General features: G+C 32.1%; 1 protein-coding gene across 1 annotated transcript; it reads right to left on the bottom strand.

The window, feature by feature from the left end:
• Positions 1–16,117: 16,117 nt before the first annotated feature.
• LOC127712873 (uncharacterized) lies at positions 16,118–111,081 on the bottom strand. Its single transcript, XM_052219477.1, has 16 exons — positions 110,975–111,081; positions 105,346–105,375; positions 102,303–102,473; positions 101,579–101,727; positions 45,625–45,717; positions 44,867–44,930; positions 42,819–42,973; positions 39,881–40,399; positions 33,201–33,228; positions 30,690–30,719; positions 29,722–29,892; positions 21,147–21,295; positions 19,921–20,013; positions 19,350–19,413; positions 17,634–17,788; positions 16,118–16,780 (listed from the first exon to the last, which is right to left on the bottom strand). Exons 1-16 carry the CDS (start codon positions 111,051–111,053, stop codon positions 16,118–16,120), a joined length of 2,613 nt encoding a protein of 870 aa, XP_052075437.1. The 5' UTR covers positions 111,054–111,081.
• Between the last annotated feature and the right edge of the window lie 16,384 nt (positions 111,082–127,465).

Raw genomic sequence — 127,465 nt, 5'->3', positions numbered from 1 at the left:
GGCCCCTAGCTGTTGAATTGAAAAGAGAAAATACATTTTCGAGCGGCAAAGTAATAATAATTCAATACAAATAATAACAAGGCGAAAAAAGAATCGGAGAACATTCTTGTTTATTATCTGCACAAAATACATCTTAAATAAAGATGAATGTTGCTACAATACTATTAATTGATTGCATGATTGTTTGTTGATTAATTAACGTCCAGTGGCAAGTATTTCATGCATGTTCAGGACGAGAACAAATTAACAATAAATACAATAAGTAAATCCTGTAATAGAGCTTCACTTATAATTCTGAGATAAATGTTACAATGGGGTTCTTATTCCCCATCTTTGATCATCCTTAATTTCTGTGAAGCGTTAAAATTGTGGAAAGTTAAATGTTCCTTTTTTTGTCGTTTTTGTCCTTTTGGCAGTGGCTTTGTTATATTTTTGTTTTGAAGCGTTCTCATTTTATGATAATATAAACACAAGTATTATCTTTTTGAACGAAAATGTTTTATATTAATATTTCAGCTATATCTAATTGTAAAGCGAATATTAGAGACTACATATTACAAATGTGTTTGTATCAAAACGTGACCAACAAAAAGACAGTATATGACCCTAAAAAAATATACTTCAGAGAATATTCTATATCTTTCAACACATGGTTTGTTAAAATTGATCTATAAATGCCTTTTACATAACATATATATTTAAAAAAAATAAGTGCTCTCATATGAAATATATTGCGAAGGAGAGGGTATGATAAGGCAACTTATTCACCACTCGAATTCCTAATACAAAAAATTAATATATAGGCCTGTGTAGATCAACCAAACACCCTTCAGTTTGTCATATGGCGTTATGAGCTTCAAATTAACCTCTTACATTTTAAGTGTAACTACCAAAAATTTGAAAACAACACGTTTAATAATTTCATGCGTCCGAAGCGCTTTTCTGGATTTACCTTCATCAGGAACGCTCAAAGCCAAACATTTGAAATCCGATGGATGTATAAGCACCGAAACAGTTGAAGAGCTATATGAGGGGCCTGATGGGTTGTTTTCGTTCTTCGTGATCGGCGCATTTTCGCTATCGTGATCCGTTTTTCTAGATTTTTTTTTTTTATATTTTCGTGATCCGTGATCATGGAAATTTATTTTCTGTGAATCGTGATTGACAAAAAAATCAACTTGTGTAATCATGCATCTAATAGTTAAATGGTAGAGCTTTGTTGCTCATATAAATTTTGACCAAACACTTACCATGAAACGGTGAAATAGTCAGCTACGTAGATTTCACCATGTTTATGACTTCACAGTGATCAAAAACTACCTCTCTGCACTAATGACAGTAATGTGTTCAGATTATATCTTCTGCTCATTTATCAATAAGATTAAGAAATCTTTGAAAGGTTTGAATAACTTTTTGAAATTTCAGGGGCCAAATATGTCTCTTATCATACCTCCTTATTTCTGTAGGTGAAAAAATACTATGAATGGCATATAATACCTCTGTAGGCCTTCGCTTTCCGGCATGTCCGAAGCGGTAACATGTTTCATGTTCTGGAGTAAGGGAGATAACTCGCGTAACCAACGACGTTTTTTTTTCAATCCTGAATATCGTAAGAAATCATTCTAACATTTATCTTAGAATGAGTAAAAAATGTAAAAGCTACATTTAACTTTATCCACTTGACTTTATCCAAGATATATTTTGTGCAGAAAATAAACAAGACAGGTGTCTTCTATTCCGTCCGCAATTTTAAGGGAAAATAAAATCTAAATTTAGAATCGAGGTTGAAACTGAAACTACACTTGTATGATAAAGATAGAACACGACATTTCTTCTTTATGATTTAGGGACTGGTCATTATTTGTCTCCAGGGGGGGGGGGGGGACAAAGAAGTAGGGGGGGGGGGGGGGTCATGAAAAAAAATGAATCTGATAGAGGGGGGTCATTCTTTTTCAGGTTGATCAAGTAGGGGGGGGGTCATGATTTTATTGGCCATATATTCATTGATCGCCATATACCATGACCATAGACTATACATGAATAGTTTGAGCCCTTCAGAGTTAAATTGTCTCCTAGTTTGACTCTTTCACAAATATCAAACTGTCACTATCAGTGATCTAGCTATAGCTAGAGCTAGTCACTTAACTCTTTGACTAATTTTATTGTCAAGTGATGTCAAGTGATGTGCAAAATTAGTCACTTTTCTTATGTTTTTCTTAGCCATGATGTTATAGGACTAAGAAACTAGGAATAGAGACTATAAAATTGGTTTCATAATCCTGGCTTCACCACAGCAAAAGTAGAAGGTGACACCATTTTTATTTTTCAAGATGAACTCATATATTTTACAAACTGTTGTTTTATGTGTACAAAAAATATTCTATAAAGACATTTTCAAAGCATTTTCTTATTTTTATTCCATATCTTAAATATACCTCATATAGATTTCCAATATAAATAAATATATGAATGATTTGTTCATTGTTGAAGACCCTCTGTCTTCTGTCAGAGTAGAGAGCGACAATGTGGAAATGAATCATTTATAATACAAGAAGTTATTGAAAGGCCAGAAAAAGCTTCATTTTAACATCTCTAACTTGAAAAAAGACATCCTGACATTCTGTATGAATACAATAAAAAGTAATGCTCAGATATCAAACAAAGTTCAAATTTTTTACTCTTTAAAACTGTAAATGACAAAATCATAATTAAATACTAGTAACCAACTTAAACCCCAATTAGTTTTGAGTTTGACGAGATGGTGCATATCATTGGATGAATACCGAGCTAAATATGCCACTTTTTAAAATCTGATTTCATATAAAATATATTGGAAATTTTGACATTTTGAAAATACTTTTAGTCTAAGATACTGTATTCATTTAATTGTTTTGGAAAAAAAAACCTTTGGTGTTGGGATCTTCACTATAAATGAATATTTTTTTTAACCTTATAAGATTTGCACTTCACATATATGATATACTGTCTTATGATTTTTTTTTTAATATAGAGCAATTTTATTATATTAAAGGGTATTTTCAATAAAAAATACAAAATTTGTGATTTGAAATAGCAATCAAAATGCTGATTTCAGATTATTATGGTTTTATTGTTTTATAATAATATTTTAATATAAACTAATTGTTGATATAATAGTACATTGCATTGTATTTATGGCAAACATTCTTGACACTATTTCTTCAAACAATAGGCATTTGGCTTGTTAAAGACTGTGAAGTTACATCAGGGTATCCTTCTATCGGATGTTGTCCTCAATGCATTCTCTGTGTATGTGTATTAAAATACCTTACTAGGAAAATTAGCAACATATGATACTATTGAATCATTTGAAACCTTTCAATTATAATCAGAAAAGAGAGGGGGAGTCAAAAGTTTTTATGTAGTTGAAAGAAGGGGTGGGGGTAAATTTTTTAACACATTTTGAAAAGGGGGGGGGGGGGGGGTCAATCATATTTTATCATTTCAAATTTACATTTTGCCGCCCCCCCCTGGAGATAAATAATGACCCGTCCCTTATTTCAAATTTATATTCAAAGGGGGTAGCGAAATTATTTTTTTTTTGTTATTATATATGCTTTTGAAATGTTTGTGTTTCATTCAAAAGCTAGTACTAAATGAAAATCATTAAATAATATACTTCTCACGTCTCATTTTAAGAGAATGTTTAAATAAAGTTTTATTAAAGTAATTTGACCATCTATTTTACTGCAATTCCCCCCTCCCCCATTTTGTACGGCAAAAGGAAAATGGATCATAAAATATTAAGAGGACTGAGAGGGGAAATCAGTGCATAATTACATTTTATAGCCTTTTAAAGTGTGGAAAAATGTATATTTGTGTAGCATTACTTTATGAACAGTCTCTTTGAGTTACACCAGGTTCATACCATGAGGGTCTGGAAGGGGATTACAGAATAGAAGTTCTCAATCATTTCTATTCTTTGCCAACCGTTCACATGTAGGTACTAAACAAATAATGGTTCGATAAATATTTTACTTTGATATTGGCAAATCAATCCACTCGTGAAACATTATAAATAAATCGTGCTTTGTTGTGTTTTTAACGAAAAGAGCAAGCGACCGAGACAGGAAATTTTGCAGAGTCGTATCTCATGCATGCAAGTGTGTTAACCAGTAAACATTGGTTTGGAATAGACTGACTAGAATGACTAGATCGCTCGCAATGTGTCTAGTGATTTATTATCACTAGAAATGGTCAGGATGAATTTTAGAGATTATGCTTTTTTTTTTATTAATCAATGAATTATACATACATACATATATGTATTAGAAATCATATCTACGTGTTTATGCAACAACAATATCTTCATCGGACCAGAGTTGAAAATATGAAGGTTCGGTATTTTATCAATTCTATGGTAACAGGGACAAAATCAAACTCGATAACTAACTTTTGATACTTGATTTGTAAACATCAACACAATACCTACAAGTATGACAAAAAAGGTGCAGATAAATTAGTATGACCCCGCCGCGACAGGGTGAGCATTAGGTGTTACCCTTGACCGTCCTCCCGTCCTTCCGTCCGTCCCATTTTCGATTCCGATTTCTAACTTAAGTCTTCCCGATCCAAATGTTATTAAACTCATACACAATGCTAAAACAGAGTTCGAATTTGGGCATTGAGTCACCTACCGTTCTAGAATTATTCCCCTTTATAACTTGGAAAATTGCAATTTTTTTCGTTTCCGCACTCTGACTTCTACAAGTTTTCCTTATCCAAATTTTTGTGAAATTCATACACAATGCTTAGAACCAATACTTGCAAACAGAGTTCGAATTTGGGCTGTTAGTCACTTACCCGTCTAGAGTTATAACTCTTTATATTTGGAAAATTGCAAATGTTTTCGTGTCCGCACTCTAACTTAAGTTTTCCTCATCTAAATTTTATGAAACTCATACACATTACTTAGAACTAAAATTCGAAGGCAGAGTACGAAAATTGGCCAGTGAGTCACTTACCATTCTATCATGTCTAGAGTGATACCCTTTACAACTTGGAAAATTGCAAATGTTTTCGTTTTCACACTCTAACTTAAGTTTTATTTATCACAATTTTATGAAAATCATACATAATACTAAGAACCAAGACTCGTAGACAGAGAATGAATTTTGGCAGTGGATAACTTACTGGTCTAGAATTATGCCCCTTTATGACTTGAAAAATTTGCAATTTTTTTTCGTTTCAGCATGCACTCTAGCTTAAGTTTGTCTCATTCAAATTTTATTAAATCATACACAATACTAAGAACCACAACACGCAGACAGAGTTCGAATTTGGACAGTGAATCATTTACCGTTCTCGAGTTATGCCCTAGAACAAAACAATTTGTACTGCGCATTAATTTTGATTCATTGATTGATGCTTTGTGCCGCTTTCAGCACTATTGGCTATTTCGTGGCGGTCAGTTTTTATTGGAGGAAGTCGGAGTGCCCGGAGAAAAAACACCGACCTTCGGTGAAAAAACTTACAATCCTAGTCAATTGAGATTTGAGTCGAACGCTTCTACCACATGCGGGATTCAAACTCACAGCCTCATTATTGACGGGCTAGTGATACAGTAGTTGAACTACTCAGACCACTCGGCCAACGAGGCCCCCATTATTAATTTTGAAAGATATTGTACAACACAAATGTTAAAAAACTCATACCTATCGCATCCAGTTTTAAAATTAAGGAAAAATATTGTCATCAGTTACGGTTCGAAACTGGTATCTTTTTACCTTCCTGTACGCTCACAGTGATGTTGAGACGAAGAACAACAACTATGAAAGCGGTGTTCGCTTACTTTTGAGGTTTGACAAGCGACAAAAATACAGTTTACCCATTCCTTTAGTTTTTTTTCATAAAAATGGTTCTAACAAAAGATATGACTAAAAGAATCAGTTGATACATTATTGTTTAAAGAAATGAAACGATGTACAGAACAATTTTTTTAAAGAAATTATCTAATTACGGAAATCCTTAATAGTAAAATCATTTTTATGAGAATTTAACAGAATAAACATTATTTTTAAAAATAAAGAAAAATGCCTTAAAAATTTAAAGAATACAGAACTTAAGGACCCTGGGCAGTTCTATCGGAACCTCTCTAGTGCATATAATAGACGTGTTAGGAAAGGGATTTAGATAATGCGCTGATGTTAAATACCAATACCGATACAAGATTTAAGTGTGGACTTTCTCAAAATGCAATTGCATTGAAAAGTATCCCAGGGTAGTATTATAGTTTAGCTTTGTGGTGTGTTTGATATGAAGCGAACGGTTAACGTCGACTCCATTTTTTTGAAGACGTGCATTGGCCTTACGTAGATCTCCATACATTCCTTTGTATTTGTTTGATTTGGGAGTGCAAAACAAAACTTTAAAAAAATATATGTAAGGGTTAAGAATGGGAATGGCGGATTTTACGGCCACAAGTCCAAATATCTATATTAAATAATATGAGTAGAATATGTTTAATAGTCAAATAACTCAGTTTGCCTCTCCACAAGTCCAGAACACAATTCAACAATTTGATTTGATTCGTGCCTTGGATGTCTCCACAAAGTTCCGAAAACCCTATATGTTTTTAAACATCTGATAACGCGTTCGACATAAACTTGACACTCTGAAATTCTTTTATGGAGTTTTTTTTGCATTTTCTGTTTTCCCTTTGTGGTTTTGTCTTTTTTGGTGTCTCCTATATGGCGTAACAACTGGTGGTAGGTTCGCATAAATCTTATCACATACATTAACTCAGTTTGGAGGAAAATCCAATTCCAAGTTGGTGCCAATTCTTGGAAGAAGATTGTCTTGCTGCGCATCGTTTTAATGTTCAAGAAAACTACTTTTCACGAGCTATATGTGATTCGTATTGTCTACTACTATCTGGGTATGAATGCAATACATGGACAGAAGGACGACAAAACGGACGGATGGACCCATCCAACCCTCACTATATACCGTCCAATTTAGAAAGCGGAGAGTTATAGTGAATATTAGGCAGAACACAATGAAGGAAATCGAAAAAAAAAAAAAAAAGTTGCCCGACATATGATTTAGATGGCTTTACAAGAGGTGAAAACAAATAATTCATTTTCAAAATATCCTTCTGACCCAAAGATAATAAAATTAACTTCCCCATATGAATGTTTAACGCCACTTTTAACAATATCTCAATTTAATCATGGTGTTCTGTTTTGTTGGTGGAGGAAACCGTGATACCAAGAAAAAAAACTTCCGACCCTTCACCGAAACGTAAATTTAACATGCTTGAATAATGCCCAAATGTGGTTATGTTTTAAAACTTAATTCGATACCTCTTCTGTCCGAAAAACTAACCGAGAAAAGTTGATAGAAAGAAAATATCAGTTAAAATGTGAATAAGAATAATTAATTCACACATTTTAACGGTTTTTTTTAATGTATTGTCCCTTTTCAGCATTACATTAAATTGCCCGAGTGACATTTCTAGATAAAATAAAAAGATAAAGATTATCAAATTGAAAAAGCTTTTGTTTCATTCTTTTGGTTTATTTTAATGGTCAAGTACACAAAAATTTCTAAGTTTTTTTATTAGAATTTTAAGCTCCACATTAATCTAGAAATTGATATAAATTTAGGAGATGTGGTATGATTGCCAAAGTAGACAACTATCTACCAGAGACCAAATGACGTAAATGTTTGCAACTATAGGTCACCGTATGCCCCCTTCCTAACAAGGAGCAAAACCCATCCCGTATAAATGCTATGAAAGGCTCCGACATGAAAGGTATATCTTAAATAAATTTCAAATAAACGAACATTTGGAACACAGATTGATGTAGAGTAAAATTCGGATTCGGGTGTGATTTGATTGCAGTGTATTTTTTTATTCATTTATTTTGATCACTTTGCAGATTTTCCTTGTAGACGTTCAACAACATAGTAAGAAATGGGAGAACAACGACCTTAAACTTATTCGATCACTACTATGAACCAAGGCAATTTAATGATAATATTAATAATGATCGTGTTGTTTAGTTTAGTTTAAACATATTTTATTTGCAAAAAGGATTAGACACAAGTTAGTCCAACTTAGATCGTCTTCTCCTAAGATACAATATTAGACAATAGAATTTCATAGCATGCAAATATCAAATTTATTATTACACAATATATAATCAAACATCTGTAATTTAAATGACTTATTAAGAAACAGTGTAGAAAAGGGAAAAGATAGGAAGAAGGAAAAACAAAATATATGCATGTGTGTGTGTGTGTGGATCACATTCAGCTTATGCACATGATTAAACAAGGAACCTTTTGGTCTTTTTTATATAATCAAAAACATTTCTTAATATTTCTTCATTTTGCTCATTTGTCAGATTTATACTACCAGATGTTAAAATCTCTAGACCCAACACAAGGTCATCTGGTAACCAACTAAGACTATTCCTAAGAATGTGACGTAAATCTGTATATAAAGGACATTTAAAGAAGAAATGATTAGAATCTTCGCGGGGATTTCCACAGCGACAAGATGGATCTGATACAATATTTATTTGAAAGAGATCATAATTAAGGAATGTAGATGAACATCTAAATTGCGTTAAAATAATATTAAGGTTTCTTGGACCAAATGCAAAGTAACTTGGCACCGTTTTATTACCTACTGTAGAACTCTTTTTTAATTTATTTTTAAATTGTGATAAAGTTTCTGTTTTTCGCACGGATATGTCCAATCTATTCCATTGCCTAATAGTTGATGGGATAAACGAGTCACTACTAATCGAAAGTCTACAAAAAGGTAACATAATATCTTCACCATTTCTTAAAGGTATGTAGTTGTACTTTGTATCGATGGCGGAATCAATTCACAAAGATAATTAGGGGCTTTTCCGTTATACGCGTTATAAAACATTTGCAGTTTTCTTCTTCGGCGACGGTCTTGAAGAGATTCCCATCCAATTTCTTTATAAATATTATTTTTATTTGTAAAAATTGGTAAGCCAGTTACAATTCTTGCAGCTTCAAGTTGCAAATTTTCTAGTTTGTTAGCATTACAAATTCCACAGTTATCCCAAACTTCACTGGCATATTCAAAAATCGGTCGTATATATACTAAGTATAATTTTTCTAAGTTTGACCTGCTAAGTCTGTATTTTAGCTTACGTAATGTATTTATATATTTTTATACACTAAGTACAATGTATCGATGTGCTTTTTCCATTTTGCATCGTTACTTAGTGTAACTCCAATGTGTTTGTGGTAATCGGTGAATGGGATATCTTGCCCCTTAAACGTAAAATTCATATTTGGTCCTTCGATATTCGAGAAAAGCATTATTTCTGTTTTATCTGAGCCATCTTTTTGACCATTCATCTATGATTTTCAGGTCATGATCGATTACAGTTTGTATTTGCAATCTTTCATCACTAGAATAACTGAGAGAAGTGTCATCTGCAAAGAGCCTAGTAAGTGATAATAGATTTTCTGCAATATCGTTTATATAAATGATAAAAAGAAGAGGTCCAAGGACCGACCCTTGTGGGACACCGGCTAAAACAGATCTTAGAGAGGAACAGGACTGTTTGATTACTACCCTTTGTTTTCTTTCATTGAGATAGTTATGGAACCGTTTATGTAAGTTACCTTGAATTCCACAGGATTTTAATTTGTGTAAGAGTCCCTTATGCCAAACCTTATCGAACGCCTTAGAAAAATCACAAAAAACAAAACAGTTCATCTCCTTTTTTTCAAGTGAATTGATAATACAATTGTAAATTTCTATCAACTGATGGGTTTATTCCTGCTATTCCTACATTTGATAATCCGGTATGTAAAATGTAAGAAATTCATGTAGGAATAGGAGGAATGCTTGTACAAACATGGGATTAATGCGGATTAGGTTGTAAAAACATGAAGCTAATTAACTTCAGGTAAATTTAAATGAAATATCTTTTTAGTTTCCAATTCATGTGTAATTTTAGTGTACTAACAGTATAAAATGTTGCAAATTATCCAAAGAAATATAATATATTCTTGTCTTTTTCGTACTGTTAAGTTATGTTTGTTACCTCCAATATCACTGACAGACAATACATTTTAAATTGTCATAGTTGCATTTAGTTATTTCATCATGTTCATGAAAAATAGAAAATAGCACAATAATGTAAACACTATTTATGGTCCCAAAAATCTTTAAGCACTGTAATAGGAATTGTTACAAATACATGAGCAAAACGAAATCAAAATTATAGGACATTAGTCAACATATAGTGCAGTGACAGAGGTGTAAAAAGTCGTCTAAATTTTGAGTTTAATCTCACAAAATAACACATGGCTAAAAATGGCTTAATATCAACACAAATATTATACTATATTTCCACACTGTTGTAAGAATTTTGTAAGGTCATATTTTTCGAAAAAGTCGTTTTAATGCCTAAGAGTAAATTTACTTCTAGGCTTGGTCTTTTTCATTTTGATCAATTTTATACTTTTGTAGCATTCATTCTAGCATCAACGCCATTTAATAAGAACATAGTCAAAATAAATAAAGATCACTGTACAAAATAATATCCCCATAAAGATATCTATTAAACTTTATTTAGGGTTTATTATTTTTAAAACATTTTTTTAACAGAAATGCATTTTTTGGGGACTGTTCTATTCTATATTCTCTACAATGCATCTTCTTTTTTTTTATTCTTTTTTTTTTTCATTGTAATAATCCTTTCCAGATTACCTGTACTTACCTGTATTTCAATCAAATTTAAATTGCTAAAACAACAAAACAACTTATACCAACATCTATTGTTCTTTGTTTGTAGGAATAGAAGGAATATGAATTTATAAAATGTAGGAATAGCAGGAAGACACCAACTGATGAGTGGTTGAAGTTTTTGGTAAACAAAAAATTGTGTTGTTTTTTAATTGTATAAAAATCATCTCAGCATTATCAAACAAACTCATACAGGTAACTATAATGAATGATTATCTGGGCTTTTTGAGATGGTCCCCACTATAGCCTGTAGTGGTATTGGTATTTAACATCAGCGTCAAAATCGTATTGACTTTCCTAACACGTCTAATAATTCTTTCTGAAAATTATTCATTAATCAGAACCTCTCTAGTGCGTATATCTAATTCTATGAAAAAAAGTTAAATATTTGCCCTGCTCTAAACGTCGGCTTATGCTACAAAGTGAACGTTTATTGTAAGCGGCACGGTTTAGTTTATAATTTTGTGGAATAATTCAGTAATTAAAGGGAATTCTTAATCCTTTTAAGATATCACATATTCGTATGATATCGTTATATGTAACATGTTTGATTAAAAGTGTGTTCTTTTACACCGAATAAACTGTATGTTTTGACCATTTTATGTACGACAGATAAAATAAATGAATGCAATGTTGTATTTGTCTTGACCCATATCATTTAACCTATATGGATGCTGAACATAGAAGTAGAATAAACACACCAGATATAGTTAATACATGTAATGTAGTGTGTTTGCCTTGACCCATGGGATTGTACTTACCTATAAAGACATATATATGCCATGATATATAGTGCGGACAAAGATTGCTGACTTGTAAATAGTTCATGTTTATACTAAGCTACAATTAATTTAGTTCATTACAGTTACTTTCTATACCCTAGAGCGCCTAACATAAAATATATTTTGTTTCACTGAAGTAATATATTTTATTTCAGTCTCAGCCTCTTTAATGCGTATTCATAGCTTTCAAATAAAATGTTTCTTTCTTATATGAATAACACTTAATTTATATATTTAATTAGTTTAATTAAGCTATAATTTTTATAATTACATAATATACAGTTACAAATGTACTTTGTCCCATGTATTACATTTGTAATACTAATGCATAGAATAGAGTTTTGTGGGGATGTACAAGTACCCTGCCACGTCCACTCTGTGTTTTTGTTAGATGTATTTCTGCTTTGTATCTTCTGATGAGTTCAGCCCTTTTCAACTGATTTTTATAGTTTGATCTTATGTTGTACTGTTACATCACTGTCCCAGGTAAGGAGAGGGTTGGCGCCTTCCCGCCACATTCGATATGTGCCTGTCCCAAGTCAGGAGCCTGTAGTTCAGTGGTTGTCGTTTGTTGCTATATATCATATTTGCTTTAATTTCGTTCATTATTTTGTACATAAATCAGGCCGTTATTTTTCTCGTTTGAATTATTTTACATTGGTCATTTAGGGCTTTTTTATAACTGACTATGCGGTATGGATTTTACTCATTGTTGAAGGCCGTACGCTGATCTATAGTTGTTAATGTCTGTGTCATTTGGTCTCTTGTGGAGAGTTATCTCATTGGCAACCATACCACACCTATTTATTTGTATATATAAAGAGTACGAGATTGTACATTAAAAGCCAAACTCCCTATAGGTTTTTGCTAATCATCTCACAAAACAGATTACATCTTAGAATACATCAATTACTGTGTTGTTGTTTTGTTGTTTATAAAAAAAAGAGGCTTGTTATAATAGATTATCACAAAGAAGAAAAGCCCTTGATGAAAAGTTTGATGTCTATCTACATCCCACTAACGTTAACCTTTTGTGAAAAAAAAATATCGATGTTGCCGAGTTTTGTTCTGTTCGTTTCTATTAACTTATAAACCCGAGGATTGATGACTTCTACCTTCCAGCAAAAAAGAACAACGCCAAGGTGCCTCTAGTTTGGCTGTGCGGGATGTTTAACTTTTATTGTCGTCCTAAACATGCACTAAAGAAACTAAACTGTCAATCAGATACATGTTATGATGTATTAACCTGTAATTTATAAATATCGTGTGTATGATATTATACAACTTATAAAGGTATTTACAAACTGAATTCGTTAAAAAATATTTTGATAAAAGTAATCTCGATTTGTGAAGTGTTTTTTTCACACATAACGTATCCACAGTAAAAATGTTTGGATTGAATGATTGTCGGTTGCTTAATGTCCAGTGACAAATATTTCATGCATATTCACAATAAATGCAATAGGTAGGTCCTGTAATAGGGGGCCGTCCGGGATAATGGTCTGGAAATTTGTACCGCAACTGCAAATTAAAATGAGGATGTATTGAATAGGGACAGCAATTTGCTATGCAACATATGGTTACCTACGGACCCCTCAAAGAGTTGTTGCAAGGATTCCCAACGTGCAGAGTTGAACTTTGGACATTTCTTTTTGAACTGTTTTAAATTTCAGTCTTTTATTTCTATTTGATTTATTTTACAAATCTCCAAGTAATACTGTATTTTTAAATACTTTAAATTCCTTTCGGTCTTGTAGTTTCACATGTATTATCATAGTAATACATCATTGGATTCCGTTTGGTATTGTAGCTTCTCATGTATTCTCATAGTAATACATCATTGGATTCCGTTTGGTATTGTAGCTTCTCATGTATTCCCATAGCAATACATCATTGGATTCCTTTTGATCTTGTAGCTTCTCATGTATTCTCATAGTAATACATCATTGGATTCCGTTTGGTATTGTAGCTTCTCATGTATTCTCATAGCAATACATCATTGGATTCCGTTTGGTATTGTAGCTTCTCATGTATTCTCATAGCAATACATCATTGGATTCCGTTTGGTATTGTAGCTTTTCATGTATTCTCGTAGTAATACATCATTGGATTCCGTTTGGTATTGTAGATTCTCATGTATTCTCGAGCTCATAGCAATACATCATTGGATTCCGTTTGGTTATGTAGCTTCTCATATATTCTCATAGTAATACATCATTGGATTCCGTTTGGTATTGTAGATTCTCATGTGTTCTCATAGCAATACATCATTGGATTCCGTTTGGTTATGTAGCTTCTCATATATTCTCATAGTAATACATCATTGGATTCCGTTTGTTACTGTAGATTCTCATGTGTTCTCATAGTAATACATTTTGTACATTATTGGATTCCTTTTGGCCTTGTAGCTTATCTTGTATTCTTATAGTAATACACCATTGGATTTCATTTTATTTGGCTAGAGCGTTGGTAATGAAGGTAACAATATATAATCTCAAATTCAAGGTTTTTATTGTTTGATTTTTTGAATGGTTTTCTTTTTTTTTTTATATATATATAAGTGGTAATATTGTAGCTAAAACGAATACATCTACATATGTAAGTGAAGTATCTTTTGTATTTTTTGGGTTGTGCTAATGTTCTCATCACAACAAATAAATCAGTCAAAATTTTCCTAGACAAATACGCACAGAAAGTAAGGGAAAACGTATAGAAATGAAGCCACAGGAGATTGGGATATAGACACCTTTTTTCTTGAGTATACACTTTAGTATATTCGAACTTTTTTTCTCCTTATTTTATGCTTTGTTATCCGCAAAATCTTATAATCACCATAATTTACACGTTCTGTCCCTTTATATCGATTTTCCAAGAAGAATAGGACAGCGCGTATTTACTACGGGCGCATTACATTTACGCGCATTTGGGGATTAAATTATTTTACTTTTACGCGCAGCTTTCGATTACATTTGCGCGCATTCATTTTACAGGTAATACAGGTAAAAATAAAGATAACTCATAATAAACATGGCTATAGTTATTATGAATTATGAAAATATTTGTAAATTTAAATTATATATTTTCAATTTGAATTCTAAAAAAAAAAATAAAGTGATCATGAGAAATCCCGTAATAGCTAAAGACATGCATGTAACTTTATTGTGAATATTTCAGAGTAAAAAGTATTCTCTTTTTCTCTATCCTAATTTTATCGAATAGTGATCGCTTTAGTAAATAATTTAAGTCAGTTTGTAAAGTTGCATCAAGACACACACATGGAGTTTCGTTTGTCAAAAACAAATCGGAGAAAAATCATTAGCGTACGATGGATTTAGTTTCCGTATCGACAGAACACTTAAGTTGGGTGATATTTCATGGCGATGCACCGTAAATAATTGCAAAGGTATTTCACCAGATTCCCTATTGCCTCTTTGGGCATCATTACCGTCAACAGAATCCAGGCGTACTACAGACTACTTTTAATTTTCAAATTTGCTATATTTTTATATCCTTATCTATATATATTTCCAATACTAAGTAATTGTGCAAAATAAAACGGACTTAACCTGCTCGAAAATGATACTTAAATAAAAAAGTATCACACGAGTTTACATAATTTTACCTGTAAACAAATGCGCGCAAATGTAATCAAAAGCTGTGCGCAAACGTAAAGATTTTTGCGCGCAAATGCAATGGTAATGCGCGCAATTGTAATGCACCGATTACTACAGTTATTGAAAAATTGTATGGATGTGAGCAAGAACAAATAAAATGAGAGAAAACAACATGACTTCTTTTAAGAACATTTAAGATATAAAAAATCTAAGATATACAACCAAAAAGGTGAGTCATTTCTCAGGCTCTTGTTAATAAATAAAATTCAAAAGAAGAGCGCGGATCTCTTAACAAGGCACATGTATCTTACAGTTTGATAAATTTTAATCACATCGTTCAGTTTTTCAAATTTTCATTTGAATGAAATACAAAACAAAGGGCGATTTTTAAAAAAAGTTACGCCGTGTTAATGAGATGCTTTTTAAATAAAAAGCTGGTTAACATTCTTTTGATTTTAATCAGTGATTTCTCTTTTTAGCTGACCAAAAATATACAATCACGGACTTTTTTTTTAAATGGTGGTTGAAATGATCATATATATCACAAAACATGCAGATCTTTTTCCCCATAGAAGTGTTTTTCTGTCCTGTTACCGAAGTCTTAGATCCGTTCTTTTAAGGATAATGCAAGATCGTGTTAATGCTAAAGCCTTGATGATACATGTGCTACATGTAGCTCCGATTTTACCTGACGTAATATGTAATCCGGGAAGATAAATAATTTATGTCTATTGGAAAGGCATGTTTTGTAAATAAGATTTAATTCGTTTATTTCATAGAATATTTCCCTTCATTATAATAAATACAATTTTTAGTGATACATTAATTTCTTAACTATGACACGTTTATACGTTGTTTTTTTATCATACATGTTTTGTTTGTTTAAACTTTCCATATCATTCGATCGGAAATATTTCTTAACACGATGATGGTATTTATGTCTCCATTATTGTATCGTCTGTGTAATTGTCACTGTCACTGGCACTGTCACTGTTATCATAACTGTCACTGTCACTGTAATTGTCAAGGTCACTGTCACTATCTATCATTCTAATCGTCGACATCTTAGCACTTATGGTCTCCAACTTCTTAGATCTGTTAATCTCCGGCTTATTCGCACTTTTAGTCTTCAGCTTCTTAGCACTTTTCGTATTTGATTTCTTAACACGTTTAGCCTTCAACTTCTTAGCCTTTTTAGTCTTCGGCTTCTTAGCATTTTTAGTCTTCGGCTTTTTATCACTGTTAGTAGCCAACTTCTTAGCATGTTTAGTCTCCAACTTTTTAGCATTTCTAGTTTCCGACTCGAAATGATTGCGTAACACTGTGATAATATTTATGTCGTCCGAGTCACTGTCACTATCGCTATCACTATCGCTATCACTATCGCTATCATTATCGCTAACACAGTCGTTGCTACTGTCGCTGTCATTGTCACTGTCGCTATCACTGTCACTGTCACTACCACAAGAAGAAGAACCGGAACTAATGCAGTTTGAGGTGACAACCCGATGATTCAATGGTTGAGGATTCCTATAGTTGTTAATAAGATCACCTGTTCCAATGAAATGTGTTCTCCCTAGATGTCGGAACTGGTTCAGCTGCAAGAGTAAGTTAAAGTCAAGATTTGATACAATTATGATGTTGTTAATAGAGATACCAATAAATTAAGGGTTTTGAAAAATAAATGACATTCATCCTCTATTATAATCTTCTATATCAAATCTTTGTATAACATATTTAACTTCATCGATCATCTTTTTCAAGGGTTCTACGGACGCCATCATTATAATATTAGTGATACAGATGAATTCTTATACGAACCAAAATCCAAATAACTTTTTTTCATTGTATAACATCACCAACATTTGGCCTTCTTGCCGGATGTTTAAGTGATTTTGCAACACGATATGTGCCACTAGTGGAGCAGCAAATGCAAACTCTAGCTTCTGTAACCCTGGAGCTCGGGGGTGCGGGGGGACTTCTTATATACAAGTTGCTAGCCAAGGATGTTCCGCTGAAATAGGTCACATTTCCGGCTTGAAAATATGTGAATAGGTGGGGAAAACTATAAGAAATATATGATAAGGTCAACACATTTTCCATCTGTTGACACTTTGGAACACCACTTTTCCAACACTCCAGCCGTCGGCCGAAACTCAACCAATATGGGAAAATGTTACATTTTTACCTTCGCAATATATTAAATGGTGTTCATTTAAAATATCTTAATTATATGAAAAGGGTGGGGTAACATAACCCCAGCGGCAACCTTATCAATTAAGTATTGAAGTTTTATGAGTATCCTGTCCCCAAAAAGTGGAAAATAATTGTTTTGACCGGGTAGAAAATTAAGTATAGAAATCGATATTAAAATAGCAACAAATTGTTCGGACGCTTGAAATTTATAACGTGTTGTTTTTCATTTTTTCTAACAAGAAAAAAAATCCAAACCTGAGACTCGGAAATATAAATGTGATGTTTAAATATTGTCCAGATAACACTTTCATAACACATTGGTGTTGTCAGACTACCATAGTATCTGTAGAAGCAATCTGTTGATGGGAACAGAGAAGTCATGCTGAATGAGTGAAGACTAACATGCCCACCTGTTTAAACAAAAAGAAATAATAAGGGAGCTACCATTTGATTTGTTTCGGGGCTAGGATGAAAAATTTTGTCCTGCCTTTTTTTTAGTTGTAATCTCTGTCCTGCCTTTTCATTTTTCACTCTATTGGGTCTTGCCTTTTTTTCATTAGTTTATCCTGACTTTTTTACATAAATTGTCATCCTGCCTTTTTTTCCCAAGTTGCTCATCCTGCCCTTTTCTTTTACTCAAAACTCCTCCTCTGCCTTTTTTTCAAATTTCATCCTATATTTACCTGACTTTTCAAAAATATGTCAAAGGAGAACATTAATATGATCACATACAATGTACCTTTCAAACTTATTACAAGCGTGAAGCTAAGAAAGCGCTAACAAGAATTTTCAAGTTTCTATAGTTGAGATTATTCTGAGCAATTGTAACAATGCTAGATTTGTTTTCTCTGTAGGATCATTGTACTCGCTCAACATGAGTCATTCGTATACTTTCATTCCTAGTCAATTCCAAATAAAAAAAAAAAAAAAATAAAAAATAAAATAAATAAGAGCATCTCTTTTTGATTTAGAAAATATGAAAATATATGTATCTCGAATTGAGACGACTAGCGTGGTAGAAGCTATTTTTTCAGGACATTTCATATGTATTACAAACCATTTAAACTAACCATTCAAGGCAAGTAACGAAGTCATTTAAAAGAATTTGAATCAACATTGGCCAAAACAATTTATGCTAGGAACGTAAAACTTTTTTTTACACAGGTCAATCAATCAATGAATTCAGGGATGGCGTCATGCCTTCAAAAAAGGTTTAATTAGTTTACGCCTTACACCGTTCGACAACAATGTTACAGTTGCAACCCTTCTGACCTCAAATTCCTTGCCTGCAATTCGAACACAGAAGGAGGAACTGTTAACACGCGACCTAACAGGGTTTCATTGACGAACATCTTACCACATATTAAGCAATGATTTTTTTTAATTGCAAAAAACGAGAAAATAAATTACATATCATAGAAGGCACAGGATCCTTTATGAAACACATTTAAACTGAAGACAATGAACTTTTTTATTTATTTAACTTTTTTCTTTGTACATTTTTATGGATTTGTTTACCTATATGGATATTTTCGCTCGGTTTATGTTACTTTTATTCACATTCAAATATTTGTATTGTATTCGAACTGGTAAACGGACGACCGTTCAAAACAAAGTAAGTAATGCAAAACATACTGTTTAGGCACTCTTACATTTCACAGTCTCTTTTATGTATATAAATGGATAATTATGCTATATTATTCTGAATAATTATATGCTAGTCCGAAATTCCAAAATGGTCGCTAGGTAATCAATTAAGATACTGTCCAATAATATCAATGAAGGTATTTGTTTTTACATATATAACATGTATAACTGAAAATTCTAGAATTTACTTTTAAAAGCTTTATATGTTACTCATTCTGAAGTCTTCGTGTCCTCTTTAAATAATACCAATCGAGATTATTCATAAACGCCCCGAAATCTATACGTTCGCATGGTACAATTCCACTTATGATTTGTTACAATTACCTCTATGTTCTATTGAATGTAAATGGTAGATGATCTCGTCAAAGTTGTGATTATGTTTACCAATCTGAAAAGAAAAGAGTTATTGTCCAAATTGTAATCATGTGTTTATTAGTTTCTTTTACACATCAACGCATACAATTTATAAAATGCCTATTTTTGTTTTAAACATTTAAACAATTTTAAATTAGAAAGACAAAAAAAACCATTTTCAACATTTTTTTTAAAGTTGGTTTCTATGGCAACAATACAGTACATAACGTGGCGAACGAGAATACAATTTTGGCACACGTTTCTATCTTATATTTCCTTTCCAACAAGCCTTTAATTTTTCGACATATGTTAGATATTTCGCTCAGTCTCAGAATTAAATTTTTTTTTTTTGAATTTTAATTTGAAAATATACTTTGTTCCTAGTAGACCTGCCAACATATTTTTTAAAGTGTGCAGTCGCCAGCAATCAATTATTGTAATAAATCTATAGGGAATTAAGTTTTGATACAAATATGTACCTCAATGCTCCCACAATTAAATTCATTGTGAACAAACTACAGCTTTCTTTAGTACAACTTACATCAAAAAGGAAGCTCAAGACAGCCAGACCATTTGTAGTATTCATGGCATCACTAACAGAGGAGAATCTATCAGAATGCATTACAACGTGCATCTAAAAAAAGAAAAGTGAGTATCAAGAATATGATAATAACATATAGTTTGTATTGCATCTAAGCATCGTCTTCCCTTTGTTTTGTAGGTGCACATGCGTATCAATACTTTTGACATCAGAGATCTATTAAGTTTGCATTTAAGGATGTGCTACTGCTAACCTTACATTTCACGTCTAACACGTGTCCCATACGTTTTTTCCCTTTAATATAAAAATAAGAAGATGTGGTATAATTGCCAATGAGACAACTCTCCACAAGAGTCCAAATGACACAGAAATTAACAACTACGGACTTCAACAGAGAGCAAAGCCCATACCCTATAGTCAGCTATAAAAGACCCCGAAACGACAAATGTAAAACAATTCAAACGAGAAAACTAACGGCCTGATTTATGTACAAATAAATTAATGAAAAATAAATATGATACATGTATACAGCAACAAACGGCAACCACTGAATTACAGGCTCCTGACTTGGGACAGGCACATACAGAGTGTGGCGGGGTTAAACATGTAAGCGGGCGCCCAACCCTACCCCTAACCTTGGACAGTAGTGTAAGGCTGAAAAGTGTTGATGCTTTCAAAGGTTTTCTGTTATTGTTATTTGTTGTTGTTTTCACAACGTTTGGTCTTTTGGTCAGATGAATAAATTTTCAGAAACACGCTAAATAACCATAGAAATGCGCATCATAATCCTCATAATTATGATCATGAAACCGCTTCAGGTATACTGACAGTTTCACAGCTTACAAATCACCAAAAGTGGCATAGTCTAAGAATACCTTCTGATATATTTTTTTTTTCAAATCGCGTAAATGTATTCAGATAAACTAGTAATTTTAGACTTAATTAGCACATGTCCAGAGTGTAATAAGCACTTAGAATAAACTATTACGGTGACCGTTTGACTCAATAGTCTAGAAACCCTTGGTCTTGTACTTGCAAGTATTATCAAATATATTCAAGATTAAAGTCTAATTGCTAAAATAAAAATACACAAACTGTCAATAAAAGTAACGTTTGTCTAACTTTGATAAAACATTACACTTTTTTTAAAGCCTCCGTTGTACAAATTATTAAAGTCACACAACATACATGGATTCCTAAAATGCCAGTTGTCATTGTTAACTTACTTCCATAGAGTAATGTTTTCCATTGATTTCATGTTCTGATCCTCTGGTATCTTCTGATCCCCAGTGGAAATGGAACTGTTCCACCACATACGTTCCTGGTAATCCACCACCAGATACTTTTAGTCCTCGACCCTTTAGGCCAACTTCCACTAGATTGTTGTCATATAATAAGACGTATTATTTACATCGAACATTATAAAAAAATTAAAGGATATGTAGGGTATTCATTGCGGCATTGAAAATAAGATCACAAATTTTAATTGCATAATAGCTGTACGTCTGTGCTTGCTATGTCTTAATTATGTTGTTCTCTGTGTACTGCATCATGTTGTTAACTCTTAAATATCCATGGTAACTTATAAAAATTAGAAGGGATGTTATTAGTTATATGACATATTCTATAAAGTTTTGTTCAGATACCTTTTATGATATATTCGATATCTTATAAAGAAAGTTATAGAAGATATCTCATTAAATTTATAAGATATCTGTTTTAATCCAAATTGTAATGTATTATCTTGAACATTGAATGAATACAAAAACAACATGCCGTTTTATTATAATTCATGTAAAAATGCCAGATTTTGATTGGTTAATACGAGGGAGACAATTTACTCTATCCCATGGCAAATACTCTATTACCCTTCACGGAGACGCTTACTCAAGTGTGCGCTTTAAGGGCATACGATACAGTTTTGATCCCATATTGAAATGTTGATGAAAATTTGCATATAGGCTATTTTTTACCTGATTAAATCAAATATGTAATAAAAAATATACCATCATGTGCTACTTTTTGAGTAAATTGAGGTTGAAATTTCAGATATTTCCTCAAAATTCGGATTTGTGGACGTATTTTTCCTTTCGACAGAAATACATAACTTTTTTGTTTAAAAAGATAAACACAAGCTGTTTTTTGTTAAATTATTTGTAAATTCTTTTTTATATAAATGTTCTATAAATTTGTACATTTTATTTTTACAATTAACTCATATTTATCAAATGTTCATGAATGTAGAAAAATAACGTCATTTTTTGCTGTATATTTATGAAATTTAAAAAAATTGCACTATTGACTTATTCATGAAAGTTGGTATACATAATCTTCATACGTTATCAAACCAAATGTCACTTTAAAAAAGAGGGGTCCATCAACTCGTTTTCAAGTTAAATCAGTTTGAATGATAAAAATCAGTCGAAAACTGCATCTTTTCCCGATAAGTCACAGTTTGACGTCGCGAAAATAACAATTTACGTTAGCAACGTCATAACCTCCCCTGTAACTGTATCGTATGCCCTTAATAGATACGGATGATTGTTATGCACAAGACGTCATAGTTTATTACCTTAAATTTAAAACAGTTAAATAAGACCCATATTGATTTTTTTTCTGATGATGCTGTTGATGAACTGTTATGGTAATCCAACAACTGTTTCAATAGAATAATTAGAAACAAAAACAAATAATAACAATCAAATAAATAAATAAAATGGCAACAACAACTAATTACTGAATATTAACCAAATAAATAACACATTTTAAGTTCTTATAGTTTAAAAATTTTTGGCGTACCGATTTCAAAGTATTACACAAGTAAATCTATGCTCTGTCATGATCAGTTGTAAAAAGTAAAATAACAAAAATACCGAACTCAAAGGGAATTGAAAATTCACAACGGAAAGTCCTTAATCAAATGGCAAAATCAAAAGCTCAAACACATCTAACGAATGGAAAATAACTGTCATATTTCTGACTAAGTACAGGCATTTCTGTATGTAGAAAATGGTGGATTCAACCGGGTTTTACATAGATCTAGCTAAATCTCAAACTTGTAAAATACTGTTTTAAGGTTTTGATTCCTTAGGGTTAATAATGATTGAACTCATAAGTGACTAATAAGTGCGTCTTGTACGAATTACATAATTATACTTTGAAATACTAGTATGTGAGAACAATTTTGTTTCAATTATGATAATCATTATTATTGATATTTTACCTTGACCGATTGTATACTAGTATTATAGATGAAATTGAGCTTTAAGGGGGCTCGCGGGTTCAAATTTTCGCGCCAACTGCGCAGGAAGTTGCGCATCGATATCGTAAGTCATCCTATTGTCGTAATTGTCAATAATAATTTATTTTGATTATTATAAATAATCTATTTGATTTAAATATATAACAAAAGAATGTTGTTATCGAAAACTGTAATTCTAGAATTTTACAAAAAAATTTATTGTTATTTTCATTGTTGTAAATGCACTTCCGTTTTGTGGTAATGGCATGTTCTTGCCGGCGTGAGAAGATAAACACAAGATAAATCACAATAATTGAACACGTGGGCTGCTTTTCATGAATACTGAAACAAAGATCGAAAATGTTAGAACACGATCTTCATTTTAGTAGCTTATGAAGCAGTTTCACACTTGTTTTACACTAGAAAAGTACCCGGAAATATGCGTAAAATGTATGTAATATTTTGTAAACAAACTATGAACATAAATGTAAGTATTTTTTAAGTTTCTAGCGATGCGATCCTTCGTTTATTAAAGATATATAATTTTTACATCGTGTTCGAATGATCCCAGCACAAGAAAGATTCACGACCGTAAAATCATTTGAAAGTTATTTTTTTAACGGAAATGGAAAAAAAAGCAAAAAACAGGGACAAACATTAATGTGTTTTTTAAATTTAATTATATAAAATTGAGAATGGAAACGGGGGAAATTACATGTCAGGACAGCAATCCAACCAAATAGAAGATGACCTGTGGCCACTATGGGTATAATGGGTCTTCAACACAGCGAGAAAATCAGCCCCTGGAGGCAGGGTCCAGCTAGCCCCTAAACAAAAATGTATTGTCCAGGGAAAATGGACGTCACACTTAACGCCAAAACATATAAATGAACCAAAAATTAAAATACATACAAGACTAAAAAAGACTAGAATTTCACGACTTAGGACAGGGACTGGTTGGAATAAGCAAAAACACAGCAATACCCACACTAAAATGAGTGATGCTCAATGTACAGTGTACTTGTGGTAAATGTTATGACACATTATTTACAGACCACTTAGGGTCCAGGAGTCGTTGCACATTACCATGGTTAATCTTACAACTAAGATCGATGGTATAATGTAATTCATGGTGTGTTGACTAAATCACCATTTATTTGCAACTTGGCAGTTGTGTTATATATAAAAAAGAAGATATGGTATGATTGCCAATGAGACAACTCTCCAAAAGACCAAATGACCTTCAACAATGAGCAATGCCCATAAAGTCAGCTATAAAAGGCCCCGGAGTGACAAATGTAAAACAATTCAAACGAGAAAACTAACGGCCTAATTTATGTACAAAAAATGAACCAATAACAAAAATGTGACACATCAACAAACGACAACCACTGAATAACAGGCTCCTGACTTGGGACAGGCACATACATACAGAATGTTGTCTACATCAGACACCATAAGTTAATTAATACTAATGACTATTTGATTTTTCGGGGGAAAAGGCAGGAGTTTCTATGGCAAACAGAATTTTCATTTACCCTGTTGTTAGTTTAGATTATTAGTCCCCTACTGACGAAGTCGAATGGACTTTTGGTTTGCACTCTGTCAGTCTGTCTGTCTGTCCATCCATCAGTAACCCCACCACCCTCTTTTTCAAAAAATCTGGGTCCCTCCTGTAGATAATTCATGTAAAACTTGGCACATATCATACTGTGTTGATTATTTAATGATAACATGGATAAGGTGAGGTGCATACTGAACTATATATTTCAAACAATTTACTGTTGTATTAGAATTTTGTTCTCTTTTTTAAATTCTATGTCAAATGTCTTAATTAATAAAGTTATATCAGTATGTGTTTTGCTAGAACAGTACACTTTTCATGGACAGAATTAAAAAGTTAGATAAATTCAAATCAGGCTATGCTTATAAATCAGTTGGAATTGAAAAAGGGGGGTACATGTAATAGTTCTTATAATTATTTTCACAGTGGCAAAATGTAAAAGGTTATTCAGGTTATTTCATTGATTCGTTACTTTTATAATTTCTTTATTACATACAAATGAATGTACATGTTTTGTATTTTTAACATATGGGAAGTGAACATCCATATTTTGAGTTAGAGCTGGTAGATATTCTATGATTTTAATATATATGTTTGCCTAAAAGTAGAACATTATATAAAAAAAAAGATGTGGTATGATATCCAATAAAACAAAAGAACAAATGACACAGAAATTAACAACAATAGGTCACTGCACCGCATTCGACAATGAGCAAAGCCCATACCACATAGTCAGCTTTAAAAGGCCTGTAAAAATTTAATTGAGAAAGTGCAAGTCTAGTGTGTTTTTTTATATTTTCATTTAACAGGTATTGTCTGAAAGAAATGCAGGTAACAAAATGTTACAAATATGTTTCCAGGATTTCGAAAAAAGGGGCAAAAGGCTTCCCAAACTAGGCAACGGTTGAAGTGGGACATGTAAAAAGGCTATGAATTAACCATATATGTACCTCCCCTAAATCCACCTCTTTAAAATAATAAAATAATTTTATTTTCAAACTGAATAGACATTTTTTATAGACTTTGCATGACCTTAGACATGTTAGAGTAGGGAATTATAAAAGAGTTGACAAAGTAAATATACAATCTTTATTTTAAAAAGACAATACTGATATATCCATTTTAATCATGTAGCTTAGCCTGGGTAGTTTATTTTTTACATTAATTTATTTAACAATGTTAAATGCCCTAATATATTATGTAGCATGTATGTAAAGCAATTGAAGAATCATTCAGTGTATCAAGGATTCAAGATTTATTACAATTATTCAAAATTTTTAATTAATGTGTGCCTGAAAAATAAAGGATTATCAAAAGAAGGTGGCTTTACATGCATGATGCATGACATAAAAATGTTTTTTTTTCTACCAAATTAAAATTTTTAAGGTTTTTTAATTCTTCCACATGAGTATAAAACGTGCTTGGCCATGTATAATTGAATAGAAAAAAAAATGACAGTGCAAGGGCTGTATAGCCAGTCAAAGTCGTTAAAAACTCCCATCATCATCATGATTGAAAAAAGTTATTTGGTCAATTTAGGCAATAACGCATATTTACACATAAAAATTAATACAGAAGCTATAGGAAATAGATTGTTTTTGCATATGTTAAGAAGTACAATGTATGCTAATGCAATATATTTTTCAATTTTTAGTGGAAAACTTGCTTGTAATGTTAGTCCCAATTGTCATACACATGTTCATTGTATTTGGTGAACTTACTATCCTACCAAAGAAAATAAAGGTAGTATATGAAATGAAAAAGGCACACTTATCAAAATAATTTACTGTTGAGAACTTTATAAATCTCAAAAACACTGTTTTAGCATAAAAAACATGTGTGCACTTAAATTAATTGTAAGAGGGAGGAAGGGGGGGGGGGGGGGGGTGACAGGTATTTGCATAACTGATTATACAGAACAGGATTTTTAAAAATTGGCACACTTTGAAAAGAAAATCATAAGGTTATATGAATAGAATAAACCTGTGAAATTGGCCTGCTACTAATCAAACCATGCAATTCAACACTTTTAAATTAGTTAATTTTTTGGGAGAATTTATTGAATCTTAATAAGTAATTTATGGGAACTGAAATTTGATCATAAATGAGTACTTTTGTCACAATAATGCATGTTGTTATTTATATTTATTTGAAAAAGTTACCAAGATTGGATTTTATTATGCCCTGCCACAAATGTGGATGGATTATATAGATTGATACTAGTATACCTTTGTCAGTTCATAAGTATGTACATCCCTTTCCAGTAAAGTTTTGCATTTATCTCTATTTCATAGAAACTAATGGTAATATATCAGTGATATTTTTTTCTCCACAGACATCTTGTATACTAGTAGTACTATACATTACTTGAGTCACTTTGACCTACATTTATTGCTTTTGTGTCTTTGGTTACCATTAAGTCTTGTGTTTAGGTTCATTTCACAGAAACCTATTGTGATATATCATCACTACATTATTCTTTTATGATACCACACAGGTCATCAACAATTTGATTACTGTGACCTACATTTAATGGCAGGACATCCTGTGTCTTATAGACACATTTTCTATTTAATACAAATCTAATATCACACTATTAAACCTGAAATTTTTTATGTACGTAATTTCAAAAGCATAAAACGGATAAATTGACAGATATAAAAAAGTATTATATGGCGGGTGTATCAGGTTCAACTATCTCATGTATTAATTTTTATACATAAACAAGTACTAGGAAATGAAAGAATAATTTGTCTATGTCAAACTTAGATATGCTTCTGTAATAATTCCATTATACAACAAACATAGAAGCTGTCCTGTGTGCTATATTTGTCAGCATTGTGTTTAAAATTTCAAATATATATAAAAAGGTGGGATATACGGGGCATTATTGCCACTGAGAAAACTTGCCACCAGAGACCAAAAGAGATAGAAGTTAAGAGATACATGTATATGCCCCCCTATGGCCTTTAACAATGAGCCAACTCCATACCGTTTGGCCAGCTATAAAACCAAATGACAAATGTAAGGCAATTCAAACATGTCAAAACAGCCTGATTTATGTACAGAACACCAACAAAATAAAAATACCTTGCAAAGTTTCATCAAAATTGGAATACTAATGTTAGAGGTCCCTGAGGTGGGATATTTATTGCAGATGGGGGATTGTCTTGTAAACTGAAAAATCAGTTTAAGTCAGTAGTCTGAGTGAGTCTCTAGGTTTCATAAAAAAGGCAAGTTTTATTACAATCAAGCAAGAGATAATAAAATTATAAACTGAAACCAGTGGTATTAAACAAGTGAACGGGCAGACAAACTAAGAACTATTTGCCTCAAGAATTCCACAGTCCATATAAATATGCAGGTTCTAAAAACAAACACACCCCTATTGTAATAGATACTGCCTGCTCATTTTTCAAATTGTTTGGTATTGAATTTGAACTGAAAATTTAAAAAAAATCCCAAAAATTAGTGATTTTCCATTTTGACTGCTGGTTGCCATGGCAACCAATATGCAAATCAACTGTTTGGAAATGTTATATATATTATATATGGTCTTACATGTATAGAAGGTATAACTAGTTTTTATAACCAGGTCTTTCTATATCTGGTCTCAAAATTAGAAAAATGTGTAAAAGACAGAGTTATCTCCCTTTTTGAAATAATACTCATCATTTTTAATGATCTACATTTTTTGTCTTAACTAGACGGTGACTTGTTGATTTTATTTTTTATTATTTAAAAAGACTATTTAAGCAACAGAAAAAACACAAACATTAAAAAATCCTATATTAGGTTTCATGAGAAATTCTTCAAAAAAGATGGCTATGCATTCATTTCCCTATCATTTCTATAGTAATCTTGAATGAAAACCAATAAACTTGAACCCTTCAAAAAAATTTAACTAGACGGTGAACCCATTTTTTTATTTTTATTTTCCACTTAATATATGATAAATTTGATTTATAAAAAGTATTAGCCAAATCCTATATTAGATATTTATACCACCCAGCCACCTTAACCTAGCTTTAGGTAACTGAGAGAGTCTTTAAATCGGAAGTTTCTGTACTTTCAGTAGTTTTATTTGTTTGATAGTTTCCATCTAACTACTCAAGCCTTTTCAATTGAAATAAACATTTGTTGCTTGGTTGAACTGTTACAAAATTCAGCGTATTTTTTATATTTATTTCCCAAAGACAGGAGCCTATAATCTAGTGGTTGTAGTCGGTTACTACCAGAATTTTTTTATGATCATTTTTTAAGCATAAAGCAGGCAGTTGTTTTTCTATGTAGAAATGTTTCAAATTATGTCATTCTGGGGTCGTTTATCTTATACTATCTACAAAGGATGTTCTCATTGTTGATTGTCTTACTGTTACATGAAGGGTAATTTGACTATACTGGTCGTTAGCAATCATTTTAACGACACGTCCTATTTTAATACAAAATTAAACGACTAGTTTCCATCGATTAACTTCACTTTTATTCATTTCGATTTTAAAATGTTCGTTCAATTTTTTCTAAAGTTTACATTTTCATGTGTGTACTAAAACTCGGTAACACTATTTATTATAGTTGATCGAATTAGTATAAACGCTTTTAGATGGCACAAGAAGGCAATTTGTGGATATTTTTGTAGATTTTGATTGTTTACGTGTTATTTCCATAAATGAAAAAGAAAGTTTAAAAAAAAACCAAAGCATAATATTATCGAAAGAAAATATCATTCTTATTGTTTTTGGAATATAAAATATAGGTCACTTACGACCCAACTTTGACAAAATACATTTGCAATATGTTATCAACACTCTCTTCAACAGCTAGGTATAATGATCAATACAATTTTAATTCTATGGATGTATGCTAATTTGTTGAAGATTCTTTCACAAATATGAATAAGGTTTAACTCAGTATTCATCAATTTTAGGATTTTGAACCCTCGTGTGAAAGAAATGTAAGGAAAATTGGCTATATCTCTGTTATTTGTAGTACATACCAGTATGTCCGTTATTCTGAATTTCAAGTTTGACATTCTTTTCCGTCGTTAGCTTACTAAAATCAAGCTGTCCTAGACTTCTATCCGTCTTGACCTTAGAAGTCTTAATATCTATCGGAGACTGTTGCTCTCCACCACATGTCGGGAATAAGTTCTTCCAGTGTTCTGGGTCTAATTTGTACCAAAACAAAAATACAATTATTAACTATTTAAAAAAAAAGCCTAACAAAAAAATGAAAATAAACAGTTTCTCGCAGATTGATCATTTATGCAATATAACACACAACGTTTGTCTCTAACAAAATATTAGCTGATTTATTGCCGGCGGTAAATAGCCTCGTCAGCACGAAATACAAATTTTCCTATTAATGCTGGTGCGCACCTGCACGTCTAAGAAAAGGTAACTAGACTAGTAGTCATTTGGCTAAAATAGCGGAGGCACACAATATAATTTAGACATATTTCACAAAGAAAAGACTTAAGAAATAATAGCTATATGCAACTAAAGTAACAGCACTGCATATTAAGCAATACATTTTCAGTTAACGGCAATTGTATGTATAGCAAAAATTAACACACGTCTACCTAGTTTTGATTACAGTTATTCAAATACTTTTAAAAACCACAAGCCAAAAACCCTTATCAAACACCATGTTCATGTGAATGTGAGTATTCGTCCCCATTTTGGTTGTATAATGTATTTTTTGTCCTAAAAGATGTTTGTTTTGGGTATAATAAAACACTTGATGCAAGGTTGTGAGAGTAATAGAAAGTTTGGTTTACCATCAATACTAACTATTATCATTGGATTTTATTCATTGAATTTTCTATATTTCAAGAAAAAGAAAAAAAAGATAACACTAGGAAATAATCGTATAACAAGTCAATAAGGACATACTATTTATCAGATAATGAGTTTTAAGTTGAATTCTGTCTATGTGTATCATGATTATGTTATAAAAACTTACCTACGCCATGATGATATCCCCATTTATGAACTGAAAAGAAATAAAAAGAGGAGATAAGAAAATCCGCCTACTCATTTATACACCTGCTCTTGCATTTTAGTGAACATATAAAATTTTGACAAACGTATGTACATAGGTTTATGGTATAGCTAACAAATTTTAAAATTTGTACCAAATATCAAGATGTAATTTATCTACATGAGACTTGTATTAAACATCCAACAGCTCTGTTTTGCGTTAAGTGAGAATAAATCGACAGAAGTTTCTTTTTCGCGCATCAATGTAAAGTACACACACTCATTTGCAATTATACTGCGTCTCCTTTTGTGTATACAACAAAAATAAAAAAAATATAAAAGACTGCTCTTAAAATGTATCTCACAAAACCAAATAAAAATTAAGTTGGGTACTATAATATCCCGAAGCTCTGATGTTTTGTTGGTGCAAAATATTCGAGGACAACTTCTTATATATGCACCGAGGTGACGAACATGCATCAGTTTAGAAAACAAGCAGTAGCAATATAATGGATCTGGAATGTTGTAAAGCTTACCTTACCAATATGCAAATTTGGAACGCTTGCGACTCTATTTGTCCGCAAACAAATTTACGACTAAAATATATCGTAAGTCATACTGAAAAGTGTTGAGAAGCTTTTATCGTTAGATTATTTTAGGTAAAAAGAGTGGCTGATTTGTGGTTTGCTACAAAAAAGCGACGATCATTTCGTACACGTACAAAATTATAAAAAAAAAACCAAACATATATGTGCAAAAAAAAAAAAGAAGATGAAAACAGGTAATGGATCTGGACATGTCTCAAACGGGTTTTCTTATATATATATATTAAGCTTAATACTTTTTAATACTTATTATTTAAATTTTTAGTTGATTCAAAAAATCCAACTGAAGAGTGTTACGGACAGAAATACAGTGGTTTTCCAATGAACAGACGGCTATATATAAATCAGTATACCTCTATCGTTGGAACAGATTTCAAATTGTTTGGCATTCAATGCAGTTGGTCATCAAAGTTACATTTATCTCCATATACTTTGAATTCATATTTAGTATTAAGTGAAACTTAATTTTCAAATTTTCTATTTTTTTTAATTTTTTTTGGAAAGCATGCAACAAAAAGTATTTCCTAATTCTGTCGTCGAATTGTTTTTTCTTCAAAATATGTTATATTGTAAAAAAATCCGTAGTATGTTTGGTAGCACATTTTTTTGAAAAAAGTTTGAAATCGCACGATACAACCCCTTTTTGGGAATTATAAAAACTTTCCTACTTTTTTTATTCCTCAATAAATTATCTGTATCTCGAAAATAAGAAAAAAATATATACATTTTAAGAGTACTTGTTCACTTACAACGCTTGACAAATATGACTCATGGGATGTAAATCAACATACGTTTATATTAATTGCAAAGTTCCATACAAAAAAACGTTTATTTTAAGGCAAAAAAAAATATTTAAAATTCCTTCATTGACCCTTGGGATGGGAGAAATAAATTTTACGAAATGCAATATGAAAGGTCTGGAAAGAGATATAAATCCACAATCCAAAGTACAATGGATTTTATATTGTAAATATCAATACAATTGTCATTCATAATCAATTACATTTTGAAGAATAGTAATCCGTTTCATGGTGAACATCAATTAGTTTGATTGATATGTGGAAGGCTACTTAATTAGGGGATAAACATTAACATTCATTTTCAACGGGGTATTATAATATGTAATTATCTTAAAATTGATACATAAAAAAAGTTTATTTGGTGTTGAAATCCACATTTATTTTTACATGTACCGATGTTATAATAAAATACGATACCTAAAATAGATTAAAAAATCCCTTTCATTACGCATGGATTCAAAAAATCTTGGACTAAACCGTTTTTCTTACAATGAACGTTCTCTTACTTCGTATTTCATTTTTTTTTTTTTAACTTTCAAGCGTCACTGGTGAGTCTTTTGATGGCGAAACGAAATGGCGTAAAAAATAAATATAAGCCAGGTATCCATGATGATTTTTTGGGTAAGATAAGTCGATATTTAAATGAATTAGAATGGAAGAGATTTATAGAATTATTCATTAAAAAGAAGACGGAATGTTAACAGAATGAATTAAGGAGAGACAAAGCGGGTTTCTAATATTGTTCTCAGACAAAACGGATTAAAATAATTCGTCTATTATGATTAGTCAGAACTTATATGGAAAAGGAATGGATTTTAGGTAAAATTTATTTATGTTGTCAAAAACCAAAAGCAAGGGAGCAACACTTTTATTGCAGTTATCCATCTCAAAATCAGAGTGAGCGTACCTGAAAGTAAATTGATGCAAGTCGTGGACGTGTCAAATACACATGCACAGTGCACAATATTTATCTTAATTATAAAAAAAAATATGCAACGGTAATATCTCAAAATGAACGCGTAGTACAAATGTGCTTTTTTAATGGCAAAATCAAGTCTTGTATATTAAAAACAAAGGCGTATTAATTACCTGCACCATTTGCCAAATAAGTTCCAATTAAAAAAATGAAAGAAGTAACAAATGTCGTAGATCCCATTTTGAAATGCATACAAAAAAGTGTAAGCATTGATTTTTATACTTGTGACATTATATTTATATTGATTCAGCAATTTTGTAATAAATTGTTTTTTACGTTTAAGTACATGTGTATCTATGATTTACCACTATGATACAAGTGATATTTCTTAGTTCGTATTTGGCAGACATTTTCAGAAACTAATCGGTACATTCACCTACTATCTATGCCTAGGACGACAGGTAACCTTTTGATTGAGGGTTATGTCAAGGTTTAAATAATTACAGGTAGTTACATTAACGATTTATAATATTTCATATACTGTATAAAACATTTATTTATCTCAATGATTTGCCCTTTACATAACCTTTCTGTATCTTTTATATAAAAACAACCGAAGCTCAAAATAAACTCATCACAGATAACAGGCTTCAAATTTTTGTTGCTGCTTAAATAGTATCTATGTCTCGAAAATAGCTTCCACTTTATTTATGGAAGGAGTAGGCCCGGTAAGACCCCATTTTAGCCCCAAAATATAGCATTTCAAAAATTTGTTAAAAATGTAAACTTTTATTCTTAGATGCATGATTTTATTTATTATAGTTGTTATAGGCATGAACTCGCTGTCAGTAACTGAATGTACTCTCAGATCTGTACTTATTGTCTTTTTGTTGTGGGGATGTTTAGGTACTCTGTCACGTCCAATCTTTGTTTTTGTTACTTTTTTGTGCTTTGTGTCGATCTGATGAGTTAAGCCCTTTTCAACTGATTTGATAGTTTGTTCATATGTTGTACTGATACACTACTGTCCCAGGTTAGGAGAAGGTTTGGCGCCCGCTCACATATTTAACCCCGCCACATTCTTTATGTGCCTGTCCCAAGTCTGGAGCCAGTACTTCAGTTGTTGTCGTTTTTTGCATTATATCATATTTTTTTCGTTCATTATTTTGTGCATAAATCAGGCCGTTAGTTTTCTCGTTTGAATTGTTTTACATTTGTCATTTTGGAGCCTTTTATAGCTGACTATGCGGTATGTGTTTTACTAATTGTTGAAAGCCGTACGGTGACCTATAGTTGTTAATTTCTGTGTCATTTGGTCTCTTGTGGAGAGTTGTCTCATTGGCAATCATACCACATCTTTTTATTTTTATATTTTAGCTATTTATTGGAAAGTAGAATACTTTTGTTACATACATATGGACTGTTGTTGACATTGCAATTCACATGCATCTGGTACTAGTATCATTAATTCATGCATAATTACTAAAATCTTAGCATTTGTGCTAATTGTTAAGCGGTTTTTGTCTAAAATGGAAGTGGCTGCACTTGTGTTCAGTCTTAATATTTAAATATACGTTGTATTTGGTGATAATACATAACATATATGAAGGTTGGGACTGAACACGAATGCGGCCATTTCCATTTTAAACAAACACATCTGAAAAGTGACGTTTTATGGCATATTTGATAGATTTTTCATTTTTAAGCTTCAATTTAAGCATCTTTAATGACCAAATTAGTTCAAATCTTTTACAGAAACTAATTGAATCGACTGGAGAAGACACTTAAGTGTTAAAAAAGAATGTCAAAAATCTTTCATCAGATGCACTTCAAATAGTAGGCCAAAATAAGCCCCTACGGGACCATCTCCTGTAGAGAAATGCCAAAGTTGTTATTCCGATCATTTATAAATTAGTGTAACATGTGTAAATGGTAGTTTGAAAACATTAATGGAATTTTAATTCAATTTAATTAATACACAATATTCATGTTTAAGTGAAGTCAGGTTATATGCAATTTACAGCTCTTGGTCGACAAATTTGTTTTGTATATGACGAAGACGGTATGCTGTTGCATATACAGTTGATGCAGTGTGAGTTTGACTGTCCCTCTGGTATCTTTCGTCCCTCTTTTATGTTTATTTTCTATGTTTGAAATTCAATAAGCAACCCTATATTTCTTAACATTTTTGAGAAAGTATCATGTCAAAATTAATTATCTAAATATCAATTTCTACTCATATATTTGATCTGAATAAAATAAGACACATGTTGAATAATTATACTTCAAAAAGCTTTTATAAAAAAAAAAAAAAAAAAAAAAACAATCACACAGATTTTTTAACAATTGTGAATATAAATGTAAATATATGACAATATCAATTAATACTTGTTTTTCTTTGTTTCTGATGTAATCCACATGTTATGTTTTATATCAGTACAATCTTTGATTTTGACGTTGAGACCTATTATGTATTCAACATTATTTATTCACAAAAAGACGATATTTATGAAAATATTGTTAGTCCCTCTTTTACATTGTGTATGTGGAACATTCCAATAAACGTATTATAATAGGTTAAACCGTACGTAGGTTCTTTTTATACATGATTTAGGCGTGGTCGAAACGATATTTGTCAAATTGTAGAACCATGTGTTCATCAGTCCCTTTCTACGAAACATGTTTCTTGAATAAGGTACTTTAAAAATATAGTTATTTCAACATTTAAATTTGTGTATTACTTGTGTAGAGTTTGATTTAATGTGCATCTTTTTTTGTTGAAAAGATTCAAGACAAATTATGTTTTAAGTAACATCGATTTAAGGTAATGAACAATACACATGCATACGTAAACTATGTAGATGATTTGAGTTCCATTCACATTTTCAATTCAATCGGTTTTAGTACCGATTTCGATTTCGGTTTCGGCTTATGGTGACGATGTCTAATAGTATTTTAAAATTACTTATCTAATGAATTTATTTGTAAAGGTGGATTATTTTTAGCTCAGTATGTGTTGTCCATATGTGAATAAAATCCTTCAAATTTACACATAACGACAAATAATTCGTTATACAATATAATTTGTATATTTTTATGTATAAAAACAATAAAGTTTACGTAATAGTTGACCTAATCGTGTTTGAATAATACTGTATCACTCGTTTATTTAAGTATAGAGATTTTTCATTGTCAAATACAACGAACTTACGGTTACCTGTAGTTTCTTAAATGGGCTGACTTGGATGGTTGTCTCATTGGCAATCATACCAAATTTTTATTGCTTATTGATTTGTGTTTATCGACCAAGACTAATTCATCATTAAGCACGACTTCTAAGTTCTTCTCGTTGCCTTGTAGAAGACAATTTGGAAAACTTACGGCGCAGACGATGGTGCCGTAAGTTTTATAGAAGTTAATACTAATGCGAGACAATGTTGTGTCTGGCCTCCTGTAATTTGACCTTTCGTCATTTTTTGGGGTTTGTTTTGCCAAGATTTTATCGGAATTCCTCCAATTTATGAGTTTATATTCTCCCTTTAGTATTTTCCGTTTTACTTTCTTTGACAAACAGACACAAAATCGAGACCTTAGGTGGAAGTATGACCAGAGCTATTCTCTTTTGCAGCCGTCATCTCAGTACCAGAGTCTTTGACAAACGAGACAATTTCAATTTTGAAATTATGAACTTTCCTCACCTTACCAGCACTATCCAAACTCACCCGAATGGAATATGCTTATCTCAAGTTATACGCTATCCAAAATTGTGCAGATGTCACTCACACTTTGTAAAACGTCATTGGTGTCCGAGCAAAAAAATATTGAACCAGGGTTTTGCCAATGATTCGTCTCGTTTTTTGTATTTAAAGGTTCATCGGAAGGAACCAGGACCTAATAGATATATAGTCAGTATTCAATTCTTAAATAAAACAGTATGGTCAAGAGTTCTATATTATAGGTGCTGCTGTTGTGTATCTTCTGATTTTCCCTTCACTGATCTTGGTACTTTCCTGACCCATTTGGTCGTATGACTCTTGAGGTGGCTTGTTATCTATAGATCCGATTTTTCTCTTTCTGGCTTTGAGTGTTACTGATGCGTGTTAGTATGGAAGGACGCTTCGTACGCATGAACTTTTGATAGTGTTAGTTTCATTTTGTGTACGCTTATATATATATTTCTATTTTACTTATTTGTACTGTATAGGAACATGTGTAAACGTCATAATTTTTTACTATACAAAATTGGTTACATTTACGTATTTGTTGGATTCCTTGATAGGTTTAGTTGTATGTATGTCTGTTTTTTAATAGTATATTTAGTTATGGTGTCTAACTATGATATATGCACACTGTTTTTCGCTGATTGATCACAATTATTGTCACTTAAGCCAATTTTGTCTCTTCTGGTTGCTCTCAACATTTGTCAATATAATGCAAATTTATACAGCTGTCGCCCAGGTGGGAGGTGAAGTTGGATCTCAAACACGGATTAACCCACCATTTTGTCAGAACATGCCTGTATCAAGTCAGAAATATGTCGGATGTTTTCCACTCGACGATTATTGACAAAGTCTAACGTATAATTTGTCAGTTTTTAGGGACTTTTCCTTTTTAATTACCATAATATTCGGTAAAAAATCTATTTGGATAAACCCTTTGCTCAGATCTTAACATTAACGATGATGATGGATGGTTGGTAAAATATTTCATGTGTTTATGAAAATATTTTTTAATTGTTAGTCTGACATTTATCATATTGTAAGTTTTGAATTTTGCCGTACAAAGTTACATATTTGATGCACTGCTCTAGGACACTGTTTGGTAGATTTCTTTTCTTTTATTGTTGACTTCGTGGTTCGTAAAGTGGCCTTAATATACCTTATTTCCTTACACAGTTATCTTGTAAAATAAAGTTCTTTGGCTTTCCGTAAAATTAAAGTGTCATTCTAAAACTTGGAGAAAAGCATTACGACCAAAGAAGAATATTTTATTAAATACTGTCAAACCTGTATTAAGCAGTCACTCTTGGGAAGTACCAACTATGACCGCTCAAGAGAGTTGACATTATAAAGGAGGTTCCCAAAAATTCTTTATAATGTTTCCAATTAGTAATCTTATCGAACTCTCAGTAAATTAAAAAAAAATGGCAGAGTCCGGTGCTGTAAATTTGAAGAAAAATTTGAAATATGTTAATATTCGTATACTAATCATGGTAATAACATGAATAAGTCGTTGATACGGTTTTTAATGGAAACTGAAAGGAGTGGAACACGGGGAATTCACGAATTCATCGTCTATTGCCCGATCTCTTTATCATTTTGAATTTCACTTTCATTTTGACTCCAATACTGAATTCGTCATAATTTGTTTGGTAGTTCAATCATTAAAATGACTGTTATTAAAAGTTGAAAAGACGATTTATTGCCGAAATCAGGTGACCGCTGACCGCGTTAGACAGGTGACCGCTAAAACGAGTTAGTTTATATAGAGAAAACGTTAAAGAGGGTCTAAAAAGGCTGGTGACCATTGAACCGAGTAGGCCGTTAAGGCAGGTACCTGAACCCGTAACTTAGCCAATAATAATTTGTTTAGTTAATTATGTTCCGAAATTTAATGCTTCCTGACGTCACCATTTCGTTAACATCACTAACAATAACCAGTTGTTCTATCTATCTGAAGATCCCAGCTTGGCAGAAAGTGCGTAAAGATAATTAAAGAACATAAGGTAACTGCATTGTTTTTTTTAAATTTATTTTATTATAACATGTATAAGAATATTGATAAAATTCAAGCTTCTTTTTTTATTCTTTTATAATAGTTTACTATAAAAGTGATGTATATGATAGTTGTTTATCTATATAATAATATTAAGGTGAACCTTTATATACTTGCGTTCTGTTTCTTGGGAAAAACAAGGTAGGGTAGATAGGTAAACCATTTTGTTTAAATAGTTTACATAGATCGTGTTCCAGATTTTAAAGGTGTCCAAACCAGCAAATGTAAGGAGATTTAAATTTGCTATCTCAAACTTTTCTCAAAGGTGGTAGTTGATAAGCTTGGAATTTAAGGGTGGGTAAGCATGCAAGAACCATGTACCAATTAATTACACAAAATAATGCAGAAACAATAAGAGAAATTGCGGAGAAGCAACACCTAATTATACACTACTAAAATATCAGATATCACGGATGCACATTATACATCAGAGAGGCGAAAGATTTTTAAGGGATATTCAAACTCATCAGTCGAAAATAAACTAACAACGTCATGGCTAAAAAAGGAAAAGACAAATAGACAAACAATAGTACACAAAACACAACATAGAAAACTAAAGACTGAGCAACACGAACCCAACCAAAACTGGGGTGATCTCAGGTGCTCCGGAAGGGTAAGCAGATCAAATATATTCAATCCTTAACGTCTCTGTATAAAAGGACGGAGAGCACCACATTTTTTGCTTTTAGCATTCCCGATGAAGTTTACATAATGTATAAAAGGACGGAGAGCACCACATTTTTTGCTTTTAGCATTCTCGATGAAGTTTACATAATGTATAAAGAGGGTTAACTTTATGTTTCCTAACTAAGCAATTTTCTATCTAAACAACACTGAAAACTAAAGTCTAGGAAAACCTTAATGTAAAGAAGATTTAACTCTTATAATTTGTAAAATGTTTTCATTTATTGTATTGATTAATTTTTTTTATCGATACACTTACATGTATTTCTATTCTTTATTCTATAACACGTTTATAAGGTTGTGGTCATACATCATTTTTTTTTTAAAACTTTTCATTTTAGATATAAGATAGCTTCTTAAAATGTTGGGTATATCTATGGCGTTGATATATTTATCGATCGTCGCTGTCGCTGTCTCCTCTTCTAATCTTTGACCATATGCCTCTTCTAATCTTTGACCATATGCCACTTCTAGTATTTGACCATATTCCAATTCTAGTGTTTGACCCTATGTCACTTCTAGATTTCGAATTCTTGCCACTTCTAGACTTTGACTTCTTGCTACTTCTAGACCTTGACTTTTTGCCACTACTAGACTTTGACTTTTTGCTACTTCTAGACCTTGACTTTTTGCCACGACTAGACTTTGACTTCTTGCTACTTCTAGACTTTGACTTTTTTCTATTTCTAGACTTTGACTTCTTGCTACTTCTAGACCTTGGCTTCTTGCCACTTCTAGACTTTAACTTTTTACCCCTTCTTGTCTTCGACTTCTCACCACAAGAACATGTAATGGATCGTTTGCTGTTGGAGGTGACAACCCGATGATTCAATGGTTGAGGATTCATATAGTTGTTAATAAGATCACCTGTTCCATTGAAATGTATTTTCCCTAGAAGTCGGAACTGGTTTAGCTGCAAGAATATATCAAATTCAAGATTGAATACAGTTATGATTTTGTTTACAAAAATATAAAAGAACTACACAATTTATATTTATCCTATACTATATCTTTTAGATATCAAACCTGATTTGGGTATTATCTGTACAACAGATCACCACGGATATGTTCAAAAGGAGTGCGTTCAAATATAACAGCTGTTACAAAGGGATACGTAGATTTCGATTACTGAACGTATAGCTAGTCTAGCCGCTAAATAGATAGAGAATACAAAATGGCTACGGATAGGTTATTATAAATGATGTCAATTGGATAGCCTAGCTAAGTAGCATATCGTTCAACATAGATAGACATAGCGGCTATAATAGCTGCTACCATATTGAACGCAACCCTGGTCGTAGACACAAACTAATCCTCTTTTCCATTTTATGCGACTGGTAATCGGATTTTTACTTGAAATAAGCAAAATGACAGGCGCCACTAGGGGACCAGGGGAATGAATAATATAGCCTCCGCAAAACTGGAGGTCATCCCTGCTTCATGGTAGAGTCTGTATCGCTATATTATTAGCTTTCTTTTTATAGTGATTTGCCAACTTGATATTCATTTTATAATCTTTTACACAGACAGGTTGACTTTGTGCAATGTCTCTATTATACCAAATACACTATGATTTAATAAATTTATGCCTCATTAAAAGGAAGTAGTTTTCCATTTTACAACACCATTGATTGACATTTTAGTGATGTATCTAAATAAAACATTTGGTTGACCGTTATGGCATATGTGTTTCACAGATGACGACGGATATGCTCCAATTGTCATAACTACAATCTCATCCCTTTCCCCGAATGTGACCTACCGAATTAAACTTATCACCGGGTTTGAACTAATATTAACTACACGACAGATGCCACATGTGGAGCAGGATCTGCTTACCCTTCCGAAGCACCTGAGATCACCTTATTGTTTTGTATGGTTCTTGTTGCTCAGTCTTTGGTTTCCTATGTTGTTTTGTGTAGTGTTGTTTGTCTGTTAGTGTTTTTCCTTTTTAATCATGGCGTTGTCAGTTTATTTTTGACTATTGAGTTTGAATATCCATCTGGTATCCTTCGACTCTCTTTTAATTTAGTCTGGAAATTCGACATATTTTGAAATACAATGGATGTGGTGCTCCTGACAGGAATAAAATCAGAAGATTTAAACCTTCGTTAATTTGAATATAGAAAAAAGAGAATACACCATAACACCTGGAATAACATTTTTCACCAATTTTACTTATATCCATATAGTAAGAATATTTTCAGAGCTACACATTACTGATAAAAACAAATGTTTGCAATTTTACATGCATCGACGAACCTCTCTAACCGAAATAAAAATTATTTGTATATGATAGATATGATATAAAATAATTTTGAATGGAATTTTGGTTTTGGTTATGATTGTCCTCTACATTATATTCTTGGTCAATTTTATTAGAATAGCACCTCTGAGTCATTTTAGGTATTAATGTTTTTCAAATGTTCAGAAAAACACTAAAAGGTTGTTCAAATCTAAAAGAACACATATCAATCTAAAAGAAATCATATCAATCTAAGAGAACACATATCAATATAAAATAATTCATATGACTCTTAAATCCAATGAGTTTTAATAACAAAAAAACCTTGGAACTTTTAAAAAAGATTCCTAGTGTGAAATAGATTTAGGAGAAATAAGACCTACCTCTTTCGCCAAATCGTACATTCTTGTTTGTAACTATGCAAATTCTTCTAAAGGTATTTATTTGGTATCTTTTAATTTTGTGTCCTCTGTACATCTTGAAATTTTTAGAATGCATTTCAAAGCACACAGTGTCAATCAATAATAAGTCACAGTTTCAGTGAATTCATGATATTTACATTTTCTTGTCATTTTCACTTTTTATCTTAATCATTATTCAACTAATGAATTATATTACTTTTATAGACAACGTACGATTGGTATGTTCTAAGTGATTTTTTGATGTTTTTGTCTTTTGAATTTGGTGGATTGTCTTTTAGACATTAACTTAACATATGTTACTCAAGTGCACGTGTCCATGAGGATACATTTCACTCAATATTCAGCTCATATCAATTGTCCTGTAAGATGACGACCTTTGATTTTTGAGTTTGGTGCTCGGTTGTTTTTGGAAATATATATTTTGACCAGACAAAAAGGCACATAAATCAATGTTAAATTAGAAACAGATTTAAAATATATATTATTATGTCTGCTTAAGAATATTGTCAAAATTTTTTTGAAAACATCTTCAACTAAATCAAAAATCAAAAAGGAAGGCCATTTACACATGTTACATATATGTTTCTAATTTGTGTTGGTTTAAGAGCCCTTTGACTTATATCACATGATTCATATGTCTAAACATAAAATAAAGAAGCACAAACCTGATACTTGGAAATATAAATGTGTTGTTTAAAAATTGACCAGATAACGCTTTCATAGCACGGTGGTGTTGTTAGACTCCCATAGTATCTGTAGAAGCAGTCCGTTGATGGAAACAGCGAAGTCAAGTTGAATGATTTAAGAACGACATGGTCGTCTGTTTAAAAAGAATATAAAACACTTTATAATGCAGAATTATTTGTGTTTAAACAGTTGTGACTAGTTTGGATGATTCGCTGTTCTATGAACAAAAAGTGCCTTTTGTCTCAAACATCTAGCCAGTGGTCGTCCCTTGTCTTGACTTCTTTATAGAATTAGCAATTGTCTTGTTACGTTGAACGGTTTTAGATTGTCCATAGATGCGTTCAATTTGAACCACGTGTTTTCTAATTTACATATGTAAGACCCAATTGAGGTGTCCCGACGAAATCCACGAAAATTAGTATCCATCGAAAAAACATGATAAAATTGAATCCACATTATATTTTGTATAGTATTACGTAGTATGGAACGGAAGGGTATGATCTCTACGCCAGAGATTGGACCATCTTTTGCTCGATGTTGAGTCAGTACCAAATAGTTATACCGTGGCACTCACTATTATGTATAAATGTCATGTTTATATCGTTTTGATTTGATGTCATTTGAGGTTAATCGTGGTTAAGAGAAGTAACTTTTTTATTAAGTAATAGTTCTGTTTCAAAAGAAAAATAATAAAGCACTTTAAAAGACAGACATTTCTTAACGTATTGTTAACCATTTTAGGTAAACTTTAAATTTTGATTTAAATTTGAATGTGGTTACCTAAAAAGTCTATTTGAAAAGTAATACTCTGCCTTTTTCTTTACTTAAATAGATAAACAGATCATTGTCTATTATATTTCTCGTTATTGATCCATTGGTTGGTTTTTGGTGTTATATTTCGCAGCAACAGAGATGCTTAACCGAATCAGTAATTAATAAATTGATGATATTAAATGAAGATTGTGTAAAAAGAGGGGCCCCAGTTTAAATAAGACACAAGACGGAAATACATTTTTGCAACAGGAATTGTAATATGGAGAATTGGAGAGGATAAAAAAATCGATCTTAAAAAAACCGTCTCATTTTGATTTATTCACCCTTACATTTTACTACTCTGAATTATTTGCGCTGAACGGGTCTTTCCTGATAGGCCAACTAAATGAAATTCATCCCAATGAAGGTGGGGATTCACTCGAAGTCGCTCCCAGATTAAATTAACGACATCTAGAACATCAGCGTAAAACGGGTAGTTGATGTGAGTGTTGATACTTGTCAGAGACCTGTAACATTTAATTCTGTGTGTGTTGCTGTAATGGCCCAGTTTGTCAGTATAAGTACCCAGATATAGCGATATTGGGCGGCTGGTGTGATTTAAGGTCGGCCAGAACGTTGACTGTCAGCTGTTAAACCGGATTGCTGGTACCGTTGCAAGAGTCTCAAAATCGGCCTCTGTAAATGCGACTGCATTCTGTGATTCATTGACTTGGTTACGACTAATGACGATTTTAAGGAAAGCTGTTTCTTGTGTTTGCATATAGTAGCAGGTTGGAGATATAATTGATCGACTTTATTTAATTAAACGGTTACAATGCAGTTGTATTTTATGCATATTACACCCGCTTAACCATAAGGCATGATATGCACGTGTAACTTACCTAAGTATTCATGTACGCCTTTCATATGCAGCGCTACTCGTGCAAGGTCACGATTGATTAGGAATCTTAAATTCAATCTTCCGAAATATAAATTTCAACATAATTATGTGTTTATGTCTTAATTTCGCTTTCCCATAATATCTTTCAAAGACTGTTTCTAACATATATACATGTATGAATGAAACTTGTATGTTCAGTTTTATGTTGTCAACTGTTTAATATATATATTCTGTTTTTGAAGGAAGAGAAAGGTCTCTAAATTGCACGACGCTCAATATGGAAATCCTTTGATTCATTCCAAAGTCTCAGTATAATTTTAAAATAAATAAGTTCCCATGATTCGATTCAAATTCACGAATTTATCTTATTACCTTTATGCTGTATATCATGTAAATGATTGATGATCTCGTCAAACTTGTGATTATGTCGCCCAACCTGGAAAGAAAAGGTATTTAACCATCAATGTGTAAAAAATTACAAAGCTTTAAAATCTTGCAACATGTAAATTTAAAAAGGAGAAAAACAAATCTACTACACAATTAAAGTTAAAAATATGGCAATTTTTCTTTCTCATGTTCAATCCCTATCAAGTCTTTCTTTTTTAGGTTAAATATTTTGATTTTTTCCAGCAACTTACGATTATTCATAATTTCAACTTGCAAAACATGTTTTCATTCCGATAGAACTATTTTACTCGTAAAAAATTCAGAGCATTCAACGTTCCTATGTGAGCTTTATTTTTTTAATAAATTGGTCGATTTTATATTTCTTGAAGACAAGACATGTTTGAGAAAGAAAAGTGAAAAAAGTATTTTTTTTTATCGAAAATAAGTAAAAAAAAAACATCAACACATAAAACTTATAGGAAATAATAGAACATAATTTTTTTTTCTTTTAATTCAAAAAAATATTGTCTGTCCTGAGAGAAAAAAAAAGTATGCCCACAAAAGATGAATGATCCATGGCTTAAGAATGTGAAGTCTTCAGAAGTCAATTGTATCTATACATTTAAAAGTGAGTTTATTTTTCATACATACATTTCTCTCAATGCTAACCTCTTTCAAATCACACACAGAGCGAATAGATTTTACGTTATTTTGTTTCTATTGAACGTTGTAGTACTACTTACATCAAAAAGGAAGCCTAAAATAGCAAGACCATTGGTACAATTCATGGACTCATTAACAGAGGAGAATCTGTCAGTATGCATCACTACATGCATCTAAAAGAAAAACATCGTGTAGAAAGAACATAATAGTTTATTTTATATTTAGTATGTTTTGGCATTGCCACCTTAGTGTTATAGTTTTACACATATATACTGTTGAATTCAGAAATGATTAAAGGTGTCTTACCTATGTTAATCTAGATTTCTTGCAAGTTCATATTGTTATTGTCTTTTAACTCTACTTTTAAAATTGTGAACAGTATTTAATTTCATTTTTTAACTTACTTGCTGTAATGTTGGTAGCTGGTCCAGTCAAAATTTCTATATCACGTGGTAAGATTTAAAGACATACTGTCTAGATAGGCAAGGTAGGAGGTTTATGCACCGGTAAACCTGGTTTATCCCCATAAGACACATTTTGTGTCTGTTCCAAGTTAAACTATTTGACTTTGTATTTTTCGTTGCATTAAGACCTTTTGTATGGTTTTTTTTAAGCCATGTGTTCAGTGGATGTTGCTTTCGTAGTATTATCTAATATGTTTGGTTATTCCAGTTATCCTTATACTTTCTATTGTCTACAAATTTAACGTGCATGTGTCTGTGCTAATAATTATGTGTATGTCGTTGGCCGTTTTGAAAAACGAGGGCTACATCTTGTAAGACATTATCTTCATTTTCTTAAGAAATAGTAGTTAAAGTATATTCCGTGTGCTATCGTTGTATACACTCATGGATGATCTCGTCGTAAAAAATAAAACAGGACTATATAAATGTCTTGCGTCCGAAGCACTATTCTGGATCTAGTATATTTTAATATATATCTTATAATCCTATCAATTGTAAAAAGTCTTGGATTTGTTTTTCAAACGAGTAAAACAAATTCAAAATTTGTCTTTTTGATGTTTTTAAAGAGAGCATGTGGCATGTCGAACGATAGTACATTGAAAATACATTAGTTATATTATAAGATGACTAAAGTTTTATATTCATGATATTAGATAGAACAAGAATTTAAAAAAGGGTAAAATACATAAAAGGTACCCAGTGATCGTATGGATTGAACTTACTTCCATAGAGAAATGTTTTCCATTGATTTCATGCTCTGATCCTCTTTTATCCTCTGATCCCCAGTGGAAGGTGAACTGTTCCACAACATACGTTCCTGGTAATCTTCCACCACATACCTCTAATCCATGACCCTTTAGTCCAACTTGCACTGGATTTTTTTCATATAATGATTACGCATTATTAGCATAAAAATTCATCAAAACAGAAAACAAGACGTATACATGCTGAGCGTATATTAATGCAACGTTCAAGATATCTCATATACTTTATAACTCTATAGAAAATAGAAAATATCTAATATAATTTATAATACATATCTAAAATATTGTATTATTTGATAAGTACGTCTAAACAAGTGACAACTCTACGACAGATCAATCGATTGGATCACCAGTGAAGGTGATACACGGCTGAAAACACATATTATATTCATAATTGCTCTAAATATCAGCACAACAATGTTGAATCTTCAACTTTGCGGAAGCAAATATTTATTCTTTCCTCGCCGGGATTCGAACTCATGCTATTAAGATATCGTGACAACATGGCCTGCAATGTGTCCAGCGCTCTAGACCACTCGACCACCTAGACTGAACTAAAAATTCAACTTTCGGTAGCCTAGTGTCCTCGTCAGTAGAATCTAGAGTTGTAACACACTACATGATATATTAGGCTTGAAGATGGAATTGATTGCAGATTAGCTAAATTATCTGTCGTAAAGATTAATATATCGGTGTTGTCACGATATCCCAATAGCATGAGTTAGAATCCCGGCGAGGGATGAGCAAAAATTTCTTCTGCAAATTTGCAGATTTAACATTGTTGTGCTGATATTTAGAGTAATTATAAAACATTGTATTACATATACATTATCTAAGATAGCTCTTACACTTTATAAAATATCAAATAAATTGTTTGAAATATTGTATAAATATAGGATAGTTATAAGGGGATGTATTATGATTGCCAATGATATATTGTCAACTGGGGTCCAGATGACGTGGGATTTAAGCAACTATACATCACTAAAAGGAATGAAGAAAACCTATGCAGTGTATGCAGCTATAAAAGACCCCAACATGACAAAATGTGAAAATCTGCATACTTAACCACAAACGGCCTGATTTATGCCAAAATTATAAACGAAACACAAAAATGACGGACAACCTCTGAATAACAGGCTCCTGACTTAGAATGTGATAGGGTTTTCTTTATACGATATCATATAATTTTTATCAGATATCTTACTTACTTGGTAAGGTATCGTTTATAAAATACAATATATATCTTTTGTGGGAAAAAAATAGAATGTCGCAAAAAAATTATAAGATATTTGTTAAGATCAAAAAGATAATTTATATAATTCATAAGATATCTTATATATTTCATTTGATATCTTACTAACTGTGAATCATATAAGATATCTTATTAAGAATAAACGATTACTATAACATGTTTGAAATATAGAATATATCTCATAAAGGTAAAAAACCACTAATTCGGCCCCGGTCAGAAAGATCATACTAGAAAGTAGTACATATTTTTAACAAAATAGTTCCTACGCATAGCTGTAACTTTGTAAATAAGTAAAATATTAGAGTAATTTTGGTATCAAATAAAAGCTTAAGGACTTGTAATTGCTGTAGAAGCCTTGTTTAAAGTTTGTCTTAAATAATAAAAAAAAATATATGAAATTATATTAGGAGGGCAAATTTGCCCTGCTGTTCAGAGCAGAAGTACCTATTTTTGTACTACCAAACTGCCGGGAACAAGTGTGCTCTAATGCAATTAACGATATGTTAAATTTATCAGCACAAGTAAGGATAAGGTATAGTTTTGACATGAAATGACTGCCACTTTATTTGAACGTAAGAAAAAGTAGACATTAATGCATCAAATTGCAAAATAACAGAAAGTGATGGGGGCTATGAATTAAAGGTTTTGTTCCTAAAGAATAATAAGAATTATCATGAACGTTGAATGAATATAAATCGGTACGCTATATGTATACCAACGACACAAAACGACTCGTAATACAACACCTGAATATACATGATTACAGAAGTCAAAATGCAGTTGTGTCTCATCAGTAAGATAAATAAAAAAAAACTCATTTATTCAAATGTATCTTGAAGTACATTTGTTCTAAAGTTACAGTCAATGATTTGAAATACTTAAAATCATTTGATTTAAGTCAACATGGTCAATGTAAGTGATAAAAATCAGGTACTTAAATCAGTAAAAACAAAACCCAAATAGGAAATTTCCAGGCTGTACTTTCAAAGATATCTTTAATTGTAAATTGTAAAACAAAATAAAAGAAAAAACAAAACAACAAATAACAAACAATCAAATATTAACAATTACTCAAATGAATAAAATAACATTTACAGTGAAATATTGATAAAACAGTTTATCAATAAAAATTCAAAGATATTAACGCTGGAAAATGTTCAGTTGACAAATAAATGTCGCTTTGAAATTACCTGATTACTGATGTTACAATATATCCAGTCTATTAATTTTCTGTAATCATCATATGATAAGTTTGAAATATATAATATCATATCTTTTGTACGTTTTGAAAGAGTTGATAACGTAGTGACTTTCAAGAATATTTCATATCAATTACTATGAAAAATGAATTACTTTCCAAAAAATACTTTCAAAGAAGATGAGGAATGCACCGTTCATGAAATTTAGTTTTTATCTTGATTTGTCGCTTCATAATAGATTTACGAGATGTGAACACCGGTAAACTACTATAGCCTTATATTACATATGGTGTAGCATTCTACTTTTTCATCGGTTATTACGATCACGTGATGCATTGGTTACAAAGTATATGGACTGTTTTATAAATATATTGACGGTCAATATAAAAAATCTTGCAAAACGCTATGTTTTTATTCATATATATATTGGTTGTTAATATTGAAAATCTTGCAAAATGCTATGCTTATATTTATATATATATATATTGACGGTCACTATTAAAAATCTTGCAAAATACAATGTAAAATACACAGAAAGAACATTGAGGTCAATTTCCATAATACACAATGTACTGGACATATGTAATATATAAATTAAGGACTTTCACTCATTCAATACGTTATATATGGACATGTTAGATTATATTGAACCTCGAACTTCTTCCTCGGTTAATATAATCTAAACAGGTCAATATATAACGTATTGACCTCGTCAAAAGTCCATAATTGATAAATATTAAACTAGCTTTAGATAATTGAGAGTGATCTAGATCTTAAATCGGTACTTTGTTTGTTTTGAATATCTTTTTGTTTTTGGGCTTGGAGACAAATCCTTTCCCATTGATGCTCATGGTTTGTAAAAGTGTTGAACTATTATGCCACTCAACGCTGTCCAATGTCAGGTTGGAGGATTGAGCTATTGGAAACATGTTTATATGGTTATAATATTTCTGTTCCTGTCCCAAGCCTGGAGCTTTTAAATATATTTCGAGACGGACTGAGGACACAAAGTTTTACAAATGTGTGATTTTTTTATGATTTGTCAGTTTTAGTTGTTAAATGTGAGATTCGTCATACAAATCGGCACAAATAAGACCAGTATTGGAACGCACTGTATATGTTTTTATACTGTGAATTCATTTATTTTCGTGGGTACCATTTTTCGTGGATTGAGAATACTTTTCATTTTCGTGGATATTTGATTTTGTGGTTTTGCCAAAGTCTGCATACATTCCTATGTAAAATTTGTAGTTCGTTGAAAATTAGAATTCGTGGTTCCCACATAACATTGATAATATTGAAAAGTTATTAAGAATTTTTGAAGCAAAATACTATTTATTGACACACTTTTGCTATTCCTTTTTGAACCTTTGAAAATTTAGTTGGAATGCCTAGATAATTTTTCATTGTTATTGATATTTTTATCTATTATGATTAATTGCCTTGTAAGGCCACATCAATTTGATTCCTAGTTCTTTTGATTTCCCCGCTCCTGTTTTGGAGAAATTGAATTTTCTATAAGAAAAATTTTACAGCTTCTGCAAATTTGTTGTCCGCATGCCACTTCAAAATCCCCGATCCTTGTTTCAACAGGCATATACCTATCTGTCTTGGATGAAATGAATTGTATATTCCTATGAACTTTCTTAAAAATCACAGAAGTATTTGATTTTGATGAAACCTCATATACCATGTTAGTCTTTTGGTATGCAACAGAACGTTTCTTTTGTCAAGGGGAATTTATAGAGTACCAACAAGACCAATTAAGGTGAAGGTATTGTCATTGCCATGCTCACCAAAATTAGGGGTGTGTATTTCGTTCAACCACTTCTAGTCAAGCTAAAGAGTTTTAAATGAATTGCTGCTTTAAGGGGCAAAAGGAAAGAGTATTTTCTTCGGTCAGAATAATGAATCTGAATGGAGTGACAGGCATTTTAAGGGAACATTTCAATACATTGGGATCTACATGTATAGCAATATAACTATCTTGCCCAGCATGTTGTTTAAGTACAAAGCAAGAATTATTCAAATCGCTCATTATTTTGATACTGAATATGGATGAATAGTTCCAACTGGATGTCAAGCAGCCAATAAACAATCATTACCATATAATGAAAACAACTTTTATCAAATATCTTTCAGGGGTATTTGTTTGGATACATACACATATTTTGATTTTATTCAACATGTGTCATTTACTTAACTAACATAATACCTCTTGTGAAACGATTGAATCGCTTTCATTAAACCTTCACCCTAAAGGAGAGTACCATAAACTGATATGCACGACAAAAATGTTTTACTAGATAAATAAAAAGATTGCAGTGGTTGCTATGCTTCCTAAATATATATATATATATATATATGGATTTAAAATTCACGCCGACAAAGCTTACTTGAAGAAAATAACCAAAATTAACCATATTAACTAAACCACAGTGAGACAAGAAAGTCTGGAATGGTACAGGAACCAATGAATCAAACTATATGCATTAGAGCATCTGACGTCCTCCTCGTTTTTCGATGAAGTAACCCAGTTATAAGATGTACTTAAATTGTACAAAATCTAAATCGCACAATTTAAAACAAATATAAACCGCTCGCTTCACTTGTGGAGCACTCACTTAAAAAAATACTAATTTTCAAGAAAAAAATAAAAACAGAAAAATTTCGCTCGCTCGCTCCATATTTTTTGGAGCAGTTGTCCAAAGAACTAAACATCAAAATGGTGTTGCCTAAGCAATCATTATCATCCTACTCTCGTTTTCACATAAAAAGAAAACAAACTAAAAACAAACAGTCAGACAACAACTGATGTTCTACGATCCTACGCTCCGAACTCTTGAGTTTACGGAAAGTGCTTCATATCTTGTAATTTCATTTCTTGCATATTTGCAACCAATGTCCTGCAAATTTAATTTACTCGTCAGTTGTTGTCTTATGTCATATATTAATGTTTATAATACTATAGTGTTAATAGCAGATCATTGACTGTTTTGTTAAATAGATTCACACCGTTTACAAAATTGAGACGATTCAGTGCTTGATATAGTGTATAGACAATTGTTTTTAAGACTGTATTGTAACGTATGATGTCTATTCATGTGTGAACTTGTCAGAACATTTCTGAAGGTCAGTGGATTTATAAGTGAATTAAGGTGGCGCTAGACTGTTATTTTGAGAAATTTTAAGAAATTTGAATTATTTACTAACCTTAGAATGAATGAGAATGATATTTTCAACAATATCTAAAATATTTCAACAAGAATGTAAGACTATAAATAATATTTTAATTTTATGGATGTATGTAAAATTAAGAGTTGATTATTCTTTACAATAGTCGAAACTAAGTTTTCATCAGTTTTAGAATGTTTACCCCGCGTGTGAAAGAAATCCGAAAGAAATTGACTATATCTCTTCTTTTTAATACATACCTGTATGGCCGTTATTCGTAATTTCAAGACTGACATTCTTAGCCGGAGATAGCTTACTAAAATCAAACTTTCCCAGTTTTGTATCAGTCTTGACCTTCGATGTCTTGATATCTATTGGAGACTGTTGCTTTCCACCACATGTCGGAAATAAGTCCTTCCAATGTTCTGGATCTAATTTGAACCAAAACAAAAATGTAGTTATTGTCTTTTAAAACAGCAAAAATATGTATAGCAAATAAGGAAAGAGTATTGTTTTGCAGATTGATTTTAATATAATATTAAATACAAAATGTGTCTATCAATCTATTGATGACGACTTAACGCTTCGTCAGCAAACACGTATCACCTCGCCTTGTATACCTCTTATGTCAATTCAAGACAAATCATTAGAAGACAATCAAACTCCGCCTATATATATTATCATTGTTTAAACAAAGGAGAAACACATTCAAATGAAATTGTAAAAACTAAAACCAATATATAATTATAATTAAAGTAATTGAAAATTATAAAAAAAAAGTGCAAAAAAACCTTATATAATTGACAAGTAAAACACATGTCTTATTAAACTTTTTCAATATAATAATATTGATTAATTGATTACCGTTTTGTTTTTTTTATTACAAGGTTACTTCCGGGTCAACCTTGTGATACGTGATCAAATAAAAACAAAATTCATGTCTATTTAAAATATGAAATGTAGAGATGAAGACAGCATATCTTATAACAATTATCTTAATATTGCGCTTTCATATATTGTAACTGTGCTATCAAGATCGATGTTTTGACTATATAAACGGTGATTATATTCATTCATTGACCGTATACATATAGAATAAGGAGATGTGGTATGATTCCAATTAGACAAATAATGATCAGAGACTTAAGAACGAAGATGCAACTATAAGTCATCATACAGCCTTCAACAATGAGCCAAACCCAAAATAGCAAAGCATGTTTTTAAAAGCTACGATATGACAAAATGTTAAATATTCAAAAGTGAAATCCAACGGCCTTATTTAGTTCAAAGCAACAAAAGAAATACAATTATGATATAAAGCAACTACTAATTTTCAGGCACACACAGAATGTTGTGGGTTTAGATGTAATTGCGGGCACCAAATCTTCCCATGAACCGTAACAGTAGTGTATTTGAAACAGCACCACATAAGAACAAACTATAAACAGCAGTTGAAAAAGGTTTGACTCATCAGAATAATACAAGGTCAAAAAAAAAAAGTTCGATTGTTTTACGGAGCAGGTTTGTAAACACATACGCAATTTTAACTAAAACAGTTTGAACAAACAATTAAAGAAAAATGTTATAGAAAAAACATTTTAGGTTACAAAAACTATCTTTGAGTGTAGAAGGAAAGCTTGATGATTAATCCAAAATAAAAGCACAGACATTTGTTTTTTCTCAGAAAATTTAACACAGCAGACAGATATCTTCTAAAAGATTTCGAGAAAGAAGATTTTAAAGCAACATTCATTCAAGAATGCTTGAAATGAAACACACAGTTTAAATAAAAACGACATTAAACTAGTCACCTATCAACCAAAAAAAAAAACAAACAAACAAACAAAAAACAACAGAGTTAGTGATGAGAACTAACAAAAAACAAAATTTAGTAAACTTCTAAACCATAAAAGATTAAAAACACTTTTTTTTAAACTGTCAAATTAACCCAAAATACGTAGATTTTTTTTAATGATACTACAAAAGAGAATCTTATATTTCCAAATCTTATGGATAATGCAAAAACTAATGACACTATAAAATCCCCAAAATCACCAACAAGTAAAAGGAATAAGCACGAGAAAAGATGTGGTATTTTGTGACAAACGATATTCCTTAGATTTACATCCTTTTTTGAAGACATTAGGGTTTAAACACTTTTGGATTTCGTATAATATAATCTATACGACATGTATTCCTAAATTACAGCTAAATAATTGATTTGCATCTCTTGCATATTCCCGACTGACGTTACAGTTTCTGTTCTTTAGACTCATTTTGATTTAAGGTTGTCACGTATATAAATATACATCGCAAACAGTGAAACTAACGATCCCTTAGTGTTATTATTTTTTTCTGGATGCTACAAGTCTTTGTGACAATACTTCTATACCTAAATTCAACCCTCAAAGATATAAGTAATCAGAAGCAAAAAGGACGAAACTGCATGACATCAAGAGGTTTTTCCACAAAAGATCGTTGGACGCTAGTGAGATATAGAAACATTTGTTGATAAATGTTTTTAAACAATTTTATCAAAGGCTTTTCTCCTTTCTGAAAATGTATGTTTACACGCTTCCTTTTTGTTTGCTTTGTTCATTGTGTCCTCATAGCTGTCATTTGGTTGTGTGCGGATGACAATGAGATACAGTGGAGATCACTTCTAACCTCGCATCAGAACTGTCAGAATAATCTGTCATAGAACTGTTCTAAACTGTCCTAGAACAGTTCTACCTAGAACAGTTCTACCCTAGAACTGTTCTAAGTAGAACTGTCAGAATCAGTTCTATGTAGAACTGACCAAATCAGTTCTAGGTAGAACTGTCAGGATCAGTTCTAGGTAGAACTGTCAGGATCAGTTCTAGGGTAGAACTGTCCAAATCAGTTCTAGTCGTAGAACTGTCAGCAGAACTGACCAAATCAGTTCTAACCGTAGAACTGTCAGAAGAACTGACTAAATCAGTTCTAACCGTAGAACTGTCAGGATTGTAGAACAGTTCTAAATGACGTCACTGCAGTTAGAGAAATGTTAAAACAGTGCTGTGAGAATTTTTTAATATATATTATATTCTTTTGACTTATTTATATGTAAGACAAAGAGTTCTTAAAACTGTTTTATGGATATAACTGACTAAATCAATTCTAGCCGTAGAACTGACCAAATCAGTTCTAATCGTAGAACTGTTCTAGTCGTAGAACTGTTCTAGCCGTAGAACTGTTCTAGTCGTAGAACTGACCAAAGATTTGGTCAGTTCTAGGTAGAACTGTCTAAAACTGTTCTAGAGTAGAACTGTCAGGATCAGTTCTAGGTAGAACTGTCTAAATCAGTTCTAGGTAGAACTGACCAAATCAGTTCTAGGTTAGAACTGTTCTAGCTAGAACTGTCTAAAAGGTGTCAGGATGACAGTTCTACATACTGTCCTAGAACAGTTCTCCTGACAGATTCTACCAGATTTGATGAGAGGTTAGAAGTGATCTCCACTGTAATAGGGAGTATGTCCAATTAAATCATAAACACTTTGTAAACTTGTTAAGATCCGCTATACAAAATAAACCAAAGCAAAGCAAAATTCGGATAAGGAATCGGAGCTTTGCACGAAGGAAAATTTTCTTTAATATAAAATTATTTTAAAATTTCATTACAGCTAATTTCAATTTAACAAATAACAATATCATCAATGTTTTACATGTGACAAATTTTACAATCAATTGAACACAAAATAGATAAAATGTGATTAGATTAAATCAAATTCTATTTCATTTATATTAGAATGGGAATTTTCTTTAAAAAATGTTTACACATTACGAAATCCAAATCCCAACCCAAAATAGAATATATAGTTTCAGTGATTAATCGAGATGTTAATTAAGGGCTCTACAGGATACAGATAATGTGATGTTCGTTTTTCATATGTGTTAAATGCAATTAAACCATCATGGGTCAATGCTTTACAAAACAGTTCTTTTATTAATTATATTTGTGCTAAATTGTTAGTTTTGTAAATGCAATTACGCTCATGTTGATCAAGGTAAAAAGGACTTATTATAGATCATGTGTTACACTTGAGCGATACTCTTATCAGAAAAATCTGTAATGAAAATCATCTTGAAACTTACAATCATAATTACAAATATACAGTACATCTATAAATCTGAACACGTACGCTATGGAGTGTATTGCCACGATTTGAAAATGAAAATCTACCTTTTTCCATATCATTCAAAAATGGAGACGATCAAAATATGAAATATTTAAATGAACGGTTCTGATAATACAATTGGTATTCAATATGAAAGAGATAGTCATGTAACATGGCCATGCATATATTAATGATCATTGTAATATTTTCAGTTGGACGTTCGGGAGTCATCTACATTCTACCACCAACATCATGTAACAAATGGTCTTGATCCGGTTTTTATATTCGTAATTATCAAACTCCGTACAGTGATCGTTTGCTTTCCCGAACTATTTTCCTTTACTCAATCATGTGTAGAGTAGTATGTGGATCGGAGTTGGAACTGCCGGGGAGTTTGCGTAATTATGAGCGTCATGTTTTTTTTAAAAGCCGACTAGATATTTGACAAAACACTTACGTATACCATGATGATATCCCCATGTATGAACTGAAAAGAAATAAAATGAGATCAGTAAGAAATTAGGTTTGTGGGGTTTTGTTTTCTTCCAAGAACAACTATATTATATTTTTCTTTGCTGTTATGACAACTCATAACAATGCCATTGTCACTAACTCAACCTCCGAGGTTGTTTCTGTTCGGATTAGCTTAGCATCTATGTAATTGAAACAAACAAAAAGATAAACACTGCTCACTTATTTATACATATTGCTATTGATTAAAAGGACACTGCTCACTTATCCAAACATGTTGACCTTGAGTAAATAGGACACTACTCACTTATCTATACATATTGCCCTTGAATAAAAAGGACACTACTCACTTATCTATACATATTGCCCTTGATTAAAAAGGACACTGCTCACTTATTTATACATATTGCCCTTTAATAAAAAGGACACTATTAACTTATTTATATATGTTGTCCTTGAGTAAAAGGACACTGTTCTCTGATTACTCATATTGCCTTTGAGTAAAAGAAAATACATCTATAAATAAAACAATGCTGTGGCAGACGCAATAGACTATATCGACATTTATTTTTACCAATATGAAGTTTGGTACCACCAATAATTATACGTGCGTCAACGTAAAAGCATAAATACCAGAATAGAAGTATATACAAGACAGTTAAGGAAATGTATTACACGGTATATATTAACAGTACAAGTCAATTCGGCACCTGGTCAATTCTTGCCATTTTGTTAGTTTGGCATATATTTAAAGTAATTTCTGCATTTGGGCAGTCAATTCGTCGTCTACTATTAATTTTGTCTTTTTCTGTTTTTTGAGGTCCTGGCGGTATAGCATTTTTTTATATTTGTAAAACTAGCAATATCAGAGGTTTATGAAATAGGTAACATGTACATATTGACCAGGCGTGGAAGTGACTAGAAGTTACCAGTTTAAAGCATTGTGAAATATGTTTAATGCGAATTACCTTAAGGAAACAAACAGTCATTGACAATCACATCACAAAGAAGTTGTATTTATACGAAGAACATGAAAATTTATAAGTGACTGGAAATTTGTCACACTGAATAAAATATCAATATTAAGCTTGATACCCAATAGCAACAAGCTCTTATTGTAGCAGTTAAGAAATATGAGATGATAAGTTCTTATATGTTCATCAGTTTAAAGAATATGCACGTATCCTTCAAAAATGGAGTAGGTTTGTGAAAGTTCTGAAAATGGTTCACATGGTATTGGTTACCAATATCAAAATATTAAGCGTACATGATGATTGTAAATTCAGAGGTAACAAATGCACATAATGGTTTCTTGATTTTAAAACTTAATACTAACAACATGCGTTTCATAACTTTCTGTAGTAACAGAAATGCACCATATAAATTTGTTTATAAAAACAATTTGGTATCGTATGTTTGTAAGACCCAAAGACAAACAACAGTACACAAAACACAACATAGAACACTAAAGACTGAGCAACACTAACCCCACCAAAAAATCGGGGATGAAATGTAAAGGAACCAAACGGATTGTCAGAATTTATATTTAAAGTCAATGTAATAAAAAGAAAAACAGTCCAAAAATGTATATATAAATTACCTGCACCACTTGCAAAGTCAGATCCAATCAGGAAAATAAAAGAGGTAACGGCTGCTGTAAATTTCATTTTAAAATGCAGGCAGAATTCTTAAGGTTTCTGCTTATATACTTGTGACATTCATGACATTGATAAGCAATGAATTGATAATATGCCTGGATGTCAATAGAGTTTAAAAGGTCGTGCGTATCCTGTATTAATTATTAGCATAAAAGTTATAAATATTTTAATTAGTTCGTTAAGACTTGTTTGCACTTTTTGAAAGATATGAGTCAGTTCATTTATATAGGGATAACGTTTTCTAGATTTCAAAATGTGCAGGCATGTTGCTGATAAAATAAGATAAATTTATTATAATTATATCAATAGTTTGTCAACCTTTACTATATAAAAATAAGGAGATGTGGTATGATTGCCAATGAGACAATTATCAACCAAAGTTCGAACGAAGTGGATGTTAGCAAGTATATAGTAAAAATAATGCTATAAAACGGTTTCATTTTTACCATTTGCAATAGCACAATTTTTACATGATAAGGAACAATATATACATTACCATAATTTGGAAAATCGTTATAGAACATTTGTTTCACATTACACACGGTGACTCATCACCGGATTTATACTTGCTTGATCAACACGACAGGTGCAACTTGTAGATCAGGAACGAATTACCCTTTTGGAGCAACCGAGTTCATCCCCTTTAGTTTGTAGGGTTTGGGTTATTCATTTACTTGTCTTCCATGTAATGTTCTATTATTTTTGTTTGTCTTTTTGTTTGTCTTTTGGCATGATATTGTATTTACATGGTATCATATCTCCACTAGTAAATGAATTTTAGTCTTAAACGTTAAACTTGATCTGAACGTGATCTGAAAAGTATGAACATGAAGTTATTAAACCATGTATATTTTATTAGTCAATTTTCAAATTAATCTACTGCGATAAATTCAGTACTGTTCATACAATTCGTTTGCAGTCAAATCGATGCTGTTTAGTAGCTTTTTATCTAACAGATCTTGATAACCTACAAACGAATCTTCTTAACACCATCGAATAAATCGCAGTTGATAAGTCTAAAAATTGACTGAAAAACTGAAAATGACTTAATCATTTATTATTCAGTCTTTTACTGGCTATTTAGATCAATTGACCGTTGCAGATCAAAATTGGTTTACTTGTGCTCTAGTTCTTATCGTGTTTATTAACTACTTGTTACTGATTATATCACTTGTAAAAGATTGCATTATTTTCTCTAAATATTTTATCATTTGTAATAACAATAGATGAAGCAACTGTTTAATTAAACATGGTAAAGCTTATAAGTACAACACAATAACGTTGATGTTTTACCTTTTCGTGTTTGAATAATACTGTAGTAACATTAGTGAATTATCATGATTTTCCAATTTTCAAGACTTTTTTAAAGATGTTGAACCAACCAAACGGATTAGAAATGCGCAGAAAAAGATAAAATTCCTTTCATTTTTTTCAGAATCTATATGTTGCACTTTGTAAATACATCTGTTTCACAAACCACGCCTCTTTTGGGGAGATATATGATATTCATAGATATTTTGTTTTGTATGCCTACTTTTTCCCAGATATGATCTCTATTTTTCATCTCATAGTGACACAACTTTGGAATTTTACCAATATAAATACACATAGAGAGCGGCCAAGTTGAATTCTGCGGAGGACCCAAAGTGAAGTGAGGGGTAGTACAGAATTTTAGTATAAGTTTAAATCCTAGAAGTTCGATGCATATGTTGAAAATATGCTGCACAGCCCTATGTTTTGAATTTTGAAAATAATAGAAGTGCATATGAACTTTCCATTCTAGGTAATGATTTTTTACGAAACGTACAAGTAGTAATAGTGACACAGTTTTAGCCGTAAAAGGAGTTCAAATGTGAAATTGCATTGTCTATATTTACAGGAGTGCAACCTATACTTAAAGTCAATGTAACAAAACAAAACAAAAAAGATATCAAAAATGTTAACATAGAAATATATGTGTCCTGGGACAAAATGAAATCGTTGAAACGAAGAATATTTAGCGTTTGCCATGTCGTTGTCAGTTCCATTTTGATTAATTAGTTTTGAATATTTCTTTGATATGTCCTCTTGTTAAGGATGTGTACAGTTATATAATCAACTGTTTGACAAGCACTGCATATATGATTCTTTACCACACAATAAAAAATAAAAAATTATGTCAAACATTGCAATTTTTGCCGAGAATTTTGATGTTTCTGTCAGTTAATAAACTGTTTCTAACATGTTATAACCACATCTTCTTACTTTAATATATAAACTCAGTGCTGATTTAATTAACATTTCAATAAAACAAAACACGTGTTAATACATTTTTGTCGAATGATGCCTACATACAAAATCCAATATAACGCTAATATTATAATTATCCAAATTAAGAAAGAATTTCCCCAAGAGCAGATCGATGTAACATAAAAAAAAACTCAAGGAAAAACAGATCACGCGATATTTTCAAACTATGCCTGACAAAAAACATCACTGAAAATGGAGTCACCAAACTAGTAAACAACTTAAACGTATATGAAGCTGGTGAACCAATAATATCTGGACATTATAACACCTAGAAATTTGAAGTAACTCTTTGCTGAAATATCATCCATTCTTACTTTTATTTATACAGACTCATTTAACACAGTAGAAGAACCCAGCATAGGAGAATGGCAAAAGTATGTTCCATCTTTAAGAAAAGGAAAGTAAGTTTTGCAGTAAATTGTGGACCACTGTCGCTAATTTATATTACTATAATCATAATGGCTTATAATTATCAACACAATGTCTTATAACCGCTACAACGTGGGTATAGGAAAGGACTATCATGTAACACCAGACCAGTGGATATCACTAGACAACATCTAAAAACCGGATATTTAGGTCAACACATGTTGTTAAAATGCATTTCAGTTAAACATCCGACAAAGTGTCTTAAAATCTATTAACAGATAAACTTGACCATTTTGGGATTAAACAGAACATAAACATAGATTTAAAACTTTCTGGGAGACTGGAAACAAGTTGTATTCGGAGAAGAAAAATCATCAGGATATATCGATGTAGAATTGTGGATGCCCCAAAGATAAGTATGAGGCCCCAGTTTATTTCTATACTACATAAACGATATACCAGGTACACTAGATCGACTGTAAAATAACTCGTGGATTCCATTGTTTACCTTGCGATAACATCGGATGTCGACCTAGTCCACCTTTCAGACGACTCTTATAATCTGGCCCTCTGGGAACAAAACCCAACTATGTACTCCATGGCCATGCATAACAACATGTAGAAGCAGACAACTATCTAGGTATTTCTACAACGTCAGTTTTGAAGTGGACTGGACACATTACAAGCATATGTCAGAAGGTAAACAACACAATGAGTTTCTAACAATGAGAAACACGACACTTGACACTGGTGGATGTGCCAACCCTTCTAGAGAACATAAGATCACCTGTAGTTTTTTGTGGGTTTTGTGTTCCTCTTTCTTAAGTTTTTTATGTAGTGTTTCTGAACTTGTTTGTTATTTAGTCGTCTATTGTAGTTTGCCGTGAATTGTCAGTTTTCTAGACTTGAGATTTGTAATATTCTCTTGATGTCTTCCGTCTCTTTTGGAAGAGAAAGTTTGATATTAGAAACCAGATCCTTTTTCAAAGTACGCAGAAACATATCAGGACTAGTATTTATATACAAAATGATAAATAGAATAGTCGACATAGATGCTTCTGTAAGACACATAACACCACCACTTGTATGATTTAACAGACAAATGCGTAGTGGTGTGGTCTCTTCCAAGTATCATCTTGCCGCATAGTTACTCGGAGGGAATCACTTTATCCAAGAACTATTTGAGACTAAAATGCCCTGCCAACTGATACTGAAACGGTCAATCGTCTTGAATCATTCAAGTCTCAGTTACTTGATTTTAACAATTGCGGTATGTGCTTCATCGTGTTTTTCTTATTCTTCCAAATTCCGTGGAAATAAGCGTATCCATACACCGTTGTTTGACCAAAAGTGGCTGAATAATTAAAATAATTACCAAACAACAGAAGAAGAAAAATTGTCTCACTCACATTGTCAAAATAAATACACAAATAAAGTTGTTAAAAACCTCATCAAAGATAAAAACCGACTGGAATTCGAATATTAAGAGTCCATAGTTACACACATGATATACAGAGATTTGCTCCTTACACATATTACACATGCGTCTGAATGTAATTTCACTATTTATACGCTATTCCTGAATGACATTTTAGTTGTGTGTGGATTTGCACTGCGGGTGATGTATGCATTGCAGGAGACACTTACCATGTCTACATACACGATCTCACTCTTTTGGATTTTATTCGATGCCTTGAATTTTTGTTTATACCTTATTAAGGTCTTTCCTTTTTCAAAAGGAAAAGACCTTACTGTATTTCTTCTGTTTATTATTATAATTATTATCATTATTATTATTATTCTTTTTCCGCCAAACCTTGACGAAGTTAGCAGCCTTAACCGTAAGACGTGTCGCTTTCATGTTCACACTTTGTATCGGTGTCATGAATACCTATCTGGAACTCACGCTGTGAGTCGAAACATTTTGTCGGTTCGGAGTAATCCTTCCGAAACCTAAAAACCTTGTTATCATTTAAACACCGTAAACGTAATAGGTAGAAAAAAACCAAAGGGTGAAATTTGTTCAGGACCAGACCCCGGTTCTTCGTTACATTTGGATTGAAAAGATTCAACGACTCATTGGTAGGGTTATGCCCCTTTGAAAGATAACCGCAGTCGGTTGGCCCCCAAAACTCAGAAACCGTAAGTCGTAGACACCTAGGATCTTTACCAATCATCATCAATTGATGTGACCCTGAAAATTATCTCAAGGTCAAATTTGTATGTTGACCATGACCTTTGACCTACCACCTTGTTGTGGGATAATCTCAGAAACCATTATACTTACAGAAGTTTTGAATAGTGGAAAATGTTTGTGTCATTAAGGCGCAACTTCGTTACATTTTGATCGAAGATATTTGACCTTTCTGTAAGGGGCATAACCCCTAGTTAAGGTTTCTAAGAACAAAATCAGGTTTTACTGTTAAACCAAAGGTCCTAGACCCATGGGGTCATCATCAATGACATTGGGGACTAATGACCTTGACAAAGGTCAAAAGGTCAAAGGTCAAGGTCATGTCCCATATAGCGAATTATGTGTTTTTGACCTTATTTAAAGGATTTTTTAAAGCTTTTTGAGGTTGACCTTGACCTTTGAACTGAGAACTTATTTATTGGATATCTCAAAAACGATAATACTTACAGAAATAGTCAATAGTGAAAAATGTTTGGGTCATAAAGGCAAAACTTTTTTACATTATGCACAAAGAGATTTGACCTATCTGTAAGGGGCATAACCCCAATTAACTGTTTCTGAAAAGACAAAATCAGCTTTTACTCTTGAACCAAAGGTCCTAGTCCCATGGGTTCTTTTGTTATGACATCGTGGACCAATGACCTTGACATAGGTCATAAGGTCAAAGTCAAGGTCATGTCCCAAATTGCGGATTGTGTTTTTTGTCATATTTTGAGGGTTTAAAGTGTGTTAAAGAGCTTTTCAATGCATTCTACGACTATTGAAACATATATTTTACATTATGAAAAGGAAAGACCTCTCAATTGTTCAAGAACAATTGACATTTTAATTTTACCTTTTATTATCAATTTACGAGATTTAGACATCGGTCAACTAATGTCACCGTAACTATATATATAAACTTTAAGATATCATCTGCATTTTTACATGGTTCTATATAATAAAAATGTTAATCGGCAATGTATATTGCGGTTGAAAAAAAATACTTTCAATTCTAAATGTTTTGTAAAATTCTTTCATAATCACTAACCATAATACATTAATTATTACGTAAGACAATATTTCAAACTTCTTCTAATGGACTTATGGTTTATGTTTAGAATGTCATTCTTACATATAACAATAACTTAAATTTTGCCAAAATCAGTCAAAAATACAGTTTTAAACCATATCTTGGTTACAATAATAGCAGTTTTCTTTCATTATAAAAATTGTCCATTTTACAGAAAATTGTTCATCAGACATTGACCCTAAGGCTCTTTTGAGAATATAACTTAACAATAAATGATTTCCGCTTTCCAATTGTGAACTTTTCATTTCTATGAAACAACATTCCAGCAGCGCCTGTACATGAAATACCAATATATATCTCCACATTGAAATGATATTCCAGAGCTTGCGTTTCTTATCATGATTTTTTCGATGGAGGATTGCTGCTTACAGGGTTAAAACTGGCAATTGCCCCAAGTGGGACCATCATGACTTGTTTGACAGTTATGGAATATCTGTGACACAGATGAACACGGATATGTTCCTATGGTCGTGACCACAATTCCATCCTGTCATCGAATGAAACCCAAATATAGATGAATTGTCGGTGCTTCATTATTTTAGAATTATTTTGTTCGAAGTATGATAATAACTTTCTCTTTTATTTAATTATAACTGATAACTGATAACTGATAATTTCATGGAAAATCTTTCTGGTTAAAATTTCCATTTCAGATAGTGAAAATGTTCATCAAAAATTCTTTATGTAACTGTTTCTATAGTCCGCATAACTCTTTCCTAATCCCGACTTCGACTCCTGAGCATACGTAGAAGTATATGATCCAATGCAGTTGGAGGTAATAACCCGACAATTGATTGGTTGTGGATTCCTGTAGTTTTTGATAGGATTTTCTGATCCAATAAAATGAGTTCTTCTTAGATGTCGGAATTGGTTAAGATGGAAGATTAAATTAAAGTTACATTTGATACAAAACCAAAGCTATGTCGGATTGATTAAGCTGCAAGTTTAAATATAAGTGACATTTAATGCAAAACAAAAACTATGTCGGAATTGGCTAACCCACAAGATTAAATTAAAGGGATATTTGATGCAAACCAAAACTATGTCAGAACTGGTTAAACCGTAGGTTCTCTTTGTATGCGTTGTTGAAACGATATTGGTCGAATTGTAGAACTGTGTGCTTATCTGTTCCTTCTACGAAACATGTTTCATGATAAAGGTACTTCAAACATATAGTTATATCAACATATAAAATTGTGTATTACTTGTCCTGATATATTCAGTAAGGTTTGACTTAATGTGCACCTCTTTTTGTTGAAAAGATTCAAGACAATTTATGTTTTAAGTAGCATCGGTTAAGGTAAAGAACAATACACATGCATATATGATTTGAGTTCTTTAACTTATGAACATTCACACTTACATATACATTTTCAATTCCCTAAACTATCGGTTTCAGTACCGGTTTCGATTTTGCTTTCGGCTTATGGTGACTATGTCTAATACTATTTTTAAAAATTACTTTTGTTATGATTTGATATGTAAAGATGGATTATTTTCAGCTCATTATATTTTGTCCATATGTGAATAAATTCCTAGAAATTTACTCTTAAATAAGTTATTCGTTAGACAATATAGTTTGTATTTGTTATGCTTAAAAACAATAACGTGTACGTAATAGTTAACCTATTCGTATTTGAATAATCACTCGTTCATTTAAGTATCGAGATTTCCATTATGAAATACAACGAACTTACGGTTACCTTTAGTATCTTGAATGCGCTTCATTTGGACTGTGTTGGATAGTTGTCTCATTGGCAATCATGCCACATCTTTATTGCATATTGATGAGTGTTTATCGACCATCTACATTCATCATTAAGCACGATTTCTAAAAGCGGAAGTTAATCTCGTTGTTTATAAGAGACGATTTTGAAAACTTCCAGTGCAGACGATGGTGTTGATGGTACTGTAAGTGTTTTAAAGTCAATACTAACGCGAGACAATGTTGTGTCTTGTCGACTGTTATTTGGCCTTTCTTCATATTTTTGGGGTTTATTTTGCCAGGATTTTATCGGAATTCCTCTGACTTATGAGTTTATTAATATTTTCTTCTCCCTTTAGTATTTTTTGTTTCATTTTTTCTTCTAGAAACATACACAAAATCGAGACCTTAGGTGGGAGTATGTTTCGAGCTATTCCATTTTCCAAACGTCATCTCCGTACCAGAGTCTATAACAAAGGAGACAATTATAACTTTTCCTCACCTTAGCAGCACTATGAAGCTCACCTGCGCATGGAGTATACTTTTCACAAATCATACGATATCCAAAATTTTGTAGCTGTTACTCACACTTTGTAAAATGTCTTTCGTGTCTGAACAAACAAATATTGAGACAGGGTTTTATCAATGAACGCCTCGTTCTTTGTCTCTTAGCATTTATTGGAAGTACCAGTACCTAACAGATAACTAGTTAATAACTAACTAGCTAGAAGAACAGTATGGTCATGAGTTCTATATTATAGGTGCTGCCGTTGTGTATTATTTGATTCATTGTTGAAGTTTTTTCTTCATTTATATTTGAACTTTGATATCTCTTTTGGTCGTTTCACTCTTTACGTGGCTCGATATGTTGCCTGATTTTCCTTCCTCCTTTATTTGTACTGATGCGGGAGAGTACAGGGGGTGCGTCGTATGCATGAAATTTTGATAGATTTTTGTTTCATTTGGTTTAAGTAAGTCTGGTTGGACATTGTGTTATGTCTTATCGTTTGTGGTTTGAATTCTGTATTTTAGGTACATTTCACATATGTCTTATTTGTCAGTATAGTCGAGTTACTCGTGGTTCGTCTACAGTGTTTTTTGTTTCATGTTGTTTGTTTTCAAGTGTGTTTACTGTTTGATCTTACATGATCTTGCCTTATATTACAGTTAATTTTTTTTTATTTTCTATATGTATGTAAAAGTTAAGATAATTAATCAGCTATTTCATTTATATGATATTTAGTTTAAAGCAACTATATGCACAGGATTTTTTTGTTTATACACAGTTTTGATTTAGAAGAAAAACCGACATGGTTAGAAAATACAAATAAAAGCACCATTAAAAACACAATTCCATTTTAATATTCTTGTCATGGTTAGAAAATACATAAAATAACACCATTACAAACTCAATCTTATATTCTTGTGCATTTCTAAAATAAAACAAATCTATTCTATTTTTAGAAATTTACCTGTGATAATATAAACGTAACAAAAAATACGTCACTTTTTGTGGCGTTGATACATTCGTCTGACGCACAGTTTATAATTCGTGATTGGTGTCTTGGTATGCTGTCGTTGATATATGGGAGGTGTCCATTGTTTTTCTGTGGTTTACATGTTGTAATGTACTATTATATTATTTATTTATGTGTTTCTCTGTCATGAGTGTTCTTCTGTTTATTTGTACTGTATTCCTGTCACGCAATGTTGTCATTTTAGCGGTATTTTTTAACATTGCAATATAAGCGGGAGGTTTGGCTAGCCATATAACCAGGTTCAACCCACCATTTTTTTCTTAAAATGTCCTGTACCAAGTCAGGAATATGGCAGTTATTATCATATAGTCCGTTTCTGTGTATGTTGGCGTTTGTTTTTGTTGCAGTTCAGTGTTTCTGTTGTTCCTTTATTTTCCTCTTATAGTTGATGTGTTTCCCTCGGTTTTGGTATGTGACCAAGATTTGTTTTTGCTTAAACAATTTGTGACTACTGAACAGCGGTATACTACTGTTGCCCTTTTTTTACCCATATATTAATATTTTACTTAATCTGTCCTTTTTAGGAAAATGTGTAAATGTCAACAGTTGTTACTAGATTACATTTACTATCAATTAAAAAACTTTTGTGTTTGCTTCCTTGTTAGGTTAAGTTGTATGTATGTTTGTAATAATAAATTTAGTTATTTTGTGTATCTATTATATATGAACATTTGTTGTGGCTGATGGATCACAATTATTGTCAGGTCAACCAATCATGTCTATTGTGCATGTTGTGGTTGCTCACATAATTTGTCAATTTAATGAAATATATACAACTGTCACACAAGTGGGAGGTTAAGTTAGAAAGAAAATCCGGATTAAGCCACCATTTCTTCGGAACATGTCTGATTGACAAAGTCTAACGTTTGATTTTGTCAGTTAATATGGACTTCTCCTTTTTCAATCTACCATATAATAGTGTTCGGTATTTATGTTGTTACATTTTTTCGGCTACTTAAAGTGCTAAAGGGTAAACTTGTTCATGACTTACAGTAACAAGAGATATATAACACATATCAACCGCTTGATGAAATACATTTTGTAGCAAAACAAACTATTAAGATAAACCCTTTGCTCATATCTAAATTTCAATGATGATGATGATGATGATGATGATGATGATGATGATGATGGTGAACACTTATATACTTGCTGTCTGCTTCTTAGGAAAAACAAGGTAGGGTATGTAGGTAAAACATTTTGATATAGTTTACATATTATATCATTTACTCGGAAAATGTTCCAGATTTTAAAAGTGTTCAACCAAAACATGTCTAGACATTTAACTTTGCTTATCTCAAACTGCTCTCAATAGGCTTGTAATCTAAGGACGAGTAAGGATGCAAGAACCATAACTCAATTAATTACACAAAATATTATAAAAACAATAATAGAAATTGTGAAAGCAACAACACCAAATTTTACATTTCTAATATATAATGTATCACAGATGCACATCATGCATAAATGACTTAATAAGAATTTTCATCACGAGTCAAAATTGAAATAATCCTGTTTAGACTTGCTTCACAATTGATACTGCACGCTGGAAGTTATGGTATGCACCAGCAATGCTCAAAACCCTTAAGAATGAGGCAACAAAGAAAACTCTATCAGTTATTGTACTTAATGTTGAATGAACTTAACAAATTAATGTTTTTGTGCTAGCAACATGTGTAAAAATCATGGAGTTATTAAATGTATGCAAAGAACTAAATTTTCAAAGATCTTATTGTATGAAAAAAGGGATTGTTTTACCTCAATAAAGCCGCATCACAAAACATACATAAGGATTTTCGGGGTGTGCTAATTTACGGAAAAATGAATATCACTTAATACCCCAAAAACTTAACTACATACGTGAAAATGTATCATCTTCGAAACAAGCAATCATACATATACAAGTTTAAGATATGAGCAGAGGAATTGAGAAAAAGGCTACCATCACCGCCTACCTGAAATGAATTGCGCATTTGTGACCATATGTTAACGAAATTTGGAAGAATGCTTTATTTTCGTTTGTTCATTAATTGTTAAAACATTAACAGAAAAACTTATCCAAAACTTTAAATGGCAAAAAAATTCAACGAGAAACCGAACAACGTGTAATATGCATGTAGTAATCATTTGTACATGTTGTATGACGTCTTCGGCAGAAATGGAAAAGGGGGTCTATTTTCTAAGCGCAAGTGACTACAAACAGTTACCAAAGAAGAGCATGGATTTCATTAATGGAAACATCGCATGTACCTACCAGTTAAATTTTTCAATGTGAGTGATCTTAGAGTAATAAAAGAATTGTATTAAGATTGAGTTAATTATTCCAGTAGGCAAACATGAGATGTCGTGTGCTTCTAATTATTATTTTTCAACCCATATTAAGAGTCAAATTCAATCCGTAACAATTCTTTATAAAATGACGGAGAGCATCACATTTTAGCTTTTAGCATTCTCGATGAAGTCGATATAATCATGATAATATATATAAAGGTTAACTTTATTTTTCACACTAAGCAGTTCTCCAACTAAACAACACTGAACACTAAAGTCTAGGAAAAGCTTAAATGTATAGAAGAACTTTTTTCATTCATTGTATTGATTATTTTTTTATTATAAATACACACGTTTCTATTCTATAACACGTTTATAAGACTGTCGTCATATATAAATCGTTTTTTAAGCTTTCCATTTCAGAAATCAGATAACTCCTTAAAATTTTGGGAATTTCTATGACGATGATATATTTATCAATCGTCGCTGTCACTGTCGCTGTCCGCTCTTCTAGTCTTTGACTTCCAGCCACTTCTAGACTCCGACCATATGCCACTTCTAGTCATTGGCTTTTTGCCACTTATAGACTTCGAATTCTTGCCACTTCTAGACTTTGACTTCTTGCTACTTCTAGACCTTGATTTCTTGCCACTTCTAGACCTTGATTTCTTGCCACTTCTGGACTTTGACTTTTTGCTTCTACTCGACCTTGACTTCTTGCCACTTCTAGACTTTGAATTCTTACCCCTTCTTGTCTTCGACTTCTTACCACAAGAACATGTACTGGATCTTCTGCAGTTGGAGGTGACAACCCGATGATTCAATGGTTGAGGATTCCTATAGTTGTTTATAAGATCACCTGTTCCAATGAAATGTGTTCTCCCTAGATGTCGGAACTGGTTCAGCTGCAAGAGTATATTAAATTCAAGATTGAATACATGTATGATTTTGTTTATAAAAATAAAAAAAAGAATTAACCAATATATATTTATCCTATGTTATATCTTCTGATTTAGGATTATATCTGTGCAACTGTCGTAGACACAACCTAATTATCTTTTCCGCTTTTATGTCATCACCATATGCGACTTCTTATCGGATTTTTATTTAGAATGAGCAGAATAACAGGCTCCACTAGTGGACAAGGAAATGAATTATATCGCTTCCGGAAAAACGGAGTTCATTCCTGTTTTATGGTTGGGTTTTTATTGCTATATTATTGGCTTTGTTTGTATAGTGATTTGCGAATTGTTACTTGATATTCATTTTGTAATCTTTTTCACGGGTGAATTTGTGAATGTCCCTATTTTTTCCAAATACAGTATGCTTTAATAAATATATGCCTCATCAAAAGGAAATAGTTTAACTTCTTACAACACCACTGATTGACATTTAACTGAAGTATCTAAATACAACATTTAAATTCAGTCTGGAAATTCGACATATTTTAAAATACATAAAGGGTTGATACCAACTACCAATAAATGAGTTGCTCCTAACAGTTACAAAATCAGAAAATTTAAACCTACTCAAATTTGAATATAAAATAAATAGAATACATAACAATACCTGAAATAATATTTTTCAACAATTTTACTTATTTCCATGTAGTCACAATAATATTCAGAGCTACTTATTACTGATAAAAATAAATTTCTGCAATTTTACATGCTTTTTAAAGTTTTGCATCGACGAACCTCTCCTACCAAAATAAAATATATTTCTATATGATAGACAATATGTAAAATTACATCCATAGAATTTTAGTTGTGGTTATGAATGTCCTTAATATTATTTTTTGGTCAACTTTATCAAAATAATCACTATGAGTCAATTTAGGTATAACCATTTTTAATTAAATGATCGGAACAACACCAAAATGTTGTAAAATCTAAAAGAACACATATGAATCTAAAATCTAATGAGTCGTATAAAAATAATTCAGGAGTTTTAAAAAAAGAGCCCAAGTGTGAAATAAATTCAGGGAAAGTCAGACATACTTCGTTCACCAAATCGTACATTCTTGTGTGTAGCTATGCAAATTCGTCTCAAGATAATTATTGAGTATCTTTTAATTCCGTATCTTCTGTACATCTTGAAATTTTTAGTATGAATTTTTAAAGCGCACAGTGTCATTCAATAATAATCAGTGAGTTCAGTGATACTAGTATTTACATTTTCTTGTCCTTTTCATTTGTATCTTAATCTATATTGAACTAATCAATTATAGCACTTTTATAGACACGTATGATTATTATTCTCTCAGTGACTTTTTGATGTTTTTTTGGGTCTGTTTTACTTGATGTCTTATTAACATATACCCAACATAGCTTACTCAATTGCATGTGGTATGTTTAAATCCATCAGGAAACATTTCCCTCAAAAGTCACATATCAATTGCCCTAAATTTAAGATGCCGACCTTTGATATTAGAGGTGGATACTCCAAACTTTTTTTGAAATATATATTTTACTGCACTAAAAGGTAGATAAATCCATACTAAGTAAGAAACAGATTTAATATATATATACTGTCTGCTGAAAATATTGTGATCCGACGAAATTTTCCAGGCCTCCCAACCTTCAGAACCAAATCAAATCAAATTGACGCTCCCTCAGATTGATTTATAATGACACACAAATTATATAGAGAAAAAATCGTTAAAATAATTTATTGAAAATATCACAACACACACAAAAATCAGAAAAGGAGGTGAATGGTCTTTTTTTTTTATTTGTGTTGTCGTAATGTCCTATTGATTTATATCCTATGACTTCTTTTATTCATATGTCTAAAACTACAAACAAACCTGAGACTCAGAAATATATATGTGTTCTTTAAATATTGTCCAGATAACGCTTTCATAGCATGGTGGTGTTGTTAGACTTCCATAGTACCTGTAGAAGCAGTCCGTTGATGGAAACAGCGAAGTCAGGCTGAATGAATTAAGACTAACATGCTCACCTGTTTGAAATGAAACATTATAAAGCACTTTAACATGTTTAATAGACAGACGTTTCTTTAAGTATTGATGGTAAACCATTTTAGGTAAATTTTACGCTTTGATTGGATTTTGAATGTGATTTCCAGCCCAATCAATCCGGAAAGTAATACTTTGCCTTTTTCTTTTGTTAAATAGATAAACTGATCATGGTCTGTTATAGTTTTTGCAATTAATTCAATGGTTGGTTGTTGGTGCTTCTTTTCAGTAACAGATGCATTAACGAAGCAATGATTTTGATTTATTAAAGTCTACAGATATTTCTTTCTCGACATATCATAAAGGGGTCTTTACTGCTAATAAATGAAATGCATCCAAATGCAGATGAGGATTCAGTTGAGGGCGCTCCCAGATCGGAAAAAAATCGGCATAATACAGGTAAAAGTAAGTTTCACCTAGCTCTGTTCGGCAAAATATTTACGGTTATAATTCCTCTGACCTTAAAACCTCCACTCGTACTTGCGATCGACGACCAGAACAATTAAAACTTTAAATTATACATATATATATATAAAAGAAGATGTGGTATGATTGCCAATGAGACAACTCTCCACAAGAGATCAAATGACACAGAAATTAACAACTATAGGTCACCGTACGGCCTTCAACAATGAGCAAAGCCCATACCGCATAGTCAGATATAAAAGGCTCCGAAATGACAAATGTAAAACAATTCAAACGAGAAAACTAACGGCCTAATTTATGTACAAAATAAAGAACGAAAAACAAATATGTAACACAGCAATAAACGACAACAGCTGAATTACAGGCTCCTTACTTGGGACAGGCAAATACAGAATGTGGCGGGGTTAAACTAGTTTGAAGGCGCCTACCCTCCCCCTAACCTGGGACAGTGGTGTAACAGTACAACATAAGAACAAACTATAAAAATCAGTTGAAAAAGGCTTAACTCATCAGATGGATACAAATAGAAATACTTCTAAAAATAACAGAGTGGACGTGAATGGGTACTTGTACATCCAAGCAACAAAAAGACATTAAGCAGAGATCTGAGAGCCAATAACAAGGCCGGTGACTGTATACACCTGTAGGGCCATATCTTCTCTGTAGCAAAAATATTGATTCACCGCTTAACCAGATTCGAACTAATCCCCTTATTCTCTTGAATCATCAGACACTTGCAAGTCGATGCCGGTGTCTCATCACTGCGCCAATATAAAAGATTGTAAGCCGTTTTCATGGTGACGGTTTCTAACTGTCTGTATTGATATTCGACGGATTTCTGAAACATGTGATGCTGTTTCTGTTGCTACCATGGCCCACTTTGTCAGGATAACTACCCGGATGTAGCGATATTGGGCTGCAGATGTTATTGTAGATCAGCCAGAAGTTTGACGGTCAGTTGCTGAATCGGGTTGATGGTACCGTTGCAAAAGTCTTGATATCGTCCTCGTGTGAACAATATAAAGTCCAGTGACTTAATTCTATGATTCATCGGCATGGTGACGACCAATGCCGATGTTAAGGGAAGCTGTGTCGAAACTTGGCATATTGTAGCAGGTTCGAGATATAATTGAACGACCAAAATCAAAATAAACGTTTACAATTTAAGGGTATGCTATTCTAATTTAACCCGTTAAAGATAAAGTTAAAGTGCATCTCCCCTAGTATTTCTGTACGCCTGTTCGTGCAGCGGTACACGTGCGAGGTCACGATTGATGAACAGGCCCTTTAAGGATTTTGAATTCAATCATCAGATATTTAAGGATGTTCGCCCCTTTGATTCAAATAACAAGCTTTTTAAAAGACTGTTATAAATTGATAGTATATGAAAAAAGCAGAAAAGATGCAAGATCGTGTCCTTGCTTTTATGATATAAGAAGTTAGAAATTTGCCGGGAAATTATTCTCTTTAGACTTTTCATATTATTAACATTGACACCTTTTTTCTTTTAAAAACTATGACAAAATAACAAGTATTTTATAAGAAGGGGCTTTTAAAACTATATGTAATGAAATTATAAAATTAAAATAAAAGTTAGCGGGCAAAATTTGTAATGGTACTACACGGATTTAACTAGAGGATTCAAATAGCTGACAAAGTGTCTACAACATCCTTAAATTTTAACATCAATATGTTTTAATGTCGTAATTACGCTTTCCCATACTATCTACCAAGGAATATTGTGTTAACATATATACATGTATGAATGAAACTTATATATTCAGTTTAATGCTTTCAGCTATTTGGTATGCATTGTGTTTTCGAAGGAAGAGGAAAGTCTCAAAGTGCAAGAAGTTAAAATTTTGTTTTTAAATTCGTTCAAAAGTGTGACTGTAATCTTAAAAAAAGATAAATCTCGACAATACCTACACCTTGTAACAAATAAGTTCCCATGATTCAATTCAACGAACTTTTTTCTTATTACCTTTATGCTCTATATCATGTAAATGATTGATGATTTCGTCAAACTTGTGATTATGTCGCCCAACCTGGAAATAAAAGTTATTTAATAAAACATTAATAAAACATTACTAATCTTTAAAACATTACTAATCATTTGAATAAAAAAAGAGAGAACAAAGACAGAAATTTTCTTATTTGTATTGGTTATATACACTGAAAAAACTAACGCACCTTGTATCCCACAATGATATAAATATACAAAACTTTTTTTCATCTTATATTCCTTCCTAAAGAATTTTATTTTTGGGCATAATTTGTGTGTTAAATATTTTGATTCTTTCAAACAATTTACATTAATAAGAATTTCAATTTGCAAATCATGTTTCATTTCGATAGAGAAAGTTTGCTCGTTAAAAACACAAAGCATTAAACATTCCTGTGTGAAAATTATTTTTTAATGAATTGGTCGATTTGATATTTCTTGAAGGCAAAACATATTTGCGAAGGAAAGTAAAAAGGGAAGATTTTTTTCTTTTGAAAGTCAAGAGAAAAACATAACTACATTAAAACGAAAAAAAAAAACATACACCATTGCATTTTTTTCAACGATGTCGACCAAATTAAGGATGTACATATCTGAGGAACCAAAAATTTCTAGAATTAAACTTTTTTCTTAACCTGATTGTTTTGTTTATATGACTGTTAGAAATGACTGATGAAGAAAAAATGATATGGTGGTGCACTTTTTTTTTTGCTACGGCAATTGGAAAGTACCAATTTTGTTTTATGATTTTCCCATTTTTCATCATAAAAAAAATTGTAGGTTGGTGCTTATATTAGAAAGTTTTATAAAATTTTGTTGCTTTTTCGTGTCAAATTGACCATGCTGTCAATTTTGTAAATTTGGGATTTTTCTCTTGTTTTTACAACAAAAGGCACATTATTTCAACTTCTTTATTCTAAATGATTGAACAAAAACATATCTAAGAATTTTGAAAAAAAAAATTGATATGGGATGTACATATCTTCGGTAAGAATCATTTCTTTGTAAACCTCACCTATTTTCTCAACATTTTGGCTGATGACACTTACCAGTTTGGTTATAAAATCTGAAAATTTTTTTACTCAAAAACTACTTTTTGTAAGTACACAATTTTTTCACAGAGTTTAGTTTGATTATAATATTTTTTTATTCACTGATATTTTCCACTTGTATCACATGTTTTGGAAATAATTCCGAACGAGATTTCAACGAGACTGAAACCTCAGGAGAATACATCCTTAATTGTCCTGAGAAAAAAACTAAGCCACCAAAAGATGGATGATCCGTGGCGAGAGTGTGTCAAGTCTTCAGCAGTAAATAGTCTCCATCAACCTATTAGGGAGTTTTTCACACACATATTTCTCTCAATGTTATCCGCTTTCAGGGCCTAATCTAGGATTTTGGAGAGAGAGAAGTGACTTCTCCTTCCATGAGAGAGTACGGAGACGTGGTGAGATTCCATTACCGTTTCGGTTACACGGTGTATTCGTGCTTACTAGTGCGCACTAATTTATAAGCAATAAAAAATAAACTTGAATTTTTTTCATATATGTACATAATATATATATATTGAAAATCTTAATAAAAAGGTTTAGACAATTTAGTTGTTATTTATTTATTGATACCATATGTACTGTCAACTTGAATTTAAGTTTAAATAAAATTTGTTGCTTGGGACATGTAGCCTAGTAATATTTATATGATGCATTAAATTCATGTGCATCTGCCTCAATTTATTTTTAAAAGTCCAGAAAAATATGACTCCCAGTTTACCTAATGAATTTCACATGACTGGACAATTTAATTTATATCACCACTTGTCATTATTTTGTAAAACATTATTGAATATCAAAGACATCATGTCAGTTGTAAATTGAGATTATCGTAAAAGATTGTAAACCTATAAATGAAGTAATCTGTCAATCACATATTAATTAACTGATAAAGAGCTAATATCTATCATTTTGTTTAATCAAAGATATCTTCCTTATCAACGAAATGGTCGTGAAAAACAATCCACTGCTGATCACAAACTGGTCATATGTCGTATGTTTGCAACCACATTATCCATCAGCTGTCTTTCTACCTTTTATATTTCAATTTTTATTCAATGAATATAAAAAATCTACCATTAATTCCCATCCTTAACCTGCCGAATAGTAGTACAACTGATGGACTCGTAAGAAATAAAAATAAAACGAATCAGCTGAGTGTTTACACAACATCCTCACCAAAATTAGTATCGGTTGCAGTTCTGTAAATATAGACAATACGAAATATATCTCTCCTAAAACAAACGTGGTTTGTAAAACAGCTGCAACTAATACGTTATTTTGTTTCTCTTAAATACTTTCGTACTACTTACATCAAAAAGGAAGCTCAAAACAGCTAGACCATTGGTACAATTCATGGCATCATTTACTGAGGAGAATCTGTCCGAATGCATCACTACATGCATCTAAAAGAAGACGATCGTGTATAAAGAACATAATATTTCAATATATATTGAGTATGTTTTGGCATTAACACCTTAGTGGTGAAATTTCACATAGACAGTGTTGAATTCAGAAATGTTTAAAAGTGTTTATTTAGCCTTACATGTGTTAATCTAGATTTCGTGCGAGTTCATATTGTTATTGTCTTTTAACCCTTCTTTTAAAACTGTGAACCGTATTTAATTTCATTGTTTAATTTTCTAGCTTTAATGTTAGTAGCTGGTCCGGGCAAAATTTTACATCATGTAGTATGATTTATTGATATACGGTCTAGATAGGCAAGGAAGGAGGTTTGTGAACCCATAAATGTAATATAAGACACATTTTGTACCTCTGCTATCTAAGTTAAACTATCTTGACTGTGTGTTTTTCGATGCATTAAAGTTTTTTGTATGTTTTTTGTTTTAATCCAGGTGTTTGATTGATGTTGATTTTTTAGTATTATTCAATATTTTTGATTAATCTTGTTATCCTTATATTTTTTATTGTTTACAAATTTGACATGCACGTGTCTGTGCTAATAGTTATATGCTCGTCGTAATACTTTTTGTAAAAACGAGGGCTATATCTTGTAAGATATTTTCTTCTTTTTCTAAAGGAATAGTAGTTTTCAATGTCCTATGGTCGTTTTAAACTCATTGGTGATCTCGTCGTAAACATTGAACTCAGGACTTTATAAATTTCATGCGTTCGCGAAGCGCCTTTTTGGGTTTAGTATATTTGAGTATATATCTTATGATCTTATCAATTGTCGGAAGACGTCGATTTGTTTCTCAAACGGGTATAAGATAATTCAAAATGTGTTTTGCTGCTTATAAAGAAAACATGTGGCATTTCGAAAGATAGTACATGTACAAAGAAAATGCTTAATTTATATTATAACCTTTCTTTCGAAGGACTTTGTTTGCAAGCACACAATACAGCCGACTCATTACCATGGTTGAATAAGTCTTGATACTAATGTTATATTTTTAGTTTTTTCTCTCTCTACATGAGGGTTTTATAATATGCTTATAAAACTAAAACATGGAAATTTATTAAATTTCTACTGCAAAAGATGTATGGTATTTTGCTGTCTAGCAAAGTGTAGGTTAGATGTATACAAGTTTCATTCAGAAATAATCTTTATAGTAGAAAGAACAAACATTTAAAAAGAAAATTGATTAAATAAATAAAAGGTACCAAGCGATGACTTGAACTTACTTCCATAGAGAAATGTCTCCCATTGATTTCATGTTCTGATCCTCTGGTATCTTCTGATCCCCAGTGGAAGTGGAACTGTTCGACCACATACGTTCCTGGCAATCCACCATCGCATACCTCTAATCCATGACCCTTTAGTCCAACTTGCACTGAATTGATTTCATATAACGAATACGCATTATTTGCAGAAAAAAATATTAAAACATTAATGTACGGCATATTGTGTGTATGTCTATTCAACGTTCAAGATATCTTATGTACTTAATAAGACTAAAAATATAGAAGATACAATTAATAATATGTATCTTAAACACTGAATTACCTATACGTTATCTAAGATAGCTCCTACATTTTATAAGGTATTAGATAAATTGTTTTAGATATTGTATATATACATAATAGTTATGGGGGGATTTAATATGATTGACAAGATAAACTATCCACTAGGGTTCAGATGACGGAAATTTAAGCAGCTATACATGACCAAAAGATCTTCAAATACGAGGAAAGTCATACAGGGTATGCATCTATAAAAGACATGATAAAATGTGAAAACCTGCAAGCTAAAACACCATCGGCATGATTTATAGCTAATGCATAACCGTAACACAATAATGAATGCCAACAACTGAATTGCAGGCTCTTTATTATAGATACAATGAATAAGCGATGATTCTTGAAAAATAAATCATGAGCCGGGAGGTTTATGGTTAGAATGATACCAAATTACGGAGTTAGCTCCTCTTAATAGTAATTTCTTGTGCATTTCAACCAAATTATATCTTGAATTACCAATACAGGAAAACGAAACAAATGTTATATTCGTGCATCATTAAACAATTTGAACATGTCGACTAGAGTGGGTTTCTCACCACTGCCTGATTCTTAAGTAGATTGGCACTAAATTCTGCAAAATGTAAAATTTGTAATGTTTCGTCAATTTTGATTTGTTCAAAGTGCGATTTGTTAAACAAAGAGGCATAACTCAGACGGGTATTGGAACGCACTGTATGTGTCGTTATACTGTTATTGTTCTACAGGTACCCAATAGAAAAAATTATTGACACCCTTTAGCTTAATCATTTTTTAATCTTAACAAATTTAATTGAAATGACTATATAAATTTTCATTGCTATTGTTATTTATCATACACAGTGTGAATAGCAGATTTTTAACTGTTTCTATTGAATTGGATCACACCGTTTACAGTATTGAGAAGATTTAGTGCTTCATACATGTATAAAGTGTATGGACAATTGTTGTTGAATATAAAAAAGAAGATGTGGTATGATTGTCAATGAGAATTGAAGAATGTATCTTAACCTATGGTGTTTCTACATGTGTTAACCTTTACACTGTCATAACATTTCTGAGAGTCAATTGATTTATATGTGAATTAAGGTGGCGCTTTACTGCAGGTTTGGGAGATTTTGGCAAATTGAATTATTTACTAACCTTAGAATGAAAGAGAAAAATATGTTCAACAAAATCACAGTTTTATCGGATGGACAATTATGTGTTGCTTTTCAGATACAAATTAGTTTACATTTGTCGTGAATCTCTTTTGACGCAAATTTCACACAAACTTGGGAATTGTCTATATACAGTTTCAACACCAGCGTCAACAATAATGTAAGACTGTAGATACATTTAATGTAAAATTTAGTGTTGACTAATCTTTAGAATAGTCTTTATTGCGCTTTCTGTAGTTTTGCAATGTTTACACCCATGTGTGAAAGAAACCCGAAAGAATTAATTGGCTATATCTCTTATTTTTAATACATACCTGTATGGCCGTTATTCTGAATTTCAAGCTTGACATCCTTAGCCTCAGAGAGCTTGCTAAAATCAAAATTTCCTAGTGTAGTATCAGTCTTGACCTTCGATGTTTTGATATCTATCGGAGACTGTTGCTTTCCACCACATGTCGGAAATAAGTACTTCCAATGTTCTGGATCTAATGTGAACCAAAACAAAAATTTAGTTATTATGATAACAGCAAAAATATGTATAGCAATTAAAAGGGAGTATCATTGTTTTGTAGACTGATTTTAATATAATATCAAATACAACACTTGTCTATAAATTTATTAATGACGGCTTAACGCCTCGTCAGCAAACACATATCATCTCGCTATGTGAACCTCTTATGTCAATTCAAGACAAACCATAGGAAGACAATCAAGCTCCGCCTATCTATATCATCATTGTTTAAACAATTTTACCAATTATATATCAAGGAGAAAATTAACACATTCAAATGAAATTGTAGAAATTAAAACCAACTATAAAATTAAAATTTATATAATTATAAATTGTATGAATCATAGTACAACAAACTTATGTGAATGACAAGTAGAACACATGTTTAATTAAACCAATTTAATTTATTATTATAATATTGATTTATCAATTTCCGTTTTGTTATCTTACATTGTATTACAAGGTTACTTTCAGGTCAACTTCGTGATACGTTATCGAATAAAAAAACAGCATGTATAAAAAAAACGAAATGTATAGATGGAGACAGCATATCTTATTACTAAAATTTTAATAGTGCATATTCATACTATAACTGTGCTATTGGTGCAGTCAAAATACTTTGACAATATAAATGGTGCCTATATTCAGTCATTGACTATATAAATATAAAATATAAGATATGGTATAGTATGGCCAATTAGACAAGTAATGATCAGAGATTAAAGGACGTAGATGTTAGCAACTCTTAGTCACCGCACGGCCGTCATCAATGAGCAAGACACATACCGTAAAGCATGATAACAAAAGCCCCGACAATACAAAATGCAAAACAATTAAAAAAATGACATAGAAGTCAGTAACTATTGATAATTGCCTTCAACAATGCGCAAACTCATACTGCATCGTTAGCTTAAAAAGGCCCCGAAATGAAAATTGTAAAACAATTCAAACGACAAAACTAACGACCTGATTTAAATACAATATTATGTCAATTTTGACATAGAATGCTGAAATATCGTAAATGTGGAAAGCCTATATTTGTTAAGTAGTTTTTGAAATCTGAGAACCAAGATACTTATATACCCAACACTTTTGAAAAGACACATTTTAGACTAATTCTGGTTACATTGTAGGTAGCAAACAGACGTCGTCTAAGAAGTTCTAGAAACACTATATTAAGCAATATTCATTCAAAAATTTAAAAAAAAAAACGCTTATACAAAAAAAAAACTTCTTAAAGAAAAAGTGTCTATATATAAAATAACTTCATAACAAAACAAAAATTGTTTAAACTTCTAAACCATAGAAGATGAAAAACACTTTTTACTAAACTGTCAAATTACCCAAAATACGTAGAAGCTTTTTTTAATGATATAACAAAAGAGAATCTTATATTTCCAAATCTTATGGAAAGTGCAAAAACTAACGACACTGTTGAATCACTCAGATCACAACCAAGTGAAAAGTGCAAGCATGAGATAAGATGTGGTATTTTGTGACAAACGATATTCCATAGACTTACATCTTTTTTGAAAAGGTCTAAACATGTGTTGTAAACAAAAGCTTTTCTCCTTTCAGAAAATGTATTTTCAAACGCTTCCTTTTTGTTTACTTTATTCATAGTGTCTCCATAGCTGTCATTTGGTTGTGTGCGGATGGCAATGAAATAATAGGGAGTTTGTCCTATTAAATCATGAACACTTTGTAAACTATGCATTATTAACGTTGACGGGACCGATTTTTACTTCACCAGATCCGCATTTTGACAATCTATGTCTATTCTGTTATGCTCGTAGCAAATAGCAAAAAACCATAACGCAAACGTTTAAGATCCGCATATACCAAATAGAACCAAAGCACACCAAAATCCAGATTGAATCAGAGCTTTGCATGATAGAGATATATATCTGCTCTTTGGCCGGGTTGTTGTCTCTTTGACATATTCCCCATTTCCATTCTCAATTTTATATTTAATATAAAATGACTTTAAACAATTTATTACGACAAATTTCAATTTCTCAAAAATAATATTATCAGTGAATTACATGTGACAAATATTACAGTCATTTACCCATTAAATAGATAATAAAATATGATAAAATTAAATCAAAATTCCATCGTATTTATATTAGATAGGGAATTTTCGTTTAAAGGTTGTTTACACATTAAAAAAATCTCAAACCCAAATAGAAGATATAGTTCCAGTGATGAATCGAGATGTTATGTAAGCGCTCTCCAGGATACAGAACATTTACATTTACATTACGTGATGTTAGTTATTTATATGTGTTAAATGCAATTAAACATCATGGGTCAAGGCTTTACAAAACAGTGCGTGTATTAATTATATCTGTACTAAATTAGTATTTTTGTAAATGAAATTACGACCATATAGGTCGAAGCAAAAAGGGCTAATGATAGATCACGTGTTACACTTGGACGGCTCTCTTATAATAAAACATCTGAAATGAAAAGCATTTTAAAACTATAAGTATACAGTACATGTATCCATGCAGACACACTTTGGGATGTTTTGCCACGATCTGAAATTTGAAATCTACCCTTTTCCATACAATTCAAATTAGGTAACGATAAATATGGGGTAAAAATATATATGAACGGTTTCGTTTAATAATATGTACATGAAATAGACATTCAAATACCATGTCCAAGGCTTCGTTACTGCTCTATATGCAAATGGCTTAAAGGGCAGTAAGTAAGTAAGTAAAAATATGATAATGACACTTGTAATATTTCCCGTTGGACGTTCAGGAGTCATCCAACACCATTATCATAATGTCATAATTGTTCTTGTCCCGGTTTTTGTTTATCTACGTGAGTATGTGTATCATAATTCTTTACAAAGCCGTCAGGACATTAGACAGAACACTCACCTAACCATGATGATATCCCCATTCATGAACTGGAAAGAAATGAAAAGAGGAGATTAGAAATAAATTAGATTTTTTTTTATCTAATAACAGCCTTATTATTTAAATAAATATCATGATCATGTTTAGAAGAAAGGGTAGGCCCTCGCGACTAACAGATCCGGGTTAATATTTTATTACCCTTTTCAAACGAAGCCCATCGTGCATAAATCATCCTCCGAAGTTGTTTCTGTCCTGATTAGCTTAGTTTCTATGTATTTCAAACAAACAAAAAGATGATGTATGAGGTACACTGCTATCTTAATTAAGCATATTGCCCTTGAGTTAGAAAAAATATATCTATGAATAAAACAATGCTGTAACAAAAGCAGACTATATTGACATATTTTTTTTTTACCTTACCAATATGGAGTTTGGTACCAATCGTCAATAACTACACCGGCATCAACGTAAACACATACATGTATGTGGCAGAAATGAGGTATGTACAATGACAGATCTGGGTAGCGTTCAATATCGTAGCAGCTAGTATAGCCGCTATGTTCTAGATATCTTTATATGGTTAGCGATATGCTACAAAGCTAGGCTATCAAAATTACGTCATTATTAATAACCTATCCGATGCCATTTTAGATTCTCTAGATGAATAAATAGCATGAATTTGTTAAGCTATCTAGATCTATTTAGCGGCTAGGCTAGCTTTACGTTCAGTAGCCAAAATCTACGTAGCCCTAAGTAGCTGATATGATATTGAACGTTCCCCTGGAACTGCATCACACGGTATATATTACCGGTACAAGTCAATTCGGCATCTAGTTGAATCGGCGTGTATTGAAAATCATTTCGGTATTTGGTTAGTCAATTGGTCATCTATTATCATTGTTAGCCTTTTCTTTCTTTTTTAAGGTATTGGGATTATAGGTGTTTTTTTATTTGTAAAACTAGCAATTTCAGAGGTTTATGAAATAGGAAATATGCACTTATCATGCTTATTGACCAGGTGTGGAAGTGGCTAGAATTCGGGATAAACAGTATATAACTTTAATAAAACAAGCACTCATTGACAATCATATCACATCTCAGTTGTATGTATACGACAAACAGCATATATATATATATATATATATAAGTGACTGAATATTTGTCACACAAAACAATAATCAATATTAATATGAAAATATGGTATTATTTCCAATGAGATAACTACCCACCAAAGTTCAAATGAAGTGGATTATAAACAATTATAGGCGACCGGACGACCTTCAAGCTTGGTACCCAATGTCACAGAACTGCACCGTACAATTTTGTTTTATCTAAACAATTTGTTCTAGTACGGTTACAAGTATATGCATATAAAAGAAAGATACCAAAAGGGACTTCAAACTCATAAGTAGAAAATAAACTGACAACACTGTACGTGGGAAAGAAGAAAAAGACCACCCAAAAGACGAATAACAGTATACAAATCACAATATAAAAAACTTAAGTCTGAGCAGCACGAACCCCATAAAAAATTCGGGGATGGAGTGTAAAGGACACAAACAGAACAGAAATGCACCCCAAAAAAAATGGTCTAAAAATGTGTACTTAAATTACCTGCACCACTTGCAAAATAAGATCCAATCAGGAAAATGTAAGTGGTAACAGCTGCTGTAAATTTCATTTTAAAATACAGGCAGAATACTCTAGGTTTTGGCTTATATACCTGTGACAGTCATGACATTGATAAGCAATGAATTTGTAATATACTGCCTAGTTGTCAATAGAGTTTAAGGTCATGCATAAATAGTATTACATATATGCATAAAAGTTATAAATATTTGAACTAGTTCTTTAAGATTTGTTTGCACTAGTTAAGAGATATGAGTCAGTTCATTTATATAGGGATAACGGTTTTTTTTCTAGATTTCGAAATGGGCAGACATATTGCTGATAAGATAAAATTAATTTATTACAACTATTTCAATAGTTTGTCAACCTTTACTATAGTAAAGATAATGTTTTAAAACGGCTTTATTTTAACCATTTTACAAAAGCACAATTTTTGCATGATAAGGGACAATTTATACATTATCATAATTTGTTTTATAGTTTTGGAATATTTTTGTCACACTACAGAATGTGATTCATCACTGGATTTATACTTCACGACTAACACGACGGGTTCCACTTCGGAATCAGGAACTGATTACCGTTTTAATTATTATATTTCCACTGGTGAATGAATGTGAGTCTTAAACGGCCATCTTGATCTTGACGTGATCTGAAAAGTATGAACAACAAATTATTAAGTCATGTATCTTCATTTAGTCAGTTTTCAAAATAATCTTCTGCTGTAAATTCAATATCATTTGAATAATTCCCTTGCAATCAACCCATGCTGCTCTGTACTTTTTGTGCAATTAAGTATGTTCTTGATGTACCTGCAATAATAAATACTGAACAGTCTGTAATAGACCGAAGAGATCTTGACTAAATGTAAACTAATTGTCTGAACACTACTGATTTTATCGCAGAGGATTAGTTTCTGTTTATTTGTGCCCTCCTTCTAATAATATTTAAACTAATTGTTGCTGACTATTTCATGTGTAAAAAGAATGGATTATTTTTTAAATACTTTATCATTTGTAATTACAATACATCAAACAACTGTCAATTAAAATATATTAAATTTTATAAATATAACACAATAACATATATGGTTGACCTTTTCGTGTTTGAATAAAATTAAATTAAAGGTAATATTATGATCTTTCAATAAAATGAAAACCGACATTGCACACGAATAATGAGCGTTTTCAGAGCTGTTGAATAATACGGATATGAAATGCACGGAACAAGATATAGTTCTTTTTTTTCTTTGCCAGAATTTATATCTAAATTCAATGTAATATAAAAGAACTCGTCCAAAAATGTATACATAGATATATATATGTCTCCTGGGATTAAATGAAATCATTAAAACAAAGAATATATATCGTTTGCCATGTCGTTGTCAGTTTCCTCTTGGTTAATGAGTTTTGAATATCTCTTTGATATGTTCGCCTGTTAGGAATGTGTACAGTTCTATAACATTGTATAACTGTTTGACAAGCACTGTTTATGTGATTATTAACAACAAAACAGAAAACCAAGTCAAACATTGCAATCGTTTCCCTAGAATGTTTATGTTTCTGTCAGTTACAAAACTTCTTCTAACATTTTATAACAACATCTTTTTAATTTTATATATATTATCAGTGATGATTTAATTAGCATTTCAATTAATACAAAACACGTGTAAATACATTTTTGTCGAATGACGAAGAAATTCCTGCATACAAAATCAAATATAAGGCCAACATAATAAATACCCAAATTTGGAAAGAATTTCCTCAAAAGCAGATCGATGTGAAAGAAAAAGAATTCAAAGATGACGGGATATTTTCCAACACTGCCTGACATAGATATCACCGAAAATGGAGTCACTAAACTGGTAAACAACTTTACTGTATATAAAGCAGAAGGAACCCTCCGCTAAAATATCATCCATTCTTACTTCTATATACACAGACTCATTTAACACGGTAGAAGTACCAACCATATGAAAAATGGCAAACGTATGTTCAATCTTTGACAAAAGGAAGGCAATAATTTTAGCGGTAAATTATAGACCACTCTCGCTAACTCATACTGCTTCATTCTGGAAAACTATAATCACATTGGCTTGTGATTATCAGCACAAAGTCTGCAATCCACTACAGCTTGGTTTTTTAAAAGGACCATCATGTAGCACCCAGCTAGATGAATTTACATGACAACATCTAAAAACCTGAATTTAGGTCAACATACATGAATTTAAAAAATGCATTTCAGTTAAGAATTCGACAAAGAGTTTCATAGTCTATTAGCACATAAACTTGACCATCATGGGATTAAAGAGAGCATAAAAAATGGATCAAAACTTTCTGAAAGAGCGGAAATACTTTGTATTCGGAGAAGAAGAAGAATCAGGATAAATTGAAGTAGAATCGTGGGTGCCCCAAGGATAAGTATCAGGCCCCAGTTTATTTTTATATGACATAAACGATATGCCAAGTGCACTAGATCGACTGTTAGATAACTCATGGATTCCATTGTTTGTCTTAGGATAACATTTGATATCGAGAAAATTCACCTTTAAGACGACTTGTATAAACTGGCCCTCTTGGACCAAAACCTAAGTATGAACTCCATGGCCATGAATTACAACGAATAATAGCATTCAACTATTTAGGTGTTTCTACAAAGTCAGATATGAGGTGGATTGGACACATTACAAGTATATGTCAGAAAGTAAACAACACAATGAGTGCCAAAGATGAGAAACACGACAGTTGACACTGGCAGATCTGCCTACCCTTTTCAGAGAACGCGAGATTACCTGTAGTTTTTTGTTGGTTTCGTGTTCCTTGGTCTTCAGTTAAGATTGGTTATATCCTTTTGATGTCTTCTGTCTCTTTTTAAAAAGAAATATTGATATTAGAAACCCCGATCCTTTTTTGAAGAACGCAGAAAAATATCAGGACTAGTTTTAATATAGAGAATAATAAATAGAATAGGCTACATAGATGCTTCTGATAGACAAACTGCACCACCACGCATACGATTTAGCAGTAAAAATGCATAGTGGTATGGTCTCTTCTAAGTATCATCTTGCAACACAGTTACTCAGAGGGAGTGACTTTATCCAAGGGCTATTTGAGATTAAAATGCACTGCCAACTGATACTGCAACGGTCAAGCGTCTTGAATCATTCAAGACCCAGTTATTCGATTTTAACTTGCACAATTGTGGTCTGTACATCATGGTGTTTTTCTTATTCTTTTAAATTCCAAGGAGATAAGCGTATCCACACACGTTGTTTGACCAAAAAGGCTGAATGATAAAACTAAAAATGTCGGCGGCCACCAAACGACAGAAAAAGAAAATTGTTTTACTCACATTGTCAAAATAAGAACATGAATAAAGTTGTTAAAAAACTCATCAAAGATAAAAACCAACTGGAAATCGAATATCAAGAGTCCATAGCTACATGTATATACATGACACACCGGGGTTTGCTCCTTACACACATGTTACACAAAAAAGCTCTCAGAAAGTTACGAGGAGGAACAAATGAAATCGTTCCTACATAAGTTTTACAGTTATCTTCTCGAATTGGTTGACCGATACGACCCAATAGCGAGTTCTTTCACGGATTTTAGATTTTTTCAGTTCAGGCGTCCGATCTGTAATTTCACTATTTATATGCTATTCTCGATTGATATTGTAGTTGAGTGTGGATTTACACTGCGGGTGATATATGCATTGCAGGAGACACTTACCTTGTCCACATACACGATCTCACTCTTTACATTTCATTCGATGCCCTCAATTTTTGTTTCTTACCTTGTTTAACCTTTTATAATCAACTAATGTCGCCGTAACTATATATGTAAACTTTAACATATCATCGGCAATTTTACAAGGTTCAATGTAATCAAAATGCTTTTCGCCGATGCATACTGCGGTTAAAGAAAATACTGTCAATTCTAAATGTTCTGTAAAATTCTGCCATAATCACTAACCATGAGAAAATAATTGTGAACTTTCCATTTCTATGTGGCAACATTCCAGCAGCACCTGCATACAGAGTTCATATCTCCCAGTTGATACGATATTCCAGGGCTTGTATTTTCTATCATGAATTCCTTGATAGAAAGTCGCTGTTCACAAGGAAGCTAATTAACCAAGAGTTCCAAGTTGTGAAGTCGAAGTCTTTCCTTCGTAAATTTTACGGACGCCATCACGAGTTGGTTGAACGTTATAGAGTACTCGTTTCACAGATGACAACGGATATATTCCCATTTTTCCCGAATGTGACCTACCGAATTAGACTTATCACCGGGTTTGTACTCACATGAACAACACGACAGTGCCACATGTGGAGCAGGATATGCTTACCCTTCCGGAGCACCTGAGATCGATCACCCCCAGTCTTTGGTTGGGTTCGTGTTGATTTTCTATGTTGTGTTTTGTGTATTGTTGTTTATAGATATAAGAAGATGTGGTATGAGTGCCAATGAGACTCTCCATCCAAGTCAAAATTTATAAAAGTAAGCCATTATAGGTCACAGTACGGTCTTCAACACGGAGCCTTGGCTCACACCGAACAGTAAGCTATAAAGGGCCCCCAAAAATTACTAGTGTAAAACCATTCAAACGGGGAAACCAACGGTCCAATCTATATAAAAAACGAGAAACGAGAAACACTTATGAACCACATCAACAAACGACATCTACTGAAGATCAGATTCCTGACTTAGGACAGGTGCAAACAAATGCAGCGGGTTTAAACGTTTTAATCGTTTTGTCTGTTTCCCTTTTCTTTTTTAGCCATAGCGTTGTTAATTTATTCCCGACTAATGAGTTTGAATGTTTCTTTTGTATTATTCGCCTCTTTTGTACATATGATAATTATTAAATTTTGCAAAAATCTGTTAACAATACAGCTTTGAGCCATCTTTCATTTTTTACACCTTAGCTTTCCAACCGGTTCCATCTGAGCACCACTGATAGGTCTCATATAGACGAAACGCGCATCTTCTGTACAAAATTATGATCCTGGTATCTTTTATGAGGTTTATAATTTGGTTAACGTTGAAGAAATCCGCCAACATATTGGTTTAATTTATAAACATGAATATATGATAATGTGAATTTAAATAAAGATTGGAACACTTTTAGTAATTAGCTAAGGAATGGGTGAATTCAAGAGACATTGACCTTTCTATTTCTGCATATATAATAACAAGGGTTTCATCAATTCTGAAATTGGATTATTGCAGTAAGATAAGAATTTATATAACGGGTCCTACAGAACATGACGAAAATATATTCGTTATTACATTTGCAAGCAAAACAAAAACAAAAGCAAGAATGTTATGTTTACCCTCAACTATTGTATTTGTATTTATATTTTACTTTCTCTGTAAATTTGTATTTAGTTTTTAAATGTTTTATAGAATAAGGTATCTATCTATCTATCTATAAAACATTAGATCCGTTCTTCTTAAATTATGTTGTTTTGACAAATGTTCCTCTTTACACTATTTTGTTACAATAGTAGCATTTTTTCTTTCATTATAAAAATTGTCCATTTTAAAGAAAATTGTTCATCCGACATTGACAACAAGGCTCGTTTGAGAATAAAACTTTCCGATCAATGATTTCCGCTTTCCAATTGTGAACGTTTCATTTCTATGAAGAAACATTTCAGCAGCGCCTGTATATGGTGTACTAGTATATAACTGGCAAGGGTCATAAGTGGAACCATCATGACTTGTTTGACCGTTATGAAATTTCTGTGTCACAGATGAACATAGATATGTTCCAATTACCGTAACCACAATTCCGTGCTGACATCAATTGAGACCATCACTGAATTTAGACTCACTTGAGCAACACGACGGGTGCTATATGGGGAGCAGGAATTGTTTACCTTCCGCAACACCTGAGTTCATTCTTGCTTTTGTTCGGGTTCTTGTTCCTCAGTCTTTAGTTTTCTATATAATGTTTTGTGGACTTGGTCGTCTTGTCGTCGTCGTGTTTTTTTTTTTTTTTTTGCCTTGGCGTTGTCCATTTTGCTTTTACTTTTAATGTCCGTGTTATATCTTTCTCATATTTTTTTTTATGTGCATGTAAAATGTGTTTACCTTGCTTACCTTTTGTTATAGCTTCATCAACATTGGAATAGAAATTACCGTGTTTATTCTCGTTTATGTGTGTTATTAGAAAAAGTATTTGTTTAGATAAGGACACCTCATCCCTCAAACCACACAACTATAGATGAATTATCGGTGCTTCATTATTTTAGAGTTATTTCGTACGAAGTATGATATATCATTATCTTTTATTTCAATACACCTGATAATTTTAAGTGTTTTTCATGGAAAATCCTTCTTGTTAAATTTCCATTTCAGATATGGAAAATGTTTCATTAGAAGATTCTTTATGTAACTGTTTCTATCGTCTGCATAACTTTGTCCTACTCCCGACTTCGACTCCTGAGCATACGTAGAAGTATATGAGCCAATGCAGTTGGAGGTAACAACTCGACAATTGATTGGTTGTGGATTCCTGTAGTTGTTGATAAGATTATCTGATCCAATGAAATGAGTTCTTCCTAGATGTCGGAATTGGTTAAGCTGAAAGATTAAATTAAAGAGATATTTGATACAAAACCAAAACTAAGTCGAATTGGTTAAGCTGCAAGATTAAATCAAAGTGATATTTGATACAAAACCAAAACTGATTCGAGATTGGTTAGGCTGCAAGATTAAATTTAAGTGATATTGGACACAAAACCAAAACTATGTCAGAACTGGTTAAGCTGCAAGTTTAAATACATAAATTGCATACAAAGACAAAACTTAAAGATATAAAAACCCTTTCTGATTGAGAATGAATAAAGGTTACAAACAACTGTTAAATATTATGGGCGTAGTCATTTTATAAAGATAACATGGTATTCGGAATTAGGAGTATGGCTAGTCCTGATTGGTCGATGTGTACAGTCGGTATTTTTTTATTACTAGACACTCTGCATTATCACAAAACCAAGCGATATATTTTCCTTAGTCCCAACGGAACTGAGAGATCTTTTCTACAATGTGATGGAACCCGTGTTTTTAAATGCAGAATTGATAGGCAAGGGATATATGTATATATTACGTTAAGAAAAGCAACCGGAACCTATACTTTTTGGACTAAAAAATACTGTCCTTATATTTTTTTAATTAATTTTAGCAGGTTTCCGTTCAAAAAATCAACTTTCTAAATCTAGAAAAAGTATTCTATTATCGCCTATGGGGAAATTAATTTTTTTTTCAATCTTAAAATAGTCTAAACTTTTTATCGTTTTTTCTCACACTAAGATTGAATGAATGTGTTACTATGATAAATTATTGCCTCACAGATGTTTTACGTGTACACGTCTGGAAGACGCTTCGTCCCCGGGGGTATCACTCGCCAGAAAGTCAGCATTTCTGTACCATTAGTTGTTTTGGTCATTTTCAGTAAATTAACTGTTCGCAAAATGTTAACACTATGCTACTTTAAGCATATGCTTAATTGAGTTTATTTGGTGTAAGTTCAACATTCCCCTAATTCCCTGCTATAAGAATCAACATTTTTAGCATTCGTTGTCAATAAACCAGTTTCAGTTCCTGTCATGTTTTTCATTACCCTAATTCCCTGCTATAAGAGTCGACATTCTTAGCAGTTGTTGTCAATAAACCAGTTTCAGTTTCTGTCAGGTTTTGATAAACCGTCTGTTTATTCTTACAAACTTGTTTTACATAAAATATTGTAAAATCTTGTATCCTGAAAACTGAAACCATTTCCTTAAAATGATCAAACACCCGCGTCAAATGGGCATATGGGTTGAATAGTATAATAAACCATTATCAGAACTTTTTAACTTTTTTGAAACTGGTCCAATATTTAAGGTAGTATAACGGTCTTTCCTCTCCTCTTAAATAACTGCAAATGATAGGTCGAAATCTTTATTGAGATAAGCCTATTTTGATGCAGGAATGTAATTTATTCGTCAGCTAGATTTAAATTTAAGTCAGAAAAAGGAATGTTTTTTTGTTTTACAAATTTTGACTCAACCAAAATTTTAAAACATAATAAAGGGATAACGCTCAGATGATATTACTTCAATAAGGATTCAGAATGTAAAGTTCTTTTTTCTTTCTTGTTAAATAGACCAAAAAAAGGTGTCCCAAATTTATTTATTTATTTGTGTTGCTTGCATCCTCGTATATTTTATTTACAACTTCAGATTTCATTTTTTTTTTTAAAGTTTGTAAAGTTCTCCATTAATAAGGTCCAACCCCACTGACGTTTACTTAATTACTACATGTACCAATACGTGTACGTTTTAGATATTATTCCTTTTTCCCCACTTTTATCCCTCCATGTATTTATCCAAGCCATTATTAAAACATAATAAAGGGATAACGCTCAGATGATATTATTTCAATGATGATTCATAATGTAAAGTACTTTTTTCTTTCTTGTTAAATAGACCAAAAAAAGGTGTCCCAAATTTATTTATTTATTTGTGTTGCTTGCATCCTCGTATATTTTATTTACAACTTCAGATTTCATTTTTTTTTTAAAGTTTGTAAAGTTCTCCATTAATAAGGTCCAACCCCACTGACGTTTACTTAATTACTACATGTACCAATACGTGTACGTTTTAGATATTATTCCTTTTTCCCCACTTTTATCCCTCCATGTATTTATCCAAGCCATTTAATTGACGTGCCTGTGTTTTTGTTAGATGTTTTTCTGCTTTGAATCGATCTGATGAGTGAAGCCCTTTTCAACTAATTTTTATAGTTTGTTCTTATGTCGGCTGTAACACCAATGTCCCAGTTAGGGGGCGGGTTGAGCGCTCACAAACATGTTTACCCACGCCCTATTCGTTATGTGCCTGTCCCAAGCCAGGAACATGTTTTTCAGTGGTTGTCGTTGGTTCATGTCTGTCATATTTGATTTTCGTAAATTGTTTTATTATAGATTAGGCCGTTAGTTTTCTCAATTGAATTGTTTCATATGTTTCATGTCGGGGCCATTTATAGCTGACTATATGGTATGGGTTCTTCTCATTGTTGAAGGCCGTACGGTTGTTTATTATTTGATTAAATCCACTTCATTTAAATTTTGTTCGATAGTTGTCTCATTGGCAATCATACCACATCTATTTATTTTTATATTAATCATAATAAAAAAAATGTAAAACAACATACAGGAACACGAAATCTTTTTTTGATCTCAATGTTGAATGTATCCTCCCCCACCCCCACCCACCCTAAAGGTAGCAAACTATATTTATCACTTGTCTTTTTTTTTCTTACATTCTTGAATTTTCAAAATTACAAAATTTAGCGGGGTTTTTAAATGTATTTTGTTGATCTATAAAAGACTTTTATATTTAGTTGCATTGGTTATGTTTGTTTTGTATAATGTTGAAAGTACTAATTGATTAATAATATTCAGGAACAAGAATCTTTTTTACTTTAAATCAAATTGGTGAATTCTTTTTTCTTTTAATTTGTTGTTTTTTAAAACTACTATTTTTTTTCTAATTTTCTTATATAAAAACACTTTTTTACCTGCCGTCGATGAAATATAGGTTCAAGAATTATGGAATCAAACAATTCATTTGAAAAAAAAATCATGTCCCCAACAAAAGATGAATGTTCGGTGACCAAATCAAAAACAAATCTTAGTAGGAGACTCCATTTGCATGCCATTTTAAAGTTTTTAACCAGACATACATGTAGTATTACTAACCTGAGATTCAGAAATATAAATGTGTTGTTTAAATATAGTCCAGATTACACTTTCATGACACATAGGTGTTGTCAGACTACCATAGTATCTGTAGTAGCAATCCGTTGATGGGAACAGCGAAGTCAAGCTGAATGCTTTAAGAATGACGTGGTCATCTGATTAAAAAGTATATACAACACTTTATAATGCAGAATCATTTATACTAAACCGGTTCTGACTAGTTTGGATGATTTTTTTTTTTTTTTTTTTTTTTTGTCGAATATGATTTTCCGTTTAATCTATTATGAAAATTATTTTGGGAGTTTCTCCTGAAATCAATAGATAGATTTTACCATTTTATCTCAGATGCTTTTAGCTATCTGGTTATTGTCTTTTGTTCGCTTTTCCCTTAACAAAAAAAGCGTCTTCTGTCTCAAACATCTAGCCAGTGCTCATGACTTCTCTTCACTTTTTTTGTAGAATGAGCCAGTAATTATCTTGTTTTCCCCGACTTGTCATCGGGTTTGTACTTACATGAGCAACACGACGGTTGCCACATGTGGAGCAGGATCTGCTTACCCTTCAGAAGAACCTGAGATCACCCCCAGTTTTTGGTGGGGTTCATGTTGCTCAGTCTTTAATTTTCTATGTTGTGTTTTGTGTACTGTTGTTTGTCTGTAATTTTTCTTTTTTAACCATCGCATTGTCAGTTTATTTTCGACTTATAAGTTTTAATTTCCCTTTGGTATATTTCGCCTCTCTTTATGCCGTAAATTCTTTCCTCGTTTGAATTGTTTCACATTTGTGATGCCTTTTATAGCTTGCTTTGCGGTATAGGTTTTGCTCATTGTTGCAGTTACAAATAAGAACTGTAACAGTTGCTAACATCTATGTCTATTTGTCTCTGGTGGATAGTTGTCTCATTGGTTATTATACCACATATATTTATTATGGCATGTTATGGTCCATATTCTATAAAATATTAACAAATTATAAAAAAGGGGGTTAGGAGAAGTCGCGGATACAAATTGTATAATCCAAGATAAAACAATGGTACGGTCGACTATTAGCTTGGTGAAACTAAAAAAATAATAAGGTTAACAAATTCAATAATAGGTGCACAATGGCAATACCTGGTGAAGATTTTGGGAAAGTTTCATTAAATTCCTATATATATATATATATATATATATATATAAGTCTAGAGATTTGCACAACGATACTAATATAAGATGGTATTATACGAAGATGTTGTTAATAAATCGTGTTGACAAATATTTCGGCTTAACAAATAGCCTTCTTCGGTGTCAATTATTTTAACAATACTATCAAGTGTGAGGGTTTAAGAAGAGAAATAACTATATACAAATTATCATTGCCATGTCTGAGGGTCTGGCGGGGTTAACGGAATAGAGAAACTTGAATGGGCAAAACGTGCAGAATAAATGGCAAATGAAATAAAGAATGGAGAAAAATATGGCAAAAAAAATAAAGAATAGAGAATAATGGACTACAAATATAAAGAATACAGAAAAATGATCTAAAAAATTAAGGAATACAGGAATGAAGGAATTCCATTCAGATCCTCATGGCTGTAGTGTGCGGATATAACAAGACAAGATCCATGTAATGCCGAAGTAAAACAAACAATTAATTCTGATGAAAAATGAAAAAAGAGGTGCAAAAAATATACACCATGTGAGTAAGAATGTGTGAAAGTTCCATAAACTTCTGTACAGTGGATCAGGAGCCGTTGCAGATTGAAGAGTGCGAAGGACGGACGAACGAATAGACTATCCAATCACTATATACCACCCGTCAAGGCGGAAAGAGTAGGGAATCCGCGTTACTTAAGGGGTAGACCTGGGTTAAAGGAAATAACTCATTAAATTAAAAAAAAAAACGTTTGTAATAGGCAGTTGTATCAATGTATTTCAGCATTTGATTGAAACAATAATCTGTGTAGCAAAGAAGCTTAGAATATATTAATGAAAATTGTTGACGCAAACGTACAAGCGATTTTTAAAGAGTTATGTCCCTTACACTAGATCTAGATTCTAAAACGAAGCAAAATTATTCAAAGTGAATAAGCAATTCAGCTAGATTATCAGATTATAAATAACATCTGTCGTTCGTGAAACGCTCGAAACATATCCTCTGCCATAATGCACCATCATTTCTAATTTGTTTCAATTACCATTTTTTCAATTACCTCTGTGTTCTATATTATGCAAATGATGGATGATTTCGTCAAAAACAGAATTATGTGGACCAACCTTAAAAAAAAAAAAAAATGACAAAACAAACTTCACTCATTAACAAACAGAATATAATCTGTGTATCAAAAAAGCTTAGAATATATTATATCATATAATATTATAAAACATTCATATTCAAAAAAAGAAATAAAAATCCTTTGCAAAAACTGTACTTGACCTTTTAACAAACAGAGTATATTTTTTGACTCTTACCTTTTTTTTTAAAGAGTACTCATTCTATATGGACCACGTGTTATTCGTTGTTGTTTGTCTTTTCTTTATTTGGACATATTGTTCAGTAGTTGTCGTTTGTTGAAGTGGTTCATAAGTGTTTCTCGTTTCTCGTTTTTTATATAGATTAGACCGTTGGTTTTCCCGTTTGAATGGTTTTACACTAGTAATTTTTTGGGGCCCTTTATAGCTTACTGTTCGGAGTGAGCCAAGGCTCCGTGTTGAAGAACGTACTGTGACCTATAATGGTTTACTTTTATAAATTTTGACTTGGATGGATAGTTGTCTCATTGGCACTCATACCACATCTTCTTATATCTATATTGGTGCATTTGTACAGTTACTTTCAATGTCTTATTCTGTTTTTGTTTCTTACTTTCTTAAGTTTCTTTTTATAAATGTCAAAATTGTCAGTTTTTCCCTCACGACCCATCTAACTATCATCATACATTTATAAAATTTCGTACAAATATTTTTTGCGATGTTTCCATATTTCAGTACACTGTTATTGTTGATTTTATTGTCCTTTTCTTCTCTTAAGACGTTTTGTTCTAACTTACATCGAAGAGGAAGCCCAAAACAGCCAGGCCATTTTTACTCTGCATGGCATCGCTGACGCTGGAAAATCTGCCAGAGTGCATTACAACATGCATCTAAAACAAGATAAATGTTTGGGTTAGCATGCATATTGGTGCTTAAAATAATTCAGTAATCTACAAAAGAGAGGCGAGGGATACCAAAGAGACGTTCAAACTCATAAATCGAAAATAAACGGACAACGCCATGGCTAAACAAGAAAAAAGACAAACAGACAAACAACAGTACACAAAACACAACAGAGAAAACAAAAGACTGAGCAACACGAAACCAAAATAAAACTGGGGGTGATCTCAGGTACTCCAGAAGGGTAAGCAGATACTGCTCCACATGTGGCACCCGGGGGCTAGGATGAAATTTGAAAAAAAGGCAGGATGACCAACTTTGCAAAACAAAAAGGCAAGATGACAATTTATGTAAAAAAAGTCATGATAAACTAATAAAAAAAAGGCAGGAGCGAATAGAGTGAAAAATAAAAAGGCAGGACAGAAATTACAACTAAAAAAATATGCAGGACAACATGTTTTATCCTAGCCCCCACCCCATAAAATCAAATGGTAGCTCCCTGAAATCAAAATGATTGAAGATCTCTTTTGTTTTTTCAGTTTGTTTCTGCCGTTTGAATAATATAGGTTTATGACAATATTTCTTTATAATTTGTTTACGTTCGAAGTGCGTTTCTGGATTAGCCTTCATCAAAGCACCGATCATTCATTTATTGTGTGGCCACAATTTAATTTAATGAATCGTTTGATTGGAAATTTAGAGGAAAGGATTTATTTCAGAATGGAATTGCCAAAAAAAAATATGGAATGGGATTTGATAATAAATATTTTTCCGTTCTAACCGTCGTGTACATTAAGCATGGTACATTTTTTTATAAGTGATGACATCCCATTTTTTTTAAACCTTTGTCAACTTAGTCCTCATTCCGATGTTGCTGTCCTGTGTAGACTGCGCTTATATGATTACACAGTTAGCACTTTCTTTCTAACAAGCTTCCGATACCATGTCTAATTTCTTCTGTACAGTTCAATAAATTTTAGAGACTGTTCGTCCAAATTACCAAGTTCAACTATTCTTCTTTTTCGTTCCATGCCTACAAACCATTTTCTGTCGGTGTTTCCACGTCTGCGTGTATGGTGCTTTTTGTGATGAATTCTATCCGTATTCTCTTCCAAATAAATTTCCTTTTTCTATTTTGCTAGCGGCGTTTTTCAGCGACCATTTTAAAACGAATGGGTTTCTTAACAGAATTGCATTTATAGTGGTACAGATTCACGTATTTTCACACATTATCCTGCGTTTCTTTAATTTTTATTTCTACTTTCAAAACAAAATTTCATCGGGAAACGGCGTGCATCATAAATAAGAATTTATTGCAAACAATAAAACAACCCAGGTTAAAACAAACAGTCTACTATGCATAAGAATATAGATAAATCGTACAAAATTTAATGCTTACTTATCAATTGAAACAGATCATTCAAAAAGTATATATTTAAATGTAAAGAATTAGAGGAAGAATGGGAGGAAGACAACAAAGCAATCAATGTCAAATAATGTATTGCATCAAATCTCTCGGCACTCAGCATCTAGGCAAAGTTACAATTATAAATGTTTACCAAAAATAAAAGATTATTTTATAATATTATCATTTCGTGATAAAAGTATAGCTTATGACCTACATGTATTGTGCCATAAACCGCCAGAAACACGGTTAAACCAGCTGCATGCATTGACTGGCATCTATGAACGCTGTCTAATAACGTCAGGAACGATAACTCATATTCTTATGCAATTATTTTGTATCAATGGTTTTGATTGGATGACAATAAGCATAAAATTCTCTATCTCCCTGTCTGTAACAAAGGAAGTCGACATTTTGAATTCTGGAATGTATTGACATGTAAATTCTCCAATAATACGCAAAAACTCACATTTTTCAACTAGAAATCTTCTTTTTATCAAATTTTATTACATTTTGAGGCAGGAAACGCCCGGTGTTTACGTTTGACGCCGGAAGCATACCTATGAAGTCACCTAGTTTAGGCGCCAAAGAAGATAACATCATTTCGCGGAATTTTAGTTGAATGAAAATTTTACAATGAAATAATGACTAAAATTGAATGATTTGTTTATTTTGCATTAGAATACGCGTCGCCAGGTAAACTCAATTTGCGACAGTAAATCTACCGATGGACGTCCGCAAAGCTTCAAATACAATACAGTTATCTCTTTAATGTAACGTCATTTGGTATCGTGTAACATGAAATATCCCATTTTGTAACGTTTGTTCAATCTTTACTCTCTATTGCTAACGAAATGTGTGATCAGTCTCAAAATACACTGTATGAATAAGAAACTTTTTCATTTTCCAATCAAAAACTCACTAGATGAGGGTGTGGATGGGGGTTTACAGAATAGAGAAAAATGGACAAAAAAATATAAAGAATAGAGAATAATGAGGTGCTAAAGTATAAAGAATAGAGAATAATGAGGTCCTAAAAAATAAAGAATAGAGAATAATGAGCAAAAAGTATAAAGAATAGAGAAATATAGCCTAAAAAATAAAAGAACACAGAAACGAAGGACCCCATCCAGACCCTCCTAAATGGCTTGAGCATTTAGCATAATTACAACATTAATGATATAGTAAACACTTATTGTAAACATTTATAGTTGACTTCTGACTAAATTATCTAGAAACATTTATTGTTTATACTTGCAAATTTTGACACTTATATCAAAGTCATAAACAAAAAATATAGCAGTATTGGTTAATTGATTTTGATAAACGTTACGTGTAGACCTTTATAAACAACCCGTTGTGACTTTTTTTCTAGCAAAACAATGAATGTATTCTTGTGATAACAACACCTAGTCACATGATCTAAACACCTAGTTTTCACGTGATTTAATCACCTAATGTTCACGTGATCTAAACATATTTGCACGTAAGCTAACACCTAGTTTTATGTGATCTTAACACCAAGTTTTAACGTGATTTAAACACCAAGTTTTCACGTGATCTTAACACCAATCGTTTTTACTCACTTCCATAGAGAAATGTTTCCCATTGATTTCATGTTCTGATCCTCTGGTATCTTCTGATCCCCAGTGGAAGTGGAACTGTTCCACCACATACGTTTCAGGTAATCCACCACCAGACACCTCTAGTCCATGACCTTTTAGGCCAACTTGCACTGGAATGTGTTCATGTTTGTTATTAAGAAACGTTATTTATTTGATTGTACAATGTATAATAAATGTTGGGAAATAAATGATATACGACCTAACATTAAAAAAACGCTATAAAAATATTCATATCACACATGGAAGGGGTAGAAGGCGGTGTCATCCCGAGTTCCAAAAATATAAAGCATTTTTTACCAGATCCCAAAAATAAGGATAAGGAATCCCGAGTCCCGATTAGCGTAAATCCCGAATCCCTGTTAAGATAAAGATCCAATCCCGAATTTCCGCAAAAATAAAGACCCAGTCCTCCGAACGTCCCGATAAAGATTCTTCCTTCCATCATACATTGTTGTGCCATTGGTAACTTTTAAATCATTCACATCTAGATTTGCGGTTTTCACATTAAACAAGTATACAAAAAGTGAAAAATATACAGTAAAGAAACTTTAGCAAATAAATAAATGACGACATTACACGTTCGTCCGACGGGATATCAAGGAAAGAGCTCTAAATATTTAAACCAAGATTGAGCAAAATCCAGGGTAATTGACGATGACACATCTTTGTAATGTTTCATACATACCGGCATGTCCGTTGTTCTGAAGTTCAAGTTTCACATCTCTAGCTAATGAGATCCCACGGAAATTAAACTTTCCCAATCTTGCATCAGTCTGAACCTTATTTGTCCGGATATCTATCGGAGACTGTTGCCTCCCAGCACAGGTCGGGAATAAGTCCTTCCAATGTTCTGGGTCTAATTAAAACATAAACAAAAGGGACTATAATGACAGAGAGTATGCCTAATATTCACCAAGTAGGATTGATTGCAAACTCATCTAATATGTAAATTTTGGCCCACCGTTGCTGAATACAACATTTTAAATTGGATAAATGACGTCTTTTTATTGATTCATAATGTATAATACACTCACAGTATCAAAGATGTATGATAGTTTCTTGTGCTTGGTTGTTTTATGTTCTCTCTCTCTCTCTCTCTCTCTCTCTCTCTCTCTCTCTCTCTCTCTCTCTCTCTCTCTCTCTCTCTCTTCCTTTTTTGGGAAGAAAAGAGGGGAGATCTAGAACTTTTGGCGGAAATATGTTTCTGTTTTTTTTTATATGAATTATATGTTTAAAAATGAATGTTTAACATATTAGATGTATATGAAACACTAGAATTTACAAATATTTAACATTGAGTTTATCTACTATAATAATAAAATGATTAGTCTTAAAAATATTAAGAAATATATGAATTCCACGAGAACTTGATGGACAAGTTTTAATACATTGCGTGGAAAAGTTCAGATGGATTCCAAAACATAAGAGGGAAAATTGGAGCAGCAATCATTATTCAATAAAGTTGTCCAGGAAAATCATGAAAACGTTTTATGAGACAGTGTTTTTAGACTAGTTGTCTTATATTGATGAAGACGATATCTGATATACTGTCTTAAAAATTAAGCTTGGTGTTCTTTACCGTACGATGAATGCTCGTTAAACAAAGGGATTTTATAGTAGTTTTTTGTTGTTTTTTTTATCTATGAAAGTATCGGACTGACCTTTTTGTGCAAAACGTCATCACCCTGTAAAAAACGTCATCACCCTTTAAAACGACATGCACGCAGTAAAGTAGATATTTAGCAGCTTATTTTTGAGACATAATAAGGGCTTTAAAAACATTATGATTTTGTATAAAAAATTCTTTTAACCTAATTAAGAAGTTCATTATTGGTTGAAATTTGTTTGATTATTGTCCAGTGTGAAATATAAAATGGAAATGCAGGACCAATTATAAGCTTTGCCAAGTGGGTCCACAGGGATTAACGCTGGGTTCTTATTTATATATCTAAGACTTTTGATATACTTTTTGTCCTTTTTGGTTTATAAGCTCTTCATGTTTTTATTATAAGTGTTGGATTTAGAAATATTGTGACCTTGAGCATCACTGAAGAGACATTTGGTGTCAGAATTCGCATCTTGTGAAACAAATTGGTACCGCTAATGTTATTGTTATTACTACGGCCCAATTACTAACTCATATCAACATTTTCTTACTACAGCATGAGAGAGTCCTTGTGATTTAATTTCTATACTCCAGTCAACCTATGTTGATCAAGTTTAATAGACATAAAAACGATGAACTCAATGATATCGAGATTTTCTCCAAAAGGTTTTAGGTTAATAGTACTCAGAAAAATGGAAAAATAAAATGCGTCAAAATGTCATCGAAAAATTTAGTTCTTTTTAAAAAAATCTTTCTCTTCTTAAACGTTATTTTATTATTAGTGAGAGGTTAACTAAGAACCATAAAGAGTTTGCTTACGAAATCTCGTATATTTCAATTGAGGTTGTGCATCAAAGACTGTCATAGTTAAATAACAATGAATTATTGAAATTTAATGTTTTTTGTGTAAATATAGAATTTGGATCTGGACATCTATCTATACCTAAAGATGCTAATGAAAAGTGCAGACTAAATATAAAAAAATGTGTCTTCTAATAAAAGGTTACTAGTATTCAATGTTTAGAAATTACTCTAATAAATCAGCTATGCATGTGCAATTTTGAAAATAAATGTTTTAAACGCCTTCATCCTGCAGAAAACATAATATACATTAATTATCACGTTCTTCCTTTGTTATAGAACCGCCTCGGTGTTCTCGTGGTAGCGTGTTCGCCTCGAGTGTGGGAGGTCGTGGGTTTGAAATTAATATTTTTTGGCGGTATATAAGTCATATAATGCATATTTTTGATATGTGTTATACCACAAGATAAACCTTAAAATATGCATTATATAAATAACATATTTACAAATGTACTTTGGTTTAACTTTTTGTAGGGTTTATGTCTAGGTGATCTCGTGGTAGCATGTTCGCTTCGGGTGCGGGAGGTTGTGGGTTCAAATCCTAGTCGGGTCAAACAAACAAAAATTGGTATTTGCTACTTCTCCGCTAAGTACGCGGCATTAATGAGTAACAGCAAAGACTGGTCGGCTCGGAGTCAGAATAAAGTGTCCGGGTAAGGTGACATGTCTTCCTGCGGACTGTTACTTTGTGAACTAGCACGTTGAAAATCCGGCCCTAGTAAAAAGCAGGGTTAATATTTATAATACATTAACATGTTCTCGTCCTGAATATGCATATTAATCTGCCGCTGGACGTTAAGCAGCGATTTTAAGCATTGAGACATTATCATTTCTTGAATGATATTATACTTTACATACATGATTGTATTCCTGTTTGTAATATTTGCCGTTGGACAATAAATATCGATCATCATACAGTCATCATTGATATTTATAATGCAATGACATTGTTTATCGTGTAGCTTGTCTGTCTAATTTATCACAGTTAGGGTCTGGATAGGGGTCCTTCATTTCTGTATTCTTTAATTTTTAAGGCAACTTTTCTCTATTCTTTATACTTTTTGTCTAATATTTTTTATTCTTTATATTTTAGCTCCTCATTATTCTTTATTCGTTATTTTTTGGTCTATTTTTCTCTATTCTTTTTATTCTTTGTCCATTATTCTCTATTCTGTAAACTCCCATCCATACCCTCATATTTGAATTTACCACAACTTTCTTATCAGCAATGTCATATAATATAACGAAAAAAATAACTTACCTACGCCATGATGATATCCCCACTCATGAACTGAAATTATATAAAAGGAGATCAGAAAATATTTATTCAAGTTGTTTAATATCACGAGCGATGCATCTCAAATTATGGGGTAAAATAGTTTTGCACCACAACCGGATGAATGAAAGGCAAAATAACGACCCCCAGGTAAGAAATAATGTTTCAGTATAGAGTAATAGTACATGTGGACTGTTAACCTCGTAAACCAGCATGTTTAAAATACGGCTCAGCATGCCAGTCTTCTATATTATCATGTTTTCTGCATGTTGATATTAAAAAATATCAGCTGACAGTTATAGTATGAAGGTGTTTGTTGTCTGAACAACTTCAATACGCTTCATATTGTGTTGAGCAGTTAATAGCTTACGATATTACTACAACTAAAATCTGAAATCTATTTATCTGATCGTTTTAGTGTGTTTTCTATAATAGAATATGCAATTTTATTAACAGATGAGCAGAATGATATAGAGGCCGGGAGACCTAAAAATGTTCATATCACATTAACATTTTCGATCACTTTTACCATCTATCATCCGATGCATTTTTTTACGAAAGGTTCGTTTCTAGTGTTATTTAAATTGGCTGTCATTATATTGTGGTGGTTATCTTGGAACTCTTGATAGTCGGCATGTATTTTAATTGAATTCAGCAAATTTCTTTATTTTGTTGTTTTCTTATTGACTTTCATCCCTAAACTCTATGTACATACTATTTTCTTATTAACATTACCAGTGAAATGTCATGTAATTTTGTTTTCTCATTTTATGAAAGTTTTGCAAGAAAAGCATGTATAATCCTTTTTCTCGTATCAAACATAAGCTAAAAGAACCCTATTTCTCGTATCAAACATAAGCTAAAAGAACTCTCCAAGGAATTTGTTTTGTCCCGGCTGATAAGGCTGCTAATAATATCATTATTGTTTGACGTAAATTTTACATTGAGGTTCTGCAAAAGGAAATCACGAATTCGCCAACATTCCAACTGACTCCATTTTCGGAAAATGACATTTGTAACAAAAATAAACTTTTAGCACTTCTTTACAAGCAGAACCAAATACAATGAAAGTTCCAACTATGTACTGGCTTCCGAAGCTGCACAAAACACCTTACAATTATAGATTTATTTCGTCTTCGAGCCATTGTTCCACTGCTAAACTGTCTATCCTACTTACTAGTGCACTTTGTACAATCAAATACCTGGTAATAAATTGTTCAAATAAGACCTTTGAAAATGGTGGAATTAATTACTTTTGGAGTGTCAAAAATTCGTCGGAAGTATTTGATAAATTGCATGCTTAAATTGGTGATTTCGAATCTGATCAAAGTTTTGATTTTTCTACCCTATATTCCACTTTGCCTCATAATCTTATTAAGAAAAAATTCACACACCTAATTATATGGGCATTTAAAAAGTCAGAATGCGAATATATATGTTCAAACTCTTTTAGGTCATTTTTTTTAGTAACTACAAACAAAAGAACTATGTCAATTGTACCTGCTTTGATACTATAACTGCCCTTGGATTTTTACTTGATAACATTTGTGTTCGCTATGTAGACTCCGTATATCGTCAAGTTATCAGATTTCCAATGGGGACTAACTATGCACCACTTATTGTAGACCTGTTTCTATATTGTTATGAGTTACAATTTATGACTAAAATCAGCAAAGACCCATCGAAACAACATCTGATACAAAAATTTAATAACACTTTTAGATATTTGGATGATATATTGGCTCTCAATAATGACGACTTCAGTATGAACACTAAAGAGATTTATCCGGCTGAAATGACTTTATATAAAGCTAATACTAACAATGAACACTGCCCTTTCCTGGATCTTGATATCTATATCTTTAACGGGAAGCTTATTACTAAAATTTATGATAAAAGAGATGATTTTTCATTTCCTATTGTTAATTATTCGTTTTTAGATGGTGACGTTCGCTGGTGTTTATATATCTCAACTTGTTCGATTCGCTCGTGTCTGTAACAACGTATTTGATTTTAACGAAAGAAATCTCTGTATAACTGAAAAATTATTACACCAGGGTTTTCGATATCACAAACTAGTCAAAACATTTACTAAATTTTATCATCGGTACAAGGACATCATTCGTATATAAATCAACATGCAGACATCTTATACGTTCGGGTATTTCACATCCAATCTTTTATGGTAATATTATATACAAAGCACAAAAATGTCGGCATTCACTTCTAAAGCTAACCAAACCTTTAAACAGACTTATTCAGAAGGTATATAGTTACGATACTGTTGCCAGGTCATTAAAGATGGCATATTTGGTATTAATATTGATTCACTAATAGGGTCTTTGCATCGGAAATGAACACATTTATTCTAAACCCAGTTGTTGGCATGATACGGGTTATGTTCTTATCATATATTTTATGATGGTATGATACTAAACCCCTAACGGGAGGGATTGTGCTTGATTTTCATATGATGAAGACATAGTCATTCAATCAGTTTAGTTAGAGTCTGGAGCTGGCATGTCAGTAACTGCTAGTAGTCCTTTGTTAATTTATGTATCATTGTCATTTTGCTTAGTTTCTTTTGTTACCTATTCTGACATCGGACTCTAACTTCTTTTAAACTGAGTTTTACTGTGCGTATTGCTGTGTGTTTGTTTTTTCTACATTGGCTAGAGGTATAGGGGGAGGGTTGAGATCTCACTAAACATGTTTAACCCAGCGCATTTTTGCGCCTGTCCCTAGTCAGGAGCTTCTGGCCTTTGTTAGTCTTGTATGTTTTTTAATTTTAGTTCATTCATATGTTTTTGGAGTTTAGTATGACGTCCATTTTCACTGAACTAGTACGAAATTTTTTTTAGGGGCCAGCTGAAGCCCGCCTCCGGGTGTTGGATTTTTCTCGCTGTGTTGAAGACCCATTGTTGGACTTCGGCTGTTTTCTGCTCTTTGGTCGGGCTGTTGTCTCTTTGACACATTCCCCATTTCCATTCTCAATTTTATTTCAAAGTAAATATGTAGTAAACGTTTCATTTATTTGTGTTTTTATCAGAAATAGTCTAGACTAGGAAAATATGACCTCGTACATTAGCAAGATATAAGTTTCAACTAAATGTTGAACCGTAATGTTGATAACTGTATAGGAAAACATATTCAGTTATGTTTAAATTTATCAATAAGAAAATCCATGTTAGATTAAAAAAAAGCAATATTCAAGGATCTCATTATAATGATAAGTTCATAATCTTTGGTAATAAGTTCATACAAAGGATATAAGCTTACATGGAATTATAATTTTATATTAATAATTACATGCTCTAAAAACAACATCACCGTAAAATTTAGTACATAACTATGAGATTATCCGTATAAATATTTTCTAGGCTTGCTATAACTCGAATAATTCAAGTCCTTACCGTATCCGATTCTCTCCTCCGCGTTTAAGGTTAATGTAGGGATAAAAGTAGTATTACATTTTCCTGGCTTTAGGTTGCCTTTTGTGTACCAAAAGCAGGTGAAGGAAGTCGACTTAGGAGCGCTGTGATTGGATGTAAAGGTATAATGTTTATTTTTTTTATTAATTTATGAATAACTGCAGTGTGTATATTTACAAATTTTGAAACCTATTGAAATATTTTCTTGGGAATTATTCGAAAAGACTTCCAAATTTTCTTAAATTTGATGTAAAATGACGGTGGGCATGGCTCCGTTGGAAGATGGTCATGATACTATTTGACTTCAATTTATAAAACAGGATAATGAAGTTCTAATACCACACATAAGTGTTTTGTCCAGGTTTTTATTATAAAAAATGATAGTTTTAGAAAATGTTAGTATTGTTGCCTATGGAAGAATAAATACTATTTTTTAACTGTAGTGATCATAGTTTAACGACTGGATTATTCGGGTTGGTCTTGCTATTGGTATGGAATAAGTATGACTTCATGCAATGCAAATCTATATCTTGTTTTATATGTATATCTGGTTTACCTTTAGAAATTAGAAGCTTTTATATCATTCATCGAAGTACAGAATTAATGTAGCCCCATCTTTTGCAAAAAATAAAAGCATAGGGTCATGCGGCATTTTGGGGCCATTCACATGGTCTTGTTTACAAACACTTTAGATTCGCACTAAATTCCTACACTGACCCCAATAATTTTCAAACCTGTAGTAAAATATATTAATCCTTTGATTGAGTTAAGCTATTTCAGTTGATATTTTATAGTGTGTCTTTCTATGTTGTGATGTTACACTATTGTTTCAGAAAAAGGGTGAAGGTTTGGTACCATTAAAACGTTTAAACCCGCTGCATTTGTTTGGACCTGTCCTAAGTCAGGAATCTGATGTCCAGTAGTTGTCGTTTGTTGATGTGGTTCATAAGTGTTTCTCGTTTCTCGTTTTTTATATAGATTAGACCGTTGGTTTTCCAGTTTGAATGTTTTTACACTAGTAATTTTTGGGGCCCTTTATAGCTTACTGTTCGGTGTGAGCCAAGGATCCGTGTTGAAGACCGTACCGTGACCTATAATGGTTTACTTTTATAAATTTTGACTTGGATGGATAGTTGTCTGATTGGCACTCATACCACATTTTCTTATATCTATTAAGTGCATTCAACTTTTTTTTTTTTTATTTTTTCAAACCCTAGTCTGGTCCATCTATCAAAATTTCTTTATTATAAACATTATCTTCCAATCAGTGGAGCACAGAACTTCAGTGTTATACAGAAAGCTCTCCCCCAAATGAGCGGTCCTTAATGACGCATATTTATTTACTGAATTTACCCCTTAAATCAATGTCATGAAACAATAACACTGTGGCATACAATAGTTGAGCCATTTTTCCGGTGATTACATAAAGGACATGTTGTTGAATGAATATAGTTTACTTTCATGCTTTACAGTGCGTATAAATACACCGTTTGAAGTTCATTATCTAACAACAGTTAATCTGTTTGTATATTAATCATCACTTAATCAGATCAGATAGTCCCATTTTTTGCAATTCCGAACTTCAGGACACGACGGCGCTCTTATATGTGTGTTAAATATTATAGTTCAAGTCAGACAAAGGTATCTTATTTTTTGTTTTCTTATTCAATGTCTGTCATTTTATTTAAAATGAACACATCAATATTTCTGCTGAAATTTGAAGAATTCAAAGTGGGAAACGGTGGGCCATGCATTAGTGTTTTATTTCATGATGTACGTAAAATTAAATGGTATTTTATAACGCCTTGTAATGTATTGTTTACATAACTATAAAGTTTTAAGAGATTTTAGAATTGATCTTAGAATCAAGTTTATTTGGCGTGAAAATGTACATTCATACATGTCTTAAATTATGCAAATATACGATATAGTAAAACAACAATAAGATGAAAATGCATATTTTATTACATCTTACTATAATATGCATTTAATACTTGCATCAAATTAAGCGTATGCTGTTTGATTATGATTTACAATTGAATGCGACGGACATGGGTTTCTAAACTTTTTGACTGAACAATTTTTTAAAAGATATTTCAACATTTTTGCATTTCAGTAATTTAAAAGTAATTAAACTAATATTTGGACTAAACAAAAAAAATATAGGCGTATAGACAAATTACCTGCACCACTAGAAATGTTAGATCCAATTAGTATTATAAAACACGTGGCGAATGTTGTTAATTCCATTTGGAAATACATGCAAAATGCTAAAGTTTTTCCTTTTATACTTGTTATGACACAATAATATTAGTTAAGCATCCCATGCATGAAATTTATTCTACAAATCTTCAAATTATTGTCCCGACGTTTAAATCAGTGTGCATTTATGAAATTAATGATATTTTGATGCAAGTTATACATCGTAGTTGCATGTGTATAACGTTAAAAAAGTTGTTAAAAACGTTTTGCTCGTGTTCTAGAAAAATAAACAAAATATATATACAGATGCATGTATTTGGGTAAAATATTAAAGACTGAATAAGAATTGAATTGAATAATAAGAATACGATTAGAGGTTTGCACGCTTTTAGGATGAGGGATATAAGGGATAAAAAAAAGTAGGATAGTGGGATATAGGGGGTAAAACTGGCAAGGATGTTGGATATAGGGGATAAAAAAGTGGGATCTGGGAAAAAGAACAAAAAAAGGGAGAAATGGGAAAAATTACAAAAAGGGTAATTTTGGAAATGACCACCCCGTGTCACCCCTTCTACGATGTTTCTGTTACTACATGACATGATACTGGTGATCGATTTTTTTTTGACTGTTTTAATCAAGTTGAAGTTTTGACAAAATTATGCAATATAGTAAAATCCGATATAATGTTTGCATATATATCATTGTATCGACTCGATTAATTTATATTTTACTATTGTATGTTAATAAACATCAATTATAACCGCCTCGGTGGTCTCTTGGTAGCATGCTCTCTAGATCTTGAGAGTGTGAGGTCGTTGGCTCGATCCTTGAGCAGGTCAAACAAACACTTTGAAATAAGTAATTACGGTTTTTCCGCCAAGCAGGAGGAAATTACTAGTAAGAGCAAAGATTGGTAGACTTGGGAGCAGAATAAAGTGTCAGGTAGTGTATCAAAATTATCTTTCTGCTGACTGTTACCATGCGAGGTATATGAAGGTCTGGATGGGGGTCCTTCATTTCTACATTCTTTAACTTTTTAGACCATTTTTCTTTATTATTTTTTTCTTTCTATTTTTATTCTCTATTTTTTATTCTTGTTTTATTTTTCTTTAATTTTTTATACCATTGTTATCTATTCTTTATCTTTTTGTACACCTATTCTCTATTCTTTATATTTCAGCACCACATTGTTCTCTATTCTTAATTTTTGGGCCTATTTTCCCTATTATTTCTATTTTTTGCCTTTTAATCTGCACTTTTATCCATTATTCTCTATTCTGTAAACCCCATCCAGACTCTCATTTAACACAATCCGACTCGGCGTGTTGAACTAGAAGCAAGATAACATTATCATTATGCGATAATGGTCTATAAAATCCATGTAATATTTGCCACCGGACGTTAAGTAGCAATCAATCCACGGATAAAACGTAATTTCTTATACTGTGTACACTTGGAATTTTACCGGTTGATATTTTATAAAAAATAAGATGTGGTATAATTGCTAACGAGACAACTATTTAATCACGTTTATTTATAGTTGAAATTGGCTCGATGCTTCTTATATCGTTTTTTTTCTTTTTGTTAAGATTGTGCCTTAGTGCCGATCTGTTAAGTTAAGCCATGTCCAACTAATTTTTACGGTGTGTTCTTATGTTGGACAGCTACACCAATTTCCAAGGTAAGGGGAGGGTTAAACGCTTTCTGAAAACAAGTTATTGTATTTTGTTTATTGCATGTTTTAACATACTAAGGCCATTGGTTTTCTCTTTACATTGTTTCACATTGTGTCATACTGGGACCTTTTATAACTTACGATACAGTATGGGTTTTGCTTATTGCTTAATGCTTTGCGATGATCTTTTAGAGTTTAACATATTTTCGTCCTTTGGACTCTGTGGTTCTTTTCACACAAAAATCTTATGTTTTACGACAAACATTTATCGTAACTTATACTGAAATGTTCATGACTTAAGAGTATATATTTTCGTAAGTTTTTTTGGGGGGAAAACGATCGCAGGTGGATGTTGTCGCATTGCCAATCATACAAAATCTCTTTTTTTTATATAAAAAAGTTTGTAAATCGTCAGAACTTTGTAGTTTGTATCTACAGCAGAACGTTGTATCATCAAAGCAACATATTCATCCATGCTCAACTGTCAACTAAAGTGCACCATAAGTTTTTACCTTGTGCAGCAATTCCCTTCGTCAAACAACAAAACATAATATTGATGACTGCTTGACGTATAGAATAAACACAAAATGCATTCCTTGATTAATTCGTTACAATGTTTCTTCATGTTGCAAATGTAGTGGCGTTTTTAAATGTAATTCGTTATGCTCATTGTTAAGAGAAAATGCTCTTTGGAGCGTCTCCTCTTTTCTTAATTTTGGCAGCAATATTTTATCCTCAGGTTCAATTTTGATGATCAAAGTACAGTTCGTTCACTGACTGGCAATATCATGACGTATTGTTGTAAACATATGTACTTTAACTTTATAAAATTTAATCAAAATTCATTTCAAAGTATAAACAATCTATTTGAAGTTAATGAAACAATTTTCAAATCTGAAATTTATAGTTTTATTTTATTTTACATCTCGTATAAAAATACCATCAATTTCATGTTTTTTTATCAGCGTATGATGTAGCATGATTGTATTTCTGCATATGATTGCCATGACTGCCAATGACTCGCAACATATGTCAATTACTGGAACTCAAAATTAAGTTGGGGTTGGTGATGATTTAAAATTTTGCCAATCTACCCATTATTTCGAATTCTATTTATTACCTGTGTTCAAATTCTTTCACTTTTTGTATTCCAACCCACATTTCTTTTCATTTCATCATCTCCGAAAAAAAACAAAAATAAATCAATTAAATTTGATCTGATATTAAACTTTCAGTAATGTTTTTAAACGCAGTGTATTTTTTGTAATTTTACAAACTGTTTTACGTCAGGAATATATTATCGGTTTTCAATGACCATACCCATATTAACACATTTATATCTTAGTGCGAGTACCTCTTAACCTTTTGATATTTTGACTTAAAAACACGATCGTAAAATCAAGATAGACACAAAATGAATATTTTTCATTTTTAATGTAAATTAAAAATCTAGCGACGTTTAAGTATCAGACATGGTTGCACATAAATCACATAAAAGCAAAAGATTTGGCATTGAAAATAAATTATTTTTTCTCTTTATTTAATCGCTCTGTGTTCAACTGACGTACATGATATAATTTTCAGATACAATGAATTATTTGAATATTGTACTTTCAAAGTTTTGGATGAAAACATATTAATTTTGGAATTTGCTCAATTATTAATTGTTTAATGTTTGAATCTGTATATGAGGTCAGTAAATCAAACATGCATTATTTAAATAAAATCATTTACACGGTATGGATGTGATCACCATGTGATCACCTGGTATCATTAATTAAGTAAAAATAAATTGAATTGGTCATGTAAAATAAGAGATTTATTATGTAATTTTGGCTTAAGTCATGTCTGGTTGACACAAAATGTTTTAAATGTAGATGTTTTTATAGCTGATTTCAAACAGCGTGTTACTGACAGGTTTATATCTGAAGCAATGTCATTTTTTGAGGAGTCTTCTAAATGTCAGTTTTACAAATACATATATGACAGTCATGGTTTGCAGTTTTATCTTAGTAGACCTGTTAATTTTAGATATAAACCATTAATAAGCAAGTACCGTATACATGCACATAACTTAAACATTGAAACTGGAAGGTTTTTAAATATAAACAGAAACGAAAGAATATGTAATGTGTGCAACTGTAATTCTGTTGAAGATGAATATCATTTTATTTTGGAATGTATTGGATACAAAGATATTCGTATGAAGTATATTAAACTTTATTATTGGAGAAATCCATCAGTATTTAAACTTATACAATTGTTATCTGTTCGTAATATAAAAGAACTTAATAATTTTGGGAAGTATTTATGTATTGCCGAAAAAATTCGTAATCGTTGAATGTGTATATCATACTTTAATTAAGATTGTTAAATTGTGTTAATTAATGTCATGCTCCTACATTTGTTTTTAATTGTATGAATTGTATATTAATGAATTACCTTATTGTAATATTTGTTGCTTACTATATTTAATGTAATATTTATTGCACTTGATACCTATAAGCTGTATTGCTTTTGGAATAAAGAATATATATATAATTGAGGAAACACGTATTTCTATGTTAACTTTGGAAACAATTTAACATGTGAAAGTTTGCACACTGGGTATCCCTGTCCGAAATCTGCGGAGGGATTTTCTAACCCCGAGGAGCAATTTCACCCGAAAAGTACAAACGGTTGGTAGGTAAAATCCGAATCCGATTCCCAAGGAGGATTATGCTTCGTGGGAATCGGATTCAGATTTTACTTACCAAACCGTTTGTATTTTTCTTGTAATTTATTCTCGGGTTTCGGATCCCTCCACGGATTTCGGTATGTTGCTACCATCAGTAAACAATCTATCCCAACCATTTGAAATCTAAAATAGCAGCCACAAACAGATCGATACTTCCGAACAGCCTTCAATCAAAAAGTATTTTGTAATGATAGACAGATTATCATAATTTATTCGATTTGTGGAAAAAATTGGGCATGAAATACATTTGGAGTCTGTAAGGCAAGGTTTTTGTGTGTGTGTGCGATTTTTTTTTTTTTATGTTTGATTTTATAAAGGCTTTTTGTTTCAATTATCAAATTCATCCCCCAGCAATCATCTGGCAGTCAAAATATACAGCTATGTTGTCTACTGCTTTAACGTCTTGTTTGACATATTGTATTCATATTTTCTTAAAGTATCATTGACAACCAAAACACCTAACAGATAAATTACAGTAATACTGTACTATAAGACATACAGTTATATACTTTATTTTGAGCAAACGACACAGTATACCTGACGATTTTCCTCGTATGGTGGGCATGGTAACGGGCCACATTTAGAATTTACCACATACATCAGATGGCCATCATTTCCGACTTTTCCTGATGGAATATATTCAGGATTGTTATCTACACAAATAAAGTTTGAAGCACTATGACCATGACTTCCTGCCGCCAATATACCAGTATATTCCATATTCCAGCCAGCATAACAAGTTCGACGACCTGGAATCATCACCGAAGAAGACGAACCATTATTTCTGCACAAAGCACATGGCATGTCTTCATCCTGTGAGTTGTTTCGAAAATAATTCGTTTCATATTCTGTACCATAGAGGTCGATTGTATGGTATGTATACGATGACGTTGGTATTTCGGGGTTGTCTGGGAGGCATAGTGTGTTTGCTGGTCCACCAAGAGGAGCGTTGTAGTACTGCCCGGCAGTGTAACCTACGACAGAGATAATACTAGTAATTCATTTTGTTTTTTTTTCTATGTACCAAAATACACGTATAATGTTTATACATAGATAAAATGCAGCTTCATTATGCAATCTAGCTTTAAATTACTTAAAAAAAATATTTGATAATGGTAAACACTTTATTATAAACATGCGATAAGCATTGCGGTATCATCATAGATATATAATTACATTACATGTATGTTTCATTATAATACGTTATTTTGATTGGCTAACAGCAATCTCGCGTAATTCTGAAATTAACCTTCATTTCAAAGTGAAATGTAACATTCATGATGACACGAGCTTCCACAATAAAATGTACAGGTAAATAAGAGAAAAACTTGATAGAAATCGTGATTTCATGATCCTAGCAAAAAAATGTAATTATAAGTATTGAATGCTTCTTTTAGTAATTTTATAGGGTTGTAAAATCGTTGACCGTGCGCACATTTTACGAATGAAGCGCTTCCGCGCTTCATACAAAATGTACTTCGGTCAACGCTTTTACACCCCAATAAATTTACAAAAAGAAGCATTCAATTCTTAAATACATTACATAAAATCAACTTCTTGATATGGCAGTTGAAGCAAGCTGCGTAAATTCTGACAACAACAATTTCCTAAATGCGTTAAAAGTATGATTAATAAACACAGATCCATATGTATTTTGAGATACAAGGATTTGAAAAATAAGAGATTTTGTCAGATACAATATAGAAGGGAGTTAGTTTTAGCAAATTTCTTTTATAAATTGGAAATTAATAGACAAAACACAGTATTTTAACCATACCAGTGCCGAATACTGATATGGAGCGAATGCAACCCTCGGGACTTATAGTCCACACCAGCGGTAGTGGTAGTATAAAAATATGCTACTAATTTCCGTGCGCAAAACATTTGTTTTTGGAATAAATTTCATCTGCAATTCTTAAGGACAAAATAGACTCGCTCGGCTTAACGTGTGTATGTGCGATGTGGACTATATACATGTATCAATGATATGGCAATCCAACGACATAAACAACACAAAAACTTCTAGAGGGTAATAAACAGCCTTCAACAATACACATTTGTCTGTACAATATTTCAAATTTTCTATCTTTTGTTCCCTTATTTGTATGTATAAGTGTATATATGACAAACTTCGCAGGCCAATATGGTAGTCAAAATGGTTAAAATATCTACAGTTCAATAACGACAGACACCAGTAATGACCATAGTTTAACCCCTCCACGTTCTGTTTGTGCCTGTCCCAAGTCAGGAGCCTGTAATTCAGTTGCTGTTTGTTGCTGTATCGTATTCGTTTTTCGTATGATGTTGAAGACATAAATCAGGCCGTTAGTTATCTTGGTTGAATTGTTTTACATGCTATGCGGTATGGATTTTGCTCATTGTTGAAGGTCGCACGGTGACCTATAGATGCTAAATTTTACATCATTTGTTCCCTTATGGAAAATTGTAACATTGGCAGTCAAAGCGATTTTTATTTTTATATTAATATCTGACCATTCTGTTCTTTTTTGGCTACTTTTCCTTAAAATACATACCCGAATATATCAGTTCAACGTTGGAACCGGAACATCTAGTTCTTCCCCATCTTACGTAGGCTGAACCATGTCCTATGAATATTTAGAAATCAAATGTGAAAATATACACCAATGTTCAAAGGTTTTAGTTTAGTTTTGTTGTATCGAAAATAACAATAAAACTGCAATCGATTTAAAACCGCGCTGAAGCACGTCCATTTTTCATTATTCAAAATTCAATTTATTATTCAACGTTTAGTAATGAATAATGAATAATGAAATAGTTTATATTTCAGTATTCAAGTTGAATAATGAAATAGATCATTTATTTTTTGACTGTAACACTATCCCGTGTTTCTAAATTCGTCATTTTAATGTCAATTAACATATTATATTCAAATTACTATAAGAAAAAAAAAAAATTCAAAACACTCTTTGAAATATTGATCTTTATTTATTTATTTAGTTTCGAAGGATAAACTAGTGAGTTTCCCTAACTATTTTTTTAACAGAAATTCCTTTTTTTAATGTATGAACGACCTAAATACCAAAACATATATAAAAATTAAAGTACTATTCATTGGATTTTTTTTATTTTTAAAAGGACCTCTGCGATCCTTCATCACTTAATTATAAATATAACTTGTCGATTGTGTCGCAATGTCGATTAGAGGGGTTACGGAGGAACTTAATGCCAAAATGCGCGTGGACATTAAGAAATAGCCTATTTCGAATAATGGAATGGATATTTTGAATAATGGAATGAACTGCTGCGACCCTTCAGCCCCTAATTACAAAGATACCATATACGTCATTTGAAAGCTTATCGATAGAGGATAAAAAGGTATATAATCAATGTGTGCCTTAATACCCATTAGAGGGGTTACAGAGGACCTAAATGCCAAAATACGCGTGAACATTAAGAAATAGCCTATTTTAAATAACGGAATGGACTGCTGCGACCCTTCAGCCCTAATTACAGAGATACCTTGTACGTCATTCGAAGGCTTATTGATAGAGGAAAAAGGGTATATAATCAATGTGTGTCGCAATGCCCATTAGAGGGGTAACGTAGGACCTAAATGCCAAAATACGCGTGAACATTAAGAAATAGCCTATTTTGAATAATGGAAAGGACTGCTGCGAACCTTCAGCCCCTAATTACAGAGATACCTTATAAGTCATCCGAAAGCTTATCGAAAGAGGAGCAAAATGTATATAATCAATGTGTGCCGCAATGCCCATTAGAGGGGTTACGGAGGACCTAAATACCAAAATAGGCGAGAAAATTTTAAAATAGCCAATTTTGAATAATGGAATGGACTACTTCGACCCTTCAGCCCCTAATTACAGAGATACCTTATACGTCATTCGAAAGCTTAACAATAGAGGAACAAAAGGTATATAATCAATGTGTGCCGCAATGCCCATTAGAGGCGTGAAAAATAAGAAATTGCCAATTTTGAAAAATGGTATGGACATATTGAATAATGGAATGGACTGCTGCGACCCTTCATCCCCTAATTATAGAGATACCTTATACGTCATTTGAAAGCTTAACGATAGAGGAATAAAAAGTATATAATCAATGTGTGCCGCAACTCTGATTAGAGGGGTTACGGAGGACCTAAATGCCAAAATACGCGTGAAAATCAAGAAATAACCTATTTTGAATAATGAAATGAACCTCTGCGACCCTTCATTATTTGAACTAATAGTAATCCTAACTTATGAACTGTATACTTCAAAATTAATTCCTTATATATACCATCTGTATAAATTTCATTCGATCAAGCAAGATAAACTCGTGCTTCTATCTGGATACCATTTTTATACGACCGCAAAATGTTTGCGGTCGTATAATGTTATGACGTTTTAATCACCAGCGTCGTCGTCGTCGTCGTCCGAAGGCATTTGGTTTCCAGACAATAACTTGAGTATAAGTGTATGAATCTGTATGTGAAATTATAACACCAGGTTCCATACCACAAAAGGAAGGTTGGGATTGATTTTAGGGGCTATTGTCCTTACTATTTAGGAATTATGGACCAAAAAGGAGCCAAAAACAAGAACTTTTCTTGTCTCAGGACAATTACTTGTGTATAAGAGTATGGATATCTATGAAATTTTACCACAAGCCTCCATACTTCAAAAGAAAGGTTGGGATTGACTTTGGGGGTTATTGTCTTAACTGTGTAGGAATTAGGGACCAAAGAGGGGCTAAAAACAAGAATGTTTCTGGTCTCAGGACAATTTCTTGTGTATAAGTGTGTTGATCTTTATGAAATTTTACCATAAGGTTTCATACCTCAAAAGGAAGGTTGGGATAAATATTGGGAGTAATGGCCCAAACCGTTTAGGAAAGAGGGGTTAAAAAACGGCTAAAATTCTAAGATTTTTGTGTTTCCGGACAAAAACTTGAGTATAAGTCTATGGATCTCTATGAATTTGTACCACAAGGTTCCATACCGTGATAGTAAGGTTGGGATTGATTTGTGGGGTTATTGCCCTAATCGTTTAGGAAAAAGGGGCTTACCAGTACTTTTCTAATACTTTGTATAGATTGCTTATTTCTTGACCAATTTCAATGGGGTTTAATTCAAAGTCTTGAATTGTTGGGATGTTTAATATGCTGAATCTAACCGTGTATTTAGATTTTGAATTTTGGGGCCCCGTTTTTAAATTGATCCACACTGAGGTCCAAAGGGTCCAAAATTTAACTTTGTTTGATTTCAATAAAAAATGAAACTCTTGGGATTCTTTGATATGCTGAATCTAACTGTGTGATTTAGATTTTTGATTTTGGGCCCGGTTTTCAAATTGGTCCACATTAAGGTCCAAAGGGTCAAAAATTAAACTTAGTTTAATCTTAATAAAAATTTAATTTAAAGGTTTTTTTAACATGACTAATCTAAACATGTATTTAGATTTTTGATTTTGGGCCCAGTTTTCAAGTTAATCCAAATCGGGGTCCAAAGTTAAACTTTGTTTGATTTAATCTTAATTTACCAACATTTAGAAAAACACAAACACAAAATTAAATCATTAAAATTCCAACCACTTTAAACCGTCCAAAAACAACCAAGACAATCACATTAACAATTATAAGGTTCCCATAAAAATTGCGAATTAAATGCCTTGGATTAAACGACTAAAGACAGCGTATCCCCTAGGTGTTAATGACAGTATCATAAGCCAAAGGAACATATCTTAAATTTCCTGTATTGATATATTGACTATTGTTGATAAAAGACAACGCAATCAATGGTCTCATGGCGATCGAACTAACTGCAATCAACGAAATAAACATCGTTCTAATTTTACAATTAATTATCCCTCATCTATATTTAAAAACAATGGTAGACATCAATTATTATGCAAACTGGGTTAAATGCCACTTAATAAATTACACAATATTTATAACGAGTGTGATACAACATCGTTTTTCAGTCCAAAATACGTATCATTACATCTTGCTGTCACCATATACTGTTCCCTCGAATTGACAAACCTGAAGATCATATAAGATATTTTCTAAAAAATAGAATACATTAACATTAATTTGTCTAGTATTTTTAATGACGCTACCGTTCAAAACCTTCATATTTTGATAACATAGAACCACCTATAATTTCTTTTACGTATACAAAAACCAGTAAAAGGTGTTTTTTTTTAATTATACGTCAGTTACATAAGACGTCAGTATAGAAAATAATGCTCCTTCAACATGAGACTGTAATACATCGAAGTTTAGATATCATCACTATGGCCATGTAATTAAAGGGGACCTTAACATCGTTCAAGACAGAGAGGTTATAAACTTTCTGATGAAAGGACCAATATATCGTCCACTATCGAAAATGGATTGGAAAGTGTGTCGTCAGGTCATTAAAGATGCTCTTTCATCCTATTGTAAAAATTGGTGTAATAAAGAGAAATCTGACAAAAAGTCACTTGGTTCCTATTTCAATATCAAAATGTCTGAATATTGTTGATATCCGCATATCATATTTCGAAAATAATTTTGAAATAAATAAAAGTAAGTTATACCCCCATTTCTAGGACTAATACTGTGTTTACTCCGTGTTGAATGCCTCACTATGACTTAGGGATGAAGAACAGCAATAAAAGCGCTGTTCCTTTGCTTTTTGTGTGTTTTTTTGCTGTGCATGTACTGTTTTTGTGTCATGGATGGATAACCCATATCCTTTGTTTTTCTATTAGATATACTTACTGGAATTGTGGTGATATGATTAAAGCTTAAAATTTAATTTTCTTCTCGACAAATATATATGTACGTTTCGGCAATACAGTGTATCGACAGGTTGTAGGTATTCCGATGGTTACCAATTGCGCCCCTTTAATAGCAGACTTGTTACTGTACTGTTATGAATCACGGTTTATGGCCAAACTCAGTAAAGATCCGTCTAAATTACATTTAATTGATAAATCTAAAAACACTTACAGCAACATTGATGATATATTTGCTCTAAATAATCCAGAATTTTCAAATTTTACAGCTGGAATTTAACCAAAAAGAAATTAGTTTAATTAGTTCCAATAAAGACAGCAATACTTTTCCTTTTCTAGATTTGGATATTTTAGTTTCACACGGGAAACTCTATAGAAAAATTTACGACAAAAGAGAAGATTTTTCGTTCCCGATTGCTAATTTTCGCCTTTAGGACGGTGGTACTTCCTTTCGCCCCTTCTTACGGTGTATATGTCACAACTAGTTCGCTTTGACCGTGTCTGTAGTTGCGTTTTAGATTTCAATGAACGCAATTTATGTATAACTGATAAATTATTAAGTCAGGGATTTCGTTACCAAACAATTTTTAAAACCTTTACCAAATTCTTTCATTATAGATACACATATTTAGTTTTGAAGTTTCAAATTGGCTGTACCTGTAGAGTTTTTATTTAAAGCGGAATATCACATCCTGATTTTTATGGCGATGTTGTTTATAAAGCCCGTAAATTTATATACGATCCATGTAAACTATTTGATCCGTTGAATACACTTATTCTTAAAGGTTATCAATTTACCACAGTACTTAAATCTTTAAATATTGTTTTTATTGGTATTAACATTGATTTTGTTTTTGAAAAATTAAAACATAACTAAATAAAAATTGCTTTATATGATCCTACATTCAGTCGATACTTTTAACTTATATTTGGGCATTGCACAGGGTTCATACATTTCTCAGACTGTTTATGACGTCTTTACACTAAATTTGTTGGATGAATGATTGATATTTTAGTGTGGGATAACATGATTTATTTATTACTGGTAATTGGCTTTAAACTTGCTCTTAGTATCTGCGAGTACTCTTATTTCTGGTGCTTTATGTCTATTGTTTTTATGCAAGTTGTTTTTTGTGCTTCGTATCGATCTTTTGAGATCAGCCAATTGCAACTGATTATTTTTAGTTTGTTCTTATGTTGTGCTGCAACACAATTGTCCCATGTTAGGGGAGGGTTGAGCGCTCAAAAACATGTTACCAAGACTTATTCCGTATTTGCCTGTCCCAAGTCAGCAGCCTTTAATTCATTGTTTATCTTTTGTTCATGTCTGTCATATGTGTTTTATCGTAAATTGTTTTGTTATAAATTGATTTGTTTCACATTTATCATGTCGGGGCCTTTTATTGCCGACTATACTGTATGGGTTTTTCTCATTGTTGAAGACCGTACGGTTGCCTATAATTGCTATCATCAACTTAATTTGAACATTGGTAGGTGGTTGTCTCATTGGCAAACATACTACATCTCCATATTCTTATATTACTTCCCTTCCTAATCAATATCTCCCATATGTAAATGTTTCATTCAAATCATGCAAGAAAAAATCAAGTCACAATAATCCTATAACCATTTTTCAAAGAAAAAAAACCCAAACATTTGACTATATAGCTTTTGTTCCTCTATCGATAAGCCTTCGAATGATGTATAAGGTTTTTCTGTAATTAGTTGGGGAAGGGTCGCAGCACTCCATTCTATTATTCAAAATTGGCTATTTCAAAATTTTCACACTTATTTTGTCTTTTAGGTCCTCAATAACCCCTCTAAAAGTATTGCGGCACACATTGATTATATACCTTTTGTATCTCTATAATTAAGCTTTCGAATGATGTATAAGGTTTCTCTGTAATTATGGGATGAAGGGTCGCAGCATTCCATTCAATTATTCAAAATTGGCTAATTCAAAATTTTCACGCCTATTTTGGCCTTTAGGTCATCTGTTACCCCTCTAATCGACATTGAGACACATATTGATTATATATATACGTTTTGTTTCTCTGTCGATAAGATTTCGAATGACGTATAAGGTATCTCTGTTATTAGGGGCTGAAGGATCGCAGCAGTCCATTCCATTATTCAAAATAGGCTATTTCCTAATGTTCACGCGTATTTTGGCATTTTAGTCCTCCGTATCTCTAATAGTCATTGCGGCACATATTGATTATATAACTTTTGTTCCTTTATCGATAAGCTTTCAAATGAAGCACAAGGTATTTCTGTAATAAGGGGTCTGAAGGGTCGCAGCAGTCCATTCCATTATTCAAAATCTCTATTTTCATTATTCAAAATTGGCTATTTCTTAATTTTCACGCGTATTTTGGTATTTATGTCCTCCGTAACCCCTCTAATGGGCATTGCGATACACATTGATTATATACCTTTTTTTCCTCTATCGTTAAGCTTTCGAATTCCGTATCAGGTATCTCTGTAACTAGGGGCTGAAGGGTCGCAGTAGTCCATTGCATTATTCAAAATTAGATATTTTAAAATTTTCTCGCCTATTTTAGGCTATTCTAGGTCCTTCGTAACCCCTCTAATGGGCATTGCGACACACATTGATTATATACCTTTTGTTCCTCTATTAATAAGCTTTCAAATTACGTATAAGGTATCTATGTAATTAGGGGCTGAAGGGTCGCAGCAGTCCATTCCGTAATTCAAAATGTCCATTCCATTATTCAAAATGTCCATTCCATTATTCAAAATTTGCTATTTCTTAATGTTCACGCGTATTTTGGTATTTAGGTCCTCCGTAACCCCTCTAATGGGTATTGCGACACACATTGATTGTATACCTTTTATTCCTCTATTGATAAGCTTTCAAATAACGCATAAGGTATCTCTTTAATAAGGGCTGAAAGTTCGCAACAGTCCATTCCATTATTCAAAATTGGCTATATCTTAATTTTCACGCGTATTTTGCTATTTAGGTCTTCCGTAACCCCTCTAATGGGCATTGCGGCACACATTGATTATATACATTTTGTTCCTCTATCAATAAGCTTTCAAATGACGTATATGGTATCTCTGTAAATAGGGACTGAACGGTCGCAGCAGTCCATTCCATTATTCAAAATGTCCATTCCATTATTCAAAATTGGCAATTTCTTATTTTTCACGCCCTCTAATGGGCATTGCGGCACACATTGATTATATACCTTTTGTTCCTCTATTGTTAAGCTTTCGAATGAAGTATAAGGTATCTCTGTAATTAGGGCTGTAGGGTCGAAGTAGTCCATTCCATTATTCAAAATAGGCTATTTCTTAATGTTCACGCGTATTTTGGCATTTTGGTCCTCCGTATCTCTGATAGTCATTGCGGCACACATTGATTATATAACTTTTGTTCCTCTATCGATAAGCTTTCAAATGAAGCACAAGGTATTTCTGTAATTAGGAGCTGAAGGGTCGCAGCAGTCCATTCCATTATTCAAAGTCTCTATTTTCATTATTCAAAATTGGCAATTTCTTAATTTTCACGCGTATTTTGATACTTACACGGTCCTCTGTAACCCCTCTAATGGGCATTGCGACACACATTGATTATATACCTTTTTTTCTCTATCGTTAAGCTTTCAAATTACGTATAAGGTATCTCTGTAACTAGGGCTGAAGGGTCGCAGTAGTCCATTGCATTATTCAAAATTAGATGTTTTAAAATTTTCTCGCCTATTTAGGCATTTAGGTCCTTCGTAACCCCTCTGATGGGCATTGCGACACACATTGATTATATACATTGTACCTTTTGTTCCTCTATTAATAAGCTTTCGTATAACGTTTAAGGTATCAATGTAATTAGGGGCTGAAGGGTCGCAGCAGTCCATTCCGTAATTCAAAATGTCCATTCCATTATTCAAAATGTCCATTCCATTATTCAAAATTTGCTATTTCTTAATGTTCACGCGTATTTTGGTATTTAGGTCCTCCGTAACCACTCTAATGGGCATTGCTACACACATTGATTATATACTTTTTGTTCCTCTATTGATAAGCTTTCAAATAACGCATAAGGTATCTCTTTAATAAGGGCTGAAGGTTAGCAGCAGTCCATTCTATTATTCAAAATTGGCTATTTCTTAACTTTCACGCGTATTTTGCTATTTAGGTCTTCCGTAATCCCTCTAATGGTCATTGCGGCAAACATTGATTATATACATTTTGTTCCTCTATCAATAAGCTTTCAAATGACGTATACGGTATCTCTGTAATTAGGGGCTGAAGGGTCGCAGCAGTCCATTCCATCATTCAAAATGTCCATTCCATTATTCAAAATTGGCTATTTCTTAATTTTCACGCGTATTTTGGTATTTAGGTCCTCCGTAACCCCTCTAATTGGCATAGCGACACACATTGATTGTATACCTTTTTTTCCTCTATTGTTAAGCTGTCGAATTACGTATAAGGTATCTCTGTAACTAGGAGCTGAAAGGTCGCAGTAGTCCATTGCATTATTCAAAATTTTCTAAATTTTCTCGCCTATTTTGGCATTTAGGTCCTCAATAACCCCTCTAATCGGTATTGCGGCACACATTGATTATATACCTTTTGTATCTCTATTATTAAGCTTTCGAATGGTGTATAAGGTTTCTCTGTAATTAGGCGATGAAGGGTCGCAGCACTCCATTCAATTATTCAAAATTGGCTAATTCAAAATTTTCACGCCTATTTTGGCCTTTAGGTCATCTGTAACCCCTTTAATCGGCATTGAGACACAATCGACATCTATAATTAGGGGATGAAGGATCGCAGAGGTCCATTTAAAGAAAAAAAAAACCTTAATGAACAGTATTCTAATTTTTATATATGTTTTGGTATTCAGGTCGTACATACATTTAAAAAAGGAATTTCTGTTAAAAATAGTCAGGGAAACCCACTAGTTTATCCTTCAAAACTAAATAAATAAATAAAGATAAAAATTTCAAAGAGTGTTATGAATTTTTTTTCTTATAGTAATTTGAATATATGTTAATTGACATCAAAATGACGAATTCAGAAATACGGGATAGTGGTACAGTAAAAATAGATCTATTTCATTATTCACTTTTCAACTTGAATACTGAAATATAATCTATTTCTTTATTCATTATTTATTAATAAAAGTTGAATTTTGAATAATCAAAAATGAATAATGGACGTACTTCAGCGCTGTCGATTTAAACTGATGCGTAGGTGCAAGGTTGCTCCATCAAGTCAACCGGCGGAATATTCCATGCCAAACCAGAGTTTTGACATTGATATT

The sequence above is a fragment of the Mytilus californianus genome, unplaced genomic scaffold (assembly GCF_021869535.1).
Source record: "Mytilus californianus isolate M0D057914Y unplaced genomic scaffold, xbMytCali1.0.p SCAF_8, whole genome shotgun sequence".
Classification (NCBI taxonomy): domain Eukaryota; kingdom Metazoa; phylum Mollusca; class Bivalvia; order Mytilida; family Mytilidae; genus Mytilus; species Mytilus californianus.
Note: the sequence above shows the minus strand (reverse complement) of the source record. Positions and strands in the feature narration are given on the sequence as shown.

Excerpts from the sequence above, each read along its gene's own strand:
- LOC127712873 (XM_052219477.1), bottom strand. The coding sequence starts at position 111,053 with ATGTATTTCCAAATGGAATTAACAACATTCGCCACGTGTTTTATAATA. Across the intron at positions 105,376-110,974 it reads TAACATTTCTAGTGGTGCAG|TTCATGAGTGGGGATATCAT; the intron begins GTAATTTGTCTA and ends ATATAATTTCAG. Across the intron at positions 102,474-105,345 it reads GGGATATCATCATGGCGTAG|ACCCAGAACATTGGAAGGAC; the intron begins GTAAGTTATTTT and ends TGTTTTAATTAG.